Source organism: Meriones unguiculatus, chromosome 12 (assembly GCF_030254825.1).
Source record: "Meriones unguiculatus strain TT.TT164.6M chromosome 12, Bangor_MerUng_6.1, whole genome shotgun sequence".
In the NCBI taxonomy this organism is placed as follows: domain Eukaryota; kingdom Metazoa; phylum Chordata; class Mammalia; order Rodentia; family Muridae; genus Meriones; species Meriones unguiculatus.
Genome location: NC_083360.1, coordinates 87,219,621 through 87,329,129, shown reverse-complemented (window position 1 = coordinate 87,329,129; position 109,509 = coordinate 87,219,621). Strand labels below are relative to the sequence as shown.

At 41.6% G+C, this 109,509-nt stretch overlaps 1 protein-coding gene across 4 annotated transcripts; it reads right to left on the bottom strand.

The window, feature by feature from the left end:
- Positions 1-3,161: 3,161 nt before the first annotated feature.
- On the bottom strand, positions 3,162-103,695 carry Eps15 (epidermal growth factor receptor pathway substrate 15). 4 transcript variants are annotated; one of them, XM_060366109.1, is made up of 25 exons: positions 103,504-103,695; positions 84,338-84,379; positions 79,425-79,514; positions 78,463-78,510; positions 73,684-73,779; positions 70,936-71,001; positions 70,287-70,412; positions 66,821-66,880; positions 61,111-61,308; positions 60,243-60,388; positions 57,458-57,614; positions 52,289-52,374; positions 40,467-40,539; positions 31,768-31,929; positions 31,256-31,453; positions 29,465-29,668; positions 27,015-27,131; positions 26,745-26,835; positions 22,828-22,863; positions 21,053-21,189; positions 18,032-18,101; positions 12,813-12,889; positions 11,294-11,456; positions 8,456-8,637; positions 3,162-5,563 (listed from the first exon to the last, which is right to left on the bottom strand). In XM_060366109.1, exons 1-25 carry the CDS (start codon positions 103,534-103,536, stop codon positions 5,417-5,419), a joined length of 2,805 nt encoding a protein of 934 aa, XP_060222092.1. In that variant the 5' UTR covers positions 103,537-103,695; the 3' UTR covers positions 3,162-5,416. The 4 variants fall into 4 exon arrangements, with proteins under 4 accessions (XP_060222092.1, XP_060222093.1, XP_021516482.1 ...); XM_060366110.1 differs by having other exon boundaries at positions 31,265-31,453; XM_021660807.2 differs by having other exon boundaries at positions 61,219-61,308.
- Positions 103,696-109,509: the final 5,814 nt, after the last annotated feature.

Sequence of the window (109,509 nt, the reverse complement as noted above, 5' to 3'; positions counted from 1 at the left end):
GGGAAGGAAATCAAACTCCCCTGAAAGAAAAACAATTGCTCTTTGCCATGGGACCACCCATCTCTCCAGCCCCCTGCACCTCAGCTTTAATAACTGAGACAGGTGGTCAGAGAGGAGTCATTTGCTCTAGTACCATGTGTGCCAGGAAAGCGTGTGGTCGGAGAGGCAAGAGACGTGCTCTAAGCTACAGACCTGGGAAACAGGCAGGCAAGAGTTAGTTAATAATGGCACAGGGGTCTTCCAGTTGCTGAGGCTGGCAACAAGCTCCTGGACACAAACAATCCTTCAGCATCAGCCTCTGCGGCTCTGACTGCAGGCACATACTACCATCCCTGGTTCAAGAAAAACTCATTCATGCAGGATGTATGTAATATACGGACCTGAATTTGGGCTTTTAAAAACTTTGTCTTGTGATCCAGCACATATTCACTGACAAACTCTACTTCCTGAGATTTAAAATGATGCTCTTTAACACAGTAACTATTTACACACAGTGAATAAAAAGCAAAGGTATGCAGTTATCTCAAAGAGACAAACAGCCACCCAACCAGCCAAACCAGGCGTCAGCTCAATAAATGTATTAATCTGGAAAACCATGCCCCTGGCCCCATCTGAGCTCAAGAGGAGCCTGTGCACCAGGAAGGAAGGACTCCTGTTCAAGCTACTATGGGCCAAGCCCAGTGACTACGTTAATGGGAAAGTGATGTTCAGGATGGAAGGCTCATGGAATCTGGGCTGGACTTCAACTCCTTACAGAGCCAAAGATGACCTTTGACTTCTGATCCTCCTGCCTCTGTGTCCCTGGCACTGGGATCACAGGTGTGCAGTCCCACCCAGTTACTGGGTGCTGGGGATGGAGCCCAGGGTATCATGCGTTCTGGGCATGCCGAGCTACATCCTCATTCCCTCTACTTTCCCAAGTCATGAACGAGGAAAGTGAAGTTCCGGGACTCACAGCCTAAAGCACTTTGTCGGACTTGGAACTTGCTGGCTGGAACTCAAGGACCTACTTGCTTTTGCCTCCTGGGTTTTTTTTTTTTGTTTGTTTGTTTTTTCCATAGTTTCATCTTACTGGTTACTTTTCACTGTAGTCAGATTTTGTTTCTTTAAAAACACAAAAAAAATTATGGGAATGTGTTTTTGTTTTACTCCTAGGTGTAGGATATGGGGCTGCTTCTGTCCACAGCAGCTGTGATTTGCCTCATGCTCTATCAGGGGCGTGATTTTGCCAGCTCTGGACAGTTGAAATTTGCAATTCTGAGGACTCTTGAGAGGGTGTTTAAATGCCAGAGCCCAAGAGAGGTGTGACTGTTGTGTTGGTCACTGTTTGGAGAGATCTTGACAAGGATCAAATTCACCCAAGAAACTCAACACCCCTAATTAGGAGGAAGTAGTCTAACAATATTGACAGGCTCTTTTCCCTCTTTCTTTCTCTCCTACCTAGTTTTGGGGTGTTGGAAGGGATAGGAGTAGTATAGGGAGGTAGAAAAAAAAAAAAACACAATAAAGTAGCCAGAAGTCCAGCTACATTTAATTTTTGTTTGACCTATTGCTTCAATCTTGTAACCTAGGCAGGCTTTTGGTTCCCAGGACTTTTCTAGGTGAGCATCCAGAATGCCGGTCTTATTAGGCACAGACCAGCACCTGGCTTAAACTGGTATTTCTTTAATAAAAGGCAAGACTGGCCCTTTCGGCCATGTATTTATGGGTTAACGTTAATAATTAACAACTGAGTTCTCATCTGTCAGTAACTCATGTAACTTAAACAAGAGTATTAATTGGACAATGCTCTTATTCAAGATTTATTTTTAATTATGTTCATATCTGTGTACATGAGTATGAATGCCAGAAGGCCAGAAAAGGGCACCGGATCCCCAGTGATAGAATTACAGGCAGTTGTGAGCCATCAGTGTGGGTGCTGGGAACTGAACTCTAGTCGTCTTCCACAGAAACAAAAGCCCAGGCTGAGGGAATCAGTGTTTCCTTTCTTCCTTTTTCTTCTTCTTGACAGAGTCTGCCTATGAAGACCAGCTTTACCTCCAACTCAAGAGATCCATCTGCCCCAGCCTTTTCAGTGCTGGGGTTAAGGGCGTACACCACACACTGGGCTCTGAAGAAGGTTTTAAGATGTTAGGTGTAACGCAGTAGGCTTACGCCATCAAGAGCGACTGCACAGATTACCTCCGTTATGAGTAGCGAGTAGCAGTTAACCTCTAGAGCCAGTTTCTTGGGTTCTCACTTGGATATTTCTGAACAATGAGATGCCTGCATTTTCAGAGTTATGGTTGTGGGGACTGAGCAGACTGGTATTTACAACTTTAAAAATGTTACCTGTTATTATCATTTTTCATGCCCTGCTTCTGCATCTTATATAAACATCCTTCCACAGAAGGAAATAAGGTGTGCAAGCCGCATGCAGGACCCTGTTGGAATGAAGGGATCAGCTGTGTAAGCTGAAGCACTCTGCTGTAACTTTCTGAGTACCAGGTTCTCCATTTCAAAAATGGAAGAAAGCCTGTCTCCACTTAGTCCTACCACGACAACTGACAAGAAGCAAAGGCACAGACACAAAATGCTTGGCACAGGGCTTCCGTATACCACAGTCTAATGGGAGGCTGAGAGAAGAGCTCAGGGGCAAAGTGCTGGGCTGGCATGCACACGGCTCTGGAGTGGTGATGGTGAGTTTATTTTCTTAAAATAACCAATATGAAAAAGGTATCAAGCTGGCTGGGACATTACATGCCTATAACCCCAACTTCTCAGGAAGATGAGGCAGAAGGGCCGAGCTGGAGTTTAGCCTGACCTAGCAAGACCTGCAACCTAACAAAAGAAGATGGCCAAAGTCAAACTACCCAAGTCATGAACGAGGAAAGTGAAGTTCCGGGACTCACAGCCTAAAGCACTTTGTTGGACTTGGAACTTGCTGGCTGGAACTCAAGGACCTACTTGCTTTTGCCTCCTGGGTTAAAGGCGCGCACAACCATGTCTGCCTTACAGAATTTTCTCAAAGTTACATTAAAAACAGCAGAAAAAAGGACTTGAGGATGGAAGTGTCCTAAGAATCCAAGGCAAAAGACACACAGCCACACATTTCAGGCTCTATTTCTATGCAGATACATTTCCTAACGTCCTTTCACAAAAGAGAACAAAATAACAAAAAGTGATAGTCAACATTTATTTATTCATACAGTATTGCCGGAAACACTTTACACAGGACAATGTATGCTGACTGCGACTTATCTCCTCATTCGGTTGCACAATCAAGAAGAATGCAAAGCTTCAATGCAAAAGGATAGCTAGTACACTTTTTTATTTCTTAAAGTTTATTATTTCATAATTACAACTGCAATTTATAAGTTTGAAACATGAGAAAAATTCTATGACGAGAGCTCAAATAAAGCTGAACAAGTGAGGAAAAGATGGTTAAAACTCTGTCTTTGTTTCAAGCGCAGGCTTTGGAGCCAGGGTCAACACCATAAAACATCACAAATGACTCTTAAGACATTTGCTCTATACAGTCAAGCATGGAGCTATAGCTATGTTTATATGATATATACACACTTTAGTATGCTATTGGCCCACAGAGCACACACGTCTTTACGAGCCAGCTAAGTGCACTGAAGATTAGGAACACTTACTATACACCAAAAGTTACCATTTATAAGTTATACATATTTAATATTTCCAGAGTGTTTTTAATTAAACATTTTTAAAGCATTTTAAACATTTTTCACTTTTCTCAGTGCAAAAGAAGGTTATTCAAGTCAACTTACCTTTCTCCTGAGGAGTCAGAGGAGGGAACAAACAGAAAACTCTGCCCATCACAGCCAACACAACCTTCCTGTCCCCCTTCGCAGCACACACTGAGGCCACTGGATTAGTTGCCACAACTAAAGCCTTGTGATTATGACTCAGCCCTTACTTCATATTTATGACTTTTATGTTGAAATACTGATTTACAAAAGTAGAAAAAGTTAGCAGTGCAACAAAGCGGCTTAAGTTCGTTTTCAATTCCAGCCAAAAAAGAGCACCATTTCAAGATGGACTGACTGGACACTGTGGTATGTACACAGGCCGGCAGCAAGTTACTCTGGCCAACACGGTTCAATACCACCTTAACTCAGTGACCAGAGAGAGTTTTAATAGTTTGTAGGTGCATTTTTCTTTACCTTGGCATTGAACACACTCCATCAGTAACTAAAATCAAATCCAGCTGGCTGTCAGGCCAGGTTAGGACAAGATGGGCTCTGGTAACAAGGAGGGCTCTGATCATTTGGCAAGTCTGTTTCTTCTTCTCTCAATTTAAAAGCTAGGAATTTTTTGGGGGGTGGGGGGTGGAGTAGCTTGTCAATTTCATAGGTGGAAAAAGCAAGCAAATAAAGTAATTTAAACTACAAAGACGGACAAGAAACAATAGCATAGAACAAAAGTTACTTCTTCCATTTGTATCATTGTAAATAGCTGGGCCCCCACTAAAGAAACAAAACACATAATGAAGACCAAAGTACCTTCTTTCACTTCTAGCTTCCTAGACTTTCCTAGACTTCAGGACTCTTACCAACCAAGGCCAGTGCAGCTGCAAAGGTAGAAGGTGCAGGCCAAGTGTTTGCTTACCTTAACTGACAGGTTGTATTTTAAGCTACAAGTTTTCCTCACTAGTTGTAAGAGGTTGGTTGGTTTGTTTTTAACTAGGAAACGTGGTGAGGTATCTGTTAATCTTAAAATTCTTTAAGTCCAGAGAAAGTTATTTTAAAAACATGTTTCACATACAAGGTTGTAATGCTTTTATTTAGGAAATTCCTTGAGCCTGGAGCAATAATAGTTTACGTTAATTCATTTAGTTTTCAATAGTGGAGTTGATCCTACGCAGAGTACCTTCCCCTGTCTTTAACAAATTAATTGTATTTTCTCCAGAAGTACAGATAATGCACTTTAAATTGGCTAATTTGTACCGATCAAAAGAAACAGGATGCTCCTTCCTTTCCCTCCTCAGCTCAGGGAGAATACCTGCACTTTCAGGACTCCAGTCGCTATCACAGTAAGTACAGAACAAGGGCAGCACAGCGAGAAACTACATCTGCTAGGTCTCAGGCGGCAGAGCTTGGTGCGCTAGCTTCACAGGGAACAGTACAAGCAGGCAAGAGTTCACTGTAAATGCACACCACAACAGGGGTCTAGGTGAAGCGGTCTAATTAGGGTACTGCTTTTGGAAGAAAAAAATAAAAGATACATTTGAAATAGCTTTTTCCTCCCCAAAAAAACAAAACAACAACAACAAAAAAACTAGACTTTTGTCACATTGATAGGAATCTCAAACCTTTTGTATCCCATGCTCCTAGGTAGTTTGATGACATGGTAAATAGCTTCAGGGTTCAAGAAGAAGAGCACTGTACTGCTGACAAAGACAAATAACTCTTCATGCTTCTGAGATCTCTGATTTGCTAAGTGCAATGGCCAGTTCCAAGTCTTCTTGTTCCTGCTGATTTAGTCTGGCAAGCCTCTGTTCTTCTTCTCTTTCACTTTCTCTCTTTGCCCACTCAATCATGTCTTCTTCAGAGGGATACTGCCATTTAAAAAACCAAAACCAAAACAAAACAAAACAAAAAAGAATGAATAAGAAAAATAAACAAAGACATAAAAAACATTTTATAAAAGATCTTTAACTACCTGCTTTACCCAAAGAACTCTGCCTCTGTGAATACTGTTACTTCCTTATTGTTTTTTCTGAAAATATATTTTAATTACTTATTGAGCTCTGCTTTACTTTAAAGTTTTAATGCACTCTATGGGGAAGGAAAGTCTATAAATACAATAAAACCCATAAAGTAAAAACATTAAAATCATCACTTTAAAAAACAGCAGTTACAGGCCTGGTGGCACACGGGAGACTGAGGCAGGAGGACTGCAAATCAGAAGCCAATCTAGGACACATAGTGATATTCTGTCTCAAAACAGACAGATGCTTAGGACAGAATAGGAAATTTAAAAATAGGAGTGGTCAGTCTTCCAATCCGATATAAAATATTTGCTTTTTAAACTATAGTGATCACTTAGCACATACAGTAATTTTTTCTTCTTTTTCCTTCCTTCCTTTTAAAGAGTCTGTCCTTTTAAAGACAGATTCTCACTAGGTAAATCAAGTTTGTCTCAAACTCATGATCCTCCTTGACTGTGTCCTGGGTTGTGGGATTACAACCACATGGCAGCATTTCTGACCGTTGAATCATTAAAATTAATGGCACTGGCAACAGAAAGCAGCCTTACCTGGCTCTTTCAGGAAGCCCCAAAACTATAAAGCAAAAACAGGCAAATTTTGCTAAATCTAAGAACATTAGAGGCTGAGAGAGGTGGCTCAGCAGTTAAGAGCCCTGGCTTCTCTTGCAGAGGACCCAGGTTCAAATCCCAGCATCCACATGTCAAGCTCACAACTGTTGGTGACCCCAGTAACGTAACACTGTCACACCGACATACATGAAGGCAAAACACCAATGAACATAAAATAAAAATAAATTATATAGGTTTACATTTAAAAAAAAAAAAGAACATTAGATATAGTATGTGAATCAAATCATTAAAACAAAAACACTGAAGATTGATAGTTTTTAGAAACTTTTAACTCAGTTTTATATAACTAAAATGATCCAGTTTTAAGTAAAACCTTAATACTAATGATTAAATTGGAAAAAATATTTGTAACTACAACAATAACTTCAACTTTCGTAGAAACCAGATACAAAATTCTACCTGGTTTCAGCCTCGTCTCACGAGGAGATCCATCAAAAAGCGAGAAACACACTGAAAGACTTGGCAGTGCACCCTGACTCTTGGTGTGCTTACCGAGCCTCTCCACTGAAAACAGAGGACTTACTATGAGCTGCTTTATGCTGCATTGTGAGAGATTCTCAAGTATGAAACAAGCAAATGGCCCCCACCACTGTTCAAGACTCATTCCAACCAGGTTTTGACTTACAGAACCATATTTAACACACTATCACAAACTGCCAGACTGTTATTTACACTGAGAATGACAGTCACCTAAGAAAGCTATTTTTCCACTCTTCTCTGTTTGAAACAACTCAAATTCTACCTGTCACGGCATTTAAACATAATTCTGAGTTGCCATTTCTTTTTAGTATTAAAAACAGGGATATCTATCTCATTCCTTTATACTCACGTGATGCCCCTGGAACCTAACAGCACAGACTCAAAAGGTGGGCACTGCGACTGTCTTAGCTGCATGCAGACTCTTGCCCAACTCTTTTCTAAGATTTAATTTATTTATTAAATATATATATACAGTATTCTGCCTGCATGTATGCCTACATACCAGAAAAGGGCACCAGATCTCACTATAGATGGTTGTGAGCCACCATGTGGTTGCTGGTAACTGAACTCACGACCTCTGGGAGAGCAGACAGTACTCTTAACCTCTGAGCCATTTCTCCAGCTCCTGCCCAATTTGTTTCTAAGTAGACAGAGTAGTAACAAGGATAAAATAACTAGCAAGAGAACCCAAATAGTACTTGCTGTGACCAGGGGCATTTGGCCACTCAATTGCTCATCTCCAAAGTCAAGGACAAAAAGGTGACAAACAGAAAATTTCCTCTTATAGAATAGGCAGTGCTAATGAATAATGTTACTTTGCCTGAAAAAAAAAATCTGGGAAAATAAAACTTTGTTAGCTACTCTAAGACTTTCATTTTTTACCAAATTTGCTTTATTTGAGGAATGATGAAATATATGACGCCTCCACAATCAGTTGCTCCATTTCTAATGTCGTGAAGGAAGGCCTTGCTAAGCTATTCTCATAGCACTTCTCCAAGTTTCGGAAAGAATTCTTAGATCTGAACAAGTTTATTTCCTAAATCTGAAAGGCTATCATGGTAGAGCAGAAGCTTAGCAGGAATGAGTAACGGGGTTCACAGATCAATAAAAAGAACCACCACCACCATACCACCAAACCATGACACCTACTATGTGAATATAGTGAGTAAAGAGTATTGTTTTGTATTCAAAGAACCCCTGCACTGCTCCCTCACTGAAACTGCCAACTGGTCTCTAGAAACTGCTAAAGCTTTGTACACAAACACACATACACAGCTACAAATAATACACAATAGGCAGACAGCAAACCTTGTAATCATTATCATATAACCGTTTGCCAAATAACTGTCAAGACTTTACTTATACCTATATTACCAAGACGAAGAGAAAGGTTTATAAAACAACTTGTTTATGAGAACCACGAAGACTAAAATCAGCTGAGCAACAGAATCATCTAAGAACCAGCAAAACCAAACCAAACAGAGGTTTTGCTTGGGGGAAGAATAAAACACAATTTTTAGTATGTTGGTAAAATGATGCAAATTTGGCAGCCTATGAAGAAATCTTTGAAAACTCTTCAAACTCTAAATGGAAAGATTTTTCCCCCGAACAGCCCATTCACAGTACTTACAGCACTGAAGTTAGCAAAATTGCTTGGGTCAGCCTCTTTATTGGTAGTGGCAGTAGAAGCAAATGGATCACAAAACATATCAGGATCTTTTTCTTTGGGACTATCATTGCCTGGGAAAGGCTGAAATGGATCATTCAGTTTAAAGGGATCAGAAGAATCCAATTTGTTGATGGGTCTTTTCCCTGGATCAAAATCATTACAGTTAACCAGCAGATACAGCAACACCAGCACACAAGCACATGCTCACAGCATTCAAAGCGCTGCAGGTAGGGCAGAGTAAGAGCCAAGGCACACTCTCAGTACTGCCTTGACCGGCCACAACTGTCCTCAGAGCAGCCATGCTTCTCTCTCAAACAGATTTCAGGTGCAGGTAGGTGGACAAAACCCAAAATCAACAACAAGAAAAGAGGAAATGGGCTAAGAATTGTGACTTTTGTCTAAAGATTAAGTCTGTCTTCATTTAAATAAGCATGTTCCTAAGGAAGATAATAACAAAAATGGTAAAGAAAAATGGTAAAGAATAAGCATTGAGCTCTTGTAAGAGCTTAAGCCTGAAACTAGCAGCATTAGTAATAAGTGACTTTGAAATTTTGCAAGTTTCTTCTGTCTCTTCTCTGAATATTTACACATACATAATGCCTAGTAGTATAAATAAGATCAACTTGACAAAACCTCATTTATTTTTCCATCTATAAAACTTCAAGCTGAGAACGATCAACACTTAGAAGGCTACAGCCTCTATCTGTAGCTGCTGAAAACTAATCTTTGACCAAATAGCAGCATGCTGCCCTGATAATTCGTCACCTATTGTTTCAATACCATTTTAAAGCAAGTTATTTTATTTATTTATTCCTCTTAGTCATTCATTCATTTATTTACTTGGTTTTTTGAGAGAGGGTTTCTCTGTGTAGCTCTGGCTGTCCTGGAACTCGCTCTGTAGACCAGGCTTGGCCTAGAACTCAGAGATCCACCTGTCTCTGCCTCCTGAGGGACAGGACTAACGATGTGTGCTACCATGTCCAGCTAAGTTCTTAAATTTTCAAGTTTTACTTAAAGTGTTACTACTTCTTGAAGAAAAGAGGCGAAGTTTAAGATTTTTTGCATGTGTTTTTCCTATAGTGCAGTATGCTGATAGTCATAATTGACTCTTTTCATAAGTGTAGTTTATAAAGGATGCTTTTATCTCACACTTTTATCTCCTCTCTTCATTCTGAAGTCTTGTGACTTCAGAAAGTCCTGTGAGGGTATGCAAAACCTAAGTTACAGCTACCACATAACAACTAGGGCAGTGAGGTTTAGACACGGGAAACTACACTTAAGGTCACAGAGTTGTAAGCTCCAGTTGTAGCTTACGAAGCCCTAGGTTTGATCTTTAGCACCACTAAAAAACCCAAACAAACAAAACCCCAAACAAGGAGGAACAAAACCAAGCCTAGAGTTCATTCTAGCATTTGGGAGGTGGAGGTGGGAAGGAGGAGGAATTCAGTTTGAGGCCAGGCAGACCTACATGGGCACTGTCCAAAATCCAACACACAAACAGGAAAAGGGTGGGGAATGTAACGCAGAGGGAGAGTGCTTTCCTAGCACAGGTGAGGCCTGAGATCCACAGAACCGGGAGTGAGGCTACGGTTCACACTGAGGCTAGGGCTGCCCAAAATATGAATTTAAGGCCCCTGTCAGTGAGCTCTTCAACAAGCCATTCTTTCCCTTTCCCTTTCTACAATGACGGTCCCTGGTATGTTTTCAGCTTTACTATTATTGTGCCTGTTGTATATGATGTGCGTGTGAACACGTGTGCCACAGTGCATGTGTTGTCAGAGCACCTTGATGGACTCGGCTCTGCCTCTGAACCTTTACACGGATTCTGGGAGCAGACTGCAGGTCACCAGGCTAATGCAGCAAGTGTGTGCACCTTATTACGCCGTCTCACTAGTCTCGTTTGCACTGGTATTAATTATGATACTAAGGTAGGGCATCTGGGTTTTAAAATTACACTTAATGGGTGTAAAAATGTAAGTGAACAAAATATTATTTTAAAAAATATATAGACTCTGACCAACTTTGTTCTAACAATATATGATATAGGTGACTTTCCTTAAAAGATAAAATCACTTAACTCATTTCCCTACATTTTGAACAGATATTTATACAGTAGCAACTATACATGCTGTTGGCAAATACCATGGGAGGGTCATAATGAAAAGGCAGGAATGATTATCTAACAACTGCAATGCCACCGGGAATGACGTAGGGATAAAAGCTCAGTGTGCCCAACAGCGCTGTGTCTTCTCGTGGAGCAGCCCGGCAGCACGACCCGTGCTCAGCCGGGCTGCCTTCATAGCTACTTTATTGTGCTGTAACTGCAAACCTTTCCTATGTAAATACAACCCAGACCAAAGACAAAAGAAAACACAACAGTTTGTTCTTAGACTACAGAGAATTTTAAAATCAGATTTTTAAGGCCAGGAATAATGGTATATACCTTTAAAAACCTAGCACCCAGGAGGCAGAGGCTTCAAGAGTTTTGAGTTCAAGGCCAGCCTGGTCTACAAAGCAAGTTCCAAGCCAAGCAAGGCTACTGTCTCAAACAAAACAAAATAAAAATCCATTACAAACTAAAGGAATTTTAAAGGGCAAGCAGTTCTTTTACCCTTCCTTGTCTTTTTCTAAATAAAAAAGAATTTAGGGAGACTTCAAGTTAGTTTTCTCTCAAGAAAATTAAGACAGCAGTAGGCTTGTGCTAAGTGCCTGGCTCTTGCTTACAGCCCTTTATTTGATGTATAACGCTGGAAGAAGGGCCCACAGGACACTTTCTGGAGGAAAGGTCCCACTGCGTACCTGGGGGTGGCGGGCAGGGTCTCGTTGGAGTTCCGGTCTTGGGCGGCAGTGCGGGAGGAACGTCCTCACTCTTGGCGGGCGTCTCCTCCAGCACAGTGTGAGCAATGACCGCACTGCCGGCAGAACTTGATGTGGCAGGATTAAAAGGATCTTCATTGTTGACCTTTGTTTAAAAAAACGTTTATATAGTATGATACACATGGGGTCATAAAGTATTCAGAAGAATGATTTAAGTATCATGCAGTTTTATTTCAATTCCTAGAGAAGTGACATTTTACTCTTCATATTCAAGGACAAACAGGATTAAAACCTGATCTGTAGGTATTCTTACATAACGACTTATCAAGAGCAACAAACATACCAAACAGGCTAACTCTAGACTGAAGACTATTGAGTAAGCAGTAGGCAATACAAAACCTCCTCAGTTGTTTTTTTGTTTTGCTTTGTTTTTGTTTTGTTTTGTTTTTCGAGACAGGGTTTCTCTGTGTAGCCCTGGCTTTCCTGGAACTCACGCTGCACACCGTGTCAACCTCCAACTTATAGAGATCCACCTGCCTCTGACTCCCAGAATGCTGGGATTACAGGCCACCATTCTCGGCTGAGTAGTGTGTGTGTGATTTTTTCTAAGATGGCTTCTTGGGGTAGCCACTGGCTGTCCTTGAATCCACAGAGATCTACCTTCCTCTGACTCTCAAGTGCAGGTACCTGATAGAATGTTAAGTCTTGATGTATATCTAAAAACCCTGACTTTCAAATATATGGGGGTAAAAAAATCAAAGTATAATATATTTAGGCCTTTCTTCCTCCCTTCCTTCTCAGCGTTTCTCTGTGTAGCCCCAGCTGTCCTGGAACTCACTCTGTAGACCAGGCTGGCTTTGAACTCACAAAGATCCACGTGCCTCTGCCTGAGTGCTGGAACTAAGGGTGTGCACCTCCCCCCGCCCTCCCCCAGCTAGGCCAGGGGTGTTTGAACTGCTGCACTATTAGCTTTTAGGGACTGAGTAACTACATTTGGGGTGTGGGGACTCCTCAGTGTACTGGGGGTGTACTCACTAGGTGCAAGCAAGTTCTGCCAACCACAAATGTCTCTCCACACTGTCAAATAGTCCTTGGAGGCAGACAATTTGGCTTATCTTCAAATGCACTCATATTTTTTTTTCTTAGCCTAAATCAGTGCTACAGCTATGCTGGACAATAAGCTGCAGATACTCAGGTCAGAGTTTATGCACGTTTATCCTGGTGCAGACACTAATAACTTCAAAGGGTAAAATCAAGTAGACAGTATACAATGAATGGAATAAGAAATATTACGGCTACTGACCCAGATAGTACACAGGGAGAAATGTAATTCAACTAGAAAAGAAACGTTTAAATAGACAACTCTAACTGTAACACTGAGCAGACCTTTCAGAAGCAAATGTAACCACCCGTGAGTGCAATCAAATCCCACATTTGTGAGAGAATGCCAACTGTAAGGAGTGCTGCTCATCTGATGAGCATCCTGTACTGTGAAGATTACCTTTGACAATGCGCTGAAGTCAGCAAATCCATCACCAAACGATTCATTTCCAAAAACAGAAGCAAAAGGGTCTGTGGCTAAAGGAGTAAAGGAAATCAGTAAGACACTATCTTTCATGTCTTTTTGTTGTTGTTGTTGTTGCTGTTCAATAACATTCAGAAAAATAATTCCTAAATTTGCAACTGGTGTATATACAGAATGGGTGAATACTGAAAATTCCAAATGGTGTATTCCTTAGTATAAACCAGCTGGTAACGACTCAAGATCACAACCCAGGTGCTACCTGGAGGAAAGGTGTGAAGCTTTGGACACACATGAAACAAGACGGCGCCTGCAAACTACACTGTGTTGTTGGTTCATTTCAGGGGATGCACCGCCCAGGATAGCACATGACTTTTATGTCTGTCAGCCTCTTAAGTGCCAGGATCAGAGTCATTTGACAGTGTGCTTGGCCAAATTATTTCTAGTGTTAGTATCAAGAAGTTTAAAGGACCATTAGTCACACATTTCACATGTCATTCAAATCTCATTTCAAATGCCACCTCTTCCACAAAACTTAGACAAACCCAGGCATCACTGACTTCCACAGCAAGAACTGAATTCCCCATTCTCTACAGCAATAACTGTAGTCCACTCTAGTCCATAGTTATCCAACACTGGTAAGTAGTTTGCAGCACAAGCAGTTTGACTTTTTCATGTTCCCCTACCCCTCCAGTCCAAGCTAACTGCCACAGGCACAGTTCTATGTGTGTTTGTTTATACGGAGGGAGGGAAGGTACACCTGCTAAAGTTCCAGGACAGATTTGCACCTAGGACATGTGGTTAAAAATTAAAAAGAGATGGCCAGGCATGGTGGTGCACACCTTTAATCCCAGCACCTGGGAGGTAGAGACAGGCAGATCTCTGTGAGTTCGAGGCCAGCCTGGTCTACAGAGCAAGTTCCAGGACAACCAGGGCTACACAGAAAAAAGCCTGTCTCAAAATGTGAGAGACAGAGACAGAGAGAGACAGTGACAGAGACAGAGAGTTTATTAAGAAAGGGAAGCACCCTATGAAAGGGAGTGGGCTAGATAATGGCATATGCTGAAAACACGAGGTACCTTAGTTCTCTTTTTAAAACGATGCTTTTTAAAAATATATGTGCGTGTGTTGCAGACATGTATGTATATGTACTATATGTGTGCCTATGGAAGCAGAAGACAGCAGCAGATTCCTTGGAACTGCAGTTACAGATGTTGTGAACTGCCAAATGGGTGCTGGAAACTGAACCTGGGACCTCTGAAGAGCAGCCAGTGCTCTGATAGCTGAGCCATCTGTCCAGCTCCATGGTACCTTATTTTTATCTGCTTTGCTATCAAGGCAGTGAGAATGAAGTGGGCGAAGGGAGGCAGACACTGAGAGAACAGCAGTGACAGGTATGTCACGGCTCTGTTTATGAAGAGGACACTGAAACTCCAATCACAGGAAACTGCAAGTTTAACTACAGAAGATGCTTCTCACTAATACAGCATCTGCTGAGCCCCCTGACGGGGTCTGTGTTCACTAGAGGTTGGTGTCAGGCATGCCTTTCCTCTTCCTGCCTGTAACTCCTGACGTGTGGTAGCTAAGGCACAGCAAGACTCACTGTTGATCAAGACAAGGGTAGCAAAAGAAGAGGTTCCGGGCTCCATTTCCTGAAGGAACTGATTATACTTCGTCATGACTTTTTTCCTCTGTCTTTTTCCTCACTGACTTTATAAAAAGTTACAACACTTGTAGGAACACAGCTGAGTTAGGCCAGGACTGAAATGTTGTAAAAAATAATTTAAAAAATATCAATTGAAAAAATAATATTTCTGTATGAAGAATATGTAATTGCTAGAGTTTTTCTACAAGATACTAAGGAAATATACCTTAGATGAATTTTTCCCCCTCAAATTAGAGAACTAGAATTAGGACAAAACTTTCTCGGCTGTTGGTTGGATGAAGCACAGGCTTGTCCAGAACCTAAGGATTCTGTTCTGATCATGCTGGAGGCCAGTCAGCAGGCAGCACATGGAGGCTAAGAGTAGCGGGTCAGGCTTTCAATGCAGACAGGAACTCGCCAGGACCCTTTCTTCCCCCCAAATAAAGGTAATATGCTGGGGAAAATGTACAAAAGCATAACAAAGTCATCTATAACCTTATCATCTGAAATCACTTGTGAATCCTTTAGCCAATAACTTCAACAGCCTTTTTTTCCTGTTACACTATTAGGACGTTTTGTAAAGGTAGAAACAATAAAGCTATATTGCAGGCATATAACTTTGTATCCCTCCCCCAGCTTAACCAGTTCTTATCAGTACCTGACCCACATCTGCCTCCACCCTTCAGTATAAGCTCTACGATGTGGGAAAATAGTTCTATTCTTTACTTTCTCCTCAAGGTGCTGGAGTCTGTGACAGCATTGTGAAAATAGGGAGCAGAAGTCATGTTTTTATTAAGGATCCCCCAAATAGATATAATAGTCCTCAGGATAGCCAGCTGAGCAACACAGAAGAAAGGGGCAGATAAGAGTCTCCCGAAAGACCATGCTGGTGGTTAGGATAGAGGACATCCAGTTCCCAGAACCCAGAGCGGACACCTCACAACTGCCTCACAACTGTAACTCCAGTTCCAGGGGACCCAATTCTATCATATGCACATACCCATACACACACATAATTAAAAACAAATTTTTTTAAGTTCCCCCAAAGAGTAGCTGCTTACTAAAGAAGCCCAAGATGGAGAAATCCCTTATCTCTACACCCTATAAATGTTTAAGACCTAAGCTCAGCCTCCCAGTCCTCAGCAGACACCCCTCAATGAGATGCATCTGCAAAGAAACATCTGTACCTTAAAGACATTGCTGAGCTTCAGCACCAAGGGAGGTACTGTATTTCCTCAGTTTACACACAACTACACACACACACACACACATCTCATCTAAAGTAGGAAAATAAGGCTTACAAGAAAGAACAGAACACATAGAAACAGATCCTGAGTTGGCTTCTCCTAACTAATTTTCTTCCAGAGTTTGTAGTGTCTATCCACCAGATGTGTGCAAGCGCTAAAAAGAACTCAAGCACTTAATGTACTTTATTACTATCATAATGACTACACTTTAGTGGTAAGAGTGCAGTGGTTTGTCTAAATAATATAAATATGTATGTAATAAATATAAATTTACTCATCTTAATGACTGATTTGAAAGCCCACAATTCTAATTGTGATCAACACCCAGCATTAGAAAACCCGTTTGTTTCAATCCGCTCTATTACTCACTCCAGCTGCTCCATTTGGAGTTAACACTCAGTTCCCCCAACTTCAGTCATGCTGACCCTCTAACAATCTGCTCAGTATGAGATCCGATCTGTTACGGCATCTGTACTCATCTGTCATACCTTACGTCCCTGTCACATCAACACTCTAGGGAACAGCACGTCCCACTAGCCACGTGGCATCAAAGCACTCAGGTCTGTATTTACGTTCCTCCACTTCCCTGTGCTCCCAAGCAATAGCTAGCCTGCTCACCTTATTCTTAAGAAGAGTGGAAATGAAACAATCAGTTGCAAATGTTTAAGATTCCATCAGATCTATGACTGAATCCAGTAACTGGCCTACCACCTTATAAACTGTAAAACCTCGATCAAGTTAGCTGACATTCTGGTGCTTAGTTTCCTGGTGTTTAGATTTTCTCCGTATTTTAAAAGAACCTCTTTATATTAAAAACAATTTTCATTACTCTTTTGAAGCCACCCACTTTTAAACTCAGGCAAAGATCTTTAAGAGTAAACGCCAAACAACACTTTATAGGGCTGACCACAGGGGTTAAGAGAAAGAGGCACTCACAAGAAAGTAAAACATACTAGAGAATACTGATGCAGGCTTCTTTTAAGATTTATTTTATGTAAGAGTGTTTCCTTGCTTGTGTGTATGCATGCGCGTGTGTCATGTGTGCACCTGGTTTCCTTGAAGGCCAGAAGAGGGCATCCGATCTCCTGGACCTGGCGGTAAGGATGGCTGTGAGCCACCATGTGGGTGCTGGCCCTGAATCTGGTCCTCTGCAACAGCAGCCAGTGCTCTTAACTGCTTTGCCACCTCTCCAGAAACCTCTTTATTTTGAACAGGTTCTTCTTTTGTAGTCCAGGCTGGCCTGGAATTTACTGTGCAGTTCATATTATAGAGCCCAGGCTGGCCATGACGGTAAAGCAAGTCTACCTTACCCTCCTAAGAACTAGGATTAAAGTGTTACCACACTCAGCTAATGTTTGGTTGGTTGGTTGGTTTTGAGACAGGATTTATCTGTGTAGTCTTGGCTGTCCTGGACTCACTTTGTAGAGCAGGCTGGCCTCAAACTCATAGAGATCTGTCTGCTTCTGCTGCCCTGAGGGTTGGGATTACAGGTGTGAGCCTGGCTTCACCTGGGTAATTTTTTTGAAAGATTTATTTATTATTTACACAACATTCTGCCTGCATGTGTGCCTGCACACCAGAACTCATTATAGATGCTCATGAGCCACCATGGGGTTGCTGGGAATTGAACTCAGGCCCTCTGGAAGAGCAGCCAGTGCTCTTACCCTCTGAGCCATCTCCCCAGCCCCCCAGCTAATTTTTAATCATTTTCCCTTTCTTGTGCTGTGTGCCTGTGTGTGAAGGTGGCGCATGTGTGTGGTGCAAGCACGTAACAGTCAAGGACAGGGCAGAACACCGGATGTCTGCCTTTGTTGTTTCCCTCCTTACTGCCTTAAGTCAGGGTCTCCCGCTGACCCAGAACAGGCTGGCTACCAGTGAGCTAGTGACCGCTCAGGACGCACCGTCTCTGCTCCGCGGTGGTGAGGCTAGAGGCAGGCGCAGCCACGCCAAGCTTTGACATTGAGTTAGGGATTCAGACTCAGGTCCTCATGCTTGCACAGCAGCAGTGCTCTCAGTGGCTGAGCCATTTGTCTAGGCCAACACTACACTCAACAAAGGCTTCTTACTGGTTTTAAGACACTGAACACAGTGGTATAGTCTAGAAAAACCTTTAAGGTGAATGCTAAATGAGACAAGTAAAGAAAGTAAAAAGCGATACACAAATATTTGTTTCTATTTTTAGTGTATTATAAAAATGGAAGTAATACATGAATGAAAAAGTCATAATTAATAAAGCAAAGACGTTCATAAGAAAATCTTGAAGAAAAGGCAGTAATTAACACTAATAAACTGACAAATGCCTTTACCTGAATCACTGGCTGCGACAACAACGGTCCCACCAGGAGCAAATGGGTCATTGTGCTTCCAGGTTTCCCCCTGAAGAAACAGTACAATCTATGACTGAGAGGAACATTTCACAGCTGGAACGTCACTGCAAAACCTGAACAAAACACTTTTCAAATTCTGGATTAGAAAACAAGTATTTGAAAGCTTTCCCTTTCCTGATAATATAGTTTCAATGAATCAAACAATTACTATCTTTGATTGCACATGATTTTTTTCTAGAAAGCACGAGGCATATGTATAATTTAACAAGTTATGCTTATGTGAACACTCAAGTGATCACCTCTCAGGAAGATCCCAACACTGCAGGCCTCACTTGCCTCCTCTTCGGCAGAGGTCACTCTTTGGTTGAACTGGGATTGAACCTAGAGCACACAGGCAAGCAAAGCACTCTGCCGCTGAGGTTAGCACTACTTGGGAGCACAGAAAAGGCCAGGAAGCCATGGTGAGGACTATCAGCAACCTTTCATTTAACACAGAAATTGTGGGAGGACAGCAAGGGTGCTATCTGTTCTGAAAAGCACAGACAAAAGTCAGAACAAATGGGAGAAACATCTCAGCCAGGGAGAAGAACAGGAGAAGTGTGGTATTTCTAAATTAGCAAGAGCTGACTTGGTTTGTTTGGCTGAGAGCAGTGAAGAATGAGATGTTAGTATGAGCTGAGAGGAGAACTCAGACTGCCATATATCTTAGAGGAACTCTGCATATAGGTCTACAAACTAGGTGTGTGGTAGCAAAAAGACTATCTGGTACCCTTGTGGAGACCACAAATACCCAGTTACAGAGGTGTCCCTCCCATTTCACACCGGTGGGAAATGCCAGCTCTTGGTCAAGTAACTCTTATTAATGAATACAGCAAAGAAATACTTCAAGAATATAAAAAAGAAACAATTATTCTCTTAAGGAAGTAATCTTCACCTAAGAGTGATAGAAGACAGTTGCATGAAATGCCTTACTTACAGAAATGAGACTGCTGCCTCAAAAAGTCTCCAAACCCAAAACAAACCCAAAAAATTGCAGTGTATTATTCTGAGTTTTTTTTTTAAAGATTTATTTATTATTTATACAATATTCTGCCTGCACACCATATCTTACTATAGATAGTTATAAGCCACCATGTGGTTCTGGGAATTGAGCTCAGGACCTTTGGAAGAACAGTGAGTATTCTTAACCTTATGCAGAGTATAATTTTTTAAATTTATTTTTATTTTCTGAATGTGAGTGTTTGGGTTACTGAGTGTGTGTGTTTGTCTCTGTCTGTCTAGTCTGTCTGTCTTGACTGCGCACCTGCTTCAAGATATCTGATCACTTTGTGAACCCTCAGGTTGGGTTGTTTACTGGAAAAACCTGTTTCTAGTTGTGGTGTGGCTCACCTTAGCACATACCTTTATCCACAAACCTTCTGCTTGTATTGTAAATAAAGTTAACCCTAGGGCAAGAGGAGGAGCAAGCAACCCATTGACAGGAGTGAACATAAGAAAAAAAACCCAGAGAGTAAGAGGGATGTGAGCAAGTCAGGAGGACAGAGCGATACAGGAAGCGGAAGGAAGGGCCATTCAGTTTGAGGTTTTTTTTTTTTTTTGAGACAGAGTGGGAAAGGAGCATCCCTCTTTTTCTTTTGGGATGTTGGCTGAGGAGGAAAGTCAGCAGCTGGGTGTTTTCTCTGCCTCTCTGAGCTGGCAGGCTTCCACCCCAGCATCTGGCTCCCGAGTCTTTATTGGTAAAATCAAACATTTGAGATTTTGCAAAAACAACATGCAAGCCTGCATGCCTAGTTCCTGTAGAGGCCAGAAGAGGGTGTCAGATCCCCTAGAATTGAAGTCAAAGACAGTTGTGAGCTGCTGGTTGGTTCTGGGAACTGAACCCTGCTGAGCTATCTCCTCAGCCCCTCCCTATATAAGTATTTTTTTTAAGAGCCTTAAAACACAAATACCTAGGAAATATTAAAGTACCATGATTTTTTTAAAGGACTTCTTTTTAAAAAGATTTATTTATCATTATTATATAATGTTCTGTCTGCACGTGCACCTGCACACCAGATGAGGGCACCAGATCTCATTAGAGATGGTTGTGAGTCACCATGCGGTTGCTGGGAATTGAACTCAGGACCTCTGGAAGAGCAGCCAGTGCTCTTAACCTCTGAGCCATCTCTCCAGCGCCAGTAACATGATTTTTTAAGGATTTATTTTTAATTATGTGTGAATGTGTGTTGGTATCCTCAGAAGCTGGAAGCAGTGCGCCCTGTGGGGCTGGCTGCTGGGCACTGCCTGGCAGGGCTGCTGGAAACTGAACTTGCATCCTTCTGGAAGAGAAGTACATACTCTTAAACTGCTAGCTCATCTCTCCAGCCAGGAGGCCATGTAGCCCAAGACATCCTCACACTTATTTATAGACAAGACTGGCTTTGAATCCCCTTGCCTGCACCTCTCCAGCGCTGGCGTTAAAGCTTTCTCCCACTGCATTCAACAAGGTCAATGTTTTGAATCTGAAATGTATTATTAAAGCAGGGCTGCCAACATCTGCCTTGTAAAGTGAAGCTGAAGATCAGCGATCATGACTACTGAGGTACATGGCTTTGGATTATACTCTTCGGGTACTAGACAGAGCTTGCAGATACATACTCAAGAGAGCCGGACACTAAGCACCAATTAACACTTTTCAAAATTAACATTCCAGACACAACTATAAACACATGAATGATTTTACTTCTCTAAAATTTTAATGCTTTCCCTTTAAGTGATTTTCATTTCTTCAATGTACAACAGGTATTTATAAAGGGTTTGACGGAAGACTGGCTTTGGGATTTCCAGTCACGTTTTTAGTACTACCAATGGGACCAATGAAATACTGTATTAAGACAAAAATCTCGGTGAGAAGGATCCAGAAAAACTTCACACGGACCATTAAAATAATCAAAAGGAAGATTCCACCTCTACACATTTAAGAATGTTCCTTAGACATTTGTTGTTAGCCCCGCCACTCACCGACGTAGCGCTGCTGTTGCTGGAGGCACTGAATGGGTCAGCACTGGCAGTGGTGAAGGGGTCAACAGAAGGCTGCTTAAAGAAGCAATCGGATGCAAACGGGTCTGAACCTTTGAAAGGATCTCCACCAAATGGATCTAAAAAGAAAAAAACCGCAAGACACTGAAAACCTACTATGTTAAATTCTTGATTGTCTACAGTCATATCATTGCCTTAATTAAAAGACACTTTGAGGCCTTCCCTATGAGCCACTGTAAGCCTGGGCTGGGTCTGTCCACATTCAGACTCGAAAAGCCCTAACCTTTCTCTTTACTCGTACGCTGCCCCGCTCCATGCTGGCCAGTCTTCCGCACTGTCAGTTCTCACACTCTCTAAAGCCTGCACATCACAGTGTGGCTGCCTGTCCATCACGTGGGTCACCTCCATGCCAGCCCAATCACAACCTCGTCTCTCTTCTCCTTTCCACTCCCTTCCTCTAAGCAGCTGTGCAGATTTACAGCTGCCTGCTCTGGGGTTTTTCTTTTAAACACAATAAAAGTGTCCTCTCTGAATAGACTTTGCTTGACTTTCAAAAAAAATGAAATAAAATCCCTTTGAACCCCTGCACTTCCCTTTTTATTTCAGATTCTATTCTGCTTTCATGAAAATAAAGCTTCCCCTTCACTGAACTTTTAAGCTAGCGTCTGACTTTAAAGGATCCAGTCTAAGTCTTCTATGCTGATAAAAGAAACCACAAAGCTTTAAAATATGTTTCTTTGAGCTGAAGGCTAACACCTTGAAACACATTAGTAAACAAAAGTAAGTAGGAAACAAGACTTCCTTTATTCTAGTGAAAAATCTCAGAAAATGATTATCTCAGATTTAGTAACGTTTCAATTCCCGCATTCAGATGAGAAGTCTAAAATCATAGGATAGTAAAATTATCTTATAGCCTTGTACTCTGTAGTAGTGTATAGATTTATTGATATAAATATACTGAATTTAATTTTTAGATAATATGGAGAAATTAGAATCAATTTTTTTAGATTAGAATTTTAAATTACGTGTATATGTGGCATGCTTGCAGAGCTCAGAGGTATTGGTTCCTCTCAGCTAGAGCTACAGACAGTTGTGAGCCACCTGTGTGGTGTTGGTAATCCAACTGGTCCTCTGCAAGAACAGGACAGTCTTAACCACCGAGTTATCTCTCCAGCCTCATCACCAATTTTTAGGCAACATTTTGATTATTACTTTTTTAAAAAGTAAGCCTTGGGTTGGAAGTATAGTGGAGCACCTGCCTACCATGCACAAAGCACAGGGTTTAATGCCAACACACACACACACACACACACACACACACACACACACACACACACTCTCTTTCTTAAGCAAATTCACAAGGCTCTAACCACTCTCTACAAATGCCAGAATATGCTGGAGAGATGGCTCAGTGGTTAAGAGAACTGACTGCTCTTCCAGAGGTCCTGAGTTTAATTCCCAGCAACCACATGGTGGCTCACAACCATCTGTAATAGAACCTGATTTCCTCTTCTGATATGTGTGAAAACAGAGCATCTGTATACATAAAATATATATATATATATATATATTTTTTTTTTTTTTAAATGCCAGAATATACAAGTACCTTGCCTTGGCTTTTGAGCAGCTTTAAAATTAAAAAGCAGTTCATCTCCTAGACTACCCAAGTTGTATGTTCTCGTTTCTAAACACAACATAAGGTTATAATTAAGCAGAACAGAATTAAAAGTTAAGAAGAAACTAAAAAATATACTGACCAATTTTTCCAAAAGGATCATCCTTGAAAGGATCACCTGTGACAAAGAAAAAGTAAAAAATAAAATACTATTATTTATTGCTGTGGAAAAGGGTATTTCTAAAGAAAAAGCAAAACTAAGTTAAACAATAACTTAATTACGTCAACAATTCTACCACAAAGTAAATAAAATTATGCTATCACCTTAGGAAAGTTTTACAATAATAAAAAGTAAATGCTGAACTCAACACACGTCATAAACAGGCAAATTAGAACCATGACGTCTGAATAAGAAGTGTCCTCTGTAGTCTCTGGCCTTTCAACACCTGCTTCCCAGTTGGTGTCGCTCCTGGTGAGGTGTAGGAGGTTGGGCTCTGTTGAAGTGTGCCACAGAGGTAGGCTTTGAGAGCTCAAAGACTGTGCTTTGAAGTTTGTTCTCTGCTTCCTGTGCTGCTGCCATGTTGACCCTGCCATTACAGCCTCCAACCCTCTGGAACAGTAAGCCCAAATAAACTCTTTCTACATAAGTTGATTTGGTCATGGGGTTTTTTCACAGCAACAGAAGAGTAACTAATTGAAGAATCAAATTTACTTAGCCTTGATTGAAAGCAGTTACAGGGAAAGACACAACAGTAAACTTTTACCAACAAAATGCCGTCTCCTCACAAGGCTATTGGTTAGACAGTACCATCAGTACTTCATGAAATAAAGAAGACTAGACTAAGGCAACAATAACAAAACAAAAACAAAAAGCCCTCACAGACTGAAGAAGCCAGAGGCAAACCCTCACATTATGGCCACTTGAAGTTTGACAAGAGTATCAAGAACACATGACAAGCAAAGGGTGAAAGAACAGTCTTTTCAACAAATGGTCCTGGGGCTGGAGCTGCAGTCAGATTGGCTGAGTGCTTTTAGCACAAAGCCCTGAGCTCCCTCCCCAGAGCTCCGTATGTCTGATGTGACGGCGTACATCACAATCCCAGCATTCAGACCTGGAGGCACAAGGGTCAGGGATTCAAGGTTAGCCTTGGCTATATAGTGAGTCTAAGGTCAGCCTAGACTACAGAACAACACCCTTTCTCAAAAAAAAAAAAAAAAAAAAAAAAAAGTATTTGGATGACAAGAAAGAGCTGCACCTCATACCAGATGGAGAAGTTAACTAAACTGAAGCTCTAAAGCACTGCAATGTTAAGTGCTCTGTGTGTGTGTGTGTGTGTGTCTGTGTGTGTGTGTGTGTCTGTGTGCATGTGTGCAGGTGGCCACAGAGGCCAGAGGGCATCAGACCTCTGGAGATGCAGGCAGTCTGAACTGCCTGATGTAGGCTCTAGGCACTAAATCCAGGTCCTCTGGTAGAGCACCAAATGTTCTTAACCACTGAGATGTCTCTCCGGCCCAAATGCCCTATATTTAACAGGTGAAACTACAAAGTTCTTGAAAGAAAAGCAGGAGTGTAAATGCTCATGCCTCTAATCAATGCTTTCAATCCACTCAGGAGGATGAGGCAAGAAGAAGACTGCCAGTAGTTTGAAGTAGCCTGGGCTATAGGTTGAGAACTTGTCTCAAAATAACTTAATACATACACAACTGTTAATGAAGTATTTTCAAATCACGTCAAGGAGTTTTTTTTTACTTGGAACGTGTAAGAAGCTCTAACAAGCGAACAATACGAAGACAAACAGGACTGGCGCGAAGGCTCAGCATTTAAAAGTGTACACTGCTCTTGCCAAGGTGCAATTCCTGGCACCTAAACGGGGTAGCTTGTAACTGCCTGCAACTCCAGCTCCTGCCTCTGCACTCATGTTCATGCCTGTGTACTCATGTTCACATACCCACATACATAATTAGAAATAAATAAATAAGTAAATAAAGGAGAAAAAAATGATGTGTTGCTCAACACTGACACACATGTTTTTGCAGCCTGGTCTACAGAGCGAGTTCCAGGACAGCCTAGGCAACACAGAGAAGCCCTGTCTCGAAAAACAAAGAAAACAAAACAAAAAACCCAAACAAGGCAAAAGACATCCATGTTTTTGCGGGGGTGTGCATCTTTTTCTCCTGGGTACATATTAAGTCATGTAGTAACACTGTTAAATTACCGGTCTAGAAACCCCAGCCTGTTTTCCACAGACAGAAAACCATTTCATATTCCACTAGTGTAATTTGTCACCTGCTCTTTGATTACGGCCATCCTAGCAGGCATGACGTGGAATCTCATTGGGGGATCTGACTAAAGTTGCAAATCTTTCTTTATGCTACTGGTTGTTTGCATATGTGTTTTGAAGAAATAGCTGTTTAAATGATTATGCCCATTTTAAAATTAGGCTGGGCTGAGGTGGGGAAAAGCACCAAGGTGCCCCAACATTAGACTGTGGTAATGACTATTAAACTGTGCATGTTCTGAATCTATGACTGACTGACTGGGCTATAGTTTAAGGATCAAACAAAGCATTAAGCCTGCTAGCCAAGCACTCTACAGCTGAGCACAATCTCAGCCCTAGAGATTTTAAGTGTAAAACTTACATTTACCTTTTGGTGCTTGTTTATTTTACTTACATTTACCTAATTTTGTGCTTGTTTATTTTAAAGAGTTCTAATATTTGGGCTCATCTCTGCCACGACTATTGGATCAGTTATTTTGTCCGTGTGCCTTGGCTTGACATCTTTTGTTTGTATGGACTCTCTTTACCTTTTTTTTAGGTACATAACTGTTTTGTACCATGTGCAAGCCTGGTCCTGTGGAACAGAAGAGGGTATCAGATGCTCTAGACCTGGAGCCACAATATGGATGAATGAGAGCTGCCTTGTGGTGCTGGACACTGAACTCAGGTCCTCTTCAAGGGCAGCAAGTACTCTTAATTGCTGAGCCATCTCTCCAGGCCCTTGTGTAAGACCAGGTGATGCTATGCAGCCCTGGCTGACACTAGCTATGTGGACCTGACTGGCCTCAAGCCCACAGGGTCTTCCTGCCTCTCTCACCAAGTGCTGGGATTACACCAAGCTCAGCTTCACAAGAGAGTTCTCGGAATAAAATACGATCAAAAGAACTTGACAGCAGGAATATTTAACACAGTTTACACTGATGATAGACTTTTAGTCCGAGTTATGTTTCTTTTCTTTTTTTCCACTTTTTGGAAGATAGGGTTTCTCTGTGTAGCCCTGGCTGTCCTGGAACTCATTCTGTGGACCAAGCTGGCCTCCAACTCACAGAGATCCGCCTGCCTCTCCTCCCAAGGGCTGGGATTAAAGGCGTGCACCACTGTGCCAGGCCAGAATTATGCTTCTAAAATTAGAAATATCTTAAGGTAAGGGATTCTGACATCTAATTCTACTACAGCTTCCGTTATTATATTAGTTTAGTTTTGCTTTTGTGATAATAGTCTCACTGTGTAGCCCAGGCTAAGTAAACCAGTCTGGCTTTAAACTCAAGAGATCTATCTACCTCTGCCTTTTGGGTATTAGGACTAAAGGTTTATGTCACTGTGCTGGAAAGGATCCAAAATTAGTGTTGTTGTTTTTATTCTTTTCTCTCCCCCTCCCTCCCTCCCTCCCTTCCTTCCATCCCCCACATAAGCTTCCTGAGGCAGTTTTGTTCTGTAGCTCAGGCTAAACTCATATGTGCAAACTGTTGGATTATAGCAGTGGGACTCCATGCCTGGCCAGGTGCTGGTACCTTCGTGATTTGGGGCTAAATAACGACCATTTATGAATGTGGACTACATCTTCCCTTTGTAGTCTCCTCTGAAGAAACATTCTCTCCATCAGAGAACCTGATGGTATAATGGTAAGCTTAAACGGTAGCAAATGTAAGAACAAACCCCTTATTCTCAGCTTTCCTTAGTTGCAAAAAAATACTCTCAAAAATGAAGCCTCAACACTTATATAATTTACATATCACAAAGTGGTCTTTTGGATACACTTACAAAAAAAAAAGTTACTTACTGCCAACAAAAGGATCAGACTGGAAAAAGTCCAAGTTTGTATCTGCAACTGGATCTGTCAGTGAACTGGATTCTACATTAAATGGATCTTCCTAGAAATAATTTTAATTAAAACAGATTATTTTAGTAACCAAAAGTTTAAAAGATAATACTTCAAATGACCCACATTCAAATCACATACATACTTTGAAAAATTAGTAAATATTTTTGCAGCTACAAAGAACAAGTAAGAATGAGTGACAGGAACAGTTGAATGTATAATTGTCTTCACCTCTTTTGAATGCTTGTCATCCTCAAGTCTGGGACTAACTTTCTCATTACCAGCCGCAGTCACAACTTCGTTTTCATCAGTCACATCAGAAGGTGCTATTTCAGGACTACTCCTCACCTACCAAAAGCACATATGTGAATATGAATGATAAAAATCTTTTGTCTCAGGTTGGTGAGATGGCTCAGTGGGTAAAGGTTATTTGCTGCTAAGCCTAATGACCTGCATTTAATCTCCAGGACCCACTTAGAGGAAGAGAAAAACTCCTGCAAGTTTTCTTCTGACTTTCACAGGAATATTGTAATATGCCAATACCGACCCACCCACCCACAAATATAATAAAGATATTTTGGGTAAGATTATTTTAACAACTTTCTTTGAGAGACAGAATCTTATTGTGTAGTTCTCGCAGCCCTGGCACTTACTATGTAAACCAGGCTGGCCTCAAACTCAAGAGGTTCACCTGCCTCTGCATCCTGGGTGCTGGGATTTAAAGGTCTGTATCACCACAGCTGGCTAGAACATTTTTTAAATTGTGTATGTGTGTGTGTGTGTGTGTGTGTGTGTTTTAAAATTTATTTTGGTATTGGGAATCAAACCCTGGGCCTCTTGCAAACCATTTGCCACTATGCTCTATCACTAGCTATTTTTTATATGCAACACTAAGTGGTCAGCTCTGAACTCATACACATACAAATAACATTAATGAAGTAAACAGGTTGTATTTATACATTATACACAGAAAGGAATCTCTGTGTGTGTATATAAAACAATAAAAGAAAAAGAGGCCATGAATTTCTGAAAAAAGAGGGATATGTGGAAAAGGTTAGGAAAGGAAAGGAGTAAAGTGTGTAATTAGAATTTAATTTCAAAAAAACATTATATTATTAAACGTAAAAAACAAAGTAAACTTTAAAAAATGTTGTTACCTAAGCCAGCTCTTCATGCTATCTCTGAAGTTCTGGAGCTGAAGCAAGATCATTTGGGTGGAGGGGATTTTGAGGCTAACTTGGGCAACACAGTGAGCCCCTGCCTCCAAATGTTATTATCTAAAGAAGTGCTTCTGTTGTTTTGAGACATGATCTCACTACACAGCCAAGACAGCTTAGAACTCAGTGTCCTCAGCTCCCGAAACTGGGACTAAAAGCATATGCTAGGGTTGCAGACAGCTCAGTGGGTGAGGACACTGACAACCTGAGCTCAATCCCTGGTCACAAGGCAAAAGAAGAGAACTGACTTCCACATGGACATCCTGACATGTATGTGCACACAGAACAAATAGACAAAAATTGAAATGTGCATGCCACTATGCCTGTCAGAAATACTGGCTTTTACGTGTGCTCTATGAAAAGCCAACTATAATCCAGGTGTGGTGCCACACTCAGGGGGAGAGGGAGGCAGGTGGACCAAGGGCATGAAGCCAGGGCCAAGAAAATGGCTCCCTGGGTGAAGCACGCGGTGCGCAAGCATAAAGAGCTAACTGAGCACAGTTTGGAGCACACGAGAAAAAGCTAGGCGTGGTGGGGTATAACGGAGACCCCAAGGCTGGGGAGGCAAAGACAGGCAGATACTCCAGGTCAAGCCAAAACAGCAACCTCTATTTTCAGAAAGGAGATTCTGTCTCAAAAAAATAAGAGAGTTGAACTCTGGCCTCGGTCTACCCTTGCATACATGGATTAGTGCAACCACGCATGAGCACACTAGTGAGCGCACCACTCATCCCACCCACAGACACATTCAGTTAACGAAGAGCTTAATGACATCCTTAGCTATATATTAAGTTTGAGGCCAGCCTGAGCTACACAAGACCCTATTTATTTAAAAAAAAATTATTAATTAGATTACATTTGTACAGTAGTTACAACTGAAAAGAAAGAATTTCAGTTGTTGAGGCTGAAGGGATGACTCGCCAGTTAAGAACATTAGCTGTTCTTCCAGAGGACCCCAGTCTGATCGCCAGCACCCACACCAGGTAGCTTAAACTGTCTGTTAACTCCAGCTCCAAAGGATCTGATACCCTCTTTTGGCTTTTGTGGGTACTATACACACATAAATAAGGTTAAAATACACCTTAAAAACTGTCTTTCTTTATATTATACACATGCTAACAAAACTTTGTTGTGGGACTGGGGAGACAGCCTATTTGATAAAGTGCTTGCTGCTCAAGGACATGAGTTTAGACCCCCGGCAATCATGTAGAGTCAACAACGGTGGTACGTGCTAGCAATCCCGGGGCAGCGGAGGTGTAGACAGACAGGTATCTGGGGCTTGCTGGCCAGCCGGCCTAGTCAGATTGCTGAGCCCCAGAGCTCAGTGAGAGACACTGTGTCAAAGAAAAAAGTAGACAGCAACTGAGGAGTGACACCTGAAGTACAAGTACCCACATACCAACATGGATCTTCATCGGTCTGTGTGTGTGAGGGAGAACGAGGGCAATCATGACATAGACTCACTGGTGACTCCTGCTGTATGGGCTCAGACTCTAGGTTGTTCTGGCCTTCCGCTTGTTCATTGAGGTTGGCTGTCTCACTGCTGCTGGTGCTGAGGCTACAATAATCTGCAGCACCGTTTACAATAATGCTTTGTGGGCTACTGCACCAATTTGACTGGTTATTATGATTTTCCAGATCCTTCATTTCCATCAGTCTCATCTGCATCTGCCAATACAAAGCAGAAATACAAAACTATTTAATACTAGAAATATATGTAACATACAAACAGCTATGCCCCTAGACTCACTCAAGGATAAATTTGCTTTCTATTAGGAGGATCCTCTGGAAATGCAGCATGACTGAAAAGATTTCAAAAATCTCTTCCTTGGAGTCCTCCTGCCAATTTCAGCATGCATGCATTTGTTTTTGTAAGTCCTGTGAAATCTCCAAGAATTCTGTCTCAGGTATCTGAGAACTGGCAGTCTTTCAGGGTATAATTAGAAAAAGAAAGACCCAAGATACCAGAGGAAAACAGAGCCAAGTAACAGAGAAGGAGATTCAGCAATGAAGCTATAGTGGAGCTACAGGAAATTAAAATATACTTTAGTTTACAACATACTATATAGTATACAATAATACACACATATATCCAACAGTATATATAGCTGATTCTAAAATGTTGATAACTATAATGCATTATATATATATATAAATTCTATATAGTATACAACGTTTTAGAATCAGCCATATTCCTGTTGGGGAAGGGAGTGAAAATCAACTTTAAGACAAGCTGATGTTTTATGCTCTGGTGCTAGTTGTTAATGGGAAAGAAGAACCCTAGAAAGTAACCTCTAAAAAATGTAATTCACACAAAGTCCAATAAACAAAGATAAAGCTATTTTGGCTTCAACTATTCAAATGAATTCAACAGTAATGCACAAAAGGCAGAATTCAGTAAGTTATAATATATTAAATAAGAATAAAATCAGAAACAAGGAAACTAAATGATTTTAATGAGCAATATTGATCTAAACATTAGAATTCCAAGAAAAGACAATAGGTTGTATTGTTCTTAGTTAGCTTATCACTGCTGTGATGGAACACTATGACCAAAGCAACTCGGGAGGAAAAGGGTTACTTGGCTTACACTTGCACAGCACTGTTCACCGCTGAAGGAAGTCAGGATGGGAGCACAAACAGGAGGCAGGCACTGATGCAGAGGCCGTGCAAGGATACTGCTCACTGGCTTGCTCCCCGTGGCTTTCTCAGCCTGCTTCCTGACAGAACCCAGAACCACCACCCAGGGACGGCCCCACCCACAATAGTTGGGCCTTCCCCATCAATCACTAAGAAAATGCCTTACAGGCTTATCCCTTCTCACAGAAGCATGTTCTCAACGGAGGCTTCCCCTCCCCAGTGACTCCAGCTGTGTCAAGCTAATATAAGCCAGACAACGCAGGCTATTGTTTATAAAAATAGACAGTATTTACTACGAATTTATGTATCAGACACCAGGCTAAACTACCTCATGTTTTGCCTCATTTAATCCTTATAACAGGTAGGCGTGTTAAATCTTCAACTTTAAGATGAAAAAATCTGATACTCAAAGGAGATTCACCTAATAAATGGCAGAGCCAGCATTTAAACCTACCCTTAACTAAAAAGTCGCTATTCTAATCTGCTATGCAAAAGAACAGCCGGCAACTGTAAGGATTAAACAACTGAAGACACAAGCTAGCAGAAAGAGAGGGAGCAGGTGTGAGAAGGTACAAAGGGACAGACAAGGCCACCTGGGCCTGCTGCCCCACTTACTGAACTGACTTCCTGCTGGGACTCCTGGAGGTGCTGCTGAAGAGGTTCCAGCTGAGCCTTTCCTGACTCCACACTTTCTTCCAGTTGTGCTGTTTCTTGTTGGAGGCGACTCAGTTCTTCCCTAGCTTTCCACAGCTCTTCCTCGTAAGTGGAGATCTGAGACTCTTGATTAGTTATTTCGGCTTTCAGGGATGAGATCTGTAAATGGAGATGAGTGAGGGGGGAGGGAATTAAATGAAGGGAGTTTAGGGGAACTTTCGGTGTATTTTGGTAGTGGAAGATAGTGGGGATGGGACTAAGAAACTGGGCGGCAAAAAAAACATTTGTGCAATCAAGATTTTAAAAATACCACCCTTTTAATTTCTACTACAGAGAACCGTAATCCTCATGAACACCCCAACTCCTTCATGAAGCAGCTGCTGCCAAGAGTGCCGCTAACAGTTAGGGAATGTCCTCTTTTTAAACCCGGAACAAGGTGGAGGGAGAGAGCCCCGGAAGCAGCCAGGCTTTACCAGCTGGGCCTCCTCCGCACACTGTCTCCGGACTTCCTTGAGCTGCTCTTCCAGCTGGGCTTTCTGTTGGTCCAGCTCATCCAGCAGCTCCTGTACCTGCTGTTTCTGGGCCTGCAGTTTCTGCAGATTACCACTCTCCCTCTGAACTTCATCTTGAAGATCCTGAAACACAGGAAAACCCACACTTTTACCTCTCTGAGGGCACAGGATGGGGAATCGTTAAGTCTACTTTAAGGGAAAGCACAGTCTTGCTTATTAGATATTTTGTATTAGGGGATGAAAGCACTCAATTTTACAGTCTTCAAGTCACCTCTCCCAGATTTGGATATCCAGTTGGCCTACTCAGATGGGTCCTTGGATGTCTGACTGACTTTGTGACAAAACACAGCTTGCTCTGTCCCCACACCTGCTTTAACCTCCCTCTTCTAGTCCAACCACTCGCCTTCTACCACTTCCTCTTTCCACTTCTCTTTCTCTTACTTTTTGTGTCCACCTGCTAGCAAACCCCTCTTTAAAAACCCTTGTCAGCCAAGTGTGGTGGCACATACCTTTAGTCCCAGCACTCCAGAGGCTGCGGCAGGCAGATCTCTGTGAGTCTGAGGCTAGTCTAGCATGCCGACACATGATAAAGTCATCTGAGAGGACGGAACCTTAATGAAGACAAGGCCTCCATAGTAGCCAGCTGTAGAGCATTTTCTTAATCAGTTATCGATGGGGAGGGCTCAGCCCACTGTGGGTGAGACCATCCCCGGCCTAGCGATCCTGGGTTCTGTGGGAAAGCAAGCCAGTGAGCAGCACCCTCCATGGTCTCTGCATCAGCAACTGCCTCCAGGTTCCTGCCCTGCTCTGAGTTCCTGTCCTGCCTTCCTCTGATGAACAGTGCTGTGGAAGTGTAGGCCAAATAAGCCCTTTCCTCCCCAACCTGCTTTTCAGCCATGGTGTTTCATCACAGCAATGGAAACCCCAAGACACCTGGTCTACGCAGTGACTACCAGGACAGCCAGGGAGAGACCCTGCCTCCCCAAAACAAAAACAAAACACCACTACCACCATCAAAAATCCCACAAGGCCCTGGTTAAACACCAGCATCAAAACCAAAAAGAACAAGTCCAGCTTATATCAGATTCCCTATGTTCTTACTTGCACGTAATAGTGCAAAATGTGGCCTCTTTGGTAGAGAATGCACTTGTCAGACCTTGGGTGGGTTTAGGGAAGAATGGGGTGAAGGCAGAGGCATAGAGAGCTACACAGGAGTAAACCCTGATGTTCCGTAGTGCAGCAGGGTAACTACAGTTCTCAGCAATTAAGCATTTCGAAGTGTCTAGGACTTCCAAAATTACCAACCCAAAAAAAATAATGCTGGTCTGAGTGAGTTTTGCCAACTACCCTCATCTGATCAGCACACTGTATAAACAGGCTGAACTGTCCTACTGCATCCTTAGATATACCTGTAAGTACTATGTGTCGGTTATGTGTCGGTTCAAATTAAGAAAACTCTTTTTTTTTGGGGGGGGGATGGGCCTCATGTAGCCCAAGCTGTCTTGAACTCACATACAGCAAAAGATAGCTAGCCTTGAACTCCGAAGTACTGGAACTACAGGTATACCACCGCAACTGGAAAAAGTGTTTTAAAAGCATAAAACAAATCCTTGTGTCAAATCATATCACATGTCCACTCAAAACCGTTCAGTCTCCATTTCACCGAAACAACAAAGTCCTTAAGCACTTACATTATCCTGCACGCCAACTCAGGCCAACTGCTCTGTCCTTCGCTCAGTTTCTCTGAGCCATGCTGACTATCATGCTGCTGCCTGAACAGGCCAAACATTCAGCCTCTCAACCCTACAGTGTGTTACCACATGCAGGAATTTCTGTAAGAGGAACAGGAACAGGGGCCCTCTCCACCCTGTGCTCCAAAATCCTCAAAGAGCACTACAGCTCCTCTCCACAGCCCTACGCATGCACACACCCACACCCTGCCACAGACCAAAACAATAACGCTTAGGGATTAAAAGAATGGTAAAACAGCTGTCCCTGGGCTGGAAAGATGGCTCAGTGGTTAAGAGTGCCATCTGCTCTTCCAAAGGACCCAGGTTCAATTCCCAGCACCCACATGGAAGCTCACAACTGTCTGTAATGGATCTGACACCTTTACCCTAATGCACATAAATTTTAAAAAATTATTTTTTAAAAAGTTGACTTTATTAGACTGGGCATGGTCTAATAAAGGATATATTATAAAAACAAAAACAAAAACAGCTGACACCATGTGTCCAATTTCTTTTTCCACAACCCTAACAATAATCTGGAAGCTCATATTCTCTAATCATATCTAGTCTTTATAACCATACACACATTGTCTTTCACTGTAAATCCAAAAAAGCAAACTAGCATTTCCCTAAAAAGGCCATGTGAAAAAGTGCTTGGGACACAGTTCTTACTTCTTGAAGCTGAATAAAAAGACGTATATAGTATTACCATATATTTAAAACCATTTATATATATCAAACACAGCAAATGGTAGTAAGAATTCACTGATAGAGAAGTTTCCTTAGTTCTCATGCTTTGGTGTACTTTACATTTAACAATTTGTTACATTTCATTAAGTGTGTGTGTGCGCTCGCTCACGTGCCTATGCGAGTACAGGGAAGGGAGCAACTTTTAAGTCAGGTCTTCCCATAACTATGTGGGTTTCAGGGATCACATTTAGGTCCTCAGGTTTTACCTGATGAGCAATTTTGCTGGCCCTTTATTTTACAAATTTCCTGTGATGTATGCATATATGTCACGTGTGTGCCTGGTGCTGAGTGAAGCTAGAAAAGGCCATCAGGTTCCCTGGACCTGGAGTTACAGGTGGTTGTGAGCCACCATGTGGTTGCTGAGAATTGAACTGAACTTGGGTCTTCTGGAAGAGCAATCAGTTCTCTCTCTCTCTCTCTCTCTCTCTCTTATTTATTATGTATACAATATTCTGTCTGCATGTACACCTGCACGCCAGAAGAGGGCACCAGATCTCACTGTAGATGGTTGTGAGCCACTGGGTGATACTGGGAACTCAGAACCTTTGGAAGAGCAGCCAGTGCTCTTAACCTCTGAGCCATCTCTCCAGCTCAGCCCCCCTTTAAAAATGAAAGTATCACATCTCTGGAGAAACCTCAACAGACTCTTCACTAGCACCAGGCATGCTCATGGTCCACATACATATATTCAGGTAAACACTCATAAAATTGAGAAAGAAACCTTTCAAAAGAAAAGATAAAAATAAAATATTAAAAAAGACTTCCAACACAAATCCACAGCAAAGGATCTTTGTTTCAGTGAGCAGATTTAAAATTAAATCAAAATGAAAAGTTGCAATATATATACCATTATGAGTAAGAAAGAACTTCTACCACAAACCCACTTACTCGGCTACCCTCTTCATGGCAGCTTCTGTATTTGTACCTACATCCACGTCGACTTGGCTATTTTATTCTGGCACCAATCTGCCCATCTTAGAACTATACAAAGACATAAATGCAGCAGCATTCTGCACCCTGGGTCACCCCGTCTCGGGTAGGGGAGGTTCTAGGACTTGGATAATACAGTGGGTCCCGCTTCCTCGACTGCTCTCCTGGTGCTGTGACTACAGAGGGAAGAGGCGTGGCAGCAATGACAGCAGCCAGAACAAGCTCACAAGAATGGTGTGACGTGTTCCCAACTTACTTTAGAACACCACAGCCAGCCTCATCTAAGACCCCCCACTCAGGATAAAAGGTTACCCGAATTGGGACTCTTGGCTTCATTAAGAATGAAATTTCAGGGCTAGAGAGATGGCTCAGTGGTTAAGAGCACTGGGGGCTCTTTCAGAAGTTCTGAGTTCAATTCCCAGCACCCACACAGTTGCTTACAATCATCCATACTGGGATCTGATGCCCTCTTCTGGCATCTAGGTGATCTATAGTTTAGAGCACTCATATATATAAAATAAATAATTCTTTAGGGAAGGAAGGAAAGAAAAAAACAAAGGAAAGAAGGAAGGAAATAAAGAAAGAAAAGAAAGAAAGACAAACATTTCAGCCAGGTGTGGTGACACATGCATGTAGTCACAGCACTTGGGGAGGCAGAGACAGGCAGATCTCTGTGAGTTTGAGGACAGCCTGGTCTACAAAGAGAGCCAAGGACAGCCAGGGCTACACACAGAAACCCTGTCTAGAAAAACAAAACAAACAAAAAAATTTTCAAGAAAATGTCCTGTTTTCTAGAAACTACTCAAGATACTGAAACTGACAAACTCATCCACACCCCACCACATGTCATGAGGAGCTATGCAAAAATAAAATCTAAACACAAAAATCTTAGCATATATTGTTACTAAAATAACTCATCTTAGTGACCTGAGTCTGAGGCGCTACTGAAGAAGTAATTTAACAATTAAACCTACAAAATATCAGCAACATGCAGGTGCCCACTGTGCTCCTAACCACTCCTGCCAGTGGGTTCTGAGTGCTTTCTGTGCTATATTTAATTTCGTGCATAAGTTCAGCGTTTATTTTTATGTGGACAGCTTCCTTAAATAGCTAACAATGTATTTCCAAATATAGTGGAAGACATATGATCCAAAGCAGAGTTTCTAAGCTCAAGAAACTCCTGACATAAAATGGAAGACTGGAATGTGTGTACTGTACTTGTGTATTTGACACTACATTTATGTGTGTGTTTGTGGTATACGCACACAGGCTTGTGTGTGCCTTCTTGTGTCATGCAGATTTGCAAAGGTCAGAGTTGGATTCAGGTGTCTAGCTAGATGACTCTGCATGTTGACCCTTTGACACAGGGTCTCTCTCAGCCTAGAGTTAGACTGGTGACCAGCAAACCACAGTGATCCCATCACCACTCTCTACTCTGCTGGGGTTCTCAGCGTGTGCAGTAATGCCAGGCTTTTCAGGAGGTCCTGGGAATTCTAGCGTGGGTCTTCATGCTTGTACAGCATGCACTGTTACCCACTGAGACATCTCCTCAGCAGGCGTGTGTACATGTGTTCGTGTCAGTAATGCAAAAGAAAAGTACTGAAAGAAATAGCAAGTCCAAACTTGAAGCTATTTTTTCCCCCAACAAAGCTTATTTTAGATAGCCTGACTTTCAAATAATAAGCACTAAAATGGCAACCTGGAAATATACAACTGGCATTCAGGGAGCAGATATGGTGAACAGTCATGAGTATCAGCGTAACTGGGAGCAGGGAGAAGAAAAGAAAAAAAATATTTCAAGATGTGCGCTCACAGACCACACAAGAAGGAAAAACTTAGAAAATCAATATTCTACTTTAAAGTAGAGAGCACATATAAATATAAAACCAAAATCTTGGTTGAAATGCAGCTCAATGAGGGAACACGTGTCTAATACGCACAAGGCTTTGAGGTCAATCCTCAGCACCGAAACAAAAACAAGACCAACCCCAAAGTTCCAGGTGGAGTTAGCAAGCTAGCTCAGCAGTTAAGAGCACTTACTGATCTTGCATGGGACCTCGGCTCATTTCCTAGCACCCACATGGCAGCTCACAACTGCCTATAACTGGTTACAGGAACCAGACACCCCACCCCAAGCCCCACAGACACGGTGCACATACGTATGCGCAGACAGAACACATAAAATAAGATAAATAAAATCTAAGGCTCTTGGCTTTTAATTTTATGCTTGAGCTAGGAATCTGTGTAATCCTCTTTATGAGCTAGAGAAACAACACTCACAGAGACAACAGAGGATACTCAACAACAGGCTCATCTTCCACTTCTTTTCTAGCACCTACATTAGAAAGTGGAGTCAGAAAACAGAGCCAAGAGTACTTCCTCAGAGTCTGCAGGTTAACAACAGCTCTAGTAAATGGCTGCTTACCAGAACAACTAGAAAAGTAGCATTGAAAGCAGGCCACAGTTTGGAGATGGAAGCAAGGGAATCAGGAGGTCTGGGTCACCCTCAACTACAGTGAGCTCAGTGTAGGCCTAGATCCACTGTGTAATTCAAATGCTGGTTTCTGCATCCCCATATCTGGTTGCAATCCTAGTTCTGAGACTCTCCTGTCTCAATGTTGTATAATTACTACCCCCAACTGTCCTGATATGGAATTAAACAGCTTACAGCCAATCACTGAGCAGGGGAGAGAACACAACTTCCTGCCAGCCAGGGGAAGAGGAAGTGGGGGATTCAGGCTCAGGAGAGGGCCTGGGGCAGCAAAGCTACAAAGTGCGGGTATCCCTGGGATGCATGCTGGGAGGAGACCAGATTACCTTAGAGCATGAAGAACCGAGTAAAACTGCTTGGTTCTTGTGCTGTGAGGCTTATTAAAACTATACAAGAGAGTCTCAGTTATTTGTGTGATAGCCGGGTTAAGAGAAAAACCGACAGGTCAGAGAGCAGAGATCAGCAGGACAGGACTTGGAACCAGGAGGAAAGATGAACCAGACCTAATATATGACTAAAAGCAAGTATAATGTTAGAAATTCTGAATGGTAGGACTATGCATGCTTAGAGGTTTAGGATGGAGTAATCATTGCCCAGCATTATGCTCTAGATTAATTAAATAAGTCCTAGTCTCTGTGTGGTGATTTGGGTATACAGCTCTTTTAGGAATAACCGCTGTTAAACTAAAACTTAATCAATAATAAATATTAATAACCTAAAAAAAGAGAAAAACTGACAAACACTGTTTTATAAAAATAACATTAACAGTCCAATGCCAGCCTGAGTTACATAAAACCCTGTTTCAAAAAAGAAAAAGATAAGAAAGTACTGAAAGTTGAAATTACAGATTTTAACTACCAGTGTTACTCCCAGTCTGTACCTTGTTACTAAAGGGTAAATCAGAGCTAATTCAGTTGGCAATAAATTCCATTTGTTACCAAATTTGCTAAGTCTTTTTTATGTTTCAGAAAACAGAAAACGTTTTCTAAGCACAAAAAAATGATCACAATTGAGGTGTTTCAGTTGCATGTATATATATATACATATATATGTATAAATTTATATATACATATATTTATAAATTATCATCATTCTTGGTCTAGCATCTCATTACCACTGATAATACAGAGATGAGTCTACTAACCCAGAATGTTCATTAATCTCAGGGTTACTTTTCAGTGAATTTATTTTCAGCCATCAGTGCTTGTTGTACAGTAAGCAAGCTCAGAAATGCCTCCTATTTAGAAGTACCCTATGCAAAACCAATTTAGATCTCAAGTGCCAATAAAACATTTTGGATCTCACAAAACTTAGTGTCCTTTAAGCAAGATGAGCAAAAACATTATGGAGAAATCTTAGCAATACACCTTCTATAATTGTAAGAAACTGAATGTTTGAGGATATTCAAGGAACAATATAAATTTTAGTTCTGTACTAAACTGGCTACTGAAATCTCCATCTAGTTTGTTTTTCCCTACAAATGTACTCATGTAACAAAATATCATCTACCACAAGAACCTGTATATTTTAGAGTAGCAGCCGGTTAAATCTAGATGTTGTCTACGATTATACCAGTGACTATACATACTTCAGATTAAAAAAAAAAAAAAAAAAACTTCTGTAGATTTTTGTCCTCTGTTTCCAAATTGTGTCCAGTAATAACTATCAAAATTAAATTTTAGTGTCTGCATTTCTCAAGATGCTAAAAATTACACAGAACAACACAATTCAAACAGTTTACCTGCCCACACCCAGTTTCATTAACAGAAAGAGAAATGTTGGTTATAACTCTCTTGACTTTCACAGCACTTTCAGAAAAATTCCAATAAATATAATAAATGCAGTCATATAATCAGAGTCAACTATCAAATACAAGCCTCTCTGGCTTCCTTGAGCCTTCAGTGAATCATCTTCCCCACCCTAGCATGGTTCTCCTCTAGCAAAACGAAAGGCTGGATCTAACAAATTTCAGTTCCTCCCCATTTCAAACCATGAGCACAAGAAGGAAAACCTAACACATACGTGACACATTAGGAAGTGCTCATCCAGGAGCGCCTCCTGGCAGCTGCTCCCAGTGCCCACACATCTAACCTCCTAAACAGCATTCAGAAAACATACTCCAGTAACATGGCCACAGGAAACACTGCTCAACACTGTTTTTAATGTTTAAAACACTGTGCCACATTCCTCATATAGAAAGAGGTCTATTATATTCTCTGTTAATAAAGTTACTAATACAACACAGAAAAAATGGATTAAATCTCTTTATGACAAAGTTACAGACATTTTGGCTACAAAGCAATTTGTAAGATGTTATTTTAAATCATTCTCTATCATTTCCCCCCCTCCCAGTGACATGCAAAACAGTCTTTGAAAACAGTAGGTCTCCCAGCTGACAAAAACCTTACATGCATGAAAAAAAATTTGGTTTTTGATGATGATCCAATTTAATTTTATTGGAGTAAGTAGCAATATTTATAAAGTCATCTGATGTTATATTTAATGAATAGTATGCAGGTAAAGATCATTAAAATATTTTCAAATCTAGAAATATGTGCTTAAAAATACTGCTTTATCACTGCAGCATGATCTTTAAAGGCCAGAATTCAGAGCAACAACCATCATTTTAAAAAAGAGACACTCTGTCAAGCAAATCTTAGGTATTCCCTAGACCTAAGATCATGTCCATCAAATAGTAAATACATTTACCGTGAACATTCCTTCATCAGAATAGAGCAGTGCACTGACAGCCCACTTACCTGGACCTCACTTGTCCTCTGCTTAACCGTGTCTTCCTTCTCTTTAAGGTCCTGTTCCACATTGTTCTTCTCCCTAGAAGACCAGCAAACAATGCAAGAGTATCTGAGAACATCAGCTACAGCTGGTATGGCTATCCATCCTCCTAATCCTGAATCGCTTTTTAAATACATGTTGAAACATTCAATTTTTAAATGAAGGGCAGAATCTTCTACCCTCTTTAAATTATTTATGAAATAAAAATCAATATAAGCTGTTTGTAAAAAAAAAAAATAATAATAAATTGCCTCCTCACTAAAATGTGTTGAAAAAAAAAGGATAGATTAAGAAAGGAAGAAGCAAAAACTAATCAATGGACCGCTCAGGTTTCACTGATCTCACTGTTGCTATGGTGATATGGTCCAATGAAAACTGCGGGTGAAGGAAAGGAGGAGTTGCATCAGCTCTCCAAGTTTAACCCTTCACTATCACTGTCCTATTATTAAATAAGAACAGCTGGTAGAAACAGTCACGTATGTGTTAATTTACCTTAACTCATCAGTGTACATCAATTTTAGATGCAACAACATAGAAAAATGTAAAAGACTGGTAATATACAGGTAGCATGTTGTCTGAAATATCAGGTCTACTCCAAAAAGGTTCCTTGGAACTACCTATGAAAGCCAATAGGTAAGTATACAAATTGTGTACATTATGTTTAAGAACAGTCCAGAGGAGTGTTATATCTTCTCCTCCAACCAAACACACACGGCTCTCCCTTGAAATAGCCTCCCAAATTCCTATGTTCCTCAACAGAGCTGGAGCCATAACGAATGAATTTCAGAAAAACTTAAGATTTAAATTACAAAATAAAGCGCTACACAGGGGAGGGGAGAAGGCAATATGGAGAGAGAAGACAGCATTAAGAAATCTCCTAGGCTAGTATGGCCGTTCACCTTACAGGGTCATGACCATGTCAAATAACTAACACAACTATGTATCTTACAGAACCCAAACATAAGCTCAAGTGCCATTAGCTGTATTATAAAGGAGAGTGAGAAAACTACACCAAATAGGTAAGGCAGAAATTACATGCTTATCTGTATGTCTCATCTTGTTAAAGCGAGACTTTGAAATTCGCAGCATGAAACCAGCTGTTTTGGATATGTAGGTACAATGATCTCAAGGTCTGTATGAGAAAAAAAGACATGAGAATAAAGCTTTCTGTACACTGTACTTTTAAACACCTGAGATGGCCAAGGAACTCAACTAACCGTTTGTCAGGTGGGTTGCAATGTGGGTCGCAATGTCGTGGAGATTTTAAACAGTCCCTTACCATTCCAATCACTGTTCCAGCCTTCTTCTCACCCCGATACACTGTGCAGAAGACAGCCCCCCCACCTCCAGCTCTTATCAAATTAGATGAAATTGGAAAATAGAAAAATCACAAGAGGAAAAAATCTGAAAATACACCACCAACTCTGCTAGCTAAATCTTAGAAATGTTTTTCTTTCCCTCTGTATGTGAGCAGATGAGTGTTTTCAGTCCTGCTGCAGTATGTCGGCATGAAAATCTAGCGCCCTTCCAACCTGCACCCCAGCTCCATGCCCCAAATTCTCAGAGAAATTCCACACAAGGTCAGCATCACTTCAGCTCTGTCTGAGACAGTAGGTAACAGAGACAGAAAGCATGCTATTGTACTGGAGACCGCCACCGCACACACCAGTGCGCATCACTGACATTCTTCCTGCTGCTCTTTTAAGTCTTGTCACTGACAGCGTCTGTTCAACCCTCCCTGCTCTGCTGCTCTGTTACTCATAGTGCCTGTTCAAGACAAAATGTGCACACAGGAGCAGAGCTGTCAGAAGGCACTGAGCTGACTTGCAGTAGTGCACACAGAAGAATGGCAGAGCAAAGGAAGCACGCTTGGTGGGGAAGAAAAAGAGATCACCAAGACTGGGGCTCCTCGCAGCAAGCAGTCTGCTTGACTAAAATGGAGGATGCCTGAAGAGTATATAGACTGCTGCTTATAATTTATGGTATTTGGAGGAGAAACAATGGAAATATCTCTAAACGTATACTAAAGACTACACTCCACTAAATAAAATATGAGAACCTTTAGAAACACTTTCTTAGCTCAGAGATCAATAAAACTTAACTTCCAATTCATGTTTATCCAAGTAAAATTCTAATCCCTTTAATAATTCCTTCAATTATATGGTCAAAACTAAGTACTATAACATAATATTAGCCAACATATAAAAATTAATTTAGCTTATAATATCAGAAACACCAAACTGTTATTCTATTCTCTTGAAATAACTCTTAACCTCTAACGACACTTTTATTTTCAAGTAATTAAAAACATTTAAATGTACATTTAGATGCATGAAAATTGATCGGCTGTATTTCTTACATTCTTTTAAAAACACACAAATATTTTTCTAAAGGTAAACAACCAATATAAAACATTAAAAAAGTATATGCATTTCTATGTAAGTTTTTATGCATATGTGCACACGTATTCCTGTGTATATGAGCAGGAGAACAGTGCAGTTTGTGTGTGGGGCCCAAGGCGGGTGACCCCTCCCCAGCACAGTGCGGCTGGTCTCTCACTCGCGCCTACATACCTAGTCTACCCAGATGCTTGCTCCGGAGACACCCTCTCCTCCCACACTGAGGTTACAGGTAGGGCATCGACCTCCCAGAGTTAACAGTGGTGCTGGGTATCAAGGCCTCCTCCATATACACTTGCTTGAGCCATCTCCTCGGCTCCCAACACAGTCTTTAACATACTTGAAAAACTGTTCAAGGCCACAAGTAAAAGTGATATTCAGCTTCTCAAGCAGCCTCCAATAAATCATATGGATAATAAAGAAGTAATTTCCAGAAAGGAGAGAACTTGTCCTAATCATGCTTTATTGGATTATCTCTGCCCTATTTACTCCCACATACTTGCACATGCTGACACATCCACAGTACCAATGCTACAGAAAGAGGAAGGGATGGAACTCCCTGGCATTTGAAAGGCTCACTATTTTGATTCTGTGTAGCTTCATACCGGACCCACCAAGGAAAGTAAGGCTCACACTCCACTTTCAGAGGCCTGTGGTAAATAACTGCAGAAACTTAACATGAGGTCAAATGCAAGGGCCATCAGGTTAAGAAAACCTGAGTCCACAATTTACTTCTATTTTTCTGGGCTTAGTCTGTAGAAAGGATAGAGGGAGCCATCTGTCTTGACATTGATAAGATGCCAGGAGCATCACATACAGGATTAAATCACTTTCCATATAGTTCTCAGATAAATATTGTCATTTTTATGAACATAGCATCCATCATTTTCTAAAACTAAAAAGTATTCAAAACTAGAAAGCTTGTGAAAACTCCCAAAGCTGCATTTTTTTCAAAATGTGTATATTAAGAAACTAAACTACCAATTTTTATTGCAAGTAAAGGGAAGCACACCATTCTCATTAAATAATCTTCAGTGAGGTACCTGAGTCTTAGAGTAAGAAAAAGAATAAAACCCAGGAGACCTGGATTCTAATCTAGCCTTCTACGAAAGCATCATTCCAACAGAGGCCAAGTCATAGTCTTCATATGCAAATGCTAATAATCTTCACTATCTTGAATTAGGATGGAAAAACATACATGATATAAACTACAGGCTTTGAGTCTAAGTATGAGTCATACTTAAACAATGATGATGGAATACTTTTTAAACCTATAGAAAGGACTCACGGTTACAAGGCAATGTTAGAAAACCATCTAAGGGCTCAGTGGTACAGGGTTTAGGACACATGCATGAGGCAGGTGCAATTCCCACTAAAGGAGGCAGGGAGGGAAGAATGGAGAAAGGGAGAGAAGGAGGCAGGGAGGTAGGGACAGAGGGAGACACGTTTAAACTGCTGAGAAGAAAAACTGTCAATAAAGAATTCTGTACCTGCCAGGCAGGGCAGACACATACTTGTTAACTCCAGTACCCAGGCAGCAGAAACAGGCAGACCTCTGTGTGTTCCAAACAAGTTCCCAGACGGCAAGAGCTACTAAGTTAGATCTGTCATTAAAACAAACAGCAACAAAACCCTGTACCTGACAAAACTGGCCGTCAACTATCCCACGTAAACAAAACTAGTAGGACTGTACTATAAGAAACGCCAACAAGAGTCCTTCAAACTAAAGCTTACGACAACGTAAATGTTTCCAGTAAAGGCAAATATGAGCAAAATACCATAAATTACATTACTATAATTTTGATGTGCAATTTCATTTTACATTTTCTGTGAGACTTAAATGATAAATGCAGGGGCGGGAGAGATGGCTCAGAGGTTAAGAGCAATTCCCAGCAACCACATGGTGGCTCACAAACATCTATAATGAGACCTCTGGTGCCCTCTTCTGCCCTGCAGATGTACATGCAGGCAGAACACTGTATACATAAATAAATAAAATGTTAAAAAATGACAGGTGCATTAAAACATGTTAAGAAACACAATCCATAAAAATATAATCTGTAAAATCAAGAAACTAAAAAGAACCAGGGTTTTTCTATCTAACTAAAGTAGGTTATATATCAATTCCAATTAAGTTCAGATTGGGAGCTAGGGCTGTAATTCAGTTGGCAGGCTTTGTGTAGCATGCAGAGAGCCCTGGGATTGGTCAACCCAGTACAGCACAAAACTGGACACCTTGGCACTCACAGTTGTGAATCCAGGACTCAGGCGGTAAAGACAGAAGTTCCAAGTTCAAGGTCAGCCTCAGGACAGCAAGTCTGAAGTCACACTGAGCTATGTGAGACCTTGTCTCAAAACAAGAGAGAGGCTGGGACTAGGGAGCTAAGTGGAGATGGTTGGTATGACCATGGACCATCAAGGACAGGGAGCCTGTCATCTTTGCTTGTGCTTCTTTATCACAACGTGGCGTCAACTATCCCAAGGAGCAGAACTGAACGGGATATGGACATGTGCCACAGAGTTCCAGGACATGGTCTAAGGAAATGTAGAGGGGTGAGGGGCCTTCACCCTGGACCTCATATCTCCTACCCATGACAGCACACACAGCAACTACATCTGCAGTTTGACAGCCTTGATTTCCCCAAAGTCTTTCTTAGTCCTATAGGGCAAGAAGCTGGCACTGAATAGAGCCTACGGAAGAGGCTTTTCCTTTCTGTTCTTTCTCCCAACACACACAAAATACATACACACACACACACACACACACACACACACACTAAATTGTCCAATTCCGGAAGATTAAAAAGTTATGGAGATTACTGATGATAGCAGTAATAAGCATACTTAATGTTCAAATGTACAGCATGGACTACACCTGTGGTCCCAGCTACTTAGAAGGTCTGGGCAGAAGGATTCCAAGTTCAAGGCCTCTATGGACTATATACACAGGGAGTTTTCCATCAGCCTGGCAACTGAGCAAGATCCTGATTCAGAAAAGAAAAAAATGTAAAAGCTGGAGATATACAGCTCACTGGTTGAGCACTCCCAGAAACCTCAGGATCAATCTCCAGCATTATACAAAAGACAACAGTTAAATGAACTTTATGTTGCAAGCATTAAGGGTTAAAATTACTGGAAAAGAAATAGGAGAGGTGAGAGTCTCTGGGTGGACTAAGCATGTCTGGCTGGAAGAGGCACGTGTGGCGAGGTCAGCTGAAAGGGGGCGTCAGTGGTGATCACAAGTGGCAGCACGCAGAACTGCAGCACACAGGAAATGCTGAGCCCTGGAGGTTCCTACACCAGACTGAGACCTTGTTTTTGAGCTGCAAATGACAGTATTGAACAATATGACTCTTCTTTCCTTTTTGGCTTGCGGAAAAGAGGGGAAGTGGAGGCTTTTATTACTCAACAGCTGATGACAACTGCTGGAAAGGCAGCAGAACAGCCTGACTTTAGAAACTGTTTAGAAGTCTACAGCGAGATTAGAGCACTAACTAAACACAGCTGATGGCTAGTTTCAGCCTTCTATTCAAATGAGGCTAAAGGTTAGGTAGCTTTTTATTCTGAGTTGATTAAAACTTAAGTTTGAGGACAGATGCTGACTTTTACTTAAGGTTTTTAATTTCTCTAAAATTGGAGTTGGGGCCCTATTTATATTCTGTTGGAAGAAATAAGTTATAAAATAAATAGTTGTAAAATATTAAGATAAGGGCTGTGAGCATTTAAGCACGTCTGATATATATGGATGGCTAACTCTCTGAGTTCTGGGAGGCTGGCTGTTTTTCTGGTTTTAAACTGATTTATTTTTGATTTTCCGTGTTGTGTATGAATGGGGGGGGTACACATGTGTACTGTATGTGTGCAGGTGCCTGCCAAGGCCAGAAGAGGCTTCAATATCCTGGACCTGGAACTACAAGTCAAGTGTGAGCCACCTGCTGTGGCTGCTGTGAACTCACAGGATCTCTGTAAGAGCGAGCGCTCTCAAGCGCTGCACCATCACTCCGGATGGGGGCTGGCAGCTTTAATGAGCCCCTTTTTCCCCCTTGAAAAACAAGAAAATATACCCATGGGCATAATTTATTGAAAACAGAGCCTAAATGCAATCTGATAAAACAAACTTGGGAGCTTGGCTTATACATAACCAAAGCACAGGACCCAAATTTAGATGATTTATTTTTCGAAGAAGAAATAAATGTTTTTTTTTTTCCAAACAAAAAAAAAATATTTGCCATTTTTATCCACAAGGACAAAAATATAAAAGAAGCATAAACCCGGAATTTGGTTTTCCTAACCATTTTATAGAGATAGCGATATTGTTGACCAAGATGAATTTACAATATACCTAGGAAAAACCCAGCATACTGCATGGCCTACAATGGATGCTAAATAAACTTCAGGAACTATTATTAAGATCATTCTATTATTTAGCAGCATAAAACCACATTTAATGGCTTTTTTTTTTTTCTGTCTCAAAACATGGTCTTTTACTATATAGCGGTGGCTATCCTGGAACTCAATGCAGGGACCAAGCTGACCTTGAACTAACAGAGACTGACCTACTTCTGCCGTCCCAGTGCTGGGGTTAAAGGTGTGTGGCACCAAGTGAGTTATTCCCTGGGTTGTTAGAGGTGGCAACAAAGCACACAAACTGATTACACTTGGCCCTTACCCTGGTGGAGACTGGCACTCTTAACCCCCTGATCCTAAAATGTCTTCTTTCTCTTTTCTTTTAAAAAATTCATTCACTCATTCATTCATTCATTCATTCATTCATTCATTCATTCATTCACGAAGGGTTCCTTTACATATCCCTGGCTGTCCTGAAACTCATAAGGCTCTCTTTAAAAATCTTTTTATGTGTGTGTCTGTGATAGGTCTCACTATGTAGTCCAAACTGGCCTTGACCTTGTGTTCAGCCTGGAATCAATGTGCTGGAATTACAGGCATCGGCCACTCTACACCACTTGCAAAAACTTTTAAAAGTATTTATGAACTTAATCTACATTAGTTATTCATTGCTGCACAATGACTCATATGTGTGGTCAACAGTATCTCTGTGTCTGTGAGCGGGAATTCATGAGGCTAAGAGTCCCCTCGGTGGTAGAGGTTTGTTCAGTACACATACAGCCTGATCTGACCTCTGCAAAAACAACAACAACAACAACAACAACAACAACAAACAAACAACAAAGCTCCTGTGGCCAGACAGGACTCAGGTGGCTCTTGAGAGGTGAAAGCAGAGGTTGGCAGAGTTTGAGGCTAAAAGATCCATTTCTAGGGTGTCAAAAGTTGTTATTATTGTTTTAAATTAGTTCTTCAATATAAACCACACAGAAGCCTGCATATGAGGAACAGAATGGCACGGGCATGATAATGCCTAGACCAACACATCAGCCCCATGGGAAATTGGCAAATCCTCCCTGCCCCTCCCCACCCCACCCCGCCCTCATGAAGCTCCGAAGGATGGCAAAGCCTGCCTCTAGTCCCTGATACTGACCACCTGCAGACTGCGCCTATCAAGATTAATTACACCTTACTTCTTGTTCAGCTGTATAAAATAGGCTGCCTCCTAGTGCAGTTAAACGTAATACTCTGATCTGTTCACCTGTGTATGATAAGCACACTGAACTTCCCGGGTGCTGCGGCTTCTCCATCCAGGAGCCCGGCCCACCCAATACCGGCTTTGTAGTCTCTGGAGGTCCCTCTGCGTGCATCTTTCCTTCCCTCACTGCCCCTGGGTCAATCCCTGGGGCTATGCAAAGACACGGTACTAACTGCGGCCCTGGCTATCTTCAGTCCGTTGTAAACAGCATCTACTGAGCCCCTCTCCTGTAAGTCTCTGCTGTAAGGGTGAGCTGAGTCCTGGGGTGACTGATCACCTGTACTGACCTGCCATGTTCTTGCACTGACAGTCAGGTTTGGGTTTGCATTTCTATTTTACAAGGAAACGGAAACACCGACAGTTAAGAAAACATGATCAAATCAGGCTAGTGAGATGGCTCAGTGGGTAAAGTGTGACAACATGACTTTAATCTCCAGGACAAACATGGTGGAAGAAGAGAAAAGACTCCTCCCACAAGTTATCCTCTGACCTCCATGTGCACATACCACCCCACACACTAAATAAGTGTGAAAAAAGTAAACTTGACAAAACAATGTCACATGATCTAGGAATCTAGTTAAAAGTTTACCACTGAGGTCTTGTACTGCATAGCCTCGTCTACAGCAAGAAACAGGAGCTGGAAAGGTCGGTGGGAAAGGTGCCTGCTGCCAAGCCCGACAACCAGAGCCCTAGCCTGCCAGTTGTCCTCTGAACCTCCACTATATTCTGTGACATGCACATACACCTCATGCTCTCATTGAACAAATAATTTAAAATCATTAAATCAAGTAAAGCTCCTCTTCCTCTTCCGGGATGCTGCAAGAATTCAACATAAGAATTTCTATAAAGTGGATGCACCACAACAGCCAGTAACCATTAAAATTACCCATCTTGTTTTCTGGCCCCAAACCACGGTAATGAATAGATAGGCCTGGCAGGATGTGGCTTTTGCTGAAAGAACAGACAAGAAGGAAGTAGAATCTAGCAGAAGTCACAATATTACCTCCTGTCTCAGCATAAATTCGCATGACCACACATCCAAGAGACTGAAGTAGTCTCAGGTTTTTGTACCTTCTCTTCTAGAAGAGTTTCTCTTAGGGGGCTGGAAAGGTGACTCAGTGGTTAGGAGCACAAGCTGGCCCTGATGATGACTTGAGTTCCGCTCCCAGCACTCACTGCCTCTAACTCCAGCCCCACTGGGATCCTGCACCTTTGGCCACCATGGGCACCTGATTCACATGCACACAGCCACACACATAACTAAAAATAAAATAAATCTAAAACAGAATAAAACCCCCAGAACTTCTTACTCGGAATCCATCTTACTGGGGATCCGTCAACAGCTTTTAAGAATTGGCTAGACACAGCAGTGCACACATTCTGCCTCAGCACTCAGGAGGCAGAGGCAGGTGAGTATCTATGAGTTTAAAGCCAAGCTGGTCAACAAAGTGACTTCTAAGACCCACTAGGGCTACACAGTGAGACCCTGTCTTGAAAAAATAAAAAAAATAAAAAAAATAAACAGATAAAGTTTCTAGAAGTGGAAAAAGGGCAACTATCAACCCAAAGATTTTGAGAACAGCTTAACAAGAGACATTTAACTTGGGCCATAAACCATGAATATATGCTTAGTGTGTTAAAGGTATGTCCAGGCAAATGAAGACAGTGAAATCAGAGACAAGAAACAGGAGGAGAGGTGGCAGGCTGAGGTGAGAGGCAGTGCACCCACCGGCACCATGTGTTAGGGAAAGAAGCGGTAGAGTTGAATGTAAACGTGCTGACAGGCTGCTCTGTTTGAACATCTGTAGCTGGTGTTGGTATTTGTGAGGCTGTGGGAAGGGTGGTGTGGCTGGAGGAGTAGGGCCTCTGGGAGTGGGGCCTCTGCTTTCTGGTCTGGCTGCTGTATGAGAAGCTCCGCAGCCATTCCCACCATCCAGCTTGCCTTGCTATGATGGGCTGAACCCTCCCAGACTGTGAGCCAATAGAACTCTTCCTCCCTTCCGTTACTTCTGCCACATACTTCCTCACAGTGAGGAGAAAGGTGAGTAACAACAAAGTAAAACAGCACCCTGCTGAGTGCTGTAGGTAAAAAGAGCAAACAATACATTAAGAAACAATATACTGTGGGAGGTATCTGAGAAGAAGGGCCAGGATGACAGGGAAAATGCTATAGGCTTTTTGTTGTTTTTGGAGAAAGGGTCTCTCTATATATCCCTGGATTTCCTGGAACTCTCTCTGTAGACCAGGCTGGCTTTAAATTCAGAGATCCACCAACCCCTGCTCCCTGAGTGCTCAGGTTAAAGCACCTATGTGCTCTGCAGGGGAGCACCGTGAAGGAAGAGCCCTTTATGTGGCAATCATGAGACCAACTAAGATCTAAGGCCAGGGAGTTCCTGGGGATCTGAGGAGTATATCCTACTTCAACTGAAGTCTTGGGAATCAAACATTTTCATCTCTAACGCAATGACAGGGCCAGTGGGATGGCACAATGGGTAAGGCACTTGCCACAAGCCTGCCAACCTAAGTTTGATTCTCAGAGCCCACCTGATGGGAGGAGAGAACTGACGCTGGGAAGCTGTGCTCTGGCTTTACATGTGCGCCACAGCACATTCACGCACACAAATACAGAAATAAAATTAACAGATGGCAAAAAACTAATAATAAAGGTGGAATCCTCCATCAGAGAGTAATTTAGTAAAGTCACATATCATATACACATTCATTCTAACATGTAAAGACCTAAAGACAAAATCTCAAGAGTAAAAACTTTTGTACAGAAAAATAATTGTATTCACAACAATGAAAGGCTAGGTATATAATAAAGTATCTTAAAGAGTTGGGGACCTAATGCAAGCTTAAAAAAATTAAACTTTAATAGGTACAGCTTTAGTATAGGTAAATGAGTCTTACTGTGACATGGCAAGGTGACATATGAAAGTATGCCCATGTTACAGGTCTCACTTGAAACAGAAAATATTTTGACAGATGTCATTTCATACACAGATGTATCACACATTGATAAAACGTGACTACAACCTAAGACAAGGTTTGGAACTCTTTAGCTTTCATAAGATAGTCACAAAATGTTAGGTGTGTACTCATAGGCTAGCTGTTATCAGTCACATGGGACAGTCGTAATACCATAGCTACTCAAGCTTGGTAGAAACCGAACCGCTCAAACGTAACAAATATTAAAAATGGCAGGAAAAGCAAACTGTTTTATCTATGGTGCTCTGATTCTCACTAAAATAGCTGTAAAGGCATTTTATACACTCAACAACTGTGAAAGTCAAGAAGGCAAACTGTGCAACACTGGAGAATGTATGTATCTACATCAGCTTGAGGGACTTGGACAGATATTTTCCTATCTAGCTGTTTAAACGTTAATACACATACAAGCAAGCAGGAATGTTTAATGGAGCATTTACGGGCCTTGGGAAAATCAAATCTAAACATTATTACAGACACAGTAACTCAATGTATACTTCTGTTTTGAAACAAAGTAATAAAAAGGTATGATGTGTGTGTTTGTGTGTATTCATGTGGGTACATGCACATATGTGTGGGTGTGAAAGTAAGAGGGTCAACAGTGGACATCTTCCTCAATCATTTGCCTTATATTTTAAAAAAGCATTCTGATTTCATTTAAGCAGAAATATGGTCATTAAGTCAAGTAGCATTTATCAAAATATGCATTAGAAATGAGGACATATATGTAATACATATATATTGAACATATAATCTGTGTCTGCACTTACTAAGCCAGCTATAATTTTACTTTACATACCTCTGCAGGTCAACTATTTCATTGTTAAGGGTATCTAGTTCCTTAATAGCAGAGAAATCTGCAACAGGACTTGATCCTATGATGTTCTAAAAACAAAACAAAAGTCACAGTTATACATTACTACTATAAACACTAAGCACTAAAAATGCTAGAAGCTATACTGGGAATCAAGCTTTCATTGCACTACATCATTAGGACTTTAAACCTATTTAATGAAATACCCAGCACAACCTTATATACATAATTGTAATTACACATATGTACTTGGAAATTAAGACAGTCTCTCACATTCTCCAGAAAGCTATTGTGAACCCAACACCTCAGACACCATTGCTTCTGCCAAGTGATCCTAGTCTACCCAGAATTCTGTAGTAAATAAAACATATGCTAGATTAGAAATTAATTTCTCCACTGATATGTGTTATTTATCAGCAAGAAGTACAGAATAAGTACACAAATTTTGCTCAATCTCAAAATTATAATAGTGGTTGATTTTATTCAACTCAACACTTTTTGTTTTGTTTTTGGGACAGGGATTCGCTGTGTAGCCCTGGCTCTCCTGGACTCACTCTGTAGACCAGGCTGGCCTGGAACCTCCTGAGTGCTAGGATTAAAGGCACGTGGCACCATGACTGGCCTAACAAATACTAACTGTTGTTAAACGCTTTTAGTATCTATTCTATTTAATCTAAAACCGAGTAGCCAACTGCTCAAACATGTTCTGTAATAAATACAACCATCACTACATATGTAACTCTATATATGAAATATGGTTTTTTTTTGGTTTAGTTTTTTTTTTTTTTTGTGCTATTAGTGCTGTTTTGGGTTTTTGTTTCCTTGTTTAAGAGACTCTTAATTCTGTGTGTTTGTGGGCATGTGCAGAGAGAGGCATTAGCTGCCCTGGCACTGCAGTTTCAGGAGGTTGTGAGCAGTGTGCCATGGATGCTGGCAGTCAAGCATCCTCTGCAGCAGCAGCACACACCTGCCTGTCAGCCATCTCTCCAGCCTGTTTGGGTTTCTCACTTACCCAGGCCAGCCTTAAACATGCTGTGGAGATAATGGTGACCTTGAATTTCTGATCCTCCTGCCTCTACCCACAAATGCTGGGATTACAAGGGGGCACCAGTGCACACAACACTTAGTTTTCATTTAATAAGGATGATGTGAGAATCGGTTACCAAATGGTACTTACAGATACAAAATACAGGTTTAATCTAGATTCTGTTATTTTGTTAAGTATATGCTCTACACCAGAAAATGGAGAAATTAATCCCTACCCTTGGGTCAAATAAGCAGTTTTCTTTTGAACTCCCACTGATGTCCTGTTAGCTTTCTAAAGTCGGAACAAAAGGACCTAAACACCTGGTTTATGCACATTATTACAATCTGATTGACAACAGAATCAGCACCTGACTGGGTGGAGCCTGAGATGTATTAATGACCTGATTAGAAGAGCACAAAACCAAGTATTGGCACTAATTTGAATTAGTCTATGTCACCATCTTGCACAGAAGAAACCTAACAGTCTCATAATATTCCACTTCCTCACCATACACAATCACTGAACGTTCACCAGGCGATGCCAGGCCCACCAATCAGTTCTCAGAAGTAATTTGAAAGGTGGATTATTAGGGAGGCCTGAATTCACTCAATTAAAGCAGAGGAAACAAACCAAGTACCTGCTCAAGGTTAAACCCGGCTACTAATTTGATCAAAAGTCTTCTCATTAGATTAAAGTGTCATTTCACAGCAGGACCTTTGGCATTTGCATGCCAAAATAGTTTAGAAAACACTGTGCTAAAAGTAAACTTGGTAAACAGGTAGATAAAATTTGACAATTACTTCTACTTTTTTTGACTATCAGCTTAAAAGTCATCTATATGAATTCAAATAATTAAACTTCAAATTTTATATTAATTACAACTCTGTATCAAATATATTTCTTTTGAAGGGGTAGTTGAGACAAGGCTTCCCCCTAAATAGCCCAGGCTACTCTTGAGCTCACTATGTAGTGCAGGCTAGTCTTACACTTACTATAAAGCTCCTGCTTCAGCCTCTGGAGTGCTGAGGCCACTGGTATACACTGCCATAATGATACCCAAGAGTATGTAACTGTTTTACTAACCCCACTGACACACAGTGAGACTGTTAGGCATACTCTGCATCAGACAGTTATTATTAAGTTTTAGCTTTATTTAAACCTGACCTGTGATTTAGGATGAGTCAGCAAGCCAGGTCAGGTGAAAAAAACAAAAAATAACACTTGATCTCACTTTCATCACCAAGAGTAATTTCTGCCACTTAAATGCTACTGAGAAATGTTCTGTCAGAGGTGCAAGTACGCCAGGAAACACATGGTTTCCACACCTCTCTGTCACTCCAACTTTAAAAAGTGGCTCACACTTGACAGTCTTCGCTATTAAAATACCAACAGATAAGAAGATAAAGTTACACAAATTAGTTTAACCTCGAACAAGTTAGTTTCATGACTAAAATGGCATGCAAGCAAATAGGCAAAAGTTCAGCTAAAATTATTATGTACAGCAGGTGAAGGGTACACAAAAAATATTTTAAAAACATTTTATTAATTCATTTAATTTTGAATTATTGTTTTCTGTGTATGGTGTTTGCTTACCTATGAGTGAGTCTGTATACCAAGTATGTGCCTGGTGCCTGTGGGGACCAGAAGAGGGCTCGGGATCCCTGAGAACTGGAGTGACAGACGCTTGTGAGCTGCCATGGGTGAGCTGGGAAACAAACCCAGGTCTTCTGGTAAGGCAGCCAGTGCTCGGAACTGCTAAGGCATCTCTGCACACACGCCTTTTTGTTTAATCTGCACATGCATGGGTGCTCTGACTCTATGTAAGTGCACCACGCACATGATGTAGCGCTGGTGCAGGCCAGAAGGTGCCAGCTTTCCCTGAAACTGGAGTTACAGACGGCTGTGAAGCCACCACGTGTGTGCATGGACCCAAAGCGTGGGTCCATGCTGCTAACGGAGGAGCCGTCTCTCCAGCCCACAAGCACCCTTCTTACACGGACTTCTCTCGCACTCTGTGCATTTCACAGAAGTCTCACTTTAGTGGTTCTGAGTGGAGGAAGGAGTCCAGGGAAGGCAAGCTACAGGGCATGCAAGGATCAAGTGACACGTGATAGAAGCATACTGACAGCTGTTTCCACATTTATCAACTCTGCTGCATAAAAACCCTCTAATTTCAAAATATATCATGTAAATAAAAACTGTAATGCTAAAATACAACAACAAAGAGAGCATAAAATAAAGCTCTAACCTTGAGAGAGAGGAGAGTTAAGAAACTGACAGTACAAGAAAGGCGAAAGCAGAGTGCTGCAGAATGGAAAAAACAGTCCAAACTAGAAAAAACACAGAAAGGAGGAAAGCAACATTCAAAAAGGATTAGTTGAAATTTCAAAGAAACTCAGTACTTCTTTTTTATTTTTTTTCTTTAAATAAATCAGAATATAAGGAGAAAAGAGATTATTTGAAAGTACAAATTTTATTTAATTTTTTTGGTCAATAGATAAGACAACAGTTATAAAATATTTCCATGAATCTGGCACCAAGAGATGTGGTATGCTCTCAGAAATGGACTTCTGAGTCCACAATCTCATGTGTCTACCATCATACAGATTTCAATGAACAGACACAAATTGATTCAGTAATTTCTGTTCTCCTGGAAACTAGAGTTCACAGGCATTTCAGTCCTTATAAATTAAGAATGCAGAAGAACAAATTCTTTGTAAGTGAAGTCTACAGTGTTGCACGCTGAGCTACAGAAGAGCAGAAAGCAGAAGTATAAGCCAGTACCCTTCATCTTTCTGAGCGTATCACTTTCAGCCTCTCTACAACCTAGCAAGCCCATGTCATACATCATAGAGTCTACAAAAATTCACAAAGTGGCCCACCCCAAAACTCAACAAGTATAAAAACTTGTTTGTATAACTAATTCTCAGGACTTGGCAGTGGTGAATTCCACTTAGTTTACTGGGCGGGGGGTGGAGGGTATCCAATTTTGATTTTTGCTAGGTACAAATGAAATTTTAAACTATGTTAGAAATTAATGCAAAATCAAAACATTGTATTGATACTTGAGATTGCTTAATAGCACACATTTGACAGCTCCTGTTATGTACAATCCTGAAAAGTCACTATAGAAATATTTATGTTACAGATGAAAAGAGATTTAAAGATACAAAGTTTGTGTAGGACGTTTTATTTGGGTTTTTTTTTTTTTTTTTGTTTATTTGTTTGTTTTTTGAGATGAGGTCTCCTTGTGCTGCCCAGGATAACCTTGAACTTCTGGATTCAAGAATTCTTTAGCTTCAGCCTTCGTAGGAACTGAGACTGCAGGCTCAAACGGCACCTGGTTATTTAATTCTAAAAGCAACTAAATCCACTATATGTAAGTCCTTTGAAAGGTCTATTACAGACCAGGATATTGTAAATGTTCTCTATGAAAAACGGTTTCTAGATAAGAAAAAATTTAAAGTACAACATGGCTAAAATGAAGATGTTCTCAAAATTCCCACTGCTGATTAGAAACCCAGTTAACATCTAGCTGTTTAGATACGAAGCTCAGCTGTATACTTAAGAATGAATCCTATGGCAAAAGCCACATGCAGATGGATCCTTAACATACATTTTTTCTTTATGTAAAATTTTGATGTAAAATTATAACTAAGCAATGATTATCTCCTAGATTTTGATTCCAAATTTGTATTGTTTTCTGTCAGAGTAAATCACCAAGTAAAATGTATACATTTAATTCTTACAGCTACCATTTCAATTCTATTCATAAAAATTGACTAGGCAAGGTACCTGCCTAAAATCCTAGCATTTGGGAAGTGAGGGCAGAAAGGGTCAGAAGTTAAGATAATTTTCAGCTACACAGTGTTCAATGCCAGCCTGGGCTACAGGAGATCCTGTTGCAATTCTTTTTAAAATCTCTTCAATTTACTATAGTAAAGTGCAGCTGTCATATGATAATGAGCAGTGGGGGTGACAAGCCACAATTGAAGGGTGCTGTAGAAGGGACACGAGCTTGTTCACACACACTGGACCAACAGTGACGGCTCTGTCCTCTGCCTCTGTGGCTTGACACAGCACCCTCCCAAACTCAGGCATGCAGGTCCTCCTTGCAGTTAGCTTACCTTTTGTAAAATGGACCTCTCTGATGGTGGAATCATCTCTGGAGTGAGAATATGAGGAGGGTCAACGCCTTTTGTTAACTTCTGATTGATTAAGTGAAATGCCAAGGCAAACTGGTCTTTTGAAAGCTTCCCACAGTCCTTTGTGTCACATAGTGACCTACACAGATAAACAAAACAGTACATAAGTGCTATAATTACCCCAAAGCTCCAGAAGAGAAAACATGACTGTATTCTTTTCAAAAGCAGCCAGCTAAACTGAAAATAGAACACAACACCAACATAAACATTAAAGAAGTGGACCACATTAAGATGTTAACCAGATCCCCGGGGCCCAGGAAACCTCACAGAGGAAAGCAGGAGGGTGGAGAAGGGTGCTGTGAAGAGCTTCCCTGGATAGGACACTGCGGCAGCCACAAGCACAGCAGCTGCGGTTACCTGCACGAGACTGGCCCCTCAACCCTGCAGCATGACTAGGGACAGGCACACGAGGCCCTCCCTTAACTGAGGCAGTGAATGGCTGCAGGGAAAAGGAAGTCATTTTTCTTCAGTGAAGTAGTCACAGGTAAACTGCACGTGACCCAGTAAATAATCCTACACCCACACCCATGCATATGCAAGCAACCATCATTAAGCTCAGGAGATAAGAAAACAAACAAATAAAAACATAAAAGTTAAAAGGAGATAGTTGTAAAGAAGGGCTCCAGAGAGCAGAAAGGTGACAGGAGAGGGTAACGGAGCATGCGAACGATCAAATATATTACATACATGTATCAAATTGTCAAATAATACATTTAAAAAATTTTAAAGAGCACCAGAAAACACAACAATAAACCCTGTCCATTCTAGCTGTCCTTTCTTCTTTTTAATGTTCAGCTTTATAAAGGATTCTTTGAAAGTCACCGTGGCCTGATGAAAAGATTAGAGCACAGCAACAAGCCGAATGTGGATCCCACCTTTCTCTTCACTTCTTATAACCTCAAGCAAAATTTTTGAGGTGTCAAGTCTCAGTTTCTCCATCTCTGAGAAAGGCAACATCTAATTAAAGCTGGAGCACAGCACCACGCCCATCTGTGACAGCTGCCATCGGCTCTGTGTGCTTACCCTAGGCATCCAGAGGTGGATTATCAGCTCTGCAAGCTCAATCTTTCTCAGCCTCAACACTCATCACTCTTAACACAGACCTCCTACGCTCTGCTCTCTCCTAAGCTTCTCTTTGCAACTTTTTTGTGTTTGTTGCTTCTTACAAAAATCAAGATAACCGGGCGACAGTGGTGGCGGGCACAGGGCAAAGCGCGCTCACACGTGTTATCACATGTAATATGGAATGGATTACCAACAAGCAGTGTCACAGGCAAATGTGTACTGCACATACATCTTACAGGGTTAGACAGGGACACTATTTCTTTCAATTTAAATAAAATACTGTCTCGCACAAACCTTACAAATCAAACAAAACAAAAACAAACCCACCTAGACTAATGTAGCCATTCAAACAACCAACTCCCCAGGTCTACACACCTCGGTGAACACATTCGATTCTGTGAACACAGCCATTCTGAAGCTATGGACTCTGCTTACATGCTTCTGCATTTATCCTCCACAAAGAATTAAAACCTATCACAGAGTTAAGACTAGAAATGTAAGTCTTACAGCCTCTTTCATGACTCATGTGCTCTTTACCCGCACTGTCCTTCCTCATCACCCTTTCCTGCTCTCCTTACGACATGTAATACTTGCTTTTCCCACATGCATATCTGTTCACTTATGTACATGTATATATATGCTACAGGCAAAGACCCACAAGGAAGAACACACAGAACTTTTCTTTCTGAGATTAAATAACCTCAACATTATACATTTATTTTCCTATAAAGATATTTGCACTCCTATTTATTGCTGCTCTATTCTCTACAGAATGAAATGGGACCAAGAGACCCCCATCAACAGATAAATGCCAACAAAATTTTGTATATATAAAAAATGGGGGGGCTGGAGAGATGGCTCAGTGGTTACGAGCACTATCTGCTCTTCCAAAGGACCCGGGTTCAATTCTCCACACCCACATGGCAGCTCCTAACTGTACCGCCAAGGGATCCGACACCTTCACACTAATGCACATAAATAAAAATAAATAATTTTTAAAAATAGAATGTTATTCAGCTCAAAAGAAAAATGAAATGTCTCTCTATCATGTGTGTATATGAGAGAGAAAGGAAAAGAGAGAGCATGTGGTGGTCTCATTTATTCCAGGCTGGTCTTAAAAAGTCCCTGTACGGCCAGGCAGGAGCTGCTCCTCGAATCTTCCACCTCTCTGGGTACTAGGACTGCAGGCGCATGCCATCACACCCAGTATGTAACAGAAGGGATCAAATCCAGGCCCTCCTGCATGGGAGGAGCTATATCCTAGCCTTAAAGGTACTACTTATTAAGATGTTTAAATTTCAGCTACCTAGATTTTCTCTTAAGATTCTCAGAGCTTTAACTGGTATATACAAATGCTGCACTTTAACAACCTAACAAGTAGCTGATGCTATCACCTTTCTAAAGCTTCAGGCAAACAAACCATTCTTAAGTTCTAGAGCTTTGTTTTTTGTTTTTAATTCCACTCTCGACTGTTTGTTCATTATGCACAGTACTTCTTCAAATTTGAATTTCTTCTATTAAAAAAAAGAAACATACTGTTCAAAAAAGTAGTAAAAAATGTGAATGTATAAAACTAGAGCTGAAATAGAACCACATATTCACAAAAACATGCACTTTAAAAAAAATTCTATTAAAGTCTCACCAAATGTGGGCCAGCACAGCAGAAGGCAACCCTGTTTTCAGGAAGGTGTCCCGGACCTCCAGTCCGGATACGTATCCATCCATATCCTTGTCAGTTTTCAGGAAGATCTCGTCATATTTAGCCTTCTCTGCAGGGGACACAACCCACTGGGGCGGGAGAGAAAGTTCCGTCAAGTGAGCACAACTCTGAAGAAAGCACCCACCTCACACTCTTCCCGAGCACAGCGGCATCTGTCACCAACCTTCACAAATCCACCAAAATACCCTTGATATCAGTGCACTGCCTCCCATACACCACCACCAAACAGTAGAGAGGCAACAACATTAAGTCAGTTAGGACATTCAGAGATGCCAACTTAACATTCTTCTTTAAGGAACCAGTCAAGTCAAGCACAGTAAGCCTGACCTAAGAATTCCCATACTAACAGCAGTAACCGGGAAAACCTGCATAAACAAATTGTCCCCCGCTTTGTTTTCCAGTTCCATGCAGCACTGCTGCCCAGAGCTGAGCGTGCACATGCTGTGCTTAGCTGGCCTCACACGACCTGACAAGAGACAGGTCAGAGGAAGCAAGAATCAGCCAGAACAGTGTGGTCTGAAGAACCAAGAGTTAACTACAGATTGAAAATAATTACCATGGCAGGAAAGCATGCATGTTAGCACACAGTATCTTCCACCTCTACCCTCCAACAGATCAGGGCAAGGCCAGGCGGACATCCAGAGGACCTAAGGAGCACCTGCCTCCTCGGTGCGTCATGTTATGCGGGTTCATGGAGGGGTGTGCAGCATCTTTAGACTGCTCCTATCTTTATCAACCACATTCATGCACTTTGTTACAGCAAAACGCTTTAACATTGATAAATCTCTACCTGTCTTAACGGTGCTTTGGTAGGTAAAATGCCTACAGGTTGCAAGGAGTGGTAAGAGTCCTTGGCTGCTGAAGAGGGGGTCAACCACATGGAGCCTGATATACTGACCGTTTTTCTCTTAGAAGGCGGCACCAAGGCTGGAGGCAAGGACATTGGCACAGGTTCTTTCTCCAGCGCACAGTATACCAAAAACATGGCCTTGAAGATAAACAAAACAAAGACAAATATATTAGAAAATTATTACATAATTCACCGAGTTGATTACTGTTGAATAACAAATAATTTTCAAGCTGTGTCAAATACAGACTTCTGGAACCTTCAATGGCCACCTCCTGTAACCAAAAAATGCTTTCAATGGAGAAACTGGAACACAAACCCAGCCACAAAGCCTTAGGCTCACAACTTCTCTTGCCAACAAAATAAGCAGAGATAAAGATGGAGGAGAAGTTGAGGGATGACCAACCAATGACTAGCCCAGCTTGAGAGCTAACCCAGAAAAGAGAATACCCAGACACTGTGACTGATACTCTGCTACACTTCCAGACAGGCACCTAGCAGAACTATCATCTGAGAGGCATCTCCCAGCAACTGATGGAAACAATGCAGAGACCCATAGCCAAACATTAGGCATAGCTTGGGGAAATTCCAAGAAAGAAGGGCACAAAAGACTGAAGAACCACAAGGTCAAGGACACCACAAAAACAAACATACAAAATGAACTAAGCTGGGCCCATAGGGGCCCACAGAGAGTGAACCAACAACCAGAGAGCATACAGAGGATAGACCTACACCCTCTGCACATATGTCACAGATATCTTCATGTGGGACTCCTAACAGCAGCAGCAGGAGCGGTATCCGACTCTGTTGCCTGACTTGGGATCCTTTTCCCCTGACTGGGCTGCCTTGCCTAACCACCAGAGAAGGTGCGCCTAGTCCTCCTAAAACTTGATACACTAAGGCTGGTTGGTATCCCTGGGAGGCCCCCCTTTTTCTGAGCCTGTTCTGAGGAGAAAGGAAGGATGAGAGGATGGGGGGAAGGTGAGTGGGAAGGCCTGGGAGGAGAGAGGGAAGGGGAAACTGTGATCAAGACATAAATTAATTAATAAAAATATATAAATTCACTCATTGAGCTAATCATGGTTCAACAAGTCATTTTCAAGCTGTTTTAAATATATATGCATATAGATATAGTTTGTTTATTTATCTCTTTGGTTTTTAGAGACAAGAGTTTCTCTGTGTATCCCTGCTGTCCTAGAACTTGCTCTGTACATCTTGAACTCAGAGACCAGCCTGGTCTGTGTCTTGGGTGCTGGGATTAAAGTTGTGAGCCACAATGGCCTGGCATCTCAAATCTTTTTAAAGAAAAAAGAGGAAAAAAAGAGGAAGAAACAAAAAGAAAAAGGAAGAAAAATAAGGAACTCAAAGCTAAATCATTCTTAGGAAGAAATACTCAGCAAAAACTTGGAGGCACACCACCCTTCAGCTGAAGTTCCACTAGCAAAGAATATGAGGATTTGGAGAAAATGCTGTCTATTAAAACAAACAAACAAACAAACAAAAAAATCTCCTAATATACAAAAATTCTCCCAGAAATTAACAGAGCACAAATTTAAGTTCAATAAAAAGATGGACAAAAGTATGAACAACTAATTTAAAAAAATGGACACCAGAAATGGCCCATCCTTTAACATACAAAAACATGTAACATGCTCGATTTCACTCTTAAACTACAACTACAGGTTAAAATTACAGTGGGTTAACATTTAGCCTAAGTGGCAGGAATCCCACGTTCCAAAACGTACTTGGCAGCTGAACTGTGGGGAAAGGGGGCTGTTGGACATTGCTGGTGGGCACTGGAGGGTAACAGGTGCCATGCTGGCAGGCTTCCTTGGGGCAAAGGGCAAGGAGGCAACAGCACAGACAACCTTGCCATAAGCCTCAGTTCTCAAGTACTGGGGTTGCACATATGAGCCACAGTCTCACCTGACCTTGCGCACCTCAGAGACTATGGCTCAGACACACTTACATTAGAGGCATCACTAGCCTCTATCTACCGTTGGGGCCTTTCCACCACCTGAGGCCTCCAGTGACTGGCGTCCTTTTTCTTTGTCTTGTCATTTACCTTAGACTTTATGTGTGCTGAAGACGCTGTAATGGACTGAGTTCTAAGTCACCTCCTGGATAGCTTTCTTTCACTAAATTGTCTCCCAAGTACATACGTTTTAATAAACTTGTATTTTTTTCTTCTGGGAACATATCTTTTGTTACATGAATCCCAGCCAAGAACTTAAAAAGGCTAGAGAAAAACTATTTTTTCTTCTCTACAAAACTCACATCAGTACTATCCTTTTAAGGGCAATTCTCTTCTCTTTGCCTCAACCATCTCACATCTGGGAACCTATTCTTATATTTATTTGTCTATACATGAAATGCTGCATAAAAAAGATCATTAATCACAGCAACTGTCTGCATCAGCACCTAATTCCTATCAATAAAAGACTAACTTAAAAATTATGGTATACCTATATAATAAATTATGAAGCAAAAAAAAAAATCATAAAGCTGGTGGTGGTGGTGGTGCACGCCTTTAGTCGCAGCACTCAAGAGGCAGAGGCAGACAGATCTCTGAGTTTGAGGCCAACCTGTTTCAGGACAAGTTTCAGGACAGCCAGAGCTACACAGAGAAAACCCTTCCACAAAAAAAATGTAATAACAACAAAAAGAAAAAAAACAAAACCAAATCCTAGGAAAGCATTGTGATATTGTCTTCATAAATATGTAATTTCCGAAATTTACCAAATTATATACTTAAATTGGAAGCAATCCATTGTATGTAGTCCCAAAACCAATATACCAGGGGGAAAAAATAGCCTATGAGAAAATAAGCCCAAGGATCTAAAGCCCACTATTAACATAAAAAAGTACAGTGCTAAACACACAACCTCCATAGTGTGTGTGTATATATACAGATGTGTGTGTGTTTGTATGAAATGTTATCTTCTGTGGTAAAGAAGAAATAATTTATTCACAACTTGTGAATTAGACCAGGAAATTTAAGGATAAACCAGAAACTAAGAAAAGTCGCTGCTCAGAGAAGACTACATCAGTTGAGGGCAGGGATGGATCTTTTTCACTATCTTCTTGTACTCATTTTGACCCATTAGAATGTACTACCTATTTTTAAATCACTTGTGTAAAGTACTGTAACTTCTCCATGTTAAAGGCTATAAGACACCTATCAAGAGATGCTCAGAAGTGATATTTCTATGGCTTAAAAAAAAAAAGGAGGAAAACTACATAATAAAAGAAAAACAGGAGGGTGGGTAGAGAGAACGCTCAGCGGTTAGCGGTTAAGAACATTGGCTGCTCTTCTAAAGGACCTGGGTTCAAATCCCAGCACCCACATGGCAGTTTACAACTGTCTGTAGTTCCAGTTCCAGGAGATCTGACACCCTCACACAGACACAACATAGAGCCAAAACACCAATGTACATAAAACAAAATTATAAAAGAAAAACAGACAACTTCTTAATCATGTGAAGAAGTCAGTTATGTGTACCCTCTAGGATTCCCATAGAAACTGGCAGAGTATGTTATTATTTCATTCCACTGAAAATCATAATTCTCTCAAGAGGAACTTTGGGCTCCTATCTTAACTCCTAAGTTTGAGTTTTATAGTTTTTAAATCAGTTTGGACTCAGGACTTAGTACAACTGTGACCCACAATTCCTGTGGTGGCTAATATTTTATAAATGAAGAAACTGCAGCTCAGGGATGCTAATCTGCCTAATATAATATTTTAAAGATGCCACAGGCTACGGTATACACTAAACCACACAGTGTCACAAGCCTATAAACCCAGGACTCAGGTCTGGACAGCAGAGGACTGAGTTTAAGGCTGGCCTAGGCTATACAAGAGTCTGTCTCAAAAAAAACATAATTTTAAAATGTATACGTATATACACACACATACACGTAGGTGTACGTATATGTGTATATGTAACATGTGTATGGTTCAAGCCAGGGCCTCCCGCTACAGGGTTCTTGCTTGCTGAACGGAGGTCTGCGCAACACTAGCCACAGCACCGTGTAATAATTTACACACCACGCTTCCCTTCGCAATTGCAAAAGCTAACCCTGACCTGTGCGTCCATACTACAGTGGGCATCAGAATTTCCTGGATGGCTTAGTAGATCTGTAATTGTAATTTCAGGATCAGCAAAGCTGGCACTAGGCCAAAGAATCTCCATTTCTAACAAGTTCCCAGGTTACTCTGGTACTGTGTATACAGGGATAGCCAAACCAAGCCTTTTCCACACTAGACAAAAACAAGAATTAAATGTCAGTCTGAAAACAGATGGACTCTGTCTCCAGAAAGGGTGGAAACACCACTGCCAGTCAAATTGACAATGTAGGTAGTATTAGATTGGCACTTTGCTAAGAGAAGTGACTAGCATGCATAGAAAGTCAGCATTCTTGTTACAGACGGAAGTCATTTCCTGGAAAAGCGGACACTAAACAAAACAGAACGAAAAGATGGCAGCTTGCCATGTGCTGCCAACAGACAACACATTTTTTTCTAAAAGTTAACAGTTATTAATTGGCCTGGAGAGATGGCTCAGCAGTTAAGAGCACTGCCTGCTCTTCCAGAGGACCCAAGTTCAACTCCCAGCATCCACATGGCAGCTCACAACTGTCTGTCACTCCCATTCCAGGGGATCTGACACCCTCACACAGACATACATGCAGTCAAAATACCAATGCACATAAAATAAAAATAAACTATTAAAAAGTTTTTAATTTCATGAGTCCTAACAAAACTAAAGCCAAGGTTGTTTTGGTTTTTTCCACTAAAATATTAAAGGCGAACAGCACAGCTTTAGCACTGCTGGATCATGACCTTGTCTTATTAGACTGTACTTTATCCTAAAGGAACACTGCAACTGAAACAAACAAAGACAGCAACCAGAGCAAACGATGCCTCCCCGCCCCTGCCCCACCTGCCCCCATATGTGCATGTGAAGAGAGAAATGCCAGTTGTCAAGCTGGCATACACTAGAGTGCACGTACATGGAAACACGCTAAACTAAACAGCTATTAGGACACCTTTTTATTTACAAATAAAATCAGCCCAGGCTTTGGTGGTGGTGGTGGTGGTGGTGGTGCACACCTTTGATTCCAGCACTTGGGAGATAGAGGCAGGTAAATCTGAGTTCAAGGCCAGCCTGGTCTACAGAGCAAGTTCCAAGACAGTTAGAGCTATACAGAGAAACCCTGTCTCAAAAAAATAAAAACAAAAAACCAAAGTCGATTACTTACTTAATTAAAATAAAATACAATTGTAACAAACAAACCTGAACTTTACACAGGGTGAGAGGGAAAGAAAGGACTTAGCTCAGAATTACATCAACTCCTGACCTTCTTTAGGAGTGTTTTTTTTCTCTTTGTGTTTTAAGCAATGTTAACTGTCAGTGGGCTTCAGATCAATCTGAGGGATTATTAACATCCATCATCGTATGGTACATTAACCAAGTACAGTAAGGATAAATTGAAATGGGAAATATTTCCCAAGGCAGGTGACACACTATAATTTAAGCACGTAGGAAGCTTGTAAGCTCAAACCTGTTTTAATAAAAATGTCAGGACGTGTGGGTGTGGGAAGGTTATCTTGAAATAAGATTTTACATTTTAAGAATGTTTAGTTACTTACAACTGCAAATTCATCTCTGTCAAGCTTTCCATCATGATCAATATCACTCAACTCCCAAACCTTAAAAAAGAGAAGGGAGAACAATTAATGCTGTTTTATTTTATGTGCTATTTAGGGACAGGAAGAGAAAGTACACTAAGGGAATATGATGCTAAGTATCTTTTTTTTTTTTTCACAATTTATTCATTATATATTGCGAGTGAAGCCCTCTCCCTCATCTCCTCTCAGTCCCACCCTCCCTTCCTTCCTCCCCGCCCCGCATCCCCTTCCTCTAGTCCACTGAAAGGTGGGCAGGGGGGTGTCTCTCCTTTGCCATCTACCTATAGCTTGTCAGATCTCATCAGGACTGCCTGGATCCTCTTCTTTGGTGGCTTGGGAAGGCTGCACCCACAGAGGTAAGTGATCAAAGAGCAGGCAACCAAGTTCATGACAGAGGCAGCCCCTGCTCCCCTTACTCAGGAACCCACATGGAAACTGAGCTTCATCTAAGCAGAGGGCCTAGGTCCTCTCCATGCATGGTCCTACCTTGGTGCATCAGTATCAGTCTCTGCAGGACCCTGCTGGGCCCAGATTTTTAGCTTTGTTGGTCTCCTTGTGGGGCTCCTGTCCCCTCCATGACCTTCTACCACACACACACACACACACACCCATTGTAGCCAAAATCTGGAAACAACCCAGATGTTCCTCAACGGAGGGAATGGATGTATAAATTGTGGCACATTTACACAATGGAATACTACTCAACTATTAAAAACAAGGAAATCATGAAATTTGCAGGTAAATGGTGGGATCTGGAAAAGATCTTCCTGAGTGAGGTAACCCAGAAAGAGAGGCATGGTATACACTTACTTGTAAGTGGACATTAGCCATATAATATAGGATAGCCATACTAAAAATCTACAGAACTAAAGAGGCTAAACACTAAGGAGGACCCGAGGGAGGATGCTTAAATCTTACTCCGAATGGCAAACAGGATAGACACCAGAAGTGGTGGAAGAGAGGAAATAGGAATGCGGGTCTACTATAGAGGGTCCTCTGAAAGGCTCCACCCAGCAAGGGAGCAAAGCAGATGCTGAGACTCACAGACAAACTTTGGGCAGAGCACAGGGAGTTTTATGGCTAAGTATCTTAAAAGGAATCTGGGCTTTGTCTTAATTGCAGGGGAAGTTACTAGAAGGTTAGTTTAAAGCAATAAAATAAGAATACTCAAAGTTTAGGAATCTCACACCAACCATACAATAGAGAAAAGGCTGGAAACAATATTAGAAAATAGCTTTTAATAATTAGTATTTGATGGGTGTGATGGCGCACGCCTTTAGTCCCAGTACTCAGGAGGCAAGGCAGGTAGATATGCGTTCAAGGGCAGCATGGTCTATAAAAAGAGTTGCAGGGTAGCCTGAGCTACACAGAGAAACCATCTCAAAAACCAAACAAACAAACAACCACCACCCACCCAAAGCAGTATTTACTGAGCCCTCGTGATGCAAGGGTGGTGGCACAAGTTTTTCTGGTGATGTGACGATCGATGTCATCACCATCACCACCATAGCACCTAACATTCTAGAGTTTGTAACAAGTGCTGTATCAAGTACATCACATACACTATCACACTAAATCCCTGCACTCTGTCAAGAAGGATAACCAGCAGTTTTCCTAAGGACCTCCCCAAGATCACTTAACTAAGAAGCAGGGCAGCAGGGATTTGACCCCCTGTGGCTGTTTTCTCAAGGAATTATGGAGAGATCTGAGAGTTTAAAGATAATAGTTACAGTTTAAAACATGAAGGAAGAAAGGAGAGAAATTATATTGGAAATAGCACAAAAATGATGAGTAGGGAGAAACCCAGATAAGATTAGTGATCATGAATTTTTTTTTTAGTGCTCATGAGTTTTATTAGCATTTCTTGAAAGCCCATATGCAACAAAAGAGAAAGCAGACAATTAGCATATGCAAAATTGAGTTTTTAGTAAAATCAAAAACTTAACAAAGTTAAAAAATTAAAGTCTTAAAAGCATTTAGGAAAAGAGACCTAAATAGGGATTATAGGGAATTTATGATTTTTGAAGAACAATGTGGAAGAAGAGATAGGAACAAAGGATTATGGATGAACACACACAAGTTGAATAAAGAAAAAGAATTTCTGAAGACACTAAGATACAGCTTTAATCTCACGAGCTGCAAAAAGTCATGGAGATGATGGTGATGGTGGCTGTAAGAAACGTCACCATGCTTAACATTACTAGCTGAACACTGAATCTGTGAACTACATGGGCAGGGTGGGTAGCTCAGGTAAGTATGTGTCATGCAAGCATGAGGGATAAGGATAAGGAAGAACATGCCTCAAAAACAAAACACAAAATTAAGTAAGAAAATAAGAAAGCACAGCAAAGTAGAAAGTTCCTGACGAGTGACAGCTGAGGCGCCCACATGTACACACAGGTGCAAACACACACACATAGAAGAAAAAAACTTTGTTGTGGTACAAACAAAACTCAAAAACTGACAGAAGGGGCTAGCTTGACAGTTTAGCAGGTAAAGGAGGTTGCTGCCAAACCCAACAACCTAAGCTCTATTCCCAAGACCCACAGAGTGGAAGGAGATAACCAATTCCCTCAAGCTGTCCCTGAATCTTCACATCGGCCTACTGTAGCATACACCCAACACATATACACACACACACATTAATTGTAATGAAATTTTTAAAAGACAGAGGGGAAGTAAAGGAGTCTGAGATTAAAAAATTAAAGTTTTAACAAACATTTAGAGAAAAAAAATTGAGAAGCCTAGTCAGAAAGCAAAACTTATGATCTCATCTATTCCTTTAAACAAGACCCTGAAATACACAGGCTGAGGCAGAAAGCATAAAATGCAAATGGTCTGGGCCTGGAGAGGTGGCTCAGCAATTAACAACATTTGCTGCTCTTCCAGAGGACCTAAGTCCCAGCACCCACATGGTGGCTCACAAGTTCCTATAACTCCAAGTCCAAAGGATCCCACACCCAGTCTCCACACCACGGCACCTGCACACATAATCTAAAATAAAATAAATCTTTTAAAAAAGATACAGATGGTCCTCAGAACTTATTAAACCAACTAGATCATTCAGTTACACATGCACAGAAAGACAGACCTGCTAGTGGACTTACATATCTAACTAACTGCAACCACTCATTTTATGGGAGTAACTAAAACCTGAAACACAAGGACAATAATTTACACGTTACAAATACAGAAAATTCTGTACTGACACAACTTTAATAAGATCTGTGTGTATATTAAACAATGAGCCCTTAGTGCTCCTGGTAGGTATAAAATTAGAATAGACAATAAACTGCATCTAGTACAACACTGTAACCCATGAGGCTCAGGCACGAGGTTCACGAGTTCTAGGCCAGCATGAGCTACACATTAAGTAGGTCTCAAAACAAACAAAAAAAAAAATCGCATTTAAAGTTTGCTAGCTTACTCTGCCAAGGATTTCCACAGGTAACTTAGAGTTGAGCAACACTGGCTTTACTTTATCACCAGACAAAAATCCATCCACTGGGCTTAAACTGTCAAAAATTGCATCATATTTGGCTTTATCTTCAGGCTATAATATGAAAAAAAAAAAGACAAGTTATTTTAAATAACCGTGAAAAAATTTAACTGCATATATAAAAATCAAATCCTCAAATATCAGGTATGATTTTTAAGCTAAAACATTTAAGAAAAAAACCATATCAAAATACATTAAATAATTTCTAAGTGTCTCTACTGAAGACTAACAGGAACATTATCTTTACTTTTCTACTGTCCAGTTAGAATCAAACAATCTCAGAGACAGAATTCTTTGAGGAGGACTAATCCATTCAAACAGACTCACAGCAAGAAAGCAACTTTTCTAAGACACACCAGTGGTGATTTTTTATCTTTTAATTCAAAGAAAGAAAATGTTTAAAAGTTGTCATGAAATGGCTAACAGCGAAAGCATTCCTCAAGATTTTCAATTTCAGTATTTTCCCAACACTCCTTGAACATGTATATGAAAGCCCAATGCAGAACAACGTATTTTGAGTGTAGGAAGAAAAGGTATTTAGTGTAGGAAGCAAAGGAGGTGAAAGTAACGGACTTACCTTTACGGCCCACGGGAGCTCAGCTGCTGAGATTCCACGGGTGAGCGAAGGGCTACTGGAGTCATGCTAGAAAACAGAGAACAGTGACCTGGGAAGGCTTCAGACCAACAGTCAACGAAGAAAACGTGGTTTTGCGTTTAAGGATGTATATAAAATGTGGGATATCAACACTACTTTACTTTAATTAGACCTTCATCTACTGTCCACTGAAATAAGAACATTTTCAATTTGCCAAACTATTTCATAGTGGAATACCAAAAACATAACTGTAGAATTTCTACAACAACTGAAAGTAATAGACATCTGATGTGAATGTTAACATATTTACAACCTTTTGATGACCTTTTTCCAGTATTATTTAAGAAAAGCAGACTAGAAGAGCTTGTTTAACCCTTGCAAGTTACTTGTTATGACACCCAGTGTCAGCACACTCAAGTTACTGTCCTTAGCTGGCTGAAGAGACAGGTGGCTATATTTGAAAACCCCCATATTATACCTAGGCAAAAATACTATGACATGTTTGTAGGTCGTGTCTAAACAGAGAGATAGAGACATTCTTAAAACTGAAGCTAGTAACCCTCTTTATTGCGTTATTTTATGTGCACAGGTATTTTGCCCACATGTACTACTTGCAGGCCTGGGGCCCACATACAGCAGAAAAGCAGGTTGGATCCCCAGAGTCCAGAGATACAGACAGTTGTAAGCCGCCATGAGGGTGTTGAGAATCAAGCCTGGATACGCGGAAGAAAAGCCAGTGCTCTTAACTGCTAAGCCAGTTCACTAGGCTCCTAAAGTTAAGAAAAACCTTAATACTTCTAAAATATTTTTTTAAAAAAGGGGAGTAGGAGATGCCTCAGTGATAAAACACATGTCCAGTAGGCGCAAGGCCATGGTTTAGCTCCAGAAACACCAAAATTAAATTTAAAATTAAATTAAAACAACAGCTATTAAATTTCTGAAAAGGTTTGGGTGGAGAACATATATCATCTATAAAAAAGTTTCCCAAACAATGATAATCAAAACATTGAAAAATTAGCACAAAGATAAACATCAATAAATAAGAACAGAAAAACATCAAAATGCATACGGTAATTTAAGGCATCACTGATCTGTCATTTGAAATTGGTATGAAAAAAATGATTATTCAATATACTATATTAATCTATTTGGTAGCTATCATGAAAGATTGAATTTGAATCTACATTCACACCTCCATCAGGAATAACAAATATAGGAAAAAAAAAACAAGTTTTAGATTGACAATTTCTTTACATACTCAATTTTGCTGTGAGAGTAAAAAACATAACCAAGTAAAAACAAATGACAAACTGGAAGAGTATATATTTACAAATGCTATGGAGAGTTGACTTTCTAATTTTTAAAGACCCTCTAGAATTTAGGAAGAAAAAGAATAATCCCTACAGAAAAATACTCACAGTCTAAAATGAGACATTTCTAGAAACCATTCAGTGTCTTAAAAACAAATATAATCAGCTGGGTGGTAATCCACGCCTTTAATCCCAGCACTTGGAGGCAGAGGCTGGTGGATCTCTGACTTCAAGGCCAGCCTGGTCTACAGAGTGAGTTCCAGGACAGCCAGCCAGGGCTACACAGAGAAACCCTGTCTCAGGAAAAAGGAGGGAGGGAGGGAGAGAGGGAGGGGTAGATGGAGGAAGGACAGAAGGGAAAGAAAAATTAATCAATCTTACTCATAAACTAAAAAGACAAATGTAGACATCTACAATAAGTTTGACTACAGTGTGCAAGCACATGCACAAGGAAACCGACATGCCAACCGATCACTGGTAGAAGTGAAATCACTCATGCAAAGCCTTTTTCTTATGTGCCCCAGGCAAGGAGCAGCTTTGGGCAGGAGGCCAGGCATCAAGCTAGAAGAACACATGACTGCTATCTGCTCTGCCCTGAGTGATAGAAGACCACCACCACCACCGTCTCTCTTTGCCATTGTCAGGAGTTACACGCAAAACCTTTTTATATTTCTGCATATGGGAAATAGCATAAACAAAATGATTATTCATCGTAACATTTTTCCTTAAAAAATTACCTTCATGCGTATTAGAATTTACATAAATTATAGTAAAATATAAACAAGAAACACTATGAAAACACTAAATAAACTTTGTTAACATGTAAGCATCTCTAAAAACGTTTGTTTTAAAGGGTATGGAATAAAATACATAAAATGCTACCATTATAAAAATTTTAAATGCATATTTATATTTCTTATATGCACATATAACTCTGAATGACATAGAAAACTAGTAACAGCAGAGGTTACTAAGAAATAAACCAGACAGGGATTAAAGCAAAAGCAAAAGAAAAAAAAAAAAAAAAAGAGTATGTTACTTTTTATTTCCAATCGTGTCCATTTTTTAAGTGTGAATGTAGTGTGTGTTTGTGTATGGTTCTGTGTGGAGGCTAGAGGTTGGCTTCAGGTGTTGCCTTCATTTGCTGTCCATTTTACTTACTTAGGCAGGACCTGTCATGTTGCTCAGAGCTCACTGACTCCACCGGTTTAGCTAACCAGCATGCCCTGCGGCATTCCCTCTCACATCCTGAACTCTGGGGTTACAGGCAGGTCACTCTGCCTGTCCAGCGTTTACGTGGGCACTGGCGATCTAAGCTCCAGTCCTCATGCTTACAGGGCAAGCGTTTTATCCACTGGACCATCTTCCCAGCCCTAACCTTTTCAATTAAACACTTTTTACAAGTAAAATAATTTCTTACAAATCTTGGTGGAGGAACAGCCAGGTTCAAGCTACTCAGTGAAACTTCTAGTCCATTCTGGGCACAAGCCACAAGCCGTAGTGCAACGAAGAATTCCTGACAGAGAAAAGCATAAATGTTAGGAGCTTTTTTCCCCAATCGACCTTCTTTTAAACTTACTTTATGATCTGAAAATATAATTCACAGTTATTCCACAGAATTATACAGCAACAAATATTAACAGTACATTTGCTTTAAAAACATTTGCTTTAAAATTGAGAAAAAACATGCATAAAGATTTTTCTAACATTATTATTTAAAAAGGTAATTTAAATAAAAATATTTAAATAAACTATGGTACGTAAAAGTAAAAACAGAATATTTATACTTTATTTTTAATTTTTATTTTTTATATTAATTACAGTTTATTTACCCTGTATCCCAGCTGTAGCCCCCCCCATTCCCTCCCAATCCCACCCTCCCTCTCTCATCTCCTCCCTGCCCTCTCTAAGTCCATTGATAGGGGCGGTCCTCCTCCCCTTCCATCTGACCCTAGCCTATCAGGTCTCATCAGGACTGTCTGCCATGTCCTCCTCTGTGGCCTAACAAGGCTGCTCCTCCCTGCGGGGGGTGGGGTGTGAGGAGGTCAAAGGACCAGCCATTGAGTTCATGTCAAGAGGTAGTCCCTGTTCCCCTTACTAGGGAATCCACTTGGATACTGAGCTGCCATGGGCTATGTCTGAGCAGGATTCTAGGTTATCCCCATGTATCATCCTTGGTTGGAGAACCAGTCTCAGAAAAGACTCCTGTGCCCAGATATATTTAGTCCTGTGGAGCTCCTATCCTCTCCAGGTCTTACTCACTCTCCCTTCTTTTATATGACTCTCTGCACTCTGCCCAAGGTTTGGTTATGTGTCTCAGTATCTGCTTTGCTGATTGGGAATGTAAACTTGTACAACCACTTTGGAAATCAATCTGGTGCTTTTTCAGACAATTAGGAATAGTGCTTCCTCAAGATCCAGCTATATCACTCCTAGGCATATATCCAAAAGATGCTCAAGTACACAACAAGGACATTTGTTCAACCATGTTGGTAGCAGCTTTATTCATAATAGCCAGAACGTGGAAACAACCCAGAGGTCCCTCAACTGAGGAATGGATACAGAAATTGTGGTACATTGGAATACTACTCATCAATTAAAAACAAGGAAATCATGAAATTTGCAGGCAAATGGTGGGATCTAGAAAAGATCATCTGGGTGAGGTATCCCAGAAGCAGAAAGACACACACGGTATATATCACTTATAAGTGGTAACTAGACCTAAAAGATAGGATAAAAATACTAAAATCTCTATACCCCAAAAAGCTAAACAAGAACAAAGACCCGTAGTAAGATGATCAATCCTCACTTAGAAAGACAAATGGGAGGGACATTGGAAGTAGAAGAAAACAGGAAACAGGACAGGAGCCTACCATAGAGGGCCTCTGAAAGACTCTACCTAGCAGGGTATCAAAGCAGATGCCGAGATTCATATTTACACTTTAAGGAATATTCAGTCTCACTAGAAAGTGCTGGTATTAACTGAGGGGCATTTGGGTGGGAAGCCTAACATGAGGGAACAAGTAGCTGTTGTTAAGTCATCTCTGGAATGGGAGAATTGTGAAGCTGGATCAGTAGGCCAAGAGTCAATCCCTGCTCTTCCAGAAGAGCTACAGAAAACAACTGGGCAGCATCTAAAATAACCTAAACTGCTTGACCAAAGGTCTCAATTCAAGAGTATTAAGTTAAGAAATGTGAAAAGGAGGAATTTGTTTGCAGTTGTTCTGAGTTAGACAGGGTTGAAACAGCAAGGTTTATACCCCACTTTTCATGCTAGGGCTGCTGCAGACACCGTGTCTCACTGTTTCCATTCTCACCTAGCCCGTCTTAGCTCTTCCTAACCTTTTCTGACCTTGCAGCCATCTGCCCAGTTCAATACTTGCCTCTTGGAGGTTTTCAAGAGCCTCTCCTTGGGACTGGAAATGTAACTTGGTGGTAGAGTACTTGTCTCACATACATGAGAGACCCTTGGTTGTAGCTTTAGCAAAACTCTCTTTCTCTGTGTGTGACACTCTCACTCTTTCTCTGTGACTCACTCACTCTTTCTCTCTCTCTCTCTCTCTCTTGCTCCATCTCACACTCTCCCTTTTTTCTAATTTACCTAAGAAGTTTCTGTGTAATCAGACTTCAGCTCTCACAGCTGAGAAACTACTTTCTAAATCACAAATAACCTCCTAGCTTCTTCACCCTCCTCACTGTCTCAGCAGCTCAGGCAAAGAAAGATGCTTCAAAGTTCTTCTCATGTACATGGCATCATGAAGCACTCCTACTCCTCTGACTTGTCATGCCTCTTCTGTCCACATTCTGTTTGTGCCGCCAAGCTTTCAGTGCTGGGATTCCTCAACTACCCGGAAAGAATCAGATCCCTTTCCACAGTGCGGATGAGCTCTGAAGTGAAGTAATTCTCCAGTAAGTTCTAGCTCTGCGACTTAAAGCTGCAATGTTATGAGCAAATTAAATGAAAATCATTCCCTAAAAGGAGGACAACCTAATACTATCTACTCTGCAATGCCTTAGGAGCAATGAAATAATCCTATTCTGTAGGAAGAAAGCACCAAGTGTCATTTCTGTCATACAAATTCAATCCTGAGTGCTTTTCTTTTTTTCATAAAATATTTCAAACAGTATTGTCTTTGGGCTGGGGAGATGGCTCTGTGGATAGCGCTTGCCCTCTAAGCATGAGGACTGAAGTTCCGGTCTCTAGAACACACATAAAGCTTCATGCAGCAGTGCTCATGTAATCCCGGCATGCTACGGATAGCCGAGCGGTGGGGAAGGAGCCTGTACAAGCTTCGGCCAGCTAGCCTGCCATATGCAGCAGAAACGACAAAGAAACCCTGCCTCCATCAGGGCTGACAGTAAAGACTGACACTTGACCTCTCATCTCCACATGTGCACCAGGCATACAGGGCTCTGTACTCAGACATACACATGAGCATGCACACACAAATACATAGTAAACACATACTTAAAAATAGGCCATCGCTATAGTTTTCATCTTATATGCCCACACACATACACCAAGCTCACATGCTAAGGCGTGGATGGTGTTAACTCTAGGAGGCAGGGCCTACATAGGTCCCTGAGGGTGACCCTTGAAGAAAACATTGGGACCCCGGCCCTTTCTGCTTTTTGTCCTTCTCAGCAGCAGTGAGGTAAGCAAGTTTTCATTCACACGGCTTTGCTGTTCTGCTTCAGCACAGACCCAGAAACAATGCAGCCAAAGACTACAGGATGGAACTTCTGTAACCACGAGAAAACATAAATCTTTCTTCAAAAGCCAAAACAAAACACTGTGCCTTCAATGTAAACTCAAACTTCAACAGCAGACCCATGTGCCTAGCGACCTGGGTGTAACCAAGACAACTCAAATTCACCCCATGTGCAGGACTACCAACAAAGAAGTATTATATCATCAACTCCTAAGGAGAAGTACAACGGTGTCACCGCTGCACTTATAAAACCTGGCTCTTACTGCAACAAATATGTGCTGCCCGTACCTGAGCGCCCTGTCCTCAGTGCCTTGAACTGGCCCTTCCAGTCCAATGAGGACTACCATACTCTGGTCCTGAGACTCTGACTAAGAGAATGGGTGTTCTTGAGGCTAGAGAGATGACTTAGACAGTAAGAGCATTTGCTGCTCTTCCAGAGGACATGGGTTTGATTCCTAGCACCCACATGGTAGCTCACAGCTCTAATTCCAGTCCTAGGGGATCCAATGCCCTCTTCTGACCCCTGAAGGCACCAGGCAGGCACGTAGTACAAGAACATCCGCACCATGCAGGTGAAACACCCACATACATGAAGTCATTTTCACATAAAAGAGGCTGGGCATCTTCACTGTCATCTCATTATTAGTCGAATCCCATTCCTGGTTTGACCTTGTTTTAGCTATGCTCATAGGGAACATGAGCTTTCCACAGTGGGTGCTAAGCAAGATTATCAGGACAAAGCAAACTTTCAACAAGCCAAACAAAGTATATGCATGGCATTCCATACCTTTGGCTATGACTACTTTCATATATTTATAGGTTAGAGTATACTTTAAGCTTGTAAACCACTTTTTGGTTTATAGATAAGAAATAAAACCTACACAAGAATTCAGGTTGGATCAGCCCAAAGACTCCTTTCAAAGGTCTGGGCTTATCAACAGTAACACTTACTTATAAAGCCAATGTTTACTTATGAGCTTGTATACTCAAGACATTTAATTAATAAAATTAAAATTTTATAAATGTATAAAATGTTATTAATTTAATTAATTGATACAATGAGTAAAGTCTTTCTGTAGGCGATATATGCTTCAAAAAAGAATATGTCACCAAACTTTAGCCATCAGATAGCTAAATGTTCAGTCCTTAGAAATGCTTTCAGTGGAGCCGGGCAGGCATGGTGGCACACACCTTTAACCCCAGCACGCAGAAGGCAGAGTTCAAGGCCAGCCTGGTCTACAAAGTGAATCCAGACAGCCAGGGCTACACAGAGAAATCTTGTCCAGAAAAACCAAGATACACACACACACACACACACACACACACACAGAGAGAGAGAGAGAGAGAGAGAGAGAGAGAGAGAGAGAGAGAGAGATGTTTTCAGGAACCCATGGTCTTGAAAAACTAATTTTGAGCTTTAAAAAAAATCTGCTACTTTTTGTTTCAAATTAGCCAAAAAGTAATTCAAACAAATCTCTCAATCTTACTTGTTTGTTCAGGACACCTTTGCCATCTGTGTCGGCTAAATCCCAAATCTGAAATTTAGGGGAGGAAGAAGAATCAATCTCTCTATATATTTTAACAAAAGTCATTTAGAAGATAAATTAAATCCCTGTAATTTATAACTTCATGTCTATGTAAACAGATCTAAGAGATCATTCAGTGCAACTCTTTCACAGAAGCATGAAAGCCCAGGTCAGGAGATCTGGCATAAGAACATAAAAAGAATGAGGGAAAATTAAACCCAAGTTCCAAGTTCTAGCCAAATGCCCTTTCACTAGCCCAGGGTTTAACTCTGAGTCAAGTGTTATCTCCTGAAACATACTACCCTGATTTTCATTCTTACTAAGATGGATTTTTTTTCCCCCTATGGAAAGTTAATGTTTATCTGTAAATTATAACCTTATTAATATTGAATATTCTTCAAAAATGTTATTATATATCAATATACTATACACAACAGTTTGGCAGTGAGGGGTTCTTTCCAACCCCTCACTCCACTTTGCATACTAAACAGAGGCAGCTTTATAAAAGAAGCAAGCATAGGTCCTCCACTTTGCAGGACAGAGGCAGCTTTATAAAAGAAGCAAGCATAGGTCCTCCACTTTGCAGGACAGAGGCAGCTTTATAAAAGAAGCAAGCATAGGTCCAATTGTTTGAGTGGGTAACAAGGTTCCTACTCAGTGCTGTATCTCCCCACAATATTCAAATGGACAATTACTTTCTCATTTCATCCTAGTCAAAAGTGATGTTTCTCAAGTGCTCAACATTATCTTAATTTTCAAAGGAATAAATTACTACACCATGACACCCCATCCTATTACTATAATTGCTTCTATGACTCAGTTCTAACTTATATGTTTCTTAACTGTATCCTTCTGACTTTATTTGCAGTTCCACTATGCTTCTACATATTCATTATAGTCTAGTTATAATAAACACATACTACCTTTCCGAGAATCAAGTCTGGAAGCCCCGATTTTTTCAGGAACACAGCCGCATCTGAAGCCAACACCCTTCCAGTATTGCCCGTATCAACCTGAAAAGATAGAAACAGGAAGCCAACACTAAAACACAAAATCAAAATTACCATCACTTCTCTCTCTCCCCTCCCTACCTTAGAAACTGGAACCAGAATCCTGCTAACAAGGGCAAGGACCCTTCAGAGCCTTGTCAGAATGGTACCATCTAGAGAGGAGTCAATTTGCAAAAGACGTGTCTATTAAGTCTAGTATACAAGTAAAATTCAAGCTCAGGAAAAGTGAATGAGTAGAGTCAGACACGAGCACGAATCCTCTAACTCCACATTTTTTATGACTGTCATTTAAATGCCAATATAAGAAAAAAGTACTTCCTGGAGGTCTTCTGACAAACTAGAATGGCTGTGTATGTTATCTAACTCTGCAAATGTTTTAAATCAAGTACTTTTATATCCACTCTTAGAAACTGTAATACTTAAAAGAATCAAGGTAGTATTAGCTCTAAACCCAGCAGCAAGTCATAACAACCTTTAAAAGACTGTTTAGTTTTACAGTACACCAAGAGAACCACATCATTTTCACTGATGGGGACTTTCCGTTACGACAGAATGAGGTCACAACAAACGAGAGAGGAAAAACCCTCATTTTTGTAAAGACTTCCTAAATTTCTATTTGTAAATATGAATAGTAAATCTTAAAAGGTCGTGGGAAAGGAAATATTATACTAGGATATTCATAAACTAGCTGTGTTTCTAGTTTAAAGACTTTTACTGTAAACACTCAAAGTATTCTACACAGCCCAGTAGCAGCATAGCAGCAAAACAAACAAAACAAACAAACAAAAAAGCTTTCAAAGGCAAGAACAGGCCAGATCAGGCACTCAGCGAAAAAAGAAAAAATGCCTAACCCTTCAGTTTGGGGGAAGAAGGAAATATAGAAGGTGTAGGGAAACATGCCGCTGGAACTCTCCAGAACTACTTTTCTTCGGGCACTTCCTGACCGTAAAAAAGGAATATTCACACCCACATAACTGAACTATCCGTGCACTCCAAGTAAACCTGGACAAATCCATGAAGTACTCAGACATTACCTTCCAGAGGACTCTTCCACTCTTGCAGTCACAGTAACAAAGCATCCACTTCCACTCACCTACAGGAAGTTTCCACAGCCTGATTCCTGCAAACAGCTCTCGGCTATAAACTACACTCTAGAATCGCTGTCTTCCAGTGAGTTCCATAGCCTCACAAAAGATTTTGCATTTCAACACTTAAAAGAATACAGACTTCTGGGCATGTATGAAGCCTTGCGTTCAATTCTCAGTCTACTAAAAGAAAAAGAATAATACAAAGCAGACACTATGCATGTCTTTTTAAAAACTACTTTTTGTGTGCGTAGTGTTTTGCCTGCACATTCAACTATCTGTGCACCACATATGTGCAGTGCCGATATAGGCTAGAAGAGGATACTGGATGCCCTGAAGCTGGAGTCATAGATGGTGTTGAGCCACCGTGTGGGTGCTGGGAATTGAACCAGGTCCTCTGGAAAAGCAGCTGGTGTTCCTACCTACTGGGCATCTCTCCAATCCCAGCTCGAGTGTCTTTCATCCCAATACTTGGGAAGAGGCAAGAGGACTGGGAAGTCAAGGCACACTTCCATTACACAGCAAGTTTCAAGGCCAGTCTGGGCTGCATACAATTCTGTCTCAATAGCCGGGCATGGTGGTTGTGGACCCCTTTAATCCCAGCATTCCACAGGCAGGACAGAAGCAGACAGATCTCTGAATTCATGGCCAACCTGAACTACAGACTGAGTTTCAGAACAGCCAGCCAGGGCTACACAGAGAAACCTTGTCTCAAAACAAACAAACAAACAAACAAAAAAGGTCCCATCTAAAAAAAGGGAGAAAAGTACTCCCGTTCAGAACTTTTAGACTACACAAGTAAACTGAATTAGGCCTCTGGCCTCTCTTTAGCCTGGAAGCTGATCTACTGCACCAAAGCAAACTCCTGACACAAGACAAGCCGAAAAAGAATTACACAGGAGTGAACAAATTGTTTACAATTTAGTGGTGCTTATTATTTGGAATGCTATTGGAATTTTGTGGTTTTGGGCATCAGAGTGTCAGGTAGACACTTGACCATGATGAGCACATACTGGGCTATTTTACCCAGCCCTCTGCTGGGATTGTTTTATTTTATTTTTTAAAAGACAAGGTCTTACTCTGTTGTAAGCCAGCTCTGAACTACCTGATTCAAGTGATCCTCCTGCCTCGCCTTGTATTTTTCTTTCTTCATTTCCCTTCTTCTTCTGTTGTTTTAACGGCTGGGGGGTCTTCTAAAATATTTTAAAATTATTTGTGTGTGTGATGGGGACGGGGCACGGCCTGCGAGGCCTGAGGGTAACTGTTGAGAGTCCACTCTTTCCACGTACCGCGCACTGAGGAGCAAGCTCAGGGCACCAGGACTGGACAGCAGACACCTTTACCTGAGCAGTCGTCTCACAGGCCTCTCCCTAGTCTTTCTCATCTTTTTGTTCTGTCTTTGGCTTTTGCTCCAAGAGTCAAGGCTTCCATGTGGCCCAGGCTGACCCTATACTCTCGACACCCTGCCACCCCCATCTCCACTTCCCAAGTGCTGGAATCATAGGCACACACAATGCCCAACTCTTTTTTTACACAGTCTCTTCTGTAACCCAGGCTAGCCTCAAACTCATGACATTTTCCTTAGCCTCTTGAATATCAGATTACAGACCCCGTGTGTACCTGCCGGTCATGGTTTAGGTCCCAGTTTCCTTCCTTTTACTGAGACAGGGTTTCATGTATGTAGCCCAGCCTGCATCAAACTCCAATGTAACTGCAGATGCCCTGATCCTGCCTCGGTCTCCCAAGTTCTAGGATTAAAGGCATGTGGTACACCTGCTAAGGAAACCTCAGGAATCACCCTCCCCCCCCCCCGACAGAACTTGGGACAGCTTGTTCAGAGCACACTAAATAAGCAATCTACCAGTATGGTACATCCTCAGCTCAAAATGCGTGAAAAAACGACTTCCCTTTCCTTCTTAGGCTATTTCAAGTAGGAGCCACTTTAGTAAACCAAATAAAACACTTTCCAATAGGACCTGATTTCTTTGATCTATCATATACCAAAACGATAATAATATAATCACAGGTCAACAATTTCTTTGCCTTTTTAAAGGGTGTAATGTAATTAACCAAATATATAACACAAGGCCATATTTAAGAACAAGTCTCTTTCATTCTGAAAAAGCTATCTGTAAATAACAGTGACACTCCTAGAAAGAGTGGGTATGGGTTGGGGAAAGAAGATGGCTCTGTCAGCCTCAGGACAGTTCAGATGCCCCAATTCTGATCCCCTGAAGGCTTTAAAGCATAACTTTAAAGTTCTGGGTTTGAATCCCAGAACTCAAGTAAAAGCCTGGGTGTGGTAGTGAACTACAATTCCAGCCAGGGTGAAGTGGGATTCAGAAACGGGTGGATCCCAGGAGCTCAATGGCCAGCTAGCTTAGCCTGTTTGGTCACAGACTCAGCAAAAGAGACCTTGTCTCAAATAAAAGATGGAACGCACCCGAATAAGGATACTTCTTTAACCTCCACATTCGCACACATATGTACACAGCACATACAAGGAAAGAAAACTGGCCTACTACCTGGTTTTATAAAGTCCCACCATCAAGTAGTAAGAGAAGGGCTTTATCTAAAAACTTTAGCACATCTGGGGAAAACTCATTTCTAATTCCCATGTACAACTCGGAAATATGGTGGAAAGAATTTCTAAGGTTTAGATCCTAACCTAAAGCCAGAAGAACAGATAAGAAAAGTTTAAAAGTTCAATCAAAAACCAGCCATGAAGCTAGGAATGGCAGCAAGAACCTGTAATCCTAACACTAAAGAGGTCAAGGTAGGAGGAGAAACAGTTCAAGGCCAGCCTCTGCTACACAGCAAATCTGAGGCTAGATTGGGCTGGAATGATACCTTGTCCTCACCCCATCTGAAAAAGATTACAGACATGACGGTATATGCCTGCAGTCCCAGCAATGGGGGGGGGGGGGGCAGGAAGGATGGTAACCTAGGAAAATCTTAAGCTCCTGGTCCTCTTGCTTCCTCCATTAAGTGGTAGGATTAACAAATTATCACCACATCTGGATTTGTATTCTAAATTTTATAGCTGAATGTTTCCCTGAGTAATTAACTATCAACGTCCTTGATACACGTTTTGTTTGATTTGTTCTGCAGAGCTGGGAATTAAACCAAGGGCTCTGTGTGTGCTGAGCATGTCATCTACCAAAGAGCTCCACCCTCAGCCCCGCGCTCACTCAGTGTGTGACAGCCATGTTCCCTGTCTATACCTTACACCCCATAACCTCAGCACTAGAGGCAGGAGGGCTGTGACGAGGCAGGCTACACTCCACGCCAGCCAGACAACAGAGAAGATCTTGCCAAACCACCAAACAAACAACACATAACAGTTATTTCTATTTGGCTTACACATTAATTTGGATATTTATATCTGGATGAATATATCTAATGTTCTATTGATTTTTTTAACATAGACATTTAAGGTAATTAAATTCTTTTTCTTTTTTCTGAGAGCTAATACCTAGTATTTGGTGCATGCCTGTAATCTCAGCACCCTAGAGATTAAGGTAGGGTTATTTACTAAAAGGCAAACAGACAGCACCTAGCAGGACCCTCTCAAAAAAAACAAAAACAGTATCAAGTACTCAGAGTCAGAGGCTGAGGCCCAAAAGGCTGAAAGCATGACACATCAACCCTCTCTAGTGACTGCTCATCTACACGCATACAATCCACAATGGATAGCATATTCTGTGTTCAATTCAGAATATAAATATAATAAAATCTTACCTGTCTATAGTACTTTTCATATACAGGATTCCCACTTGACAACTAAAATAAACAATAAATAGTAATTATATTTTATTCAATAACTCCTTGTGATACATTTGGTATTCATTCAAAAGATATTTGGGAAACAAAGACAAAAAGATAAAAACATTATTCATTTCAGAAAGACTGGGATTTTGGGGGGTTTTGGGTTTGGTTTTTTGGGTTTTTTTCCATTCTTCTTTTTTGGAGACAAGGAGGAGAATGAATAAACAGTCACAGGGTTACAAAGAATCAGGAAAACAAGAATCTAAGGTTTTTGTTCATGCACAATTCTACCCAGAAGCCCAACACATAAGGAAAGTGGGTTTAAAGCTCTCTTCAAAATGTCTATCCTCCACCCAAGTACCCAAGGCATTAAAATAAATTCAGAATCTACAATAAAGGAATCGGCAGTGGGCTGAGGGATGCAGTATGGTAGGAAAGCACTTGCCTAACATATAATAAGGCGTGCTTATGAGCACAGCACCACAACAAACAGCCTGGGGTGCTGATGATGATCTGACGTCACCAGAGTTGAATTGCTTATATGCAGGCAGTGCCACTCACTTCACAGCCCAGTTCAAAGGGCTCCTTGTCCAGCTGATGAACATCTGAAAGGCTCATCTGAAAGGCAGCCCAAGAGGGCCAATTCAAAAGCTCAGGTTTGCCTGTACAGGAATGTGGAACAATGTTCTGGATAAAGAAGGGCATCTAATAAGAATTAAAGAGTGACAGGAAAGCAAGAATGCAAAATTATGGAAGGAAGAAATGGGGCGACTGTACTTAGAGGTAACATATATGCGGGCAGTTAACAAGGTCAACCACAGTTGTACAAAACCGGAGGAAGTATGGACATGATGGTGCATGCCTGTGTACCAGTTGATGCCAGTCTGACATGTAAGCGCACAGACACACACACACACACATACATAAAGGAGAAAAAAGTTATGAACAAGAGATAACAGTGTAACATTTCGTAAAAGTCAATTTATAAAGGGCACCATCCATCTGCTATAGCAGACACTATACATTAAAATAAGGATAAAAGGGAGTCAAATTCAAAAGTGATAGTGTGTGTGTGTGAGAGAGAGACAGAGAGAGAGAGAGCTGACAGTACTTACTAAGAGGTGAGAGAGAAGAGGCGCATGGGTAGAAATACCCATATACACAGTATGGAATATATACTATATATAAATCAATATATACTCAAGATATAGTATGTGTATGCCAAGCCTGTACACATATCCTGAGGTTTAGTTCTTTGGGACAGTTCTTTCTCTGTTTAGCAGCTCTGGCTGACCCGGAACTTGCTTTGTAGACCAGGTTGGCCTCAAACTCACAGAGATCCACCCGCCTCTGCTTCCCGAGCACTAGGATTAAAGGCGCCACCAGTTTCAGAGTTCACTTGCCAGAGAATCAGGATACAAACTGCAAACACCACCGTGTCCCTGAACGTGCCCAGGGGTTGCCCAGGACAATCTTGACTCAGTCTGCTGTCCTAGCAGTCACGCAAGTCATTGCTATTGTCTCGGATTTCTCATTTTAAAAAACTCAACTACTGAGCATCTTATCCAGCGTCCTCCTTCTGGCTCAGCTTCTTTAGGTGTACAGATTTTAGTATGTTTATCCTATACTATATGGCTAATATCCACCTATGAGTGAGTATATGTGTGTCTTTCTGCTTCTCGGATACCTCAATCAGGATGATCTTTTCTAGTTCCCACCATTTGCCTCCAAATTTCATGATTTCCTCATTTTTAATTGCTGAGTAGTATTCCATTGTATAAATGTACCACAATTTCTGTATCCATTCCTCCAGTGAGGGACCTCTGGGTTGTTTCCTGGTTCTGGCTCTTATGAATAAAGCTGCTATGAACATGGTAGAGCAAATGTCCTTGTACCCTTGAGCATCTTTTGGATATATGCCTAGGAGTGGTATAGCTGGATCTTGAGGAAGCGCTATTCCTAATTGTCTGAGAAAGCACCAGATTGATTTCCAAAGTGGTTGTAACAAGTTTACATTCCCACCAGCATCATCACGTGAGTACAGGAGATAGTTTAATATTCATGACAGTGCCCAGAGTAGTAACCAAATCTCAAGGCACTGAACTCAGCACTTGAAAACACAGGTGTACCTGCCTATGTTGTCACTTGAGTTTTGATTTTAGCCATTCTGATGGGTGTAAGGTGAAATCTCAGAGTCATTTTGATTTGCACATCCCTGATGGTTAAGGATATTGCTCACTCCTCACTCAGAAAGGCAAACGAGATGGACATCAGACGAGGGAGAAAACAGGCAACAGGACAGGAACCTACCACAGAGGGCCTTTGAAAGACTCTACCAGCAAGGTATCCGAGCAGATGATGAGACTCAGAGCCAAACTCTGGACAGAGTGCAGGGAATCTTATGAAAGAAGGGAGAGATAGAAAGACCCGGAGAGGACAGGAACTCCATAAGGAGAGCAACAGAAAAAAAAAAAATTGTGGGCCCAGGTGTCTTTTCTGAGACTGATACTCCAAACAAGTACCATGCATGGAGATAACCTAGAACCTCTGCACAGATGTAGTCCATGTCAGATCAGGCTCCAAGTGTAGCCCAGGATGGACTTTGTATACCTTCACTGTATACTAACTCCTAGGCACGGTATATGCTTGTTGGAGGCAGGTACACCTGTGTTTTCAAGTGCTGAGTTCAGTGCCTTGAGATTTGGTTACTACTCTGGGCACTGTTATGAATATTGAACTATCTCCTGTACTCACATGACGATAGGAAATGTTCCCCAATTGTCCCTAGTTGGCTGATTAAAAGGCCTACACATGGGCAGGGCAGAAGTGAGGGGTGAAGCTAGGACTGGTGAGTTTTAGGAAGAGAAGGATCACAGGCAAGGAGACAAGTACCACAGAAGGAAGGAGGCAGGAGCCACAAAGGGTTAGCATGGAGAGGAGCATGTGGCCAGACCAGCATGGGTGGAAAAGCAGCCTAGATGAAGAACATTATCAAGTGTTTTGGGATTATGGATGGGAAGTAGCCCAGATAGGAATTATTAGAGCAGATGGTGTGGGACGGTAAAGGTAAATGAGATGTAGATGAGAGGTAAAGGAAGCTTAAGAAGAAATATCTGCCTTGTCCTGGGTCAAAGAAGGCTAGTCTACAATCTATCGGGTGTCTGTGCCTTTAACTGATTATAACACGTTAGGTAATACTGCCGTGTTAATTATAGCGCTAATAAACTTTATTAGACCTACTTCTATATTATCAACAACATATGCTAGTAGCGCTTAAGTAGTTTAACAACTTAAATAACTCATTTGAAAGATGTTGTCAATTCCATTTTGCTGTCCTGAGTCTTTATAGATTGAGCAGAACATCTTCCTTTCAAGGAAAACCAGCAGAGACGGTGAGATGGCTCATCAGGCAAAGAAGCTTGCTGCCGAGCCTGACGCCCTGAGCTTGATCCCCAGGATTCACATGGAGGAAGAGAACTGATTTCCACAAGTTGTCCTCTGACCCCCACATATAAGCCAGTATGTGCCCCCATCAATATATAAATTATTTTAAAATTTTTAAAAAGAAAACCAGCTAGAGACTCACTTAAAAATATATCCTCAGACACAAGAAACATGGGTAACTTCTTCCTTAACGTCTTGTAAAACAAGATTTTGCCAGTGGTGCTCTCAGCCATTTGTGAAGAATGCAGCGAGAGAAGCAGTGGATGCCTGACACACACAATGCACCTGCCTCCCAGCTAGCTATCTCAGTGGAAAACAGCTTAAGAACAGATCAACAGTAAGAAGTCATATGAAAGCAAGGCAGTTTATTCTTTGTACAGTTGTGACTACCTGTTCTGCTGTTGGGTACCCTTTTTTTTTTAAGATTTATTTATTTATTATATACACAATGTTCTGTCTGCATGTATACCTGCTCTCCAGAAAATGGTATCCAATCTCATTATAGATGGTTGTGAGCCACCATGTGGTTGTTGGGAATTGAACTCAGGACCTCTGGAAGAGCAGCCACTGCTCTTAACCTCTGAGCTATCTCTCCAGCCCTGGGTACCCTTTTTTTAATTACCAAATACAAGCCCTTTAGGAGCAATGAGTTTAAAAAAAAAATGCTGTTAGCACAGAACTAAGCACTTTATTTTCATTTCTCCAGAAAGCGGATAAGCAGATAACTTGCAGGAAACCTTCAAGGATACTTACTATGAAAATTTCAGTGTCACAGCTAATGAACTAGCTGAAAATGTCAACATTCACTGATGCTTTTGTATATAACAGTCGAAATTTTATGGATGAAGCTAATACTGAATACAGGAAGTGCTTCAACATGGCAATATAAAATATAAAGATTTTAGTAGCTAGAATCTTTATAAAAATAAAAATTTAAAAATGTTAAAGCTGCCTTATAAATCTAGCCTAAGTGTCTCAGTGGTAAATCTTTTTAAAATTAAGTCCTCCAAAAGTTGGCTGTGTGCCGTACAAAATCAGCTGAAACCCTTAATCAAGGACTAAAGTTCAGTGAAAAGAACCCCGAGACTCTTGAAGAAAAAAAAGTTTCTCAAAAATAAATAAATTCTGAGCTCCAAACTGTACCTTATTCATCATTACAATACAGATTCACTGTTAGGGTAAAGCCTCTAAGAAGGCGGAGTCCACTACGTGGTTGAACCCCTCACCAACGTGGCACAGCTAAGTGAGAACGGGAAAGGCCGTCCACACTGTCAGCGCTCATCAAGCAAGGTGGGCCAAGGACGTTTATGTACCCAGTAAAGCCAGCTCTCGCCATCGTTGCTAGACTGTAAATGTTCAAACACACACATCATGAACACAGTGAAAATATCTGAAATGATTGAAGTGATCTCGGAGATTAGTTCTGCAAAATAGGATTATGAATATTTTTTTTACATTCTCAATTTTTTACATTCTTATACTCTATGAAGATCCCTTAGGACAGAATACTTATACAGTGAGAATGAAACTAGCTTTCGATTAGGAAAAATAAAAATATATCTAAAACTGTAGTTGTACAAAATTGCACATGAACCTTTTAGCAATGAAATGAAATTCCTAAAGGGAAACTTTTAAATCACAGTTGTCAACATAAAAAATCTACTTCTATTGTAAATTAAAAGCATTATTCCTTATCAATTGTGATAAATATTCATAAATATAAGAGAAATTTCTTTTAAAGGGTAAATTGCAAGTCAGGCGTAGAGGCAGATAGATCTCTGAGTTTGAGGCCAGCCTGGTCTACAGAGGGAGTTCCAGGACAGCCAGGGCTACATAGAGAAACCGTCTTTAAAAAAAAAAAGGAAAAGTAAATTGCTACTTATTACTACACAGTCTTCCTGCAGGCGTGTGAGTGTGAGGCTGTAATATGTACATGCATGGTTTTCCCCAAAGACTGGCACATCATGTCGGTTGTTGACAGAGAATATAGATAAAAAAAATAAATGGCATCCAGACCACCATAGGTCAAACTGTCCCTTGTCACAGTAGTAAATCCACAGTAGCAAAGTGGTACAGAACCCAAAGAATCCATTAAAACAAATAAAGTTACCAAGGTTATAAGACATAAAAATCAATATGTAGAAGTGATTATATTTTATGTACTTGAAGTGAATTTGAAAATAAACTTAAGAAGTCAATTCCATTCACACTCACATAAAAAAGGATAGCATATATAGTAGTAAATTTAACAACTATAAAACACAGCCTCTGAAAAACTAGTAAGACATTGTTGAGCAAAAAAATTATAACATATTAATGAGAAAACACCCTGTGTTCCTGGAATAGGAGTACAAACACTGTGAAGAAGACAAAACTCTTCAAATTCATCTACACATTCAATGCAATTCCCAAGAGAAGCCCCGCCAATGTTTTGTAGAAACTAACAAATTAATCCTATCTAAAGATCATACCAAATTTCAATAAATTAAGACTAGCCAAAATATTCTGGAATAAGAAAAAGCAAAGTTAGATATCTAACATATCTCAAGTTCAAAATTCACTATAAAACAATTACCCTCAGTTGGATGTGGTGGCACACGCCTTTAATCCCAGCTCTTGGGAGGCAGAGGCAGGTGACTCTCTGAGTTCGAGCCCAGCCTGGTCTACAGAGTGAGTTCCAGGACAGACAGAGCTACACAGTAAGACCTCTCTTTAAAAAAAAAAAAAGCAGCTGAAGGCAGGAGGATCAGAGAATCAGGAGTTCAAGGTCATCCTCAGCTATAAAGCAAGTTCAAGATCAGCCTGGGCTACATGAGGCTTTGTCTCTAAAGAAGAAAATAAAGTAACTAATGTCCCCATTTGGGATACTGAGGCAGGAAGATCATGATTTTGACGTTTTTATTCCCAATCTCAAACAACTCTCCAATTTTATTTTTTTAGACCACCTCGAAACAATATAAAGTTTGTGAAGTTTTTATTATAGGGATTTTTGGGGGAAAGGCCTACAAGAAAAGAAGTCTTGACTGTCTTAGTCCCTGAACACTACTACCAAGATTCATGTGTTAAGGAAAAAATTAGTCATGAAAAGCAGTGGGGATATAAAAGAGAAAACTTGCCAAGCAGACAGACAAACCAGGCCATTTCCAGCAAGTATGGCTCAAAGCAGAGTCAACAGAACCAGTTTTAAACTGTTCTAAAGTAGCAGATGGTCCAGAATCCACCCACAAGGCCATGTGTAAAGTATGCCAAAGAAGGGAAAAAGAACAGAATGTAGAGGACAGATAAGAACAAAAACAACATGGAGTACAGAGAAGATCCTCACCCTCACATTTAATACCAATTTCCAATGATAATTAACCTTTAACCAACTGTAAATGCCCTTTGTAACCTAAATTAATATCCTGATTTTACATCCTCTAGGCAGACTGGACATGGTGGTGCCTACACTCACGGTCAAGCCGTCAAGTCAGGCCTGGCCCCTAATAGCTGAAAAGCTGCGCACACGTCAACCTTTGTGCTACTTCTCTGTGCCCCAGTTTTCTTTCATGAGTAAGTAGTCAGGATTGGTGACACACAGCTGTAATCCCAGTACCTTCAAGTCAGACCCAGGAGGGTTGGCATTCAAGGTCATTCTCAGCTGCAAGGCAGGCAGGCAGGCACAGACTCACTCTGTAAGCTCTGTTCCTCTAGAGCAGTGACTCTCAACCTCCTCTAACACAGCTGATGCTGTTGTGACGCCGACCATAACATTATTCCATTGCTGCTTCAGAACTGTACTTTTGCTGCTGTTATGAATCGTAATGTAAATGTCAGATAGGCGACCTCCACCATGGGGTTGTGACCACACACTAAGAAGCACTGCGGGGACCCTGATAATACATTTACGTTACATCCTTCATTCATCAGTTCATGAAGTGCACACAACACGCCTGGACGACCTCCACAGTTTATTTTACTACACAAATAAACAACTGAGCTAGAGGATAAGCAGTGTGCCCGAGATCACAGAGCTGTCCACAAGCAGAGTAGAGGTAGTGTTAGAAATACTCTATATCATTCTGCCTCTGCTTCTGAGTGTAATGGCACACACCTTCGATCTCAGCACTTAGGAGGCAGGGTGGGCAGATCTCTGTGAGTTCAAGGCTGCCCAGTCTACTCAGGTGCGGTCTCAAAAGAACAAAAATATCTACATTTGGGGCAAGAGAGATAGCTCAGCAGTTAAGAGCACTTGTTGCTCTTATAGGGGACCCAGATTCAGTTGCCAACAAACACACACAGTGGTTCACAACCATCTACAACTTCAGTTCTAGGGATCTGATGCTCTCACCTGACCTCCATGGGCACAGGATACAGATACATAGTGCACATACGTGCATGCAGGCACAAAAACTCTCAGACACATAAAATAACTGTTCTTTAAATACAGCTGGGGCTGGAGATAAAGTTCAATGGTACAATACTTACCTAGCACACATAAGACTTTGGAGTCAATATCCAGCAATGAAAGGGAAAAAAATCGATATCTGGTAAAAGCCCTGAGAAAAAAGGCTGTAATTTTTTTTTCCTTCCTGGTTTTTCAAGACAGGGTTTCTCCTTGTATCCCTGGCTGTCCTGGAACTCTCTTTCTCTGTAGACTAGGCTGGCCTTGAACTCACAGAAATCCACCTGTCTCTGCCTCCCAAGTACTGGGATCAAAGGCGTGTACCACCACTGCCTGGTAAAAGGCTCTAAATTTCAAACACACAGAACTTAAACAGTTTTTTAATAATAATAAAATAAAAATAATACCTTCAACCTTACCCGTAAATTAAAGAAATGACAAACTGAAATGGTGAGATCTAATTTTTATGTCAAACTGACACTGATCAAAAAGTCTAATACAGATATACTATATTGACAAAGCTATGGAAGAAACAGCATTCTCAAACAGTGTTACCAATATAGAGCATAAATATACCCTTTGAGTGGCTGGAGAGATGGCTCAATGTTAAGAGCACTTGTTGCATTAGACCTAAGTTCAATTCCCAGCACCCACACAGCCGCTCACAACTGTTCCTAACTCCAGTTCCAGGGGCTCTGATGCCCTCTTCTGACCTCCACAGAAACTAGACATATTATATATAATATATATAATAAATCTAAAATACTTGCAGCCATTTGACCTAATAATTACAACAAGCAAAACCTAAAGCCATGTAGCTCCAGACACAAGAACATGTAGGCGGTGCTGCGGTGCCGACAACAGAGCACTAAACAGCAGAAATGCCTGTCATTGGCTTGGCCACGCTCAGTGAACTGAGAATATTCACACACAGCACTACCCTGGAATGTTTTAAAAATTGACAGCATCGGGGCTGGAGAGATGGCTCAGAGGTTAGAAGCACTGACTGTTCTTCCAGAGGTCCTGAGTTCAATTCCCAGCAACCACATGGTGGCTCACAACCATCTGTAAATGAGATCTGGTGCAGGTATAGATGCAGGCAGAAGAATGTATACATAATGAATGATTAAATAAATATATTTAAAAAAAATTGACAGCATCAATAGGCACTAACACAGAACTTCCTATCTCAGATGAACTAAAATTAATACAGTTGTAAAAGAACAGCTTGTCAAAATAGTTTTAAAAAATACAGTGAAAGAGAGAAAGATCATTATAAAGAACAGACAAGGGAAAAAAACAGCAAAAATAGCTGCCTCTGGGAAAAGGACTAAGGGCCGGAGCAGGCAGTAAAGTAGTCTTGACTGTATTTTTTCAGAATCTAGTCATGTTCCCTTTCATTTCTGCTGAGAAAGCTTACATCCCACAGTACAACCCTCCACGTCCTCCAATTTGATGGAATGACAACAACAACCTGGTTCGCTGGTTACTATAAAGATCAAATAACAAACATGAAATATCATAAGTTACAAATTACTCTCAGTTCTCCAAAATAATATTATCATCATTCCTCTGGTCAGTTTCTCTAAACACAAAGATTAGACTATTTAAAATTAAATCCACCAGATGTAAGAGTATATACGCCTAGTATGTGCAAGGCCCTGACTAGATTCTTAGAAACACAAACACTACTGAGAAACAAAATTAGCTCAGTTTACCTAACAAGGTTTAAAGGAATGTAAAGGGCGTGGGTGTGGGTCAGGACTGGCGCCCTTGTCCAGCATGCACAAGGTCCTGGGCTGAACCTACAGCATTTAAAAAGAAACTTAATTTTGTATTAAGGGTAGCAGGAATGTGACTCAGTTGTCGGTGAGTCCATTATGGTACAAAACAGCTGTGGTAGCACAAGGCCCCGCAACTGAGAGGTGGAGGCAGGAGGATCAGACATTCAAGGTAATCCTGAGTTATAGAACAAGTTCTAGGCCAACATGGGATAAATAAGGCTCTGCAGGAGGATGAGGAGAGACAGAAAAGAAATCTAAGTGTGGGTGTAATCTTAAAATACAGTTTTACATTGTTATTGATGTCAGTTTCAGTAAATTTTCAGAAGCAGCATATAAAAGTGCTAGATCAGTTGCTAAGAGAAGGAGTACAGGCTCACTATTAAAAGTGAGGTAATTAAAAGCTATAATTAATAAAATTAAAAATTCTTAAGTGGTGGGCTGGCTTTCCCCAGGGTCAGAAGATTGTTCAAGGTTCCTGAATAAACTGTATTGAAAAAAAAAAAATTCTTAAGTGTTTTCTCTTCCAGTCTTTTTCCTGTATATGTTTAACTGAGATCCTTTCTGAATTCAATTTTCCACTTATGCATTCAAATTATAAAATTATTCAGACTACTTAAAGCCCCTAAAAATTATTTTAATTTCAGCACTCAGGGAAGCAGGGGCAGGCAGATTGCTGTGAGTTCGAGGCCAGACTGGTCTACAAAGCTAGACCAAGACAGCCAAGGCTACACAGAGAGACAGTGTCTCAAGATACAAAACACAGACTATGTCAGCACAGGTGCTACTGGCACAAATGTGGAAGTCAGAGCACATTTGCAGAAGTCGGTTCTCTCCTTCCATCACGTGGGCCCTGGAAACCAAACTCAAGATTATCAGGCTTGGCAGCACACGCCTTTACTACACTCAACCTCCCCAGGGGTTCCTAAAGATAATGTGTAGTGAGAATTCAAATGCTTTAAAATGAAATTCTATCATATGGGTTTCTCTAATATTTCCTTTTCTTTTATTAATTTGTACCAATTCTCAAAAAATTAGGATCTCTGGGGGGCTACTTTTCTGCTTTTGTTTCTAGAGTTACAATTTTATTAAACACAAAACTCAAAGAAGTTTTTATATCTCTTTGGAATGCAAGTAAAATGCCCTAATGCACATTTAAAATGAGGCAACTAGGGACAATATATGAGCCTGTTACTAACATTAGCTTGTAAACAACTGAAAATAAAGGAATGAACTCTTAATTATTCCTGGGAGACTACTGAACAACCCAACTGTTCCTAATTAATTTTAACTAAAGCAATCCTTCCCAAGTGCTGAACATTCCAAACCAATTTTTTTCATTCCAAACCATTTTAAGAATGAGTAGATGCCTCTCAAGTAAGCAGAGATTTCCTGAGTATATTAGTTATACTTAATATAAATAGTTTAATAGGCAAAAAGAAAAACATCATTAGTGTGCCTTTCCAATAATAGAAACTTAAATCTGTCATGTTAAGTAAAATCTCCCTTTCCTGATTGTGAAAACAGGTTGTATTTTTCAAACACTGCCCTGAATTTATTATCATAATTGTTAAATTGAAGCAATAAATTGATGTTTACTAGCACATGTAGTGATTCTTGCCAGTATAACATTGTTTTTTTTTAATGAAATTAAAAATAAACATCAAAATGACACATATCAATACATAGAAGACCTAATACAGGAACTCCAAGACCACCAGGGAGTACAAAGAGAAACTAAATCAATCAATCAATCATGGGAGACTAACTCTAAATAAATAAATCCCAGAAACTGAAGTTATGAGAGACTTTCCCCTCCGATTTCTAAAATTTCTATAACAAAAATCTATCATTTTTAAAATTAAAAACTACCAAACTACATGTCCCATCACTCTAAATGCTGAAGCAGGAAGACTGCAAATTCAAGCCCGTCTAGAAAACACACAGAAATCCTGTCTTTAATAAACAAAGCATTTCTATACTACTTAATGCATTGGGGCTGTGGGGTTTGATTTGGAATTTTGTTGTTTGTGGTTTGAGTTTTGGTTTAAGGCAGGGGTTTTCACATAACCCAGACTCACTGTGAACTTTCTATACAAACCAAGAATGACCCTGAATCTTGATCATCCTTCCACCACCACACTCAGGACTTCGAGTTACAGATGGACCCCACACTCTCAGTCTTTGTTTTGTTTCTTTTCTTTCTTTTTTAAAGATGGGGTCTCACTATGCTTCTAAGACTGGCCTGGAATTCACTCTGTAGCCAAGGCTACAGGGCTCCAGTCTCAGCCTGCAAGAGTACTTATTGTTTTTAGGTCATACCATAGCTTCTTGGTTTGTTTGTGTGTTTTTAAAGTCACAAATTACAAGTCCTTCGAGGTTAAAATGCTTGTTGCAAGCCTGAGGGCCTGAATTTGCTCCCTAGAGCCACACAGTAGGTTCCCAAAATTAGTAGCAATTCCCCAAAATTGAGATATACAAGCATCAAGCTTGAACACACAGGAAAAAAAAAATTTTAAGTTATTATAAAAAATAAATCCTGGCTGGGCATGGAAACACACACCTCTAGTACCCAAGAGACAGGAGGAGGTCATCGAAGTTTGGAGGCCATCCTGTTCTACATAGTAAGCTCAGGGCCAGCCAGTACTTCACAGTGAGAACCTGTCAAACAGGTTTGTCTGACACACACACACAAACTGGACCATGCATTTAGATCAGCCGTAGAACACTGGACCCAATATGCACACACAAATCCCTACACACCCCTAAAACAAAACTAAACAAAACCTTTAAATACTAAAATAAGAAAACTTCAATTCAAGCTGAAGCGCTAAGTATTTAAGATATCCACCATACCGTATGCTGATAAAACGGAAAGCTCATAATGAAGTATACTAATACACCAACAACTTGTCAAGGTGCCAACAAAAGCACTGAAGATCTGGGGACCAAAGCTTCCTTCCTCAAGAGACTTACTACCAGGCTGGGCATCTTTACTCTCAACCCCCGGGAGGCAGAAACAGACAGATCTCCGTGAGTCTGAGGCCAGCCCAGTACACAAAGCAAGTTTAGACCAGCAAGAGCTATGTCGTGAGATCCTGTCTCAGAAGAGAGGAAGGACACTTACTACCCCACTAAAACAACAAGCATATATGAAAACAAAGTCTTAATAAGACATGCATCTGACATGTTATGAATTAGTACACAAGAAAGGACAATGAAACAGCTTTCTTTCAGTTTCGTGCATCTTAGTACAATATTAGATCTCAGTCAGGAACTGTGCAGTGCGCCTGTTACTTCAGCATCTGGGAGGCTGAGGCAATGAAGATGGAGAACACAAGACCAATCATGGTACAGAGGTCCAGTGAGTGGCAAACTAACAACACCCACACCCACTCACCCACAACAAACACTTAGATCTGGCATTTCCTGCCTTACACGTATTGCCTCTCCCATTTGTAAAATGAATTAACTGAAGTACTACTTCTGTCAAACAGTAAAAAACACAAGGAGCTAGTTATGAGTAGAGATACAAAAAAAGAAATGGGCAGTTGATTTTTTTTTTTTTTTTTTTTGAGACAGCATCTCTTGTGTATCCTTGGCTAGTCTATCCTGAAACTGTGTAGACCAGGCTGGCCCCAAACTCAAGAGTTCTGCCTGCCTCTGCCTCCAGGGTGCTGGGATTAAAGACAGACAAAAGTTTAAAAAGTAGTGCTGGCTAGTTTAATGTCAACCTGACACAAGCTACAGTCACCTGGGCAGGGGGACCTAAAATGAGAACGCCTCCATAAGACTGGACTGCAGTCAAGCTTGTAAGGGGGGCTGGTCCACTCCGGGTGGGGTCACTCTTGGTCCGGTGGTCCTGGGTTCTCAGAGAGCAGGCAGAGCGAGCCAGTGAGCAGCACTCCTCCACAGCCTCTGCAGCTCCTGCCTCCAGGGTCCTGCCCTGTCTGAGTTCCTGTCCTGGCTTCCTTCACGATGTGGAAGCGTAGGTCAAAGAAATACCTTCCTTTAAGTCGCTTTAAGTCATGTGTTTCATCACAGCAATAGTAAACGTAAGACAGAATTACTAGGCTAGCCGTGGCACACACCTTTATTCCCAACATTTGGGAGGCTGAAGCAGACTGACTTCTGCTGAGCCCAGGCAGGCCAAGGCTGCACAGTGAAAATTAATGAGGAAGCAGCCAGTGGTTGCCTAGCATTTGCAAGGCTCTGGGTTTGATGCAAAGTCCTCACAAACAAAAAGAAAAAAAAAAGTGCTCAAAAACAAAAAAGAAAAAAATATTACTTGTCTTTTCTATAATCTACCAAAAAAGCAAAAATCCAAGCTTTCTCATTCAAGTTTTTCCCTTTATTTTTCCTAAAAATTTTAAAAATTTCAGCCAGGCAGTGGTGACTCAGGCCTTCCCAGCACTCGGGAGGCAGAGGCAGGGGGAATCTCCAAGTTTGTGGCCAGCCTGGCCAACACAGTGAATTTCAGAAAGGATACAAAGAAAAACCCTCTTTAAAAAAATAAAATTTCATATGTGTACTGAGTTTGTGCCTTTTCCCTCCAGTCCCTCCCCTCACACTTGTGGTCTCTCTTTTATTATGACTGACACACACACACACGAATAAATACGTAAATACAACCTGTTGAGTTCATTTGGTCTGGCACGTGAGTAGGTTTGAGGCGCTGGTATTACATAAGCAGTGAGGGCGCTCGTCCCTGGGAAGCTCTAATTCTCTCTGCACTCAGTAACTGCCTCCAGCTCTGCCCCAGGAGTGGGGCTTGTGGTTCTGTTTTCTTCAGACAGAAGTTCTCTGTAACCTAGGCTGACTTGCAATTTACTTTGTTGCCATTCTGGCCTCAAATTCATTGTATTTAATTTCCGTTTCAGATTCTCACATGCTGGGATTAGCCTACTGTCACATAAGATTCAAATTTTACTTATCAGCAAGAGCTGAAATGAGAAAAAGTAAGGCTGAGCAGCGCTGAGCGCTGAGCAGGGTGAGAAAACCAGCACATCATCGGTTTACAAAACGTCAGAACTGGAAAACATTTAATAACGTCCAAACTCCCCTATTAAAATTGAAGTTCCTCATTTTTGTCTTTAAGCTTATTTTGTTAGTATATTGCAACTGACTAGATTAATTCTTGACTGACAATAAATACTCAATCATATTTGCTGGATAATATTTTTTAAGATTCATTTATTTTTTATTTTAGGTGTTTTGCCTGCAAGTGTATCTGCACCTGGGGACGACAGGGATGGGGTTGGAGCCCCTGGAACTGGATTTGCAGATGACTGTTGGCTACCAAACAGGTGTTGGGAATTGAACCAGGTTCTCCCAGAAGAACAGTCAATGCTTTTAACAACTGTGGATCAATTTTTAAGGTGAAGAAAGCAGAGACCTAGGAATTTTACTCAATTCCGTACCTACTGGCAAAGCTGAAAATGCACTCATAATCTAGTATGATATCATCTCTAGAAGGTATAAGTTAATTTCCATCTTTAGATAAAGAGAGGACTGTTTGGCAGGCATTCAAAAAGGAAGGGAGCATAAACTGAAACATTTTTCACATTCTTCTCCAATTTGTTATTTTTGTTTAAGTGATAAAGGCCAAAAAGCCAACCTTAATGTAGTGTGTTACATCTAATTTTTTGTTTTGTTTTGATTTGGTTTTTCAAGACAGAGTTTCTCTGTGTAGCCTTGGCTGTCCTAGACTTTGTAAATCTGGCTGGCCTTGGACTCACAGCAATCTGCCTGCCTCTGCCTCCCTGAGGGCTAAGATCATAGGCATGTACCACCATGCCTGATAGTTACATCTAATAATTAAAAACTATGTGCAGAAGCCAGACACAGCAGTGCATGCCTTTAATCCCAGCACCTGGGAGTCTGAGGTAAGCTGATTTCTGTTGAGTCCAGACCAGTGTGGTCGATATAGGGAATTCCAAGACAGCTAGGGCTAGGGACCCTATCTCAAAAGCAAACAAAAATTCATTCTCAAGTGCACACACACATACTCACTGAATGAGTGAATGAATGAACAAATGACAAATAAATACGCTATATTAATCATTACTAGAGGCAGAAACTAGCATCTGGTTAATCTCACAGGTGTCTGTCTCATTATTTGTGATAGCGGGTTAAATAACAGCGCTGTGATAATCTCTGAGATACTAATAAATAACAGATAGCCCAACACCTTTCTAAATTTACTACAACAAATGTCAAAGAGCCCTTAACAGTTCTGGCATAGGCACAAGAGATAGCGATCACTTTCTTCCAAATAAACAAAGGGAAAGAAATTAACTTTAAGTCCTTTGCTGGAACCAGAGGCATACATCCATACGGCAGCTTCTTGGGAGACTGAGGCAGAAAGATCACTTAAATCTAAGAACCTGGCCAGAATGGGCAACACAGCCATTCACTTCCTACCCTCCACATGTGTCTGTCTGAAGATTCTCACTTCACCTATCTCTAACTGTATCAGAAGACTAGGAAAGAGAAACTGAAGGCAACATAAATCCATCAACAATGAATGTGAAGCCAGGCTACACCACTATCTGACTGTTCAAGCACTTAAAAGTGCTTTTAAACAAAAACTGAGGAAATGGCTCAGGAGATAAAAACGCTATGTAGGCACAAGGAGCGGAATTCAAATCCCCAGCACCCACATAAAAACCCAGCATGGCTGTAACCCTAGCCTTGGAGAGCAGAGACAGGCAGTTCTCAAGAGCACACTGCCTAGCTAGCCAGCAGAACAGAAACGGCCACTCCCACTCCCTGACACCTGTCTCAAATCTGTAAGGCACAAAACGACACAGGAAGACACCTGACATCCTCCTCTGTCTCTTCATGCACTCCAACAGGCATATGGACCTGCACACTCACATGCCTGCACCACACACACACACACACACACTTAAGTTTAAGGGCAGTCTCACTGCATGGCCCTGGCTTAGCTAGTACATGCTATGAGCTCACACTAGTCTTAAACTATTGGCGTTCCACCTGCTCCACACTCACAAATGCTAGGATTACAGGTATGTGCCACAAGGCCCAATTAATTTAGCAAGAAAGAAAGAAAGAAAAGAAAGAAAGAAAGAAAGAAAGAAAGAAAGAAAGAAAGAAAGAAAGAAAGAAAGAAAGAAAGAAAGAAAGAAAGAAGAGAAGAAAAGAAAAATTAACTATATCAGTGATAGGCATAACTATGAATTTGAGGCCTGACTGGTCTACAGAGTTCCAGGCAGCCAAAACTACACAGTGTGATGGTCTCAGACAGTCTCAAAATGCATGCATGTGCACACACACAGATGTTAAAAATCAGGGTCTGGAGAGGGCTCAGCTCAAGTGAACAGCACCTGTGGCTCTTGCAGGGGACCTAGGTTCATTTCCCAGTACCCACAAGGTGGTTTAGAACTCTAGTTCCAAGAAATTTGACACTCTCTTCTGGCCTATGTGGGCATCAGCCATACATGTGGTATGCACACAGGCAAAACAGTCATACAATTAAAATCTAAGAACCACAATTTACTAGGTTTTGAAGAAAGAAAACACATTAGTAAATATTTAAAAACTGGTTTTTTTTTTCCTCTGCCTTTACAATATATCTCACTGCATATCTTGGTATTTTAGTATCAAAATAAACACTGGCTTATTTGAATTCTCAATTTAAGTTCAAACATGAGATACTAAAGGATAATTCCCCTTTTTGATTCAGCATTTACTCTGGATATGTTAGCACCTAAATATATAACCACAAGAACATATGTAAATTATGGACGTGACTACAAAACTGAGAGCCTGAAGCGAATTTCCACAGATGAATGATAGTAACCATTCAGTACAATCCAAGGAGGCACACAACCAAGAAGCAATTCTACAGAAGTCTTCAAGGGAACAAAATCTTTAAGTGGGAGGAAAACTTGCCAGAATTAGCCAACAGAGTCAGAATACAAGAGCCTGCCAACAGAGATCAAGTTTAAGGCTGGTCACCAACTAGACTCAGAAAGTCAACACCCAAAAGTCAATGTTTCCATTTCTCAAATTTGAGTTACAGAAGGACCCTTCCAAACAGACTCATGACCAAGACTAGACCAGTTAAAGGCCCCATCTTAAAAGTTCCTCCCTGTTATCTGCCAGTCAGACCACAATGACCAACAAGAAATAAATATGGAAGGTGTAAAGTTTATGAGACTATTCCTGCAGGCTGAAGCTTTTACCTGAGGGTGTGTGTGTATATACATATAATACATACATACACACACACACACACACACGGTATATATAAAATCAACTTTCGCTGGAGATATGGCTCAATTGATAGAGAAACTGCCTAGCCCCCATGAAGCCCTGGGTTTGATCCCTGGCAATAAATAAAATTAGTATACAGGTACAGTCCACAATCCTAGCACTTGGGAGATGGAGGCAGAAAGATCAAAAGTTCAAGGTCATTCTTGACCTACATAGTGAGTTCAAGACCAACCTGCTTTACACAATAAATAAGTATAAAAACTTCATCCTGGTTCCTGGGGAAAATACTCTCTATCCCAGAGTGCTAGGAAAGAAACACCTCAAGACCTCTTTATCATACACAACACAGAGAGAATCTACTGCCCCAGCACGTGCCCTAACTTAGCGAAAAGCCTTAAGTACAGGCAAACCTAGGCCAAGGAGACAAGATGGCAGGGGAGCTGTCTGAGCGTGGGCTGTGAGGCTGAGGTGGGCTCAGGCCGGGGAGTACACGGCCACCAGCTCCGGGGAGGGCACACTTCTGGGCTGTGGTGGAGGAAGGGCCTGGCAGGTGTGCGGCACCTCATCCTAGTGGATGCGGTGGCGTGACCTCGCTCGGTTTTACGGAAACGGAGAACTCGGGCTCCGCGGAGCGAGTGATGTTTAGACGTTCCTGTGCAACTCGGGGACGGGACTCTGAAGGAAGAGAAAACTAAAGGGAAAAAAATTAAAGAGGCGAGGCCTCGAGAACAGCCTTCAGCGGAGATCCTCCCGGGGCACCTGCCGAAGGCTGGCGCCGTTCCCCGCCAGCACGGGGACCGAGCCGAGGGGAGGCTGCCCAGGAGGGGCCAGCGCGAGCAGGACCGGCGCCCGGGCGCGGTGCGACCGAGGGCTGGCCGAGGAGGTGCGGGGAACTCCGCGGCCGTCGAGCCCCGCGAAGCTGAGCGAGGCGGCGGGGACCTCGGAAGCCGAGCCCCGCTCCTCCCGCGGCCGCCCCGGAGCTCACCTGGCCGCCGCCGGGCCCGCGGGACGGACTTCCCGGGCGGGCGGGCGCGGACCGCACCGGGAGGAGGGCGGCGGCGGGGCGGGAGCCGCGCGGGGCGGAGCCGAGCTGCGGGCGAGCCGGGGCGGGGGCGCGGCGGCGGCGGCCGCGGCCACGGCTCCGGGCTCCGGAGGCGCCCGCCCTCCTCACACGCGCTCCCGCCGAGCGGCCCGAGGGCAGCCGCCGCCGCGCCGGCGCCCCGCGAGCGCAGTGGGGGAGGGCCGGGGCTCCGCCGCGGGCCGGGCCGGGCCGAGCGGCGGGCGGCGTTTACCTGTGTCAGGGAGAGCTGGGCTGCCGCAGCCATGGTGTTTCCATCATGCACGGGAGGGGAAGGAAGGACGGGCGGACGGGGGCCCGGGGCGGGAAGGAGGCGGAGGGACAGGCCGTAGGCGAGGCCGGCGGCCGGGCGTCTCCCCGAACTTCGACAACTTCCCTCCTCACGCCGCCCCGCCCCTCCGGCACGGCCCCGCCCCCGGGCACGGCCCCGCCCCCTCCGCCCCGCCCCTCCGGTCCCACAGGCCGCGGCGGAGCGCAAAGCCCGGCGCGGGGGTGGGAGCCGAGGAGCCGGGCCCTGACCCCGGCCGCCCTGGAAAACCCGGTACGGATGATGCGCCGAGCCGGACGGGCGGCGGAGGCGGAGGCGGTGGCGCTTTCTGGGCTGAGGTTTCTGAAAAGTGCAGGAAAATAGAGCCCCGTCCAGGTGGGTTGTGAGAACTAAAAGGGTAATGGTGCTAAAAAGTAATGATAGTGATAATACTATTAAATATACCGATTTATATGTGATTCTCTGTGCACTAAGTGCTTTCTTTTTTAGTTGGTTGGTTTTTTTGAAACAGGTTGTCTCTTTGTAGTCTTGCCTGTCCTGGCGCTCACATTTAGACCAGGCTGGCCTCGAACTCACAGAGATCCACCTGCCTCTGTCTCCAGAGTTCTGGGATTAAAGGCACGTGCCACCAATCCAGGTCTAAAAATTTGTTTTTTAACTGCATGAATAGGAGATTTGAAACAGAAGTTTTATTCAAACGAGGAAGAAGAAACCCAGCGGGGCGTGGCAGCACATACCTTTCATCTCTGTGTGTTCCAGGACAGCCTGGTCTACATAGTGAGTTCCAGGACAGCTAAGGATACATAGTGAGACCCTAACAAAAACGAACAAACAACCTCTCTTACCTGAGGTTAAACAGAATACTAGAAAGCCGGATTACAGTTTAACTCACAAATCTTTCCACCTGCTATAAGGCCTTTCCTTCTAAAGCCAAAAGCTTGGGAGCAAGAGGGGACTAACCTTCCTTGCCTGCCCCCTGACCCACCTAGATTGTTCAGTTACTGATGGGTAGTCCAGCGACTACAGTATGTGCACAGAGCTCTGGGTCCCCTCTCCAAACCAATGTACACTCTTTGGTTAACCTTCTCTCCACAGGAGGAAGTCAGCAACCCCCTAATGATTTGTTTACATAATCTTCCCCTCCCCCAGACCAAGGGCTCCTAATGACGAGAAGTTCTTTATATATTTATATGTATTTTAACATCCCAACATGCTAGCATGTGCTAATAAAGGCCTTTGTCCTGCCTATATTAAACACAGCACGCCTTCCTCTTTCTCATGCTGCCCCCTTAGTTAGAATAACCAACCCACGAATTTGAAATTTCCATCTGCAGAGGCTCAGTGTCTTAGGGGTCTGTTGCTGTGAGGAAACACCATGACCAAAAGCAACCTGGGGAGGAAAGGGTTTATTTCACTCACAGTCCACATCACTGGACATCATCAAAAGCGGGAGGGCAGGAACTCAAGGAGGTCAGGAACCTGGAGGTGGAGCCGATGCGGAGGCCATGGCGGATGCTGCTTACTGTCCTGTTCAGCTCGCTTCCTCAGAGAACCGGGACCACCTGCCCCAGGATGACCCTTCTCCGCTCAATCACTGATTAAGAAACTGTCTTCTGATGAGAGCTTAGGGAGGCGTTTTCTCAACTGAGGGTCCGTCGTTTCTGGTAAACCTAACTTGTGTTAGCTGACGCAGAACCAGCCAGGTTTATACGCAGCCTGCTTCAGGGACTACTTTGCAGGGGTCATAGATTCTCTCCTTCTACCCGAAGGTCTCAGGGATAGAGCTCAGGCTGGTAGTCTTGGTAGCCACTGCCCTTATCTGCTAAGCTTCCTTCAAAGCCCACATTCTCTACCGCATTTTAAGAGTTACTTGAGGGCCTTCCCACATCCCATTGGCCTGTAAAGTCCTTCAAGAAGACTGAATCACTACTGCATCTTCCTCAGACACAGAAGTACCCAGCCTCCCTTATGGATTCTCCCAGATTGTTCTTCCTTTCTCAGCCATGCTGGTTTCCAGGAAAAAACCCAGCTGCGGGAGCCACAGTTCTATCATGCCCACAACTGTTACCATTATAATAGGATTCCTCAATACACGCAGACAGCTGGAAAGACCCAAGATCTAGTTAGCTCCACTTTGGCTTTCAGACTTTTTTCATCACAGGCAAGGACCAGAGAGGCCTCAAGAACTCCTAAATCTGCCCAGACTCCTCTGACTTGCTCCAGCCTCAAAGAGCAAGTTATACAGGTCTGATGAGCAACCACTCAGCCGGGGTGTCTCCTCTGACCTCTTTTCGCTATTATTCCTTTTAACTCAAGGGAAGAGAGGAGTTGGCATCTTCTACTTCACATTACTAAGTTTCAACTTCACACACACACACACACACACACACACACACACACTACAGCATGTTTAGGAAATGAAAGGGACCATCACTATGGGTTCCCTTTAAGTAAAAAAATGAAACCTCATATTTATATAGTACTGCTTTAACAGTTTATGTCTTTGTTTGCAAAATCTAGCACAACTCCTAATGGCTAACAGTTTCCTTATTAAAGTTTGTTGAACTGAACTAAACATATAAACTCAGCTCTACTTAGCTGTGTCTTCAGTTCATCATTTCACAGATAAGGACATTGAGAGGCCGGGGAGATGGCTCAGTTGGTAAAGAACAAGCCTACTGGCACATAAGCATTTTGGGTCTTCATTTAAGAAAAAAAAAATGGTCTCAGCATACAGCTAAGTTAGGGTACTTAACTAGGATGCACGTGGTCCTGGATTTAAGCAAAAAGCGAAAAGGGAGAAAAGGAAGGTGGAGAGGATAGGAGGAAGAAAGAGAAGAAGAGCAGAGAAAGGAGGAGTACCTAGGAAAAAAGACTGCCTTAAATTCATTATGTAGGAATCGCTCCCATCCCCTTCAGGAGCACCAATAATTTATAGTGCCTTCTCCACCCCTGACTTCTGGTTTCAGTTAATAGCATGTAGCTGGAGATGGAGCAGGTCTATGGGGATAGCACTGATGGGCCAAACTCCCAAAGCCTACAACTTCTGAGACTGGATTTCTTTTTTTTTAATGACATACAAATGACAATTTGCAAATGTGTGTCCCAGATCTCATCAAAGCACTGGGTCACATCCCAAATCTATTTTAGGAAGACAAAATATAGCTAATGGGAGAGATATTATAATCTAATTCACTCTAACAGGAATGAGCTGCATAGGGCAGACGAGAAAGACTTCTTTTTTAGGGCAGCTTTGTGTCCCTCGGGCTCTAAAAGCTTCAGATTCCCGGCGTTTACTTCTGCTATAATGACCATCCTGCACAGACAGTAGGAAAATTAGATATCATGAATAAATGGACTTCGGAAGAGGCTGGCCTGGTCGCTGTGTATGTTCATAACTGATATTTATGCAACAGCATTGTCCAAGATCAGCTCTTAGCTCCCTACTTTTCTGTCAGCTGTGTAATTACCAGGTGGGCTTGTAGCTGTATTAGTTACCAGAAGTGGGAGGGGCTGTCTCACACCCTGACACATGTATCCCTGTCATTAACAGGGATTAATATTATATCTTATTTCCCAAGATATAAACTTGTGTCTGATGACTATAATCTGGGTCCTAAGAGACAAAACTTGTTTTTATGACCTGATAAGGATGGTTTGAGGAATTTGTTCAGTCTCATAATTCATAGGTCTTCTGATTCAACCCTGACTTTTAAAGAAGAGTGTATTGTTAGCATCCTGGAGAAATAGGCCTCCAGACGACTTCAGAAACTGGACTTCTGAGCATAAAAAGCTGACAGCGAAGCATGGGTTTGTGATAAACCTAAACTTGGTATGTGCCTGAAGAGACCTCACATCACAGACAGCTTTGTTACCAGTTGTCTTCCTATGTTATTCTAACTTTCCCATTTCTGAACCTATCCTCAAAGGAAACCTTTACTGCTTCTGTTTCTCTGTTTTCCAGCTTTTGAAAGCAGTTGTCACATCAGCTTTTTAGGAACACTACAGTTGTTCGTGTGATGTCGGCATCTGTAAAGCTGAGCAATGCAGAAGGGTTGAAACCATGAGTGGAGGCTGTGAGGAACTCTCTGAATGTACAAAGAGCCAGTCTGTGCGCTCGACTCTCTAGGAAAGGCCTTCCACATAAATGGGGCTATGCTTTAAGACAAAGTTGTCCTGCGGCTGTAATGGTGGTGTAGAGCTCATGCTTTCGAGATGCTGGCTCCATAAATATATCTCATCATTGTTCAGATTTACCCAGGGCAAAAAGAATGTGTGAGACTATATAATAATAGCAACCATGCTACTCAAATAACTGTCCCTGTAACAGGGTCTGAGCCATGAGAAGGACAAAGTGTGGAAGAGTTTCAAATGCCTTAAATGCCATAGACATCTGGGTATCATAAGGCAATTCAAAATTGTCATTACCAATACATCACCAAAGGGATGTCCTGGGAACAGCTGAATTTAGAGTGTGGAAAACCCAACCAGGTCCACTCTTGGCTCTATAACTTCTTATTTTTATAACTTTAGACAAGTCACTGAATGATAACAAGCCATGGTTGCCTCCTCTGTGACCTGATGCTTATGGTTACGGGTGAAAAGCCTGTGTTTAGCAGAGAGCAGACCCTGTCTGTGTTGGCATCGGCCCCTTTTCTTTTCTACTGGAGAACAGAAAAGGTCTGAGTAAGCTCAACTAAGAAACAAAATCATTTTTAAGGTTTTTCAGTGGTTTTCCAAGGACTACTTAATGATTTTTTTCATAAAAAATGTTTTCATCCATTTGTAGTATTTATTGAATACTCTAGAGGAAGGGAGATTATTCAGTTGTTGTTCCCAAAGTGACATTGGCTCTTAGTGAGAAGGCAATTGCAGCTCTATGCTTGCCCTATTTCCTTCCTTTCATTTCCCTCTCTTATGTAAGGTCCTAGAAACCACAATAAATCAAAAAGAATACCTTGGGAAGGAAAACACTTGCACTCACGGCTGCGGGTCCTTTCATCTACAGACTTCAAAGCTCTTTCTCCATAAGTAATTACTAACCCTGCCCAACATGTGTGAACACTGAGACACCATCAAATGAGCAGGCTCATCTTCCATCACAAGGCAGGCCAGAGCACAGGCTACAAACAGAACAGAGCTGTCCGGCTCTGTGCTCTCAAGTAGGACACAGGAGAATCAGCAAACGCCTAAAGTGTTGAGGGCAAAAGTCTGAAGGGCTGGGGGTGTAGCTCAGTGTGTAGAGTGCTCGCACAGCATGCATGAAAGCTCCGGGCTGGATCACAAGAACCACATAAACTGGGCAGAGCAGTGTATACCCATAATCCCAGCAACTGGGAGGTAGAGCTCGGAGGATCAGAAGTTCAAGCTCATCCTCAGGGACTGAGTTCAAAGTTGGCCTAGAATACAGGTGACCCTGTCTAAGAAAGAAAAGAAAGAAAGAAAGAAAGAAAGGAGGGAGGGAGGGAGGGAGGGAGGGAGGGAGGGAGGGAGGGAGAGAGGGAGGGAGGGAAAGAAAGGGAGGGAGGAAGGGAGGGAGGCTGGGTTTGAGAGTTTGAGGCATTCTGATTCAGTCAGCTCAGCCCCTTACTGTAAGTCTATAACCTTAATCAAATCACAAATGATAATATTCTTCTGGTTATTGGGGGTGGACTCAGTAAGGCGATTTCTGTGAAAGAGCTGAGCTCAGTGTCAGGTGCTTTGCAAATGATGATAATGCTGGTTCGTGTAGCTGGGAAAAATGAAGGCATCCTTCTTAAATACACATAATGAAAATAGACGACTCTTTCAGCCGAAGTTTTTAGAGCCATAATCACAGTGTGTCTTTGCTTAAGACCGAGACTGTATATTGAATATGCCACATTATAACAGATAGAGGGGGCTTTGTTCCAGGCCCTGGGTTTGGTTCTCCCTGGAACTCTATGCTTTCTCTCACAGCCTAAGCCCAGCCTA

What these genes read in the sequence shown, in the direction of transcription:
- Eps15 (XM_060366109.1), bottom strand. Translation starts at nt 103,536, where the DNA reads ATGGCTGCGGCAGCCCAGCTCTCCCTGACACAG. An exon ending in AGAGGTCCATTTTACAAAAG is followed by an intron (nt 52,375 to 57,457) that starts GTAAGCTAACTG and finishes TTTTGTTTTTAG; the next exon opens with AACATCATAGGATCAAGTCC. An exon ending in GTGCGGAGGAGGCCCAGCTG is followed by an intron (nt 31,454 to 31,767) that starts GTAAAGCCTGGC and finishes CTCCATTTACAG; the next exon opens with ATCTCATCCCTGAAAGCCGA.